We start from the raw sequence: 144,179 nt of genomic DNA on the forward strand, positions 1-144,179 counted from the left end.
ATGCAGGAAACAGCAGAAAGTGCCTGAACCTAAGCTGCATTCCAGTCCAAAATTGTCATGCCCTTCACTCGCTAACTTCCCTCAGTCTCGTTCACTCGGATGTACGTCATTGCATACGTTGGACGAGTGCCCACTACTGGCGGAAACTGCGGCGGGCTGAATTGGAACGTCCTAAGCCCTTGGTCACTTGGAATCAGCTAGTTGATTTATTATTTACATTTTTTTCCCCTCTAATAATTTGTTTAATTCAGCATCCAAATGTATATAGGTGTATTTTTAATTTTAAAAGGTTGTTTTAAATTTAAAAAATATATAATTAATATATTATAGAGTTGTTTCAGACATTCTTTGGTTGTTTGTTGTGGTGGTGACTAGACGAGATTTGTGGTGATGTCACAATCGTACTGCATTGTGGGATGTTCAGGTGCCTGAAGTATACAGAAGTAGACTCGCTCCCTCGGTCAAAATCGAGGAAACGAGGGTCTGTCCAGATAAACTTCCCTCGTCCACTTCACGAAGTGGAACGCACTTCAAAATGGCGGCGGGGATTCCCCCGAGGGGAAGTGCTTAGGGAAGTTTGCAAGTGCGTGTCTAAAAGTGGACTGGAACGCAGCACTGATGTTTCTGTTCCTCTCTGCTCACTTCAGTGTGATAAACCTCCTCTCTGCTGCGCCCTGCTGGACTGGAGCAAATATATCCATAGTGCAAATATATCCATAGTGCAATAGTGCAAAAAAGCAGATACTCAATGAAATAAAACAAAATGCTGAGATAATAATGTCAACTGACCATTTTATTAAAACAGAAGCAGTTCAGAAGCAGTTTCGCAGTCACTCAATATCAGAATAATAGGGTGAATCAGAGCAATCCAGGAAAACTTTATACTTATGTACTTTACTGTGATTTTTTACATCAACACTTCAGGCCAGCAAATCAGACACATTATAACACCTAGAAGAAGGTTATGTTAATATCTTCTTGTGGTTGAGAAAGTTATGAACACATCAGATGTAAAGCGCAGAATTTCACATGAAAGTTTTAAAAGACAGGAATCTTAATAATGAATTATGTGAAAATGTCAAAATAAGACTGATTCCACAAGATAATTCAAGTAAAAGCATGACAGGAATGGATGAAACCTATTTCTCACAAATACATTTTATCTTTTCTGAGCATGGGTAATCATGCCAGTTGTGCACACTGTCTCCTACAGGATCAAGTATGATGCAGTCCTCATCTCCAGCATAGCTATCTGGCTGACCTTTTAACCAAAACCTGAATAAAATGTGTCAGATTTTCAATTATTCAGAACTCCAAATGTTCAATCAATCTGATGGTTTTAATTTTTAAAATAAGAATAAACAAAACAAATACAAACAAATAAATCCACAGTGGTTTTATGTGAATGTTTGATCACTCACCCGTACTTCAGTGGTGAATTATCCACCCATTTCATGATCCCCTCAGTCTCAAAGTCAGACAAACCAATCCACACTTTCTCCCTGACTAAAGAAGTTATGTGCCTCTGTGTGAATAAAAACAGGAATAAGTGTGATTCCTCTCATTGATTAACAGACACTCACACAAACTCACCTGCTTCTCTTCAGTGTTGATAATGGCCAGATCAGCTCCTCGATCCCTGCAGTACTGCCTACTCTCAGACCAGGTTTTCCAATCATTGGATATGAACAAGCCATCTGGACCCCACTGATATGCTTAAATAAACACAAACTATTTAAAACTGTACACAGCGAAAACACCAGTGTTAAATAAACTCTCCTGGGAGCATTATTTGGCTCCACACTCAAATGTGTTCAAATGTTAAAATATGAGTGTTAAATGAACACTGAAGCAGCGTTAAAGTTAATGAGATAATTAAGTGATTAATTGAGTGATGACAGACCATTATTGAAGACACCTGATGATAACAAGCAGAATCACCAAAGGAGAAAGTCACTATTTAAGTCACCATTATTGTGATCACTGTTTGATTTAGTTGGGCTTATTAACATTAGATTTTGGGACGAGTTAGGATGAGCTTGGCTGCTGTAACTGAGTTGTAACAGACAGATGAAAAAAGAGAAAAGTTGATCTGATGTTGTTGGTTGTGTTTTGACATATTCATTATTTGACCTGAATCACCAAACTCATATAGAGCCAAATCACTGAGTTAAAACAACAACATTTATTTTTAAAGCACATTTAAACACAATATAGATTAATCAAAAGTGCTGTACAAAGTACAAGCCAGTCTACACAACAATTACAAGTTTCCAAAAGCTAAAAAAATAAAAATATGATTTAAGAATAGATTTAAAAATGTCCAATGAAGGGACAGACCTCACATGGGAGAGCATTCCAAAGCTTGTGCCCAGCCACGGAAAAGGCCCGATCACCCTTTGATTTGTAGCGACACTGTGTCACAGTTAAGAGCAGGTGATTAGAAGATCTAAGTGCCCTATAGCAGGACACTATGGCACAAGAAGAGCGCTCATGTACCTTGGTGCACGGCCAGACAATGCCTTATATATAAACATAAGGGATGCTAAAATAGGGGGGATATTGTCTCTCTTTTTAGACCCAGACAAAAGTCTTGCGGCCGCATTTTGAACAACTTGCAATTGTGATAATGAAGATTGAGGGAGACCAGAATAAAGAGAGTTGCAATAATCAAATTGTAATGTTACAAGTGCATGAATTACAACTTCTAAATCTTTTCTTGAAAGAAGATTCTTCAACTTTGCAATAGATCTTAAATGAAAAAGGTACCTCTAATAACAGAACTAATTTTCTTATCAAAAAATGAGTCAAATATTACTTCAAGGTTTTTGATTTGTTTGCGTACATTTGGTGAGAGAGGACCTAACTGGGCTTCCAGAGCAGGGGAGGAATTTGCAGGACAACCTAGAATTAAAAACTATGTTTTATCCTCATTTAGCTGAAGAAAATTATTTGTGATTCACCTCTTGATATTATTTACACATTTCAATAGCACATTGAATAAAACAGTGCTGTCAAGCCTTACTGGAAGGTAAAAATGAGAATCGTCTGCATAAAAGTGATATGAAATGTTATGCCAAGGGAAGCATATAAAGGGAAAAGAATAAAGGTCCCAAAATGGATCCCTGGGGCGCACCAAACAAAACAAGCTCAACTAAAGCAAACACTGATCACCATAATGGAGACTTAATTTTCTCCTTTGGTGATTCTGCTTGTTAAAGCTACAATATGTATTGTTTTTCGTCGCTAGGGGTCGCTAACCTCTTACAATAACAAAGGCGTAGGTTGATGACGCATAAGCGGAATTATGAAACTTGCTGTCATGCTGATGGATCTAATAATGTTTATGTATGAGTGAATACATTGATGTTTTTTAACATGACTGTGGTACGAAGCAGGTCACGATTGCTAATAAGAGACAGAGATATCAGCGCCACATGCGAGTCCCGCGGATATAAAGGAAAAAGGAGATTTCATTCTACCGAACTACCCGCAAGTGCTGAATTAGGCCTGCTACTCACACAGGTCAGTTTATTAGATGAATGAAACTTGTGAGGTAACGCAGCACTGTTTCACTTGGTCTAACGCTACACTATCACACTAAACTGCATTTGAGTTTGTTCAAAATTATAATGTTATTCTATGTGTTAGTTTGTTGGCTGTATGAGACTAGCAGTAAGCTAGATTAACATTAGAGTAACATACTGATCATATTCTAACAATTCATCATGTTGAGCTATATTACTATTGATTGATTATATAACTATTGATTAGTTTTCTGTACATTTACTCACCTGTCTAATAAAGTACATGCAAGAGCGACATCTCATCAAGTCGAAGTTAGATCAAGATCAGCTAGATCAAGTTGATCAAGATTGATCAAGATCAAGTCAAACATTATGGATCATGGCAAGCAGACTTTGGGACAAAAGGAGAACTAAAACGTAGATCAATATTAGCCTGGCGTTTTCGAGATGCCGAGAGCTCCACCTCCGCGAGGATCTTCAATTATGCTCAATCATCACTAAATTAATCACTTAATTATCTGCTTCAGTGTTCGTTTAACACTCATATTTTAACACTCTTGAAACTGATAAGCCCATCTGCGTGGTTTAACAGTTAGGGTTAGGGTTAACACATTTTTTGCTGTGTATACATAAAAAATGGGGGGAAAAAAACCTTGTTTAGAAGTGGCCCAAAAGAACTGCAGTATCATGCCAGCAATCAGAAGAAGACAAAGGATCCCGAGACACACTATGATCAACACCAGACACCGAATTCCTCATGACAAACAGGAACAAAACACAAATATTAATGAATACACTCCATATTGTCCGAAATATTCTTTTAAAGTCAAACTTTGTAAGTAATTTATGGAGCTATTAAAAAGTATGTTGTTTTATAGCGAACATCTGGAATTACTACTGTAAAATATGCAAACAAGAACATATAATGACAAAATAAAACAAAAAATGAATTCTGTTTATTAGGGGTGACCCCGAATAGTCATGTCACTTGAGGGTGCTCAATGTCTGATTTCACATTGAACTGCCGGTTTTCTGTCAATACGTCAATATACAGCCTATTATGATAATTCTGTTAATAAAAATGGGCAAAGAAAAAAGCTTTTAATAAATATTTTTAACGTGCGTGAATAAATCCAAACACCCTGACAGATTTAAGTTTCACTTTCGATCTGTGACCGGCAGAGGAACGTCTTGGTTGCAGGGATTTAAATATTTAAAAATGTCTGGGATAAGAACATCTAAAGTTTGGAGGGGGGGGGGTGTAAAAAATTAAATAAAACTTGCATCACAAGGTGTAATTGTGATTGTCAAAACATTTGGTAATTAAACTGAATTTTATTAAGTTTAGTGACAACATGTTACAATGATTACATGGTACAATGACTGGTATAGGCTACTGTTTATATTGCTTAACACAAATTTAACGATTTCAATTCAATACTTGGGATTTGATTTAAATCCTGATTCAATATTGACTAATTTTGGATAAATATAAGGAAGGCTACAGTAGATAGCCCACATGTTATTTTTTTCTCATGAAAAAAAATATCTCACATAATGCTATGTAACCATAGAGAGCCCTATCAGCTGGTATTATTAAAGGTTACAAATAACTAATTAAATCAAATATAATGTGGTTTTCATTATAATAACAATTATGTAATGACACAAGTAAAAATATAATAAATATGTAAAAAAGTGCAGTGCACATATTCAGCAAAATACTCCTCTTTATCTATTTGTTTTAGTCATCTAACATGCTGCTGGTCATTAAATGGTTTAAATGTAACGTTCTGTGACACAATTGTTCTCCTGTTTCATATCAAGAGTAGTAACCTGCTCTGTCTTGTTTGACGGTCTTCGTGTCCTCTTTGCTCTGCGATTTTTCTCTGCGTGAGAAAACGGATGTGTGGCGTGAGCGTGTGAAGAGTCTCGCGCTGAATGCGTCGAGTTGGCAGCTCTGCTTTTAGAAGCGGGATAGATCGGCGGCGGCCATAGACCGTAGGCGGCGGCGTTCCTCCTTCCACCATGCTGCTTCTCCATGTGAGGACTGTTGTTTACATTAGACTAGAAGTGCGCACCGGCCGCATGCTTATACATGTGGAGATTGTTTACATCAGAGTGCGGCGCGCACGTGTGTCAAATTTCAATTTAAAATTAAAATTGGGTTGACGTCTTAAACATTTGACTTTCCACACATTTGTTCTTCATCTTGTGACTTGATTCTGACTTATTTCTTTTTGCTTTTTATTTATTAGAAAGGTATATTCTGTTTTAATTTAATTCTGTAAATTAGGCTAATTGTTGATTATTTTTAATAAGAAATCCTTTAGATTACATTGAAAATGTTGATAATCTTATGCTTTACAAACACAGTGCTGCTGTAATCAATAAAGTAAATATAACTCAGATATTAGGCTCTAAAATAATTATTTAATTTCAGGCCAAATAAGTATGTCAAAACATAACCAACACCACCTGATAATCTTTTCTTTTTGATCATCTGGCATGCACTCAGTTACAACAGCCAAATAAATAAATAAATAAATAAATAAAGTTATAAATGAAAGTGGCATGAGCCCAACTAAAGCAAACACTGATCACCATATGGAGTTTTTGCTGTGCACACACAACATTCGACTATTAGTCGACTATAGGCAAGACTTGACGATTCTGTTTCAACAAAATCCTCAGTTGGGGACACCCCTACTGTTTATACATTTCATATAAAAGCAGAAATATTGACATATGTGACCCTGGACCACAAAACCAGTCACATGGGTCAAATTTTTTAAATTGAGATTTATACTTATCTGAAAGGAGAATAAATAAGCTTTCCATTGATGTATGTTTTTTTAGTATAGGACAATATTTGGCCGAAATACAACTATTTGAAAATCTGGAATCTGAGGGTGAAAACAATCCAAACATTGAGAAAATCGCCTTTAAACTTGTCCATTTATGTTCGCGATTGTGCTGCATTCACACACAAAAATAAATGTTTTATATATTTACGGTAGGAAATTTACAAAATATCTTCATGGAACATGATCTTTACTTAATATCGTAATGATTTTTGACATAAAAGAAAAATGGATAATTTTGACCCATACAATGTATTGTTGGCTTTTGCCACAAATATACCCGTGCGACTTGTGGTTTTGTGATCCAGGGTAACATATTGGTCTTAGAAAACAGAGACAGAAATCTAACAGTTATCATTTTCTGACACCTTGATGCCAAATCTGCTTCAAATAAAACACTATGCTTACTGTGATTTCGGGATCTTCCTTCATTCTGGCTGTGTCTTTGAGGTCCAGTTGTGTCTTTAACATTTCTGCGTTTAGCATTTTCATAGTAGTCCTCTAATTCCATTATTTGTTCCTGTGTCTTGCAGTACGTCTTGACAGATGAGCTGTGGTTCTTAGAATGATGACTGCTTTTAGTAGTTGAATTTTTATAGTGCTAAATAGGAAGTGATTTCCTTTGGCATTGGCCTTTATATAGACTTCCTGCCTCAAACTCTCCTCAGACCCAAACCATGACTGTGTCTTGCACATTCAACACATGTAGTGAGCTAAAAAAAAAAATGTTATGGAATATGCAATTATTCTATTATAATTATGCCTTTTGGTATATGAAGTACTGATGTGTCGTAGTAAACCACAATTGTAAGTGTATTAAGAAAGTGGTTTTATAAAGAAAGACACCAGAAGTTGTTGTTAAACATTTTATTAAGAAAGTGTTATATAATGTAAGACACTTGTAATAATCATTGTAACCATATATTAAGAAAATGGTTTATGATGAAAAACACTGCAATTGTTGTTGTAAAATCATTTATTGAGAAAATGGTTTATAAAGAAAAACATACCACACTGAATGTTGTAAGCATTTATTAAGCATATGGCAGAGTAGAGAGAAATTGAAAATGTATTAGAAAGAGCTTTGCCAAAGAAAGAAGAAAAATGCAAGCATTACATGTTTTGCAGACGAGATCCAGAAGATCCAGAAGAAGGAGGACGAAGAGGCAAAGGCTTTAATGACCAAGTCCTAGGGGGTTTCCAGGAGGGGATTACCAATGAACAAGTTTTAGGGAGTTTCCAGGAGGGGATTTCTGAAGATGTCAAAAAGTTGAGGGACTTTAAAAGGATTGGAATGACATGTCCAGTCAGACGCTGATTCACCAAGGACGGCTTCTCCGGTGTTAGATGCCTTGCCATTGTGCCTCATGAAGTTAAAAGCTTGTAAATTATTTGGTTTTGATTTACTTTTATTTTTAGTACCTTTTATGTAAACTAGTTAATCTGTATTTAATAAAAAATATATATAATTGAAATTAAGAAGCTCACCTGCCATAAGTCTCTGTTTTACAAAAGATTGAGCTGAACTGACCATGGAGAAGTCTTCTATGATCTAAATATTGTAAGTATGGAAATTCAAATGCTTATTATTTAGGACAGATTTGACTTACTTTACCTAACCTGAGAATAATTAAAATTAGGTAAAAGGTGTTTAAAATCACGCACCATAAAACAACCCAAATTAACAACCCAAACAGCTCTAACTTGACTGTATTCATAATATAATTAACTGTAAGATAATTGTGGCAAGCAGGGTGGGGCCAAGAGCCAAGGGAATGGAGCAAGGCCAGTCGCTCAAGTGCTAATGAGCTCCGGTCTCGAGCCTCACGGAGGAGCTCCAGAAGGATAAAAGGAGGAGTGACGACAGTGACGGACGAGAGAGGACCAGGCCTGAGACATTTCCCTGTCAACAATTTGATCTCGAAGTGATCCCACCATGAGCCCCCAGGATACTCATGAAGTGGTCACAATTTGAGCCCAGACAGCAACATTGGCCCAGATCCAGCCCACATCTGGGTCATGTGGAATCTACGTGTACCAGATGTGGGCCGGATCTGGGCTGATGGCTGCGTTTACACTGGCACAAAAAATCAGATCTTTTACTAACATCTGACCAGAGATGGGAAGTAATGAAGTACAAATACTTAGTTACTGTACTCAAGTAGATTTTTCAGATATTTTTACTTTACTTTACTATTTATTTTTGTTCCGACAATTTACTTTTACTCCTTACAATTTCGGAATATCAGTATTTTCTACTCCTTACATTTTACAAAATTGGCTCCTTACTTTAGTTTCAAATAATTTCAGTGGAGTTACTGTTATTATTTTTCGTGTCATCAACCCTTTGCAGGGATTTTGATTGACAGGCCATCTGACCAATCATAATCCGCCATCCGCCATTTTGTCCGACAAAGCAGTCAGGAGAGAAAGTAGATTAACATTGGAGGATTTAAACTTGAAAAACGAAGTGTACCGATGTCTTTCCGCGGCTAAAACTCCTTCTTATGTTCATTCATGTTTATTTGATGCTATAAATTAACTAGAAGGAAGAGATGATCGGTTCACGAGCAGCTTTAACTGATCGATCTGTCAGACACTTCAAAGAGACACAAAACGGTATTTATTGTTTCAATTTCTTTAAAAAATGACTAAATTTGAAAGGTGAGACTTTGTTTCATATAAAAAATAACCTGGTCTGTCCTGTCTGTCAGTGCGTTGTCAGTGTCCTCTCTGCTCCGCGATGTATTTTTCACTGCGTGAGAACATGGTGTGGCGAGAGAACGGCATCGCTTGTCGAACATAGCAACGGTAACTAAAGGGTGCGGGTCTTTGCGAATATGGGATTAATATCCTGCCATGATTCAAAACTGAAAATAAAGTTCTGAAAGGGTGAAACTAAGTGTTCGAAAACTCAAAATCTAACAAAAAAAAGTTTTGCAAGATCGAAAAATAAGATGTGCAAGTTTGCAAAATGTAAAAAAAATAAAAATATCTCTGCAAACATTGTTATTTTTGAGATTTCCTTCTTCAGAACTGCAACTTTTTTTTTACGATGTTGCGGAAACAATTTTCCAGAGTTTCAAATTTGTCAGTGTTCTCCCACTGTATTAGTTTGTTTTCCAGGTTTGAAACCTTGTAAATGGTGATCTGAAAACTGGTGTGCGAATGTGTGAAAAAAAGTTTTGAAACTCTGAAAACAGAGTTTTGCAGGCTTGCAAAGTGGTAAAAAAAAAAAAAATCTCTGCAAACATAATTTTGTTTTTGAGTTTTCCTCCTTCAGAAGTGCAACCCTCTTTTTTACGGTGTTGTGCAATCATTTTTTCAGAGTTTCGAATTTGTCAGTGTTCTCCCAGTGTATTAGTTTACTTTCCAGATTTGAAACCTTGTAAATGGTGATCTGAAAACTGGTGTGCGAATAGGTGAAAAAAAGTTTTGAAACTCTGAAAACTGAGGTTCGAAAGGGCGAAACTTACTACATTACATTGCATTTGCACTCCCATTGCAGACTATTTTTTCAGAGCTGAGTTTACAACACCCACTTTGCGGAGATACGCACACACAGTTGCGAGCTTGCGACTCACGTGATTTGTGGCACCGTTGTCACGCAGCTCTGCTCTGAAACTCTGAAACTCAGACTGAGCGAAAATGAAGCTTCGCAACTTCGCAACTTAAAAAAAAGCCTGGAGGGAGGGCCTTCTGCTCTTGGCCAATGCTTTGCTGTCTGCTGACGTAGGCTACAGTCCAATCACAAGTCGTATTTACTGGAAAGGTGGGATTGACCGACAGCTCCGCCATTGACTAAATTCTCACTCTCGAAATTATCATACTCGCTCTCCTCACACAGCGAGCGACTCACTTTCCTAAGCTGGCGACTCACTCTCACACAGCGAGCAACTCACTTTCATCAGCTGGCGACTCACTCTCCTCTGATGGCGACTCACTCTTCTCACATAGCGAGCGACTCACTTTCATCAGCTGGCGACTCACTCTCCTCAGATGGCGACTCACTCTCCTCACACAGCGAGCGACTCACTTTCATCAGCTGGCGACTCACTCTCCTCAGATGGCGACTCACTCTTCTCACATAGCGAGCGACTCACTTTCATCAGCTGGCGACTCACTCTCCTCAGATGGCGACTCACTCTCCTCACACAGCGAGCGACTCATTCTCCTCACGCAGCGAGCGACTCAGTCATGTACATTGGCCTAATATTATAATAAAATCTCAAGTACTGTATTGGTGCAATAACTAACTTAAGTAAACTGTTCAATTTTGTGTTGTAAAAATAATTTATTCTGAACCAATAATCTTAAATTGATTCGCATTGCATTTTTTTTTTTTTTTATAAAGGCAATTTCCCCCTAACTGTCATCTTTCAAGTCAAATTCTATACATTTTAAGTCACTATATTGCTTTTACCAATCAAATTGACTAGAATAAACAAAAACGTTTTTCCCACTGCAGAGAAAACTGCATCAGAGGTGGCATTTATAAAAAGTTTAATATGCAAAACAAGCATAAAAAAAAAAAAAAAAAAAACATTGCTTTGGTATCAAATATTCAACATGAATGCATGAGGCAAAAATTAACAAAAATATTTTGTGTATATTATGTGTATCTTATGTTTGTTTAATGACTGCTGCTGGCCAATAAAAAAAGCCAATAAAATTGGAGTTGTATGAATACAATTGGAGTTAAAAAACAAAAAATAATCATAAAACATAATGGGGCATTCATGTTGAATATTCTTTTGAATGGTGTTATCAAATAATAATCTGTTATAATCTGATAGAGAAAAACAACATGAAAATAGGCCTACAGTTAACTAATGTGATCTTTACAAAAACATAATGGTGTATGTAACTTTGAAATGTGTTTTACCTATTTTGATACCAATGTGAATCAGCAAAAATGTCACATTTTCAGAATATTCCATTTTAAAGATAATTTATAAAATAAACTTTTTAAAAAGCTGTGCATCCTGTTTGTGTATCCTGTGCTCTTTCGTCATTGGCGGAGCAGTCGGTCAATCCCACCTTTCCAGTAAATACGACTTGTGATTGGACTGTACGTCAGCAGACAGCAAAGCATTGGCCAAGAGCAGAAGGCCCTCCCTCCAGGCTTTTTTTAAGTTGCAAGGTTGCGAAGCTTCATTTTCGCTCAGCCTAAGTTTCAGAGCAGAGCTGCGTGATAACGCTGCCACAAATCACGTGAGTCGCAAGCTCGCAACTGTGTGGGCGTATCTCCGCAAAGTGGGTGTTCTCTGCTCTGCTCAGCTCTGAAAAAAGAGTCTGCAATAGGAGTGCTAATGTAATGTAATAAGTTTCACCCTTTCGAACCTCAGTTTTCAGAGTTTCAAAACTTTTTTTCAGCTATTCGCACACCAGTTTTCAGATCACCATTTACAAGGTTTCAAATCTGGAAAACAAACTAATACACTGGGAGAACACTGACAAATTCGAAACTCTGAAAAAATGATTGCACAACACCATAAAAAAGAGTGTTGCACTTCTGAAGAAGGAAAACTCAAAAACAAAATTATGTTTGCAGAATAATTTTTTTTTTTTTACCACTTTGCAAGCCTGCAAAACTCTGTTTTCAGAGTTTCAAAACTTTTTTTCACACATTCGCACACCAGTTTTCAGATCACAATTTACAAGGTTTCAAACCTGGAAAACAAACTAATACAGTGGGAGAACACTGACAAATATGAAACTCTGAAAAATTGTTTGCACAAAGACGTAATTTTTTTTTTTTGCAGTTCTGAAGAAGGAAATCTCAAAAATAACAATGTTTGCAGAGATATTTTTATTTTTTTACATTTTGCAAACTTGCAAATCTTATTTTTCGATCTTGCAAAACTTTTTTTGTAAGATTTTGAGTTTTCGAACACTTAGTTTCAACCTTTCAGAACTTTATTTTCAGTTTTGAATCATGGCAGGATATTAATCCCATATGCGAAAGGTCAATTGGATGGGAATACGTTGCATTTGATGCACCACTACAAGACGACTCGACAGATTCGGTAGCATTAATTCGCGGCAAATCATTACATACATGTAGATTCCTTTAAATGTTAAGGGGAAGATTAAAAAAAAAGAGAAACGTGATCTGTGAATATTCACAGAATTGAATTCATATCTTGCTACTCAGTCACAATCTTATGGAGTCAGAGTCTGACACAATAATCATATCGGCTATGTGATGTTTTAGGCCTATTGGCAGACATCCATTTAAAATGTAGACAATGACATATAAAGAACCTTTTTTCCAAATCCACTTAAGTTTCTCAGCTTGCACTCTAGTAACATTTGTGTGGTCCAGATAGCTTTGCATAAAAATGGTTGTCATTCGCAAGGCTACTTTTACTTGTATTAAGTAAATTTCCAAGCCTGTAGGCTACTTTGTTACTTTTACTTGAGTAAAGAAGTTAAATCAGTACTTCTACTTTTACCAGAATATTTTGCCAAACACAAGTATCTGTACTACTTCTACTTGAGTACGGGAAGTGGAATACATCAAATTGACATAGGCTACGTCTGCATGCTTAAAGTGATTCTCAATTGTAGCGGCGGGTATGGGTGGAATATAGGCTACGATTTAATATGAATGACGTGCATCAAAATCTTTTGTTTATTTGTGATAATCTTAGCACTTTATTATTATTTTCTAACCTGTATTATGACTGATATTTGACGAATTGCTTTGTTCATTTTTTTGTAAGTTTTGGACAAAAGCGTCTTCTAAATATGTAGCCTAAAATGTAATAATTATAATAATTATAATTATTATAATTATTATTATTATTTGAGTTCACTTATAATACAGTAATATGTTTGTCATAAAATAATTTATCAATGCTTTATTTGTATAGGCCATAACCTAACCTTTTACAGTTTTGGATAAAATAGGCCTACATTCTTTGCATAATTTTTGCTTAAAAATAAAGCATTCATAAATTATTTTTTGATAAACATATTACTGTCTTAAGTGAACTCATTTATAGTTATAAACTCGAATAATAATAATGATGATAATAATAAAAATAATAATAATAATGATTATTATTATTACATTTTAGGCTACATATTTAGAAGACGCTTTTGTCCAAAACTTACAAAAAAGGAACAAAGCAATTCGTCAAATATCAGTCATAATACAGGTTAGTTAGAGTAGACAATAATAATAAAGTGCTAAGATTATCACAAATAAACAAGATTAGAAACTCGTGGGTACGGTTTATTAATCCGTGGGCACGATTTGTTAAACCGAGGGAATAATTTGAGAATTCGTGAGTATAGTTTATAAACTGAGTGGACGGATTGCAAAACCGTCGCCACGGATTTTTTTTTTTCTCACACAGGTGACTTCCCGGGCTCCGTAGTACGTTAACTTCTTTGCTACTGCAGCAAAACTAATCGCCCCTCTGGGACAAATAAAGGTCTTGAACTTGAACTTGAACAATGCCATATTGTAAGGTTTTATAATAAAGGCATTGTGCTATATAGAATCAAATGCATAGATGTGTATATGTGTCAAATGAAATGCAAAACCTCAATATATAGTTTGTTAAATGTCACAATATCTCAAGCTTTAGCCCCCAAAAATTCGGAAAATAGTGATTTTAATTTTACATAGTGATGGATTTTGAAAAGTTGCATTTTGTCTACACCTGGTGACCATTTTAATGAACTGCAGTCTTGTACACTCTCAGAAAAAAGGTACAAAAGCTGTCACTGTGGCAGTACCTTTTCAAAAGGTACACTTTTGTACCTAAAGAGTGCATTTTAGTCCCTAAAAGGTACATATTGGTACCAAAAGAGTACATATTAGTCCCTAAATGGTACATTTTAGAACCTTTTCTTTTTTTTCTGAGAGTATATATTCTCTGGAATAGGGTATATTGGACATATTATATCTGCCTGGTTATATGTTGGTGTATTGTTCTGCAGAACGAGGCAAGACTTACAGTTACATGAGAACCAAATTACTCTTGAATGAATCAATCAATCAATCAATCAATCAATCAATCAATCAATCAATCAATCAATCCATCCTTTATTGCCCCGAGGGGAATTTGTTTTGCACTCAAGGGAGCCACATTGACCATTAACACAGATAACATAGAGGATACAGTAAAACAAAACAAACAACAACAACACAGCAATGGTGGTGACGTGCAATCATCAGTCCAATAACTAAAATGAATCAATAAATAATTAAATAAATAATCAATAGTACACATTTAAAAAATGTCTATGCCTGCCTGTGTCTGATCTGTTCTGTAACTGAATGCTCCTTGGCACAAATTATGTAATGGCACGTTTGGTTTTTGTTAGGGGCATTCGAAATCTACGTCCAGTGGGGAGGGGGGAAAACTCTGAGCAAAGTGGTGGGATGGATCATCCAGTATTCTCAGAGCCAAATTGAGGGTATACTGATCTGTGAGATTGGAGATGCTTTTAACATCAGATCCAGTAATTTTCCTGCCCAGTTTAGTCACCTTGTCCAGCATGTTCCTGTTCTGGACAGAAAGACCTAGGTTCTAAGGTTTTAGGTTTAGAAACTAAAAAAAAATTAGTTATAAAAATATATCTGATTTTGTTATATTTAAAGGCATCCTTATTTGTTAAATACCTCATGACAAATTAATTGTGTATTCGCACTGTATGTATCATGCTGATAAAAGCTGGTTGAATCTTTTTAGAAGTAGGACTATTAAATAATATACAAGTATAAGAAATAAGCACACTTTTTGCTTTAATCTATTTAACAATCTAAAGTTTAACACAAATGATACACCAGGTTTTAACGCCTCAGTTAGATATTTTCTTCCCCAGTACTTCTGATGTTTGGCCTCCGATGGGTATAAGATTATGCTTTTGAAATAAGTTTAGCACTAAGTAAAACTCATTTACATTTACATTAATGCATTTGGCAGACGCTTTTATCCAGAGCAACTTACAATGCATTTCAAAGTAAACATTTACATTCTTATCAGTTCTTGCTTTCCCTGGGAATCAAACCCTAAATGGACTTTTATAAACCTCTCATTCTCTGTGTGGACAATATTGTGTAAGGACCTCTCTTTCAAAAAAGTGTTTAGATTGTGCTTTTATAAAGTACATTTTTGTGGTGATAGTTAGAATATCAGTGGGTCAGTGCCAGCATACATCTAAAGGATGAACAGAACGAACAGTGGAGAATATATATATACACAATTAAATATAAATATAAATTTAGTAAAATAGAACTAACAAATAGGCATAGAACAATAAACAGTAAACAGCAAAAAGATCATTTGAAATCTAAAGAGATTTACTTCATTAATCAGCATAGTACTGCTTAAATCAGATTGGCAGGGGTGGCATGCTTTGGCCACACCATCTGTCCAATTAATCAACCTTACCTCTATTTAATCCTGTTTTTATTAATAGACAATCCTGAGAAGATTACTTGAAATTGTATTGGAGAAATGTTTTCAACACAAAGTATGTTTACCTGTTTCCAGCACATGTAAAACTCAAAGTGTTATTTCTCACTTTTCCATATCAGGCTAAAACTTTTTAACTGCATTAGTATGGTCTAAGATTAAAATTAAAATTTTAAAATCAAAATCTCAAATTAGACACATTTTACTCAAACCACTAATACTTTAAAATTATACAAAATAATTAATAATATTATTATATCTTTAATATTACAGAATGTTTATGAGTATATCATCATATAAGATACTAGATTTAATTAATGAGTGTATACGTTGCAGGGGATATTATATAAGAAGTCCCAAGAATCTCAACAGAATGAATGTTCAGTAATCTGTTTTGGAAATTGTTAATCGTCTAAAGCCAGATTTACTATAACGGGAACACTGATCTTTGATAGTCTGATTGATTTATCCACTGCATTTGATCTAAATGTGGTGGCACTTTGTGATCCTGAGTGGATCATGCACAAGCTCATGCAGATCAGAGATCAGGGTCACACATGGGTCAGCCGTGTTGGATAAACATGCTGTGTGTTTGTGTCTGTGGCTAAAGACTTAAAAAATGATTAAAAAGCATTAACTAGTTTTAATAGCTTTGAAAAGCTATTGATGAGTGACATGCAGTATTAAAAAAACCTATAGTAGTTTTTATTTATTTATTTTTACATTATGACCGTTGTTGCATCATTTCCACCACATTTCCATTTTTTTTCAAGAGTTTGTATACTTGTTTATCATACATACAATAGTGTCATCCACCTATTTTTATGCGCATTTTGGGATATTGCATTAAAAAAACACTGGATGTAAATGCAGCGATGCGCATAGATTCTAAAAATGATAATTTATTATTTATGAGAGTTATATACAGTGGCTTATCCTACTTTTCTTAGTGATATTTAGCGCAAGTTTATCAGGAAGTGACAAATTTTTTCTCTTCGACTAATTGGATGGAAACAGTTGAAATTTCCCACAAATTGTTTTGTGCGATATTCCCATTTTTCAAAGTTAAATTCGTAACTTTTGATGGAAACATAGCTATTGAAGAGCATGCGATGAAATATGAGACGAGTTATGTGTGAAGAAAAACAATGAAAAGGTAACACAATATTTTTATTGTCTGTCATTTCCAGTCAAGCTGTAAATTTTCACATTTTGCACACAGAAAATAGCCATAGCAAGAACAATAGGTCAGCTATTGTAGTCCAAAAAAGTTTAAAATGTGGTTTTAACCACAGAATAATTTTTTATCACAATAGAACGTTGTGGTAGATGTGGTAGAAATGTTCCTGACTATAAAACAGATTATTACTGGAACTATTTTCAACACTGTCATATCAAGTGCACTGTAAAAATGATACTTTTTGCGTTGTTTGATTATTGAAGTATGTCTTACACGAAAATACTGTTTCAGTCTTTCTACTTGAAAATGTCATGTTTAATTCAATGTTATATGCAGTTTCTTTGTAATTAATTGTGAAATTTACTTGCGATTTCTGAATGAAAACACCAACAATATTTTATTTTGTAATGTGTTTGCTTGTGCTAAACTTGCAGCCACAATGCTATTTGTATTTTGGGTGGTTGCAAGGGTGTTTATATGCAGTTGCAGGTGTTCTGAGTTATTTGTAGAATGTTGCTATGCAGTTACTCCGGTGTTCTAAATGTTTTCTAAGAAGAGTGGTCACTAGTTAGTGAAACAATCAGAAATTGTAAGTCTTCATTTAGAAAAGTAATACTCTACCCAACAAAGTATAATTCATGTCCATAGCACAAATGGTGCAGGATTAGTTCAAAGAAAGTCCAAACTCAAAATTTGAACAATAATAATAGTACTACTGGCCTTAATAAAACAAAGTTTCATATAGAGTAAAAAAAAAATTAATTACTTAAGTGCCTTTAAATTTAACAGAGACCTACTATATCTTGCCCCTTGGTACAGTTCGATTCTTCACTTCTTAAAATATCCTCTGCACAAGATATGTTCCACTCTTTTCCAGACTCAAATATAGCTTTCTCTAAAGGGTTTCCCCATATGAGAACTCACCATCCTTAGAAATCCTTTGGTCAACTACATAAGCTTGAGAAACAAGTCACGCTGGGCGGGGTTTACTCAGAACGGCCAGGAACATTAAAGCCTATTGGCTGACCTCTCTATGGAAAGTGATTGATCATTATGTTAAGCCCTCTCAGACAAGGCAAGGAAGTTCAGGATCACCGACAAATCATGACCTATCCTACCCAGTGGGAGGGGTAAGTCCGTCACTATACCTTCAGAGTTCCCTCTTTGTCAGCCATAGATGTCCTTTAGTTCTTGGAAGTGTTCAACAGTTATCCAATTAAAGGGTTATCTCTCCTTTTAGTTGCCTAGTCTGCAGGGCTTTAGGATTTGTGTCATCATCAACAGTCAATTCCGGCTTGGAGCTGCAACACTCCACATCTCACACTGAATAGACTGCTGCTACTGCTGAACTTCTGGATTTGACACACCATTTCCACATTTCACTCAGAAAGAGGTCCTCTGTGGAGTTATGGGTGCCCACGGATCCAGCATGGATGAAGTCTTGGCTGAGGACATGCACCACTGGTACAACAAATTCATGAGGGAATCGCCTTCAGGTCTCATCACGCTCTTTGAACTCAAGACCATGCTACAGATGCAGGGGATGTCTGAGGAAGCCAGCAGCTTTGTGGACCAGGTCTTCTTCACCTTCGACATGGATGGGGTGAGAGAAAGCTGTTTTTTTACTAACATCAATGTGTGAATGGAACATTTAGGTATATAATGCATATCAGCCATTCAGTTGATAGACGACACCAAAATCTCTTCAGTATTGTGCATGTTTAAAAAAAAAAAAATCTATTATAATGTTAATCAAATTAATTATAGTATTTATTAATCAAATCACAATTAATTGCACAAATCAATATTTGCTGAGAAAACATAAACAAAAAGACATTACAATATTGTGACAGTAAATCATTAAATCATCGAAAGTCATATGTCTACATGAATGAACACTCCTATTACTGGCCTACTGTCCACAGGAATCCTTTTCCAAATCCAGTTAATCTGTCCTAGGTAGGCTACATCCACTTTAATCCAGATAAATCTGAAAACGCTTTTTTTTCATTACGTTTTTGACCTTCTGTCCACAATGAGATGCCATTTTTATCCAGTAAAAACTGTATTTTTCACAGGTTTTCAGTTATCAACATCGCAAATCTTGTAAAGTTTTTCATATTTTCATTTATATATATATATATATATATATATATATATATATATATATACATTTATAACACTATAATTTGTGTTATATTAAATTGGCAGTAAAAAATGTATTAACGCTGCTGTGAGGGTGTTCCTAATAAAACGGCTGAGGGAGTGACGGAAAATTTCACATCATTCTCTCTTCTGACTGCTGTAATCAATCTGTAATCAATCAATATTTTTCTCATCTTTTGGAAAGTTGTGGAAATACTATCATCTGTTTTCGGAGGGATCCGACAGAAATGGGATCTTCGCAGAGAGACCAATCTACTTCGAGAGAAACTAAACGAGCCAATGCACATTGGCAATAGGCCAGCTGCTTCTATCACGCAGTGCGGGTATATAATGAGCAGCAGGTGCAACGCATCTTTAGTTTTCGCTGAGGAGCCGAGCTTCGGGTTACGAGCGCACTCAACTAGAAGTGTTGCTTCCTCCTGGGCGTTGGCTCAAGGCGCCTCTCTGACAGATATATGTAGCTGCGGGCTGGGCGACACTCAACACATTCGCTAGATCCTTTAGCCTTCGTGTAGAGCCGGTATCCTCCCGTATACTTGCCCCAAGTGGCCAGTAGTGCGGGGAACCCGCTCAAGTGTCGGCTTGCAACACCATTCTCACCTGGTCAGCCAGATACGTGCGTCTATTTTCTCCAGTGTGTTCCCCGGAGACGGCTAACCCTGTTGAATTCTTCCGTCACCACTACGGCAGTCAGACGTTGCGGAGCGTCTGACGCCAGGCCTAACACTCGTATGCATTGAGGAACCTGTGCTTGGCTGGGTGTCCACATGTAGCGGTCCCTGCGGCGAACCCATATGTGTAAATTCCACGGTACGGCCACCCTGTCGGCTAGCAAGTGTCTTTCCCTTGGCAGAGCCCGCTCTGCCGTCTCTGCTGGTGTTCTTTTCCCCCCTAGGATTAGGCTGGAACCACCCCAGAGACTTCCATGTGTTGCACTACCCTGCTTGGCTAGTCCATATGTGTATTCTCCACATGTTACCTCCCTCCTGGCAGGTCATGGCTTCCCAGTGTTATCCAATGTTCTTATTGAGTGGGTCTTGCGGAACATCAGTGGCCGGGACTCCCCGCATAAGCCTCTGCCCCTAATAAAGGGAGAGAAGTGAGGCTTATGCAGGGCTCTGGAAGGGCCAACAACATGACGTGTTGGTAGGGATCCCATTACTGTCAGATCCCTCTGACGAACGTTGGAGTGACCGACATGAAAGGGAACATCTCGGTTACGTATGGGAACCCACGTTCCCTGAAAGAGGGAATGGAGACATTCGTCCTGTCGCCATGTTGTTGTACCATCGCTGCAGACGGCCGGGTCCCTGGCTCGGCTCCTCAGAGAAAACCAAAGATGCGTTGCACCCGCTGCTCATTATATACCCGCATTGCATGATAAAAGCAGCTGCCGCAATTATCGCATGCCAATGTGCATTGGCTCGTTTAGTTTCTCTCAAAGTAGATTGGTCTCTCTGCGAAGATCCCATTTCTGTCGGATACCTCCGACGAAAGTTTCCATTCCCTCTTTCAGGGAACGTGGGTTACCATACTTACCTAGACGTTTTTCAACATAACAACACGTTCTGTCTGAAATGCTTTTTTGTTTTAACATAGCATATAATAACATATATTCTATTTCTTTCTTTACTTCTGATATTCATCTTTTTTTTCTCCTCAGGATGGCTATATAGATTTTGTAGAATACATCGCAGCTGTAAGTCTGCTACTGAAAGGAGAGATAAACCAGAAACTGAAGTGGTACTTCAAACTCTTTGATCAGGATGGAAACGGCAAGATTGACAGAGATGAAATGGAGACCATATTCAAAGTAAAGTATTAATTTTTTCCTGTACTCAGTGAACTCTTTGATGTAGAATCAATTGTTCACACTAGAGTTCTGTTTTAAAGGTGCAATCACTCGTAAAATAAATGGTTTTCAGTTACTGATGCCATTGTAGAAATACACTATACACAGATAGCCATGATTCATTTATTCCACAAGCAAAAGTGTCCAGTAACAGGGAGATAATGGAGACAAAGCGTAGAAGTTAACTGGTCATGTGACCTCAACATGGAAGCCTCCATGAGTTGACCTGCTTCGTGTGTACTTTTAAACCGACTACTGCAGTAGAGATTAGACTTGGGAAAGTCAATTGTTTTTAATCCTAACCAGAGTCCATGATGTCAATGGGCTAAGCTCCCTTATTTTTAAAATAGATTTTATATACTATTACACCTGTCCATGGCACATAATTATTTAGACAGTTTCTGTACATTACAGTACATTACTTCAAGTAATGAAAACGTTAATGGTTTTAGTTTTAGTTAATACCCTACTTCCAAGTCAATGATTTTTGGACACATAATGTTTATGAATCTGATCTCATTAAAACTTCTGAAGCCACACGACAGATGTTGGTTCAAAGACGAGGGAAATTAGACATGGGTCAGTAAGACAGCGAAGGTAGTAAAACACAAAATATGAATACAGTATTTATTCATCTTTTCCAGGCCATCCAAGACATTACCCGGAGTTATGAGATCCCTCCAGATGATATTGTGACTCTGATCTATGAGAGGATTGATGTTAATAATGAAGGTAAGAGCTGCCAGATCATGCTAAGTTCACACTCTCAGTTTTTGGGATTGACAACTGCATACTTACAGGTGTGAGTCTCAAAATGTCCTGTTCACACAGTAACTTACAGTAGCATCTTGAATACTGTCTTGTTGAACATGCAACTGGCGTCAAGCCAGTATTCTCTTATCAGTAGTCATAGGGACAGTGACCAAGGTAATATAAAAGATGGCGTCGTCCATAAAACGGAAAAGTCTTAACTTTTGACATGACAAGAGTCCAATCAAGCCAAAAGTTAATCCATCAAATCTTCATTAACCGACATATCTAAATCTAAAACCTTCAGATGTCACACAGATCATATCCCCGTCGCTGTAAGTTAAGTTAAAGAGAGCTAAACCACACGCGAAAACCCGCAACACACGGTGGACATGCGATTTTGCAGCGCAGGGGTGCGTTTCCCAAAAGCACCGTTAGCCAGCTTTGGTCGCAAGTTCCGGCGTTATCAGCATAGTTCAACGAGTCGGTGTTTCCCGAAAACATAGTTCTAACGAACATTCGCAAACAGCATCGCAAAGTTGTGTGGTTTGAACGACAGCTCTTGAATTCTGGTAATGTGGTTGATAGTTTCTTGTTTGCCTGACATGTGGACTTAATAAATCCTTGTCTTGAGCAAAACATTTATAGCAAAACATCTAGCATTAAGTCGATCTCAACAGATTCGTTAAAATTAGTTATTACTCCACCACCAGCGTGACATCATTAACCAACGTGGTTGAACGACCAATTTGCCACAATATGGTTTCGGGAAACTGTCGTGACTAGCTAGTTGATTTCTTCAACGATGCAACGTACGCAGCGAGTTACAACGTTGTATGGGAAACGCACCCCAGAGCGGCTCTCTCACACATATGACGAAAATGCGGTTGTTGTGAGTCTGAAAATTAACGGGTGTGAGTTTGATTAGAGAATGCATTTGTGCACTGTGGCGTTTGTGTTTTGCTCAAGGTAAACATTTACACAGAGTTGCACTCTACAAGTCATTTCTGTTCAGGATTGAACCTGCAACCTTTGATCCGTATTAGCAGCCCACATTTAAAGCCATTAGGCTAATGCCACTACTGCCTTTAATAAGGGTCAAGGTCAATGTCGAATTTCTTTCTAGAGCCAGGATAAGAACAAAGGTATGAACTAAAGCAAATATTAGTTACAGAATCTATATACAGAGAGAACAAATTCCTCAGTTTTCATTACCATAATGAATCTCATTCTCATTTCCATAATGGCATGTAACTAGCCTACAATACAACAAATACTACTACTATTATAAAAAAAAATAGACTGTAAGATTTTTTTTCACTTTACTTAGAATGAGATTTTCTGCAATATTATGTTAATGACAATTAAGGGAATTTCCATAAAAGTAATGCCACCAGGATTAATATAGTTAACAAAAAAAAAAAAAAAAAAAAAAAAAAAAATTGTTACTTGAAATAAAATAAACTTTAGCTGATATTTAATAAAATATAAAAAAAGACTTGAACTTATTTTGTTTCAGCTAGTTGCCAAGAAAACAGTTTTTAATTTAGTTTAACTTGATAATCTAAAATAATTATAGACATATTAAAAAACCAAACAATTACAAAACACATGACAAAATTACAAAAACTTGAAACCTTGACTAAAATGAAAATGGAAAAGATAAAAATAAAAACTAATTCAAAATATTCATAATAAAAACTATAATAGTATTTCAGTGATACTAAAATAACAATGAATGCCACAATGCTAAAAACAATTTTATTAAAAACATATAATGCTATATGTAAGGCCCGTTCACACCAATAACAATAACTGTAAAGATAACTATATTAGCGTCCACACTGAGCCTTCTGTTATAAGTGCACGCTGAGTTTTGTCATCTGCTGCTTTAAGTCAAGTCAAGTCACCTTTATTTATATAGCGCTTTTTACAATACAGATTGTATCAAAGCAGCTTCACATTGATAACATGAAAATAATACAACAAAGTTTGTTTCTAGAAGAAAATTGCATCATCGTCCACCCATAATAAGGCAGATCAATAATATTGTTGAATATTAAATGTCCCCAACTAAGCAAGCCAAAAGCCAAGGCAACAGTGGCAAGGAACCAAAACTCCATCAGGTGACAGAATGGAGAAAAAAAAACCGTGGGAGAAACCAGGCTCAGTCGGGGGCCAGTTCTCCTCTGGCCAACGAGCGAACAGTGTATGATTATGATCCAGGCAGCATTACAATAAAATGCTCAAGCTCTTTAAAGCAGGATGAATTCTGATTGGCTTTCAATGTTTTTATTGTTCATCAGCTGGAAAAAAAAGTCTGAAAGTGATTCCAACGATATTGTTTCTCTGTGCCATCATTGTTATAGTTGTGGTGTCAACTCTGCTATTCTACTTTTAGAACTATTTATTTATCATTATCGTTACAGTTATCGTCTCTGATGTGAACGGGCCTTTATAAAATGATATGTGTATATTTTTATTTATTATGTTTTATATATAATAATAATATAAGGAGTCACCCTTAAAATAGCATGTCTGTACTTTTGGCAGGTGAGTTGACATTGGAGGAGTTCATCACAGGCGCTAAAGAACATCCTGACATCATGGAGATGCTCACCAAGATGATGGACCTCACACATGTCCTGGAGATCATAGTCAATGGGCAGAAAAAGAAGGAGTGACCGCCAATGTATGATGCATTGGACAATACAAGGATCCCCTCCTTATTGAAGATGATCAACTCTGTGGCTGGAAAGCGTAAAACAGACTCAGTAGAGGGTGAAACCTGCTAGCAGCATCTCAGAGGTGGACATGAGCGATCATCAACATCTGTGATTGTGTCTTTCAAACACTTTCTCTCTGTCTCTGTGCCTCAGATATCTAGTTAGCAGAGCTCTCTTCCCTTCTACTCTTAACTGCATCACCTCTACAAGTCTGAAAATGTCATTCTTGCGGGAAGAAATGACACAAGAGGAGAATAATCCATGGTTTAAAACTAGGGTAGGCACATTTTTTGCTATACTAGTTAAAACTCTCTTCACATTCTGATAGCAATCAATAATAGAAGTGGTCTAAATATTCAAAAAATTACATATATTTTCTGTGGAAGTTTCAGGACCAAAAAATGTTCGTCCAATCATTGCATTCGGTCCGATATCCTACCTGCCTGTCAACTTATGTGTTTGCATACCTCCATGTACCTGCTCGCGTAGACATCACACCAGCGCGAACATGAGGCTATGCACAGTCACAGAACGCTGCACACAAACAGCAGCAGTCGCCTTTTACAGTTCCTCCTGAACCAAACCTACAAGCTTATTCTGCGTTCACGCCCTCGGAATTATGCGTTACGGCAAACTATCAACGGCGAAATTAATCTGAAGCAGTCAAGTGGTACAAATCAGAGCTCAAAGTTTTTTACGTTCATTATTATTGCAGTGTTAAAGATAGCACAGGCACAAGCACACTTTTCAAGCAAAACATTTCACATATACAAATTTTAATAAAGCAATAGAAATACTGTTCAAAATGAAGACTAAAAATACCAAGACTTTCAGGTTGTGTAATGGGAGCGATTGTCATGAACTTGGGCATCAAGACCACTTTGCTTGATATTTTCTATCTAATGGAATACACATTCAAACGTGTTAAGATTTAAGACTTACTATAAGTGTCCAAATACTGTTTTGGGGACACTGTGTTTGGAGGAGCGAGTATTATAAATAATTGTACAGTTTTTCTATTGATGTATGTAATCTTCATTCTGACTTTTTGAGATTTTGTGCTGAATATAGACAACGTAGCAATTTTAACTTGTGACCATTGCCTTATATAAATAAATGCAGTCTAATGCACATTTGGACTACTGATTCCTGTCTTCACTGTCATTCACTGTCATTGTTGCTTTAAATTAGAGGAAAGGCATTTAAAAGTTAAGAACAATTACCTAAATAAATTAATAGTGGGCCTACTTATGAAAAAATATGGTTTTAAATCATGAAGTACCCATTTATACTACCTTATAAATAAATTACTGGGGGTTATTTTAAAGTAAACAAACGCTAAAACTAAATATATTCCCATTCTGGTCCCTGGAAAGCACAAGAGTCAAGCAACAAAGTGGGAAAGGAATATCGTAACAAAGTTTTTCAGTTTACTGTACATGTATATAAATATGTATAAATTGAAGACGAGCTTTCATTCGATATGCACTACTTTTTCATGGAGGTGGCAATCCTGTGAGTTCCGTTCCGAGCCAGTTGAGCTAAAAATAAATATGGCGTCTGAACGTTGCTTTTGGTTGTCAGTTTGTGTATAAATCCCACTTTTGATGTAATTTCTAGCAATAAATTAGTATTGTAGTTATTAAATATTTGCTTAGTTCTCACCAAAGCTCTCTCTATTTTGTTGTAGATTATTAATCCGTTATGCTGCATGTCTCAGAAGTCAGTTTTGTGAGGTGTCTTCTAATATGCCTGCAAACTCATTGCCTTATAGGGTAAGTTTTCTGATGCAGCTTCAGTTCAGTTTAGCTTCAGTCCGAATTAAATGCACCTGATCCAAGTAATCAAGTCCTTCAGACTTTTTTGAAAACTACAGGTATGAGTTTTGAAGCAGGGATGGAACTAAACTATTATTTACAGTATTTATTTATTTACAGTACCGACTGTTTATATATACATTGCAATATCGTACCTTAACTGTAATATGCAATTACTTTCCACTGCACTTTCACTCGGATAGCTTCTGTCCAAACTTTATTTGCACTACTTTAAATCCATTGTTATACTGCTCATTAGCCTAACTTATACATATATCTATTTGTTAAATTCTGTTTATAGTAATAGCCATCTGTATATTATGCTCACATTCTGTTTATAGTAACAGCCATCTGTATATATATTCATAGTACATATCTATCTGTAAAATTCTGTTTATAGTAACAGCCATCTGTATATTATATTCAGTACATATCTATCTGTAAACATTCTGTTTATAGTAATAGCCATCTGTATATTATTATATTCAGTACATATCTAGCTGTAAACTCTGTTCACAGTAATAGTTATCTGTAAATTATATTCATAGGACAATCTATCTGTAAATTTTTGTTTATAATAGTATTCAACTCTATATTTATTCAGTACATATCCATGTTCTGCACTTATGGAACCACTGTATATCCTGCACTTGCTGCTATTGCACTTCTGGTTAGACCTAAACTGCATTTCGTTGCCTTGTACCTGTACTTGTGTAATGACAATAAAGTTGAATCTAATCTAATCTAAAACTCTGCAGGGCTGTGGTCCTCCAGGCCCCATGATTTAGGAGAAAACAGTAAGTTATTTTTATTTTTGTGTTAAAGCTATATACTTTATCAGATCATGCCTTCCCTGGGAATTGAACGTATGATCTTGGCCTCGCTAGTGCCATACTTTACTGTTTGAGCTACAGGAACTCCACACTAAATAAGTCTTGTGTTCACTTTATGCATTATCCTTCTGCAGGGATGGGTAACTCTGGTCCTCGAGATCCACTTTCCTGCAAAGTTTAACTCCAACCTTAATCAAACACACCTGCACAACCTAATCAAAGCCTTCAGGATCACTAGAAAGCTACAGATGAATTTGAGAGCTAACCTCTGCAGGAAAGTGGACCTCGAGGGCCAGAGTTGCCCAGGCCTACCCTACAGCATGATCAATATTAAAGACTTTATTACATGTTATTTTAATCAGCCATAAATGTCACAGAAAATATATTCTGCTCTTAATACATCTTCACATGTCTCATATTTCACCTCAAGCTCTTTGCACTGTACACTAACTTTCAAAATCATTTTCACTTTAAAGCCCCTATGCGTCTGATGTATCCAGCAGCGCAATCTTGAAAATATTATATAGACTATTATATATTATATTGGATTTTTGGAATGACACGTGCTAAACATGTGAAGTTAACTCTTAGCAATGAACTTTAACTCGCATTGCCCAAAGTCTGTTTGAATAGATTTCATTACCCCATTTTATGTTCCAAAAAATGATTTTATTTCATCACAGACATTGTGTAAACAGTCTGACTGTGCTTTCCAAACATGAATGATGTTGTACAGTCTGGTTGCATGACAGCAGCACTAAGATATCGGTCCGTACATGCACTGATCAGAGCCAATCCAAACAGATCTGACCTTGAATGTCTTTGCACTTTATTTGATCAGAAATAGATCATATTCATCTCTCCCTTTATAGTCTTTCAATCCTGTAAAATCTGCAGACTTTACATTTACAAATGTTTTAAAGTGGCATTGGTGCCCTTAACCCTTTTTAGTTATCAGATGATACAGTGTTGTCACTTGAGTTGATCCTGACTGATTTGAGGAAATAAATCCCTTGAGCATACTTAATAAAACAAAAAAACACTTTTAAAGGTACACTATGTAACGTAAGACTGAAACTGCATGCATTTTGAGGAAGAACATTGTTTAGGTTGTGCTCCGGTTCTGAGTGACTGTGCGGATGAAAATGGTTATCACTACTAGGCTTAAGAGATCTGACCAGTGTGACAAGCAGCGGTGGCGTGATTACTAATGATTACTGATTACTAACGTATCTCACGGAGGAGCTACGGAAGCATAAAAGGAGGAGCGACCGCAGTGAAGGACGAGAGAGGACCTGGCCTACATTATTTTATGTTTTGTTAATGTCTGTGCGGCAGTCGTCCGTGAGGGGCTTCCGCTTTTACTTTCCTTTTGTGTTTATTTATTAAAGTCTTTAAACTTTCGCCGGTTTCCGCATCCTCCTTCCCTTATCAACAAACTTAGATTGAAAGGATCTCAAGCTGACTAGCTAAAGACGTTACTGTAGCTATAGACGCAGTACTCCCTTGAAAATAAATTCCAGCACAGCGCTACAACAACCGTAATGAAATGATCTTCACAATAGATAATGCTTTACAATCAACTCTGTTAGAGAGCTACATATGACAATTTATCTGTTCAATAAAAGACCTTATAATCACCTGTTGATTAACTAAAACGCTTTTACAACATTTCAAATACATTTCGCACCATCTCTGAAAAGCCACGCTAATGTTGATCCTTGTTTTATTATGAGCTCTGTCACGTTCTCTTTTTGCCAGCAGACTCTCCTCGGTTCAGCGTTTGTTTTAAACGTGTGATTTCCCAGAGGTTGGAGATTTAGATGCTCAATGTCAACCTTTCTCACTCGTTGTGTCAACTAACCTCTGCCACTCCCATCCCACACCATGCACACGTCAAAGCAGCCTTTTCTCTATTTTCAGATATGACGAGACACGAGTGACGTATGTATGAAATTTCCCACTCAACAGGTCTAAAATGTAAATGCTTATAGTAGGTTTACCATAGTAAATCAGGTTAAGGCAAAAACATGTTTGGGAAGTAGGACTGATGATGTATTGACATTTAAATTGAGTTAATTTTGAATTAAAAAAAGTGATGTTTGTGCGTTTAAAGATATACTTCAAAAGAATATATTTAAGTATGAACATAATGCAGTGTTTTCAGACACTTAATTGCATGTTAAACCACAATTCATTTGAGATGGCTTTTTTTTTACCCACCTAAGTACATCAGAATTACTTCTATTGCCTTTGAAATATAGTTATAGTAAACGAATTAAACTGAACTAACTAAAATATACTTTAATGTTATTTCTGGAAATTTCTTATAAGAACCATTTAAATGTAACGGAGGCCAGGACCCGAGTAGGACCTGGGTGAGGGGTTACATATATACCAGATATATTTGTAATTACACATTTGTATTGATGAAGTTGCAATAATATATTGGTAACACTTTACAATAAAGGTCCCAGTATAACGTTTGTTGATGCATTAACTAACATTAACAAACACTGACGACTGACCAATGAATTTGTATTTAATAATAATTGTTAACATTAGTTAATACAATTACATTGTTAGTTCTGTTAGTTCAGGTCCTTTAAATAATATTAACAGATCTTTTGATTTGAATAATGTCTTAGTAAATGTTGAAATTAATATTAACTCTGATTAATAAATGTTTTCAAAGTATTTTTCATTGTTGGTTCATGTTAATTAACATACTGTATGTTAACTAATGTTTCCAAATGGAGACTTATTTGTACAGTTACCAATATATTAGTATCAATTTGGGGGAAAGTAAAGCACTACAAAAGATTATTAAAACAATGATTTAAAGTGCAAATTAATGCTTTTAATTTGACAATTTTAAAAAGTACACTTTTTAAAATCGTACCAAAGTATGTTAAGAAACATGAAAGTGTACTCTCTTTAAGTACACAGAAATGGCTTTTCATTTTAAAAATAATAGTGCTACAAGTACAGTTTATTTAAAATATACTTCTAAGATTGCACTACAAGTCCCTAGTTCCCTAGAGAGGGTCTGATGTAAACCATGCCATTTTGGGGTCAGTGTCCTTCTGTAAACTGCATGGAAGCCAGAATATCATGCTGTGAAGAAATAAACTTTAGGGAGGGGTGTGTTAGCTCAAATGAACGCTTCAGCTGTTGCCAGATCAGGCCACTATGTTGCATAACTGCCCCATAGACACGCTATAAAAAGAGCCTCTTTCTCCAGATCTTGCACTGCATCCAGGCCTCAGCCACTTCACCATCAGAGACGCCCTCAGCCTGAAACCCACGAGACATCATGCAGTCCCCCGACAATAGGCTTAACCGAAACTCCCTCCTGCTGGCCCTGAGGCGCTACAGCACAGTGGTGCGCAACATGGAGCAGACCGTCCTTCTTCCCAGCCTCCTGAGAGATGTGCCGTACGACGAGGCTCAGGACTGCGAGGCCGCCGACAACAGCATGGACCTGTACGAGTCCTACCTTATGCTGAAAGCCATCAAGAACACAGTGGAGAGCGGGCTCTTCCCTCACGACGACGGCGGCAATACCAAGAGTCACGCCGCCCTGCACCAAGGCCTGGAGCCGCTGCTGGAGGCCGAACCTGAGGCGCTTTTCCACTTCCATCTGCGGGGCCTGTTCACAGTCATGGCTACGCTCGCAAACAAGTCCCAGAACTTGACTGAGAAATACTTGGACATCATTGGGGTCGGCCATTAGGATTCAGCACATCTTGAGGAAGAATCCATCTTGAGGTGGAAGCAATTAAGTTACCCGGAAAGCTGTTTACATCCTTGTCACTATCTGTGTGGCATGCAATAAAAAAATCTGAAAAATGATTTTGTTTTAGAATCTTATTTAAAAGAACTTTAATATTTAAATGTCTCCTAATAATTATTAGTTTTTCATCCTTTACATTTGGCTTGCAATATTATTTAGCATTCTTTGTAATTATTGTCAGTGAACTATTGTGAGGATTCTTTTTTTAATTTGATATCTAAAAAAATAACTGCTTTCTCATATGAGGTTGCAGAATACTCATTTTGTAAAGTACATACACAAGATCATTGAAACACTTATAAAAGAACTTCATTATTCAAGACATAATTGTACATCATTTGTATGTCATATATTACATATATATGTCATCATGTGTACTTTCAGTCAAAATAACCAGTACATTGTGAAATCTTCAGAGATGCATCAAATAAAAGACAATAAAAGACAATTCATGTCAATATTGCAAAATTACTGTATGTACACCAGTGCTTTTTTATATGGTAACACTTTACAATCAGGTTCATTAGTTAACATTAGTTAACTACCTTAGTTAATATGAACTGAGAATGAACAATACTTCTTCAGCATTTATTAATCTTAGTTAATATTAATTTCAGCATTTACTAATACGTTATTCAAATCAAAAGTTGTATTTATTAACATTAGTTAATGCACCGTGAACTTACATGAACAAGCAATGTACAGCTGTATTTTTATTAACTATCATTAACAAAGATTAACAAATACTGTAACAAATGTATTGCTCATGGTTAGTTCATGTTAGTAAACACATTGATGTTAACTAATGAACCTTATTGTAAAGTGTTACCATTTATATCATATTATAGTTTTATTTATAGCTTTTATTTTTAGTAAATTTGGTATGCGATTTTGCCAATTTTATTATAATGATTACTCTAAAAAAGGCTGGGTTGTTTCAACCTATGTTTGGGTCAAATATGGACAACCCATATTGTGTCATTTTAAATACTAGAATTTAGGTTTGATTTATTATTGATTTTTTTCCCCAGGTAAAAACTTTAGTGCTTCAACTAATTTTAGTTGCCATGGCTACATTTCAAGATTTCATTTAGTTTAAGTTTCCCCTTTCTAATATTTAGCTTTATTTAATTTAACAATATAGTTTTAGGTTTGGTTAATAACCTAAAGTACACACTTTCTAGAAAGTACTGTAATAATTTCAGTTTACTGGAATAATCTGTTTTTTAACTGTGAATTTATGACAAAAAAAAAAGAAAAGAAATCGATGAGCTTCCAAAGTAAACCAAGGGTAACTGAATCCGTTGCAAAACTGCTGATTGCATGAGGCGCGCTATCGGTACAATATCCTTGCCAAAGTCTAGCTGAAATCAGTTGGGTCATTCCTTTTGGACATCATAAGGTTTAGAAAATCAAACTCAGTTTTAAAAGAGATTTTTGTTGAATCATGAAACAGTGATGTAAAACATTCGAAAAAATAAACAATCTTTTATTTAACCAAATCAATGAAATGGTGGATCAAAAATGTCCAACTTATTAGGGACAAATGAACAACAGATTAAAATACTATGATTCTAATTTATGGGCAGTGTGTACATTTTCTTAGACAACTCATGTCCCTTTAAAAGTAGATCAGTTAATAAATGTTCAGAAAATAAATATATTGCATATGACAAGAAAGAACACTCAAATGTCAGACTATCTGGCTGTTTGCAAACAGTGATGATGTGTTTTGTGGGCAGAAAATGAGTTTTCCTCCACTTGTTTTCTGCCAACTACAATGTGTGCGCAGCTACAGTGACACAACTGCTCCCAAATGGTCTATTGACAGTCCTGTCACAATCATTTGTAAGGTCATTTCAGGGATTCTGAGGGCCTCATGTATGCATGCCCTTGAATTATGCAACATGCTTTTTGACATTATGCCATGCATAATGACATAATCAGTATCCTACACATGCATAGCAATTCAGACTGTGAAAGGAACAGTTCACCCAAAAAAAAAAAAATTCTGCCATCATTTAATCACCCTTGTGCAATTTCACAGATTATTATACATTTTGAAGTGTTTTCTAGCAGTTAATATCGTTTTTTGAGGGTGGGTAAATAATGGTTTCGTTTTGTGTTGAATGTCCCTAAAAAAAAAACGAATCTGGATGTGCATTGGAAAACAAATGAAAGCGCAAATAAAGAAATCAGATTGTTTTTTTAAATAGTTTAATGACATTGAGTACACAACTTAATAAATCAATATAAGAGTATTTATAACAGAAAAGCCTGTTAAACCAGATTTTCAACTATAGACTTCACGTTCCTCGTGACAACTACATCCTCTCAACGGATTGGATGAAACGGCTCCACGATTTCGGCAAATGTCCTCCGTTCTGGTTTGAGAACGAGAAATGAAAAGGTTAAAGGAATGAAAAGTATTGTGGCAACATGCACAGTAATTTAAAACACACTATTGTGGCTGGATTTCCATGTGCTGTTGTTACCTTTCTGTTGAAACTCATCAGGATGCAGCCGGATGTACTCATTCATGTCCCTGTCCAATGTGGCATATTTGTAATTCTCATATTTTGTGAGATGATAGCCAATGAACCATCCAATGGTTACGAACAGCGTTTGGCGATGAACACCTGTGTATAAAAATAAAATAAAAATAAAACAGGTGGAAAGTCAAACACAAGATATGTTTGCATTATCCAGTGACTGTTTAGCATGCTTGCGGTTTTGAGTCCAGCTGATTTTTTAATCTTCATTCAAAGTCTGTTAACTTTACTGGTAATAGGCACAATTATTTTTAATGAATATTGCACTATTTAATATACATGATTTATTTCTTACATCGACAAATCTCTTCTCTAATGACATGTTTACTGGTGTGAGGGTGGGGCAACCTGTCACTCACATGAGATCCACCAATAGCAAACCACAACCATCCAATCAATTCCCCATGGACAAAATCAAGTCCCACCCTACTTTTTTTTTTTTTTGAGAAACAGTTTCACTCAAATACACGACAATAGAATAGAAAAGGCTTATGTTTTTAATGCTGACTTTAAAGCTGGTATGCCTGTATACATTTTACATCACATTTTGATATTTAAGCTACTAGGCTAAATTAAATCAATATAATGCTGATATGCAAATTATATACAGTCACAAGAACGAGTGCGATAGTAATTCTATTGGTCTTGGTAATAAAAATGTCCCATTGGTAGTAACCATAGTATTTTTTTTTTTTTTTTACATGGTACCACGTAAATAAGGCATATGAATGTGTTAATTCAGTACCATGTAAATGTCAAACTAAGTTACCACCATGTCTGAACAACCGCAATTCATTTGTGTAAAGACTGCAAAGTCAAATTAGCCAGGAACGCATTCATTTGACATTATTATGCCATCAAATGACAATGAGTTTGTTACAGGTATGATTTATTAGAACTGCATTCGTGCAGATTTGTTCTCACCGGCTTTGAGTGCAGGCCTGCGGTTCAAGCTGTTGTGCAGCATCGCGCACGCCCAGCCGCACAGCCCGAACCACACCGAATTTCTGTTGACGATCCCCGGAGGGGGCAGACGTTTCGCCTCATCAGGCAGAAGCCCCATGTTCCCAGATAACAGGCTTTTCTGAAGTCAGAACACTTAACTTTCCATATCACCTCCTAGAGGAAACCAAGGACAATGTTTAGGCGGAAATGGTAACCGGTCCGGGGAGAAACACACGACGAATTACAAGGGTTCCGGAGTGGGCTTCAATTGATGAAATCCGAAATCGCATACTTCTCTATTATATAGTAGGCGAAAACCAGCATGGCTGAATTCGGAACCGCATACTAGCATACTACTTTTACTACTTCTGCTACAGAAAGATATTGTAAAATTAGTGAGAGTAATTTGACAGTATGTGGTTCAACAGAATCTGTGACAAAAGAAGTAGGCCTGCTATGTCAGAATTCACAGTACGCATAGAAGAGTATTGGAAAAAATACTTCCGGTGAAATTCTGAAGTTTGCATACGCGATGGACACTTTGTTGACATTGGTAGGTCACATGATAATGACAACATGGCGAATGTAGTATACGTCCAGATTACATTCATACTATATAGAATTTTTTTTTTTTATTATTATTATTTTATAGCGGTTGTGAAATAATTACTTATTTAAAATAAGTACCTACTCAAGAGTATGCGATTTCGGACGCAGCCTATGGACGCTTGTTTCCGCCATTGATAAAATAATAAAAAGGCAATAGCGGATTTTTATCTCACAATTTTGACTTTTTTATCGCAATTCTGATGAGAAAAAAGTCAGAATTGCTAGTCATAAATTCGCAATTGTGAGAAAAAAAGTGTATTCTATTATTTGGTGTTAAAAGCAATTGCGAGACATAAACTCAGAATTCAGAGGAAACAAATCTGAATTGCGAGTCATAGGCCTAAACTCAAAATTCCAATAAAAAGTCAAAATTGCGAGATGTAAATCTGAAAAAAGAAATCCAACAGTAAATCCAGAAATCTAAGGGGAAAAGTCATGCAGGGTTGCGAGATGTAAACTTGCAATTACGAGTTTATACCTTGCAATTGTGAGGAAAAGTCAGAATTTTCAGACTGCTGTTTCGCCTGGCGAAACAAGCTTCAATAGATCTAAAAAAATAAAAACACACAAAAAAACACTTATTAGCTTTTCTGCAATTCTATTTTGCCATTTTCACAGTTCAATCAAGTAAAGTCGCTGCGGGTAGAACCAGAACTTCAAATCCCAGAATGCAGCGGCGTTTTTTCCGGACTCGGTCTTCCACTGGGGAAGCAGCATGACGTCATTATCAAAAAACCGAGGAAACTACTGCGATTATTGTGCAGCAACACTGGAGCCGAAAATCTGCCGAGGTTTCTGTTGGGCGCTGCGCGACTGCTATTATCGTTTAGATTAAGAGCCTGAAGAAAAGACTGAATGCATTCGGAATAATAGAAGCAGTGGGGTGAATCCCCTGTTACTTGGTAAGTGAAAAGATGATTTAATGTGACCTTTAATGTGCAGAGCATCCTGCTATAGCTAATGGAGAACACTGTGCCTGCTGGTTTTATTTCATCATAAAATAAAATATGCAGTTTTCACAATTTATAAAGGGTCCAAATAGAAAGAAACGGATTTAGGCCATGGCTGTGTCTTTTCTCCTTCTCCTCTGCTCAGAGGTATATTGCATATCAGATTTCAGTTTTCTGCTTGGAGATTTTGCAGATCTTTTTTCATACCGAGTGGGGATCAATAAAGTATTTATTTTCTGTTCTATGATTTAGTATGCTTTATTGTATGTATGTATGTATGTATGTATGTATGTATGTATGTATGCATGCATATGTATGCATTTTATGTATGTATGTATGTATGTATGTATGTATGTATGTATGTATGCAAATGTATGTGTATAATGTTTATGCATGCATGGATGTATTCATGCATGCATGTATGTGTGTGTGTTTTCTACATAATCCACATATAAGAGTCATAATGTTTAATATGTAAAGGGATAGTGAAGTTATATTTACTCTATTTTCAGCATTTATTTCTGGATCAAAATGAAATATATATTTTGTTATTCTATGGGTGTAAAAAGTTGTGCTCATGCTGTTGCATTATGTGGCAAATCAAACTACGTACTGTGAGTGATAAATAGCAAAAAAAAAAAATTTATTTTTATTAAACAATGCAAATGAATAGCTATAAAACATCAACAATGTATATACAAATGAATATGCCATAAATTGTGTGCAAAAAGATCTAAAATATAAATGTGACTGATCACAAGCTCAACTAATATTTTTTATTTGCTAAATTAATCACATTCAAAAAGAATGTGAGATTAAGTTTGTTTGCAGTGGTGATGACATGGTGGAGTTTAAGTTGAAGAAGGTGAAGTTAAGTTTATTGAATCAAAACTTATTTTAATATTCATGGTTTATGCACAATTTCAGCTATATTTCTTGTAAGCTGCATATGCTAACGTCCAGCACCATTCTTAATTAGCCTAGCTGTTGAACAAGTGTTTGCCTGTATGCATGTGTGTTGTTGACAGCCCTCTGGGAGTTGCTCTTTATTCCTGGTGTCTTTATTGCGCTCCTCTCAGCATCCTGCCATAGGCCTTGGCAACAGCAGTGTTTGAGCGCATGCATAGCAGCTTCTCCTATAGCAACACTTCAGAAACAAACACAGCTAATGTGTGTGGTGAAATACAGAGGCACTGTTGATCGAATCAATTAAAGAATGAAAAGCCAAAAAAAGGGTCCCCAGAGACATCAGGCGTAGTTTATTCCCTCGTTTGTTCTCAGTAATGCATCACTGGTGACATTGAAATGTTTGTTCTGTAAGGGCTGCTGAGGCTCTGTTACTTCAAACAGTGTTTTATCAGAGGGATGTTGCTCAGCCATGTGTGTTTTGCATTGCAGTTTTTAACACCCACGTATTATCTGCCTCTCTCTCTCTCTCTGTCTTCATTCATGTTCCCTCAGCTGAGCGTGAGCATGGAGGATTATGACTACTTATTCAAAATTGTGCTGATTGGAAATGCTGGAGTGGGCAAAACCTGCCTCGTCCGACGCTTCACTCAGGTGTGTGTGTGGAATCATTTCCAGCACTAGAGATGTGCAATGTGTCAGTGTTTCTACAGGACTGATGGTCCCTGGTAATAATAATTGCATAATAACCATTGCATTCAAACGTCTTCATCTTGCGTTGTCTAGGGGCTGTTCCCTCCTGGACAAGGCGCCACCATTGGAGTCGATTTTATGATCAAAACTGTGGAAATAAAAGGAGTGAAGGTGAAGGTGGGTGTGACTCATTGTGCATAAAGAAATGTGAAAAGTGATATATTTTAGTTGAGGTTTCAGTCTTTATTTCTGTTATCTTTTTTTAATCTTTTTCTTTTTTTATATTCTATTGCTTTTGAGTCTTTTGGTTATGCTCTTGATTTCTTTATTGTAAATTGTCCTTTGTTAAAGGGGCTATGTAAATAATAATAATTATTATTATTATTTCTTTTTTTTATGGACATAGCATAGGCCCAAACCCAAGGACACTTAACAATTTAATAATAAAAATAATAATAGTAATTATTATTATAATTTCTTTTTTATTTACATAGCCCCAAACAAGGACACTTCACAATATAATAATAATAATAATAATAATAATTAATAAATCACTTTTTTTAAAAAATTATTATCCATTGGTAGATTTTGGAAATGACACATGGAGGATTCTTAACATTGCCAAATATAAAATAAAGAAATCAGTGTTAAAAAAAAGACTGTAGGAATTTGCTTTAAATATACTGTATATTTACTATACAAGTTGCACCGGGCAATCACATTTTAATATTAAATTAACAAATAATGTCAAAATAAATAATAAGTAAAACAAAACGTTTACATGCATTCTAAACACTATAAACATGTCTTCTAGTTTCCTTTTTCTCCACTACAAATCCTTAAATTTAACGGTATTCAGAATTAAAATATGAGTTATATAAAACTATAAATTATAGTGGCATTTATAACACACATTTTTATTAAATAATTGTAGAAAGCATCAGTTTAGACCACTGGAACACTGACAGATTTAGCATGTGTTTTTGCATGTAAAGGCACCTCTGAGCCTTTTTCAGCATTTCACTGCACTTCCTGCTAATGTAATGGACTGAAAGCTCTAGTTTGTGTTGGGTTCTGCTAAACGTGTTAAGTGACTTGACTGATTGTTTGATCCGCTCATGCCCACAGCTCCAGATCTGGGACACGGCCGGGCAGGAGAGGTTCCGCTCAATTACCCAGAGTTACTACCGCAGTGCCAACGCCCTCATTCTCACCTACGACATCACCTGTGAAGATTCCTTCCGGTGCCTTCCTGAGTGGCTGAGGGAGATCGAGCAGTATGCCAACAACCAAGTGGTGACAATCTTAGTAGGTGAGTATTCAAGCTTCAATTTTTTTTCTAATTTAAAAATCTATCTATCTATCTATCTAGAATGGGTATTGTTCAAAATTCATGTCTAACTTTGATGAAAGGTTTTGACCCACTCCAAATGTTTACTAGTGTACTTTTGTTCATCTTTGAAACACAAATAAAGACATTTTTAATGAAATCTGAGAGATCATACATTGGAAGCTCAACCAAACATGCGAGAACAAACTCGGTTGTTTCTTGAGGAATTTCAAATGTATGTGAGAGTGAACCCTGTTGGTTCTCATGTGTCAAGCAATCATGTCCCGTTTACCATATTTGAGTGCTCTATTTATGTTCGCAAATCAGTGTTTATATGTGAATAAAAGCCTAAATTAAATCATCATATAAAGCAATCATTCTCTTCAAAAGACTTGAATTAAACCACTCGAATCATATAGATTTAATATACAATCTTTGTGAACATTTTGAATCGTCAAGTGTTTTGAGTGAATAGACTGAGTGAAGAGACAGAAATATCTCAGATTTCATTAAAAACATTTAAGTTGTGTTTCGAAGATGAACAAAACGTATTGGTTTGGAATGACATGAGGATGAGTAATTGACGACAGAAGCTTATTTTTTTGGTGAACTAACCATTTAATATACACATATTAATTGACCTCCTAATATTTAATTAAAATGTCCTAACTCAATCTTCCGGTCACATACGCAGGACATCTCCAATCATTTAGTCCACTTAAACCCCAGCAAACTCATCCATGCATTTATTCATTCATTGTTTATTTATAAAACACATTTAAAAACAACCCAAGGTTGACCAAATGGTACATATCAATAAATAAGGTAAAACAAACTTAACGCATTTTAACAATCCATATAAAAAATAACAGCCACAGTAAAGGCTCCGATATACTCGCGGCAAATTTCTTTCCGTTCTTCGTTTAGGAGTAAATGCGCAATACGTGAGCAGCACGTAATCGAACATCTGACGCCGTCCACACTGCGAGAGCGACGTTGAGATGAATATGTAAATATGTACTGTGCGCTTTCCTCTTGGTAGCAAAATAAACACACAACAAAATTGAGAAAACCAGTTTGCATTTTAATAAAGCATAAGAAAAGCATCTGGTCATAACATCGTGGATATGTTTGGACGAGCTCTACGGCTCTCCGGTAAAGTCACGTCACTTTTATTTATAAATCACTTCATACAATAGATTGCTTAAAATCAAGCAGCTTAGCCGTATTAAACATGAGATACAGTGTCAGTGTCTCGTTTCATCAGAAGTACAACTTTCACGTTTTCACTCAAGGGACTGAACAGGAGAAATGAACCAGAAAAGATTTTCACGTAAAAGAAAGTCACACCTACGTATTACGTAATCGCCACGGACCAATGGAAGTACGAAGGTGTTTAGCAGCCGGAGCAAACTTTTCCGGAAAGTTCGCTTTGGCAAGCTGTTTCGAACTCCCAAAATGAACTTTTGTTTTGAAATTACATCATATCAGTTCGTTCTTTGATTTAGCTTGATGTATATTGGGGCCTTAAGTGAGTTTGAGCTTTGATTTCAAATCAGGAAGATAGATAGATACTGTGTAACTGCGCAGATAAATATGACCCTTCTCAATAAACAATGCTTTGAATGAACTCTGTTAGAGAGCTACATATGGCAATTTATCTGTTCAATAAAATACCTTACTTACCTGTTGAGTAATAAAAACACCATCTCTGCGTCGCTTTTACAACATTTCAAAGCCCTCATTTCTCGCCATCTCTGAAAAGCCAAGCCAATGTTGATTCTTGTTTATTACGAGCTCTGTCGCGTTCTCTTTTTGCCAGCAGACTCTCTTCTGTTCGGCGTTTGTTTAAAACGGGTGATTTCCCGGAGGTTGGACATTTAGCTGCTCTATGTCAACCTTTCTCACTCGTTGTGTCAACTTACCTCGGCCACTCACACACTATACACACGTCAAAGTAGCCGGAGCAACTTCTCTCTATTTACGGATATGACGAGACACACAGACGAGTGACATTTCCCGCAATAACCATCCCGACAGGTCTTAAATATAAACACTTATAATAGGCTTACCATTGTGAAATCAGGGTAAGACAAAAACAATTTTTGGAAGAAGGATTAATGATGTATTGACCAATTATTTAAATGTTCTTACTTTTGAACAAAAAATAGTTACATAGTGTACCTTTTAACTTTTGCCAGGCGTCACAAATGGTAAAAAAAAAAACATAATTTAACCTCTGCATTAATTTGTTTGTCATGAACTCACGCTCATTTCCCTCCATTTCATCTCATCTCAAAATCCAATCAACAACCGATGCATAGAACCAAGATTCCGTTTTCATCTCTTGCTACTTCCGTTTCACCGCGATTTTAATGCTGAGAGTCTCATGACATCTGTGTTTTACAAAAAAGTGTATCAGTAAATTTTCATATACTTGCTGATTAAGGTGCTCATGCAGATGTTGGAAACCGTCTATCAACATTACTTTAAAGGGGTCATCGGATGCCCATTTTCCACAAGTTGGTGTGATTCTTTTAGGGTCTTCGTGTAAAGTTTGTAACATACTTTGGTTAAAATTCCTCAATGGTTGTGTAAAACAACACCCTTTTACCTCCTCAAAAACAGCTCTGTCTCTTTAAATGATAATGAGCAACTGCTCACCCCACCCCTCTCTTCCATGGGGGGTGTCGACACAAGACACATAAAGTGCTGCCATGGCACCAATATACAAATGGCTGAGCTGAAATATGCTAATACGGGACAGTCTGTCAGCGGTTGTGGATATGCATCATATTGCTCAGAAAATTTAAACGGCTTGATTATTGAGAGTGTTTAGGATAGGAGTGAATGGATTTGTTTCATTGTATGGTGGTTGTGTCCACACACTGCAAAGACACATTTATATGCAAACACCATATAAAAATAAATTTTGCATTCGATGACCCCTTTAATAAGTTTTTGGAGCTGTTGAAAATGCAAACAGCTTACTTGTTAACACAGAACAAACTGACTCGCTTCCATTAGACCATCTAACTGTCAACATATGTTGGATGTCCTTGTCACCAGAGCATTTGAGCCCTGTTCAATACTGTTGTTGTTCACAGGGAATAAGATAGACTTGGCCGATAAGCGAGAGGTCCACCGGCAGCGAGCGGAGGAGTTTGCGGAGGCGCAGAGCATGCTGTATCTGGAGACCTCTGCCAAAGAATCGGACAACGTGGAGAAGCTCTTTCTGGATCTGGCCTGCGAACTGATCCGCGAGGCCAAGCAAAACACGTTGGACAACAACGACTCCACCCCCATGCCTGGAGAAGGGAAAAACATCAATTACTTGAGTTGCTGCAGCATGAACTAAGTAGACTTGGCCTCCCAGTCCGGCTGAGGACGCAACATGGATTGCATACAAAGTGGTTGTATTGTTGGTGACCACTACGTAGTTGCAGTGGTTGGTTACTCTTTGCCACTTCTTGTCTACTTCTTTTACCCTTCTCAAATCCCTGAGTATTTTAAAACATACATTCGGGAAAAACATAACAAGATGCTGCTGCTTTTAAAGGGGGGTGGTGGGGGGGGTTGGTCCAAAGCTCTTACAGTAGATGCTTTTGGACCGCAAAAAGGGCCTTGTTACACAATAATGCTTGCTAGTAGGTCAGACAATGAGATTTTCTACACTTCTGTACAATGCAACAGTTGGGATTTCCCTGCTGACTTGAGAGCCAATGTATTTGTCATATTAGAGATTTGTTTTCTTCGCAATCTCACCCACTTGAAGGACTAATTCATCCAGAAATTGACATTCTGTCATCATTTATTCACCCTCGTGTCATTCCAAACCCATATTACTCACTTTCTTCCGTGGAACACAAAAGAAGATGTTTTGAAGAATGTTCACGCTGGTCTTTTCCCGAATTAAAGCCTACAGTGACCAGAGCAGTCCACATGACTTGTGCGCTATATTTCAAGTCTTGTGAAGCCATATGATGCTTGCGGTTTGGAACGACATGAGAATTTTCATTTTAGGGTGAACTGCTCCTTTAAGAACCATTGCCACAAAATTGGTGTGTTGATGTGCACATTTATTACTCGCACAAAATGCACTTCTTGATGATTCCTTGGGAAATCGTTTGAGGTTGCTAATGCATGCTTTCTTTTTTTAAATGAAAGTCAACAATGCAAATAGACAGCCAGCTACCGTCAATAATCTGTGACAGGAAGATGCGAAGTAAAACCCCCTCGTTGATTAGGCGGAGAATATAAACTACCCACTAAACATCCACTGCTTGAATGGAAGCCTGGCTGTTAATCCCCAATGAAGGCCATGTCATTTTGATAAGTCACAGCAAAAACCCAATGTGCCTCTGCCATTTCCATCCTGTCGTAATGCGTTACATAGCACCCCGGGGAGTCTCTCGGGGTACATGTTTGGGTCATTTTTCACACAAAAATGTGACTCAAGTCGTGTCAATATATTGGTCTGGATGCAAGTTAGTTTTTTCCCTTGCATTTGATTTTGTTTGTTCTCATTATTTTAAGAATAATTCTCATTATCTTATCAGTACAGTAATTGGAATAATCCTGTCCAGACACAGTTACTGTATATAATTTTTTTCACAGTACAACATATTAATTCTACCATAACATGTTCATACTTTAAAGTGTGTTTTTTGTTTTGTTTTTGCATTACAGTCATGAATAGAAAATGTGCATAATCTTTATGGAAATTAAGCACACTGTAGAAATGTTATTGTTCACAAAATAAGCTCAATTTTCTTTGCAAAATTATGATTTTGAAGTGAACTACACAACCGTTCAAAAGTTTTATTCAGCAAAGATGCATTAAATTGCTAAAAAGTGACCGTAAAGACATTTAGATTTCTATTTCAAATAAATGCACTTTTGATGTATCAGTTTCCACAAAAATATTAAGCAGCACAATTGTTTTCAACATTGATAATAATAACAAGAAATGGTTCTTCAGCATCAAATCGTCAGATTATACTGATTTCTGAAGGATCATGTGACTCTGAAGACTGATGCTGAAAATTCAGCTTTACGTCATAGGAATAAATTACTTTTTAAAATATATTCAAACATTCATTTGAAACTGTAATAGCATTTCACAATATTTGGTGAACATAAGACACTCAAAACTATTACAAAATGTGACGTCCTTAAACCTTTGAACGGCGTGTTCTTTGACTGGTTTTATGAGATCTACCAGTCCAGTTTTTAGTGGCTTTGCACATTATATGCTAAAAAGTAAACCCAATGAACTCAATGTAATAATGCACTCTCTAAAATGCATATTTCATTCCATATTAATAGTTTGTTTTCCCTATAGGAATACTCCTGATTCACTTTTGGAGATATTCTGTCCTTCTACACATTATTACATATTACAAGAACTGAAATATACCAGGATGCTTTGTAGGTCATTTAGTCCAGCTTTAGTATTGTAATAACCGTAGCGATGTTTAAAGCTTTTGGCTTTCGAGAGGCCAAGAGAACAGTGTGTGTGTGTGTGTAGTTTTTGTGTGAATGAGAGATATCATGTATTTCATAGATGTTTCAGTGAGTTCTTGCACAAATGGTCTTTGTGTTTCAACGCATTATATTGAGGAAGAGATGATGGAGTTGTTTAGCGGTGTGATGCAGTGATTCTGATTTCTGTTCTGGAACTGTGTTGTGCATTTTAATGACTTTTTAAACCGTTGGAACTTGTACCTCCAACCTTGGCTGTGCTGTAAGGTTGTTTGCACCGGTGTCATTACAATGGAACTGTGAATCTCCTCTTTTATAGACTGTCAGTATTTTACTTGCTGCTACAGAGCTTTTTCCTTTTTCCTTTCTTCTTTTTAATTAACAAAATTGACGGAATTACATCTGAGGTTTTAGATGCCTTGTGCTTGGTTATATTTGTGATGATGATGATAATAATAATTCAATGATTTTGTTTAGAGTGAATTTTTTTTTTTTTACACTCAACAAAATCCAACACCTACTTGAGGACCAATTATTTTTTTTATTTTTTTTTGTCCATGCCAATTACTTTTCAGTATAATGCATTTTCCTCATATTTACGCATTGCTGCTTATATGATATTAAGCTTTTCTATTAACATTTTATTTTAAAGTGATAACCTTTTCTAGTTTTGTATAAACCGTTTTCTTTCTATGTTACTTGACGTGCCATGCACAGTATTTTCTCTGTCAGGTATTTTTGTCTAGCTTTGTTTTACAGATAATCGCCATATTGTAATGTGTTGCATTGTGTACCAATGGGACTCTATAATACTTTCTTTTCTATGTTAAAGGCTCTAATTTCCAGTATAAGTTGTTACTAAGCGCTTACATTTTCTGTGGACAATGTTATTATGTCTCATTATGTAAAGACAATATTCATCAAGGAGTAACAGTCTTTTGTCTAGTGAAGATGAAACTCAATTCTTTCGCTGTACATTTATGTGCTTTTGGTATATAAGTTGTGACGCGTCATCTGTGATTCATTTATCATAAAGAGACAAACCCCACGACTGCAGCAATTCAGTATTGCGAATATGTTTTCTTGAGCAATTCTGTGTGTGTAACTTTGTGTTTTAATTCTCAGCATATAGACTGCAAGTTAATACATTTCTCCAAATAAACATGGTTATGACACTATCTGTATTATTGTCATTGTGGGAAATGAGGTAAACATTTTTGTAGATTAAATTTCCTTTACAAATTTTTTTGGAAAATATAAGTATTATAATAAAAACACAAAAATACAATTTACTAATTGATATTCAATGAATATTATAATACAGGTAGATTAAAAAGTTTGTAGACAAACTTTATTGTTGGCTTGAGAAAGCCTAGCCAGAAAGTTTGATGTAGTTTTAAGTTTTAGTTTAGTAGATTTAAAAGCTAGAAATTTGGTCATATATATATATATATATATATATATATATATATATATATATATATATATAGATAGATAGATAGATATATAGAGATATTATATGATTTTAACTTTAAGCTACGGTTATTACTTTCGAGTAAGGGGTGAGGAACAACAAGAAACTACAATAACCACGAGGCATCGCGCGGATCACGTGTTTCCAATACGGAAGCACGTTGTTGTATCGTAAATGAAATTAACAAAACATGCCGTTTATCGACAGAAACAATAGACATAATCCGCTTTGAGTGAGCGCTGAGACATAAAGACACCCTTAATCATACACACAGGGCGAACAGATAGCAAGCTTACTGCATGATCATTTTCTAAAATGCTCTGAAATTTGATCAATTAAAACTTAAAAGCTACGGTATTATATAGCTATATTTTAAGGCATTACATTGTATCCCTGTGTTTTTTATTTGTATTACTGTAGTTGAAAAGTTTGCGTCATGGAATATCAACAACGAGTCATTTGACATCCTTCCTCGTTCCGCGTATGCAAATGATCCATCGCTTTATATTTTCATATGACCTGTGACTGGACTCACTCATTCATTCAGCCATGAGACTGACCAGCACTGCTCTGCTCTTCCTCCTCTTCCTCCTCGTCCTCATCAGCTGTAATGCACTGGCTTTCAAACCGCAGCTCCTAGGCAGACACACCGTCCGAACCTTCTCTCATCACAGACCTCTCTCATACACAACTTTCTATTTTGATCAACAGGTAAGCAAGTGTCTTAGTGAATTTCTTGCGTGTCTTATCTGACTGTTTATTCTTGGGCATAAGAAACTAAATTTAATAGGACTTAAATGCATGTCAAGAAATAACTTTGTTTGAGATAACTGATTTTTTATTTTTTGGCAGATTCGTGTTATATTTATATTTTAATTGTACGCTAAATATGATTTTCCCCGGTAAAAACTAATAATAATAATAAAAAGAGTCAAATAAAAAAAAACAAATAGGCCTAATAATTTTAAGACTAGGCCTACTATAAAAAACGTAATATGCATTTTCATATATTATTTTGCAAACAGCCTTCTGTTTTCATTTTAGTAAATAAAATGGTAAAAACAACAATACTAAATAAATATAACAATAACAATCAGTTATTATCAATTATTTGTATTATTATTATTATTATTATTATTTATACCACTTTATTTAGGCCTATGCAAAGTGTTTTGCAATCTCACATTTATTTTCATCTATTTTGTGTTATGTCTACCTGTTGCGCTTAAAATGTTTAATATTCATTTCTTGAAAATAAATGACTGTATGCAGGTAGAGTAATAAATATAGTGAGACCCAACCAAATATAGTGCATTTGATCAAAAAAGTACAAAAGAGTAAATATCTATAAAAAAAATATATAGCCTATATTCTGAATGCATGACTGTATTTACACTGAAAATACATTTATAATGGTATGAGATTGGTTTCTTTTAATGTAAATATTAAAATATGAAATTATTTTAAATGATACCTATGAAAGTCAGTCTAAATGAGTGAGTCATTGAGTCATTAATTCAGCATTTGTTCAAACGGCTGATTCATTCAGGAACGAAGCAAGTGAGCGTCTTTATGAATCGAATCAGCGACAAAAACGCGGATTTATACAGTAACGAGCCCAGAGATGCACAATGCTTTCAATAATAATAATTATAAATATGTCTTGTTATTAATATTATTATTATTGTGTATAGTAGGCTATTTTATAGGTAATAGTATCATATATTTATGGTAAAACATTAAATAAGTAGGCCTATATAAATAAGTACAAAAGAGTAAAAATCTATAGTGGCTACACTGATTACCGTCTTTCTCTATCTTTGGTCCTGTATCTGAGTCTCATGTGACGGTTTTGTTTGTTGCTCATTGATCAGAGTTGTAAACCGCTGTCATTGCAGTCAGCTTGTGTCAGTCAGAAACTCTTGACAGATCACCTCTCCAGGCCTGATTTTGCAGCCCACAGCAGTTTTCTCTGGTGGTGGTGGTGGCTGCTCATTAACTTACAACTGGGCTTCCTTTAAGGATTTCCTTTATTTAATGTGTGCATAATCTGTGCCGTTCTGCTCTGTATTGTGTCTGCAGGAAATTCCCTTTCCCTTGTGGCCCCCACAGAATAATAGCAGATCCTTTGCCCTTCTGGGATCGCTCATATGTTGGCAATCTGCCCGTTTTCTCTCGATTCAACTGAAAGAGAAATCTTGAAAGTCCCTTTATTCTGTATGTGTCAGTTCCTGATGGTGTTCTGACATGCTTTGACTAAAAAACACTGAGTGGTTATTTTTAGCTATATAATATATAGTAGTATATTGCTTAAGGGTTATAAGGGTTGTATGACGCTGCCTGTTATTTAATAATTTACGTCTCAGAGACATTTAATCTCATTTTCAACCTGAAGAGTGGCTTAGCAGTTAATCTTTTACATGCTGTCCGTGTGAAAAGCTGACACAGGAAAAGCCTTGCGTCTAGTTTTAGACAAAAACAATCCTGTTATGGTGTACTCTGAGCCTAATTACTTCTTGACCTGGACACAGCCAAGGCAATTGTTTCTCGGTGTCTGTTCAACTCATCCTCTGAGCCGTCAGGAAGATTAGGCCCATTTCCTGGCTTTCTTGCTCCTCATTGTCTTTGGTTTTGTCCTTGTCAGCACTTAGCATGCCTTAAACGGTAGCCTTCAGATGTAGCAGCGCATACGAGACTGTTAAAATGAGGATCTACAAAGAAGACTGTAGAGGAAATGAAACACGGGTCTCAAGATCTTACGTTCCCTCTGTGGATCGTTTCACGTTCCCGCTCGAGTCGAGCTGTTTTAATTCTCTTTGTTGAGCGGTTGGACAGTTGTCGTGGGATATCATTTCAGCATCTGTTGCTGGCTGTGGATGATGAAACGGAGAACGCTGTTTGACAAGCAACCGAGAGCAAAGCTGTGTTCAAATTCATTAGACAGTACAAAAAGCATTAATGTGCACAATATTGACAAAAAAGGGTCCAATTCTCACCATTAACTACACATATGTGACCCTGGACCACAAAACCAGTCACAAGAGATTTATACATCATATAACACTGATTAAATAAGCTTTCCATTGATGTATGGTTTGTTAGGATAGGACAATATTTGGCCGAGATACAACTATTGAAAATGTGGAATCTGAGGGAGCAAAAAAATCGAAACATTGAGAAAATCGGTACGGTAGGAAATTTACAACATATCTTCATGAAACATGATCTTTACTTAATATCCTAATGATTTTTTGGCATAAAAGAAAAAGCGATAATTTTGACCCATACAATGTATTGTTGGCTTTTGCCACAAATATACCCATGCGACTTATGTGTTGTGGTCCAGGGTCACATATATATTATTCTAACATATTACTAGGTAGGATATTGTCTGTTTATTAGTACTTATAAAGCACATATTAATGCCTTATTCTGCATGACCATATTCTACATCCCTTAATTCCCTCAAGTACTTGTTTCTCTGAAAACAATGCCACATCCATTCACATCTGTGTGATCCCGCCCACTGCTAATTGGCCAGGGTGAAATTGCAAGCAGTAAACCGCACAAGAATTGAAAATGGGCTAATTTCCCATAGCCTGTAGTGAGACCGTTGACGGCTTAGAGAAGAACGTTTTGCTAAATGTATGCACTATATTGCATATTAATTGTATTTTACTTAACATGTTATTCAGTGTATATTTGAATAAATCCGTTTTATGACAGCCACCATTTAAATGTGTATATTATAATTGTCATTAAAATGTATTATTATAACGTTATTATAAAAACTTCATTATGTGTAATTTAAAACTAAGTAGCCTACAAATTAGTTAATTTTAACCTTTAAAGTTGGCATGAAATTAAAATGAACCCATTTACGTTGTAAGTGCACATTTCCCAGTGGGAAAAAACAAGACACGCCCTCTAATCGGCTCATTTAGCATACAGAAAATACATCACAATACTGAAGTAAAGTCGGTCACAACTTCCGGTTCACTGGAACTTTTAATATTATAATGATGTACCAAATGAGGTTCCCTGTATCGTTTACGCACATCCTGATTTTGCAGTTAGTCGCGCGTCCTATAGTGTCAATAAGCGTTTTTGTTTTTTTACTTGAAGCAAATATTGTCTTTTCCCTTTATTTCCTTGTCAGAGTGCACCAGAATGCTTCATTTACATGTTAAGATCACAAACATTTTCAGTAACACTTTATTTTAGGCTCCAATTCTCACTAATGACAAGTTGCTTATTAGCTTATTAGCATGCTAGGAGATTCACTGTTTATAAGTACTTATACAGCACATATTAATGCCTTATTCTGCATGGCCTTATTCTACATCCCTTAATCCTAATACCTAAATCTAACCACTACCTCACTAACTATTAATAAGCAGTAATTAGGAGTTTATTGACGCAAGTCAAGTCAAGTCAAGTCATCTTCATTTATATAGCGCTTTTAACAATGTAGATTGTCTCAAAGCAGCTTTACAGAGATAAATGTATAATTTAACGTAAGATTGTTTTGGCTTTATAGCGGTTCTTTAATAAAGTTATTTTCCAGCTAAAGTTAGTTTTGATTGATTCGCTTCCGTCGCAACGATCATTTGTTTTTAAATTAGGGCCGCCAAGACGACACCATTCTCTCTACACAGACTTTAGCGAACCTGTGAGAAACGCTGATGGCGTTCAGATGCGCATTAAGAACGGGTTCTATAATTATGTGCGTTTGAATATATGTGTGCAGGTTTGGAATTCCCTACAAACCAAGCCTAAACAAATTACTGGTGTTTCCTTATAGTTTTGATTCAGAATTTTATTTTATTTTATCAATTCGGGGTAGATACGCAAATTGAGTTTTCCCGACGACGCGTTATCTGTAGAGTGGGAAAGGGATCCTCCATAGGGAGAGACTAGTTGGCCCTTCAGCACTGCATTGACATCGGGTCCAGGCGAAGGTCCTTCATCAGATCTGGAAACGGCCTGGATCCGGCAGGCTGCGGGAAAACCTTGGGATAAACAAAGACACTAAAATTAGCGTAGATGCCATTCTTCTCATGATGTAACAAGTACATCAGGATTTATGGGAAGTGTTCCCGGTTCCAGCTGACCTAATCTATGCAGCCTAATATTGAATTATAGAAGTCTATAATGTATTATGTGAACGCTATGTCAAAGAGATGTGTCTTTAATCTAGATTTGAACTGACAGAGTGTGTCTGCTTCCCGGACAATGGTAGGAAGGCTGTTCCAAAGTTTTGGTGCTAAATAGGAAAAGGATCTACCGCCAGCAGTCGATTTAGATATTCTAGGTATTATCAACTGGCCGGAATTTTGAGATCGCAATAGACGTGAAGGAGTATAATGCGTTAAGAGCTCGCTCAAGTACCGCGGAGCTAAACCATTTAGTGCTTTGTAATATTTGTAATTTGCAATATTTTAAAATTGATGCGATGTTTAATAGGGAGCCAGTGCAGTTTTGACAGAACCGGGCTAATATGGTCATACTTCCTGGTTCTGGTAAGAACTCGAGCTGCTGCGTTTTGGACCAGCTGCAGTTTGTTTATTAAGCGTGCAGGGCAACCACCCAGTAGAGCATTACAATAATCTAGCCTTGAGGTCATGAACGCATGGACTAATTGTTCCGCATTTGTCAATGAGAGCATATGACGTAATTTAGATATATTTTTAAGATGGAAAAATGCGGTTTTACAGATACTAGACACGTGACTTTCAAATGAAAGATTGGTATCAAAGAGCACACCCAGGTTCCTAACCGACGACGAAGACTTAACAGAGCAGCCATCAAGTGTTAGACAGTATTCTAGGTTATTACGTGAGGAAGTTTTTTGTCCAATAATTAGAATCTCTGTTTTTTCAGAATTTAGAAGTAGGAAATTACGAGTCATCCAGTTTTTTATATCAGCTATGCATTCTGTTAATTTAGTGAATTGGTAAGTTTCGTTAGGTTTTGAAGAAATATAGAGCTGAGTATCGTCGGCATAACAGTGGAAGCTAATTCCATGTTTCCTAATGATATCTCCTAATGGCAGCATGTACAGAGTGAACAGCAGCGGTCCTAGTACTGAGCCCTGTGGTACGCCATACTGAACTTGTGATTGATAAGACATCTCTTCATTTACTGCTACAAACTGATAACGGTCAGATAAGTATGATTTAAACCATGCTAGTGCAATTCCACTAATGCCAACATAGTTTTCTAGTCTATTTAAAAGAATGTCGTGGTCAATGGTGTCAAACGCAGCACTAAGATCGAGTAACACTAATAGAGAGACACAACCATGATCGGATGATAAGAGCAAATCATTTGTTACTCTAATGAGAGCTGTCTCAGTACTATGGTATGGTCTAAATCCGGACTGAAAATCCTCGCAGATATCATTTCTTTCTAGAAAGGAACATAGTTGTGAAGATACTGCCTTTTCTAGTATCTTTGACAGAAAGGGTAGATTCGAGATCGGCCTGTAATTGACTAATTCTGAAGGATCAAGTTGCATTTTTTTAACAAGCGGTTTAATCATAGCCAGCTTAAAGTTTTTTGGTACGTATCCTAGAGACAAAGAGGAATTAATGATATTAAGAAGAGGATCTATGACCTCTGGAAGCATCTCTTTCAGTAGCTTAGTCGGTATAGGGTCTAACATACATGTTGTAGATTTAGATGATTTAACGAGTTTAGTAAATTCTTCCTCTCCTATAGCAATGAATGAATCAAATTTTTCCTCAGGGAGACTACAATGCACTGCCTGATGCGATACTGTAGTAGACGGTTGCATAGTTATAATTTTATCCCTGATATTATCAATCTTATAAGTGAAGAAGTTCATAAAGTCATTACTGCTGTGCTGCTTGGAACCTTCTGTGTTTGAAGCTTTCTTTTTCGTTAGTTTAGCCACTGTTTCAAATAAATACCTAGGATTATGTTTATTTTCTTCTAATAGGTTTGAAAAATAAGCAGATCTAGCAGCTTTTAAAGCCTCTCTGTAAGCAATCGAGCTCTCTTTCCATGAAATGCGAAATACCTCTAATTTTGTTTTCTTCCAGTTGCGCTCCATTTTTCTGGCTGCTCTCTTAAGGGCCTGAGTGTGCTCGTTGTACCACGGCGTTGGATTATTTTCTTTAATCTTCTTTAAGCGCAAGTAAAACAAAAAACAACACACTGCAATCATGCATCACTGCAATAACATGACTGCGTAATGATTTAGTCATGTGATTACATGTACTGTTTGTTCTGCTCTGTTGAGACTTTACATCGGTACAGGTATGAGAATGTGAAGTGGACGAGTAAAGTAAAGTACGAAAAAAATGAGTATTCCTTTGATAATAGCTAAAATGTCTGTGCTTAAGATCTACTGAGGTCAACAATAACATTTTCTCATCACCGTTCTGTTAACACAAGGTTAGTGACATGTTTGGTGGTATTGTTAGGTTTAACGGTGGGTTAAGGTTAACCTTTTTAGGTTTTAAAGACGCAAAAGTCATTGTTAATAGTCAGACCCTAATCTAAAGTGGGACCAAATTTTCTTACGTGGGAGGTTGAACCCCAGAACCTCAGATTTGATTATTAGCTTTATTAATATATTATCAAAACGTCTGTTGAGATTGAATAAATAGTGCAAGAATGTTCATTTTGGGTGAACTTTCTCTTTAAAACATGTTTTAAGCTGTATCCACAGCTTTTCTCCAGATCAGGTTCTTATTAAAAGATGTAGACATGATAAAGTAAGTTACAAAACAAGCTATGTGACACTTCCACATTTTTTAAATAGCAGATTGAATGACTCATTCCTCATTCCAGTGTTGTGCAGTTGCTTTGTACGTTTCTAATAACCAGAAGGGGGCGCTGCATTTCTGAACCACTGTGAACACACTGTCCATCATGTGACCCATCTAATCACTGCAGACAAAATCACAGGCTGTTTTCAAGCTATGAGTTTGTGTTCAGTTCTCAAATCTGCCATAGTCATATGATAAAGGTGATATCACTGTACAAGTAATTTCACAACAGAATAAGGATATTTTATAATAAATTAAGCTACACTACCTTTCAAAAGTTTGGGGTCATTAACGTTTTTGTATTTTTATTTTTAAGAAATAAACACATTTATTCAGCTAGGATGTATTACATTGACAGTAAACACATGTATAATGTTACAAAATATTTCCATGTAAAATAAATGCTGTTCTTTTTAGTCCTGGAAAAATATAGCACGTTTCTACAAAAATATTAAGCATGCACATACATTTTCATCAATAATCAGAAATGTTAATTGAGCATCAAATCAACATATTAGAATGATTTCTGAAGGATCATGTGACACTGAAGACTGGAGTAATGATGCTGAAAATTCAGCCTTGATCAAATTATATTAAAATAGAAAACAGTTATTTTAAATTGTAATAATATTATACAACATTACTGCTTTTACTGTATTTTTAATCAAATAAATGGTGAGCAAAAGGGCCTTTCAAAAACATGAAAAAAAAAATCGCAGACACCAAACTTTTTAACAGTTGTGTATATTAATGTTAGTAATTTTAACACAAAATGTAAAAATGCTGATATTTTATAATGAATTATAATTACATTTTAAAAGGAAATACTTAATGTAAAATATAAAATGTACAAATAACCTTATGATTTATGTATTATTAATAGTATTGTATTTATTTGATCTAATAAGCATGTACTGTCATGATAAAATACTGTTGAAATGAGTGAAAATGAAATGAATAGACTTATAAATGATGTAAAAAGTCCATTTTCTGGAGCTGGAGGCTTCAGATGTAACATCTTACACAGAAAATAAGTCACTGCAGTGTGTGAATATAGCTGACACTCGCTTGACCTGCAGCCAGGCTCTGACTGCTGTTGAATGAATGTAACTGTGAGTCCTTTTGCTGTCACTGGCTCATAAAATTTCTGCCTCTTTTGTTGCCAACGGGAGGAGAAAGAGGGTATTTACAAAAAAACAAAACACTAGAGAGAACATTCTTTATTAAGTGTTGGGTGGGATTCAAGAAGAGCGAGAACTGTAAAGAACTGCAGAATTGCAGCTCTGGGAACAAAATTTAACATTCTTTTTTTTCTCCTTCCCTCAAATTTAGAGAATTTATGGAAATGTAGTGGACGAGCTCTGAACCGGATGAATGGATATCACAATTCAGCTGAAACCGGAACTAATGTGGCATCCCTGACGCTGGCGCTAGATTTTAATACAAATTGAGGCTAATTATCCCTCCATCCTGCTCTGAGGTTTCACGCTCATAAATATGAGATGGCCGAAAGCCAGAAGATTGAGAGGAACACCCAGGAATAAAGACAGTGTTGTATCGCTACTGTACGTTAAGCACAGACAATCCGTTAAAACTGGTTGTGGTTAAAAAAAGCAGCAAACGTTATTAAGCATTTGGTCCCACTTTATCAGGTTTTATATCAAAAAAAAGAAAATTGTTAAGTACAGAGTACTTAATGTGATCATGTTGTTTTGCGAAACACTCATGCTGCTTGAGGTGGGATATGGGTAAGGTTAGTGACATGTTTGGTGGTATTGTTAGGTTTAACGGTGGGTTAAGGTTAACCTTTTTAGGTTTTAAGTCACTTAAGAAATGCCGTTCTTAAGGATTAAGGGAAATGGGTTAAGGAGTGAGGGAAAGGTCAACAGTGTAATTATAGATACAGAGACAGTGTAGTTTTATAAAACATGTATGTACACAGTTGGCGTATTGTATTATTGGATTAATTGTTAGTTCATAAAGACACTCAATACAGAGTGGGACCAAACATTTAATACCCTGATTTAGCACCAAATATGAAATTATTTTATTGTTCATTTATTGTTACAGTGTCAGTAGTATATGTAAATGAACAGTGTTTACTCGTTCTCCATGTTACCTGGACTGAGAATTTCACATTTTATTTGCCAGCGAAAGTCCTCCAGATGACACAAAAGATTATACTTTCGCATATATACTTATACTTCATTATACTTCCTGCATCCTTCGGAATGACAGAGGGTTATTAAAGAGATAGTTCACCCAAAAATGTAAATTCTGTCATCATTTACTCAAGCTCTTCCAAACCTGTATGAGTTTCTTTCTGCTGCTGATATTTTGAAGAATGTTGGTGGGCAAACAGTTGATGGACCCCATTGACTTCCATAATACTATGCAATTGGGTCCATCAACTGTTTAATTACCGACATTCCTTAAAAAAAAAAATGCAACAGCTTTTTGCTTCGGGAGGTTGGGCGGAAATGACAACGGCAGTTTCTTTCGGTTTCCCCCCTCCATTTGGTCTAAACACTGTGTTCGTGGTCATCTAGTTTGAAATGTTGACTACAAACACAGAGGTTTTTCAGATTTTCTTTACAGCCTTTAGCCTCTGCCTACAACACGCTGCTTGATCCTTCACTGGAAACCAAGAGTAACTCACTCCCGCTAAGCGTTTACTCTTTGAATTCTTACACCTGGAAAGTCAACATCATTATGACTAAAAGTTTACTAAGAAGTATTTCCTACTAAAGCAAGGCAGTATTTGAGTATCCATAGCAGACTGGTGGGAGTGGATTATGCCCAGTGCATTATGGGCATTGACAACAGCCTTTTCCCCTCTGTTTCTGTTCAGGTTGCATCAATTTCATAAACGTTTTCACCTTTTTTACTGTATAGGCAGCCAAGTTTTATTGAGCCCATTTTTCCAGTGGCAAAGTTGCATGGTGACATAATTTGCATGACAAATTACATTAAATGAATATTTCATACAGATTATCTTTTGATTTAAAAAAACTAAAAAACTAAAAGCAGTTATTTTTGTTACTGGCAGTTATTAATCAGAGTTATTTTATTACAGATTGACCATTTTGGCTTTTTGGAGAATGGCACGTTCAAGCAGAGGTATCTTCTCAATGACCAGCACTGGCACAAGGAAGGAGGCCCGATCCTGTTTTACACGGGCAATGAAGGAGACATCACATGGTTCTGCAACAACACTGTAAATATGCGCTTTTTGAATAGCTCTTAGATATGAAGAGATGGCAGAAAAGCATTCTGATGTATGGGTTGTGCGGCTGACAAAACAGGGAGCTATTTTCTAAGGAAACAGTCATTATTCATGCATAGAGTGCAACAGCCAGGTTCTCGAAGTAAAAATCTCATTTATTTTCTCTATAGGGGATTTATTTTTTCATAAACCTTTAAAGACCGACCTACTGTGAGCTATGAGGTTGATAAGCGATGGCATATGTTTTTGTTGAAGCCATCAACCCACATTATTTACACACATTTTTTTAAATAATTGTGTTCAACAACACAATTCCTGGTGGAAAAACTACATTACCCATGATTCTGCAAAAAACTTGACAAATTATGCCATTGGAACATTTTACACCTGCCCATTCCATGATGAAGCACCCTCCCTACCCTCTTAAACTACTTAAATATTTGTATGCGATATATATGGCAAAATGTGCTTATTTTGCATACAAATATTCATATGTAAAGTATATTGTTTCTCCCTCTTTCTCTTGATCCTGTCATTCACAGTGATTCATGGGACTGTATTTCTTTCTTTTATTAAAATCTTTAATAAAAAGATTTTCTTGTATCTTTTCCTTTTTGAAAAAAAATAAGTGAGAAAAGTACTTCAGAACAAGGATGCTGATAAAATGGCGCTGTTGCACTGTATTCTGTTTAGTGTGGCAGATATTATGAACTTCAACATTAACAGTTGATGATAATAATAAATGCAGTGTCATTAGATTATCAGTATCAGCATAATGTACTTCATAGTTACAGCATTACGAAAAATACTATTATAGGCAAGTCTGTGAAGCAGAACATTGAAATATTACCATTCAGAGGAAAACGTATAAAAGTATAAAATGCTAACACTTAGTCAAAATTGAAGCTCAGTATCTATACACCTGCTTCTTCCCAAGGGTTTCATGTGGGATGTTGCAGAAGAGTTGGGAGCCATGCTGGTTTTTGCTGAACATCGCTACTACGGAGAGTCCATGCCGTTCGGAGAGGAGTCTTACAGCGTGAGTCATGTGGAGCAATAAGGGTCATTTTTTGCAAACACCGTCCTTGACCTTCTGGACATGTCTTTCCTTTCCTCCAGAATGCAAAGTATCTGAACTACCTGACCTCAGAACAGGCTTTAGCTGACTTTGCAGTGCTCATCAAAGCACTGAAGCAAACCGTGCCTGGAGCTCAGGAGAGTGCCGTCATCGCCATCGGCGGATCCTACGGCGGGATGCTGGCGGCCTGGCTCAGGATGAAGTATCCCAGCGCAGTTGTAGGGTGAGAGTTTGCTGCCTTCATATTTAAATATGGTATTGTAATATATTGATATTAAATACATTTTCATGTAGAATAGTATTCTATACATATTATTATATAGATATATTCTACACATACAGTATATACCAGAATATTGATAACACATAATAATAAAAAAATGTATATGTAAATATGTACTATTTTAGGGTCGGTAAGAATTTTTTAATGTTTTTGAAAGAAGTTTCTTAAAAACACAATATTATTACAGTTTAAAATAACTGTTTTCTATTGTAATGTATTTTAAAATGTAATTTATTCCTGTGATGGCAAAGCTGAATTTTCACCCGCCATTAATTTCCAACCCTGTATATAATAATATATGAAGATATGCAGATGACATTGCAAATGTTTAATAAGCGCTCAACGGTCACAGCTAGTGTAGTTTACATCTAAATGTGAAATGTCAGTCTGTTGAAACCGCATAAGTACAGTATGTGCATACTTAATGGAGTATCATGCCTAGAAACTTAATAATATCTTACATTTAGAAAGGCTTAAGTGTGGTGTGTAACCATGTGTTTAATTAAGAAAGTGATTTTTCTACTGTGAAATGGGATGGGATCAGTGATTGTGACCTTCTGATGTTTTCAGCGCTCTTGCCGCGTCCGCTCCCATCTGGCAGTTCATTGTGCCGTGTGAAGAGTTTTACAGAGTGGTCACCCATGACTTCACCATCAGTGGCACCAACTGCAGCAGCAACATCAGGAGGTCATGGGCCGCTATTGACAGGGTCTCAGCCACAGGTTGGTGAATGGGATTGCCATGCTGCGTAATTATCATGATCATGTTATGAGGGATGATGATGATGATGATGATGTTTGGCAGATCCTGGTACTCTGGTTACAAAGCACACATTTACAATGATAATCAATAACATGATCTTTTAGATTACTCTTTTTAGGACACCTAATATGATTACTTTTGACCTAAGTCTTAAGTATACCTAAGTATACAGAAAGGAGCAACAATGAAGATATTTCTTAAAATACTAATTTATTAGCAACACAAAGTGCTTTCTGGAAGCTTGTTTCCACCATGGAATAAAAATAAATACAAAAGGTAATTGTGACTTTTTTACCTTTACAACTCGGACTTTTTGCGTGTTTATTTCTCATATTTTTGAGGAAAAAAAGTCTGAATTGCAGGGTATAAACTCACAATTGTGAGAAAAGTTAGAATTGAGAGTTTAGAGAGATTATATCAAACTCACAATTCAGATTTATTGTCTTGCAATTGTGAGTTTATATCCCATAATTTGGATTTTTTTCTTGCAATTGTGAGACATTTGCGAGTTCTAAAGTATGAATTGTGACAATGCTATTTCAGGGAGCATTTACACGACACCGTTTTCAACTAAAAATAGAAAACGTTTTATGCGTTTTGGCTGTTCATTTACACAACTGTGGCGTTTTCGGGGCCTGAAATCAATACCTTTGTAAACGTGTTTTGAAAACGATATCGTTATCATCTCTGTGGAAACTACAAAAGCACGAATTTGTGAAAACGTTGACGTCATGTGTTACGTGTTCAGTCCATTGACATTGCCAACTACTGGCCTGGCATGCATAATGCAACATTTTTTGTTGTTTTTGCGGATCCATGTGAACAGGGATCTTTTTGAAAATGTTGTCATCTGTACACAAAAAAAACAAAGGAAAACTTTTCCGTTTTAGTACATCATTATTGTGTAAATGTATCCTAAGTATTTCTACTTAAAAACTTCACGTTTTATTCAATGTGTTACTTGCCATTTTTTTCAGTGTACATTTATTGTCATTTCCTGATAGGGAATCAATAAGGAATGATGAAAAAGTACCTGTAATGTTATTAGGTGTAATTAAAGTCGGCATGAAATGGAAGTTATGATAGTCTTTTCTTCCCAGTTGTGACATAGTGAAATGGCATCTTGAACAAGAAAAAAAAGTAGGGCAGGGCTTGATTTTGTCCATGGGGAATTGATTGGATGGTTGTGGTTTGCTATTGGTCGCCCGGCCTCACACCAGTAAACACATCATCAGAGAAGAGATGTCACTGCAAGAGAGAGAAGTTATTTTGATTAAAGATTACGAGGCACATGAATGGAAAAAAAATCATGATGTGTTCTGATTAAATAATTTATAATAAACACTGCAATATTCCATGAAATTATTATTTTATTTTTTTCAATTTTGATTTTTATGCTGACTAAATTCGAAGTGCTTGATTTTTGTTTACCTGATTTTGATTTCCTTGTTATGTAGTCCGAATAAAAAAATAAAAGAATCCCATGTTCATTTGTGACTCTGTGGTTTTGTACAGACTCTCTTTTTGAAGCTTCTGTGTTTCCCTGCACTCATTTGATTAGTTTTTCTTTTGTAGGCGAGGGTCTGCAGTGGCTGTCTCAAGAGTTTGGACTGTGTGGTCCTTTAAAGTCTCAAGATGATGTGTTCGGCTTCAAGGCTTGGCTGCAGGAAACCTGGGTGAACTTAGCCATGGTGGATTATCCATACGAAGCCAACTTCCTTCAGCCACTCCCAGCCTGGCCTGTTAAGGTGCGATAAATTCCCTTTAAAGGTTTCGCTTACAGAACATGCTGTGGCACACACCTTTTGATAAAATGGATATTTTGAATGCACTGTAAGTTGATGTGGATGGAAGCATGTGGCAAGTGCATAAATATAAAATATACCATTACAGAATCATTACCAAATATACTGTACCATAGTATTTATGTGATACATGTCCAAAGAAAATAGTTTTTACTATGGTAAAACTTTTTTTTAATATAATTTAAGTATTTTTAGAACACTAGAACTGACCCTTTGCTAGGCCCCTCCCACTCTGGAATTAATATCTTTTTTACATAAATGGCATGATTCAGTAAAATGTGACTTACATGGTCTAAAATAAAGTATTACACGCACACAAAAGTCATGAACAATAAAGTTATACTTCAGCTGCTGGATTTCCCAGCTATTCGGTATGAATCACTCTCACTCTATGAATTCCTCATTAATGCTGACTCACCTCTCATAACAAGTCAGTTGTTGTACCCATCTACATCATTATGCAAATAGCTTCATTCATATTCATAATGCTTCTGTTTTCTTTCACCCTCAGAATTGAGCTTTTGTTCAGGTTTTTGTTTGGTTTTGGTTAGAGGCAGGGCTGGACTGGGACAAAAAATCGGCCCGGGCATTTTGGCCCAGACCGGCCCACTATATGATCATAAACACCACCCATCTTTGCACGCCCTTAATTATATGCATACCAACTCCTATTCATTAAAACCACTAATGCCATGTAATGAGTGAGTATAGGAACGAGTGAGAGTTTACAGATGAAATAAGTACAAATTTGACATTTATTAATACAGTCGAACTATACTCCACAGTGGTGAATCCTAAAACAAGCTATAAGCGGCTCTGGCATAGCAATACAAGTGTTTCTTACAGGATTTTTTGTTAAAACTGTGGTGGGTGGACCTTGGTTCTTCTAGGGGGGTTCGGGGGCATGCCCCCCCGTGAGAAAATTTTGTGCATTTTAATGTTAAATTCATCAATCTGGTGCACTTTGAGAGTTCAAAATTAAAAGCTCCAACCCATATTCAGTGTGCAAATTAAACAAAGAAAAATTCAAACCTCTTTTAGTTACAGTGTCTATTTACATTACACCTACTATATAATAGTTATAATATTAATCCAATGACAGTAATAGCCATATTTTGTAAAACAAATGCACTAAAAAATAAAGGACACTTTCATAATTAGTTTTGTAACAATTTCTATACTTGAAAGAGATAAGCACATGATCTTTTATTTTGACGCAAACTGCATCAAGCTTTTATTTTGGCGGAAAACATGGTTTACAAACGCCTGTCATTAAATTTCTAGTGAATTGCGGTAATCGTCAACTATGCAGATGTAGAAATAATCTGTAACTGGGTTATGGGTTCCTACACTCCATCATGACATAGCCTAAGTGTTTTGAAAGTAGTTCTGCTTACCGCAGGCTCTACACTCTCTCATCTCTCTCCTGATCCTCACTATCATCATCTGCTACAGGAGCTGAAGGTCAGAAAACATATATTTTGACACATAAAGCGTCTGCTTTAAGGGCCTGGTTCTATTTTTTCACGCTATTTATCTGCACATTCCTTGCGTTTCTTCTCCATCTCGCAGACTATTCTGGCAGATATTACACACTGACATTGCTGCACGCTCGCTCACTCGTTTAAAGTTGTGATTGGGCCAGCCCAGTGTCAATCAAGGAAAGAACCAATGGGCCGCTGATCTACGTGTTTCATGGGCTGGTCTGTCAGAAAAAAAACTAACACTGACTTTTTTTGACCAATGCATTACACCGGCACAAACCCAAAACGCAAGCAAAACAAAACAAAACGAATGGCCCGCCGATGTACACATTTTATGGGCCGTTAAAAAAAATAATAATAAAAAACAAAAAAAGTATTTATGAGATGTATCGGTCCAAAAAGCACGTCGGCCCACCGGGCATTTGCCCGGTATGCCCAATGGCCAGTCCAGCCGTGGTTAGAGGGTGGCGTGAACAGAAAACATGTTTATTTTCAAGACTCCCGAGGCATCTGTGTTTCCATTCATTAAATCTATCTTACAAAGCAAACAGACAATAATTTACACTCTGCTGCTAAAGCTAGTGAACGGCCTACGAGCATTTAAAAAACAACCTGAATTGCCATCCGCTACGCATTTTGCTTCCATATTTGACGCATTTCAGAATGAAAGAGGATAGTCAACGAGAAAAAAAAGTTGGATTACATACAAGATTAAGCCGGACCTAATGCTACAGTAGCTCGCTAAAGCAATGCCTAAATATATATTTCACAATATTCAATGACAACAGTGGAAAGGCAAGTAGAGGTGAATTGTGTTGGCCAGAATGAATTAAACAATCATGGCAGACCGAGATGAGATAAATGTCTCAAAATATACTTGGATTTCATTTAGTACTGAACAGTATTGTATCAAATAGTTCCCCGTTTCAACCATTTAAAACTGACCTATTTATTATCTAATAATTGTGTGTGGTGTGTATTTTTTATGCTTATTGGAATAATGCATATCGCAACAAGCTCATGTCAAACTTCTTTAATCGTCTCTCGTGTGCTTTTGTGTGTAGTATGCATATCATGCTGAAATAATCGTTTTTTACCTATGAATTGTATTCATTTCATATTTAAATAAATACGCTGAACTCGAGTCACAAAGACTAAAGCAGACCACAACAAAGCTGTCTGTCTATACTCGTCATGTCTGGTATAGACATTGTTTTGCATAGTGTCTGGCTGCCAGACGCGGTAGACAGTCGAGCTCAGTAGGTTTGGAAACAGAGATACACATAGCAGTGGGAATTTGAATCACAAAAGCTTTTAATTTTGATTCAATAGTTTAGTCGTTTAATTATTTTATAGAAGTTTTTTGGTACATTATCTTCTGTGCTTTTTTGTTGGTAACTGTAGCTTATTTCTAGCACATATGAATATGCAGAGTGCGTAGACTTGGTTTACTTGAGTATTTTTCTTAAATCTGATCATGTATGCAACCCCTATGGGTGGTTAAAGCAGTTTAGGCAGCGGGTGCAAAGAGGAGGCTTTTTAATGACAAAGCTAATGTGATTATGTGAGTGACTGAGAGAAGGGGGTATTGAAGGCTTAGGAGTGGGAAATCTGTTGCTGGAGATGAATGTGTAAGCCTAATCCCATCTGAAAAGCAGAGAGAAGGTGCTTTGGACAGCCTCTGCTGTTTTTGTCATAGTATAAATCTTTGCTCGGACATGCGTGTAGCTTATCTCGCGCACAGACCACCACCTCTGAAGAAAAGGTTAGCAACAACCTTCTCAAACCCACTCTAAGTCAGACATGACAGATATCAGCACGTTAAATGTGATGTGTGTTAATGTGTGTTACATGTGCCGCTACTATCTCACAGTTTAATATGTAGAGAGAACTATGAGTAAAGTTGTGGTCACATTTACTATTTCTCTGCAAAGTTTCACATTTGAAATCCAGTCATATCAATTGGAATCTGTGGGATTGGGAGTTTCAAACGAGGGCAATGACGCTGCCATTAAACCAGAAAGAGCAGATATCATGTATATAGGTATGAAACAAACACAAACAGTCCTTTCAAGTATACAGTATCAATATTTCTGTTTTACAAATATTTAATTTATCACCAAAGCACTAGGATAAAAGTTTATAGCTTTGATATAAACACTGATGTCTACGGAAGCAATCAAAATAGAGCAAATCCATCTGAAAGTAACTTGGTGCTTCAAATAACGATTGTATCAATTACATTATTATGCCAGTAGGTGGCGACAAGTGACTTAAAAATGTATGCCATTGAATCATTCATTCAAGAGATTTGTTCAAAAACGCTGATTCACCCAGTTATTAAATAAGTATTTCTAAGTGAGTCATTGAATCATTCATTCAAACCGATTAAAAAAAAAAATTCATTAAACATTTTAAATAGACTGCAGCAATTAACATTTTGTCACTACCTCTAGTAAATTTGGCCGATTCTGTTCAGAATCATGATCTCTATTTGAAACAACAACAAAAAAAACGTGCTTCTCTATTTTTCCAGAATTGTGCCACGATAATAATGCCAATAAACCAAATTTGTTTTTATTCAGGAAACTAGCTTTGCTATAACATTTAGCAAACATACAAATTGTTGCCTCAACGTGAAAAAGGCCATAGGAGACTGTTTACATCAAGGTCGTGATGAAATGGAAGTAGCGACAGATCTTTTCTCTTCTGTATTGTGAGGAACATTCGAGTGTAACGGATTATCGAAAGATTTTTAGATGCTGGCATTACACTTAAAAATGTTTGTGAACTTGCAGTCAATTTTGTAAGGACAGGGTTTAAGTGGACTCAATGATTGTCTGAGATGTGTCAGTTGAGAGAAGTTTGATGATGGTGTAATGGCATTTTACATTAAACATATACATGGATGTATTGTTCACAATAAGATCTATAACATGCCTTTACAAAATGCTCTCTGTAGCGCCCCTTGTGGCAACACTAACAATTCAACAAATATTTGCATCAATATTCATAGCTTGATCTGTTTGTCAAGGTTTTTTCGTCTTTGAAAACGTTCTTACTACTTTGTTCCAGCTTGATGTTGATAAATTCCACACCAGTGGAATTCAATTTCACATGCAAATCAGATGATCCCACAGAAAATGCTGCAGGATTTTCACAGCAAGATTGTTTTAAAAGAACTAGAACAAATGGAACATCTTTGTACAGATAAAGCTTTTCTTGTTTGCAGATCGAAATTGTAATTTGCCCCTTTGTAAAGCAGAACCGTTGTCATCTCTTTGAACATCTCTTTGTTCTGTGATAATTTACATGTGTTTTTCTGATCCTCAGGTGGTCTGCAGGAATCTTCAGTTTGATACTGGCGTATCAGACAAGCAGCTGTTGGGTGGTATCTCTCAAGCTGTAAGAGTTTACTACAATTACACAGGAGATGCAGTCTGTCTCAACACCTCACAAACTGCTACTGGGGATCTGGGCATCCTGGGTTGGTTCTACCAGGTAAAATATTAAGATGTTTAAGATGGTCAAATTTACTAATATAAGTAATTCCATTCTGTTTCATTTTGATTTGTTTCACAATGTTTGACGAATTTTGATGCAGTTATTTTATCATGCATAGAAATTAATTATGGGAAGAAGCTGTAACACACAACATAAAATTAGTTTTTGAACTGTATTCAAAGTCGTGTTAAGTCATATGACGTTTTGTGTGAGGAACAGACCAAATTTGTTATTCACAGAAAATATTTGTCTCTGCAATTGCTTAGAAGATGTTGGTGTGTTTGGACACACTTGGTCTGTTCTTCTCACAAAACTATCGTAGGACTTACGATAGGATATAGGATATAACACATGAGCCGCACAAATTCTATGATAGGTGCATCCCAATTCATGTACTTATGCACTATTCACAATTTTCACACTGAAAATTCCAATAAGAGAAAGTACACTTTAAATATGTGGATGATGCAATTAATTAATCGGAATAAAAATGGCAGACACTTCATGCACTCGACTGTGGCAGCTTTCCTTGCGTATTAGAGGGGGCGGAGCTATTAGACTCTGATGTCAAATGACAAAATAACCTTATAAATTTCATACACTTGGAAATTGGGTGAGTGCATAGTGCAAACGTTCCCTGGTGCTATTTTGCTGTTTCAGAAAACAATTCCGCCACAGACCAAGAAAAACCTAGTCTAAAGTCTGTGGCGCATTATTCATAATGTACATTATTCAGCGTGTGCACAACGCGCATACACTTTGCTTCTCTCATCTACACAGACGCAGCAGTTCCCATTTTTGCAAACCATACATAATTACAAGGAAAAATATTACCACACAAGGGAAATCATTGTGGTGTCCATGAAGATGTGAAAAAAATAAGCATAAATCTAGCTTACGTATTTACCTAAATTATTATACGCCTGATTGACTGAAGCTAATTTGGGTGGGTTTCTCCCATCCCCATACAATGTTACTTCTCTGTCTTTTACGGCTCTGACGAGAACGTCTGTCTCCTCGGCTGTGAACCGCTCCTGGCGTGCGCCTGGCAAATCCGCCGTTATAATAGCAATCCGCCATGGAACAAGCGCGCCTGCTCTTAAAGGGAATGTGAGATGATTCTCTGATTGGTTTATTTCACATTACGCCCAAACCACACCTATGAATAATGTAGCTACTTCAGACCAACCCATTTTAGATTTGCGTCGGGCGCAAGAGTAATTTATCCCGCCTGTATAATAGCAACAGCGCCCGAGATCCGCCCACAAAGTTACTTGCGTTTCGCGTTTGATACTTGCATTTCAGATCGTTAAAATAGGGCCCATGGTGTGAATGGGCCTTTACATTTGCCAAAAAAAAAAAATATATATTTTTTGTTATTGAAAAACAAACAAACAGCCCTGCCCAGATGGAAAAAAAAGTAAAGCAAAAGTAAAGTAACACATTACTTTACATAAAAAGTAACTAACATAATTAGTTAGTTATTGTAATACATTACTTTTAAAAGTAACTTTCCCCAACACTGGTTGTCATTTTGTGCAGAGCTGTACAGAGATGGTGATGCCAATGTGTACAGATGGCATCGTTGACATGTTTGAGCCGGAGCCATGGAACTTCCAGGCCTTCTCTGACATGTGCTACAATCAGTTTGGAGTGCGACCACGGGAAGACTGGGCAGAAACTGTATATGGTGGGAGAAACATCAGTGCTCACAGCAACATCATCTTCAGGTAGGACATCTTTTGTTTGTATAATATTGAGCATTGTCTTCACTTTCAGCTGAATGTTTACTTCATACCATCATTAAATAGAGTTAGCGTGTTGCTAAGCTAATGGTGCAAAAATACACAACTTAGACTAATAAAAATAGCACATTTTATTGAACTGAACTTTTTTTTTGATACTTTTCAGTTTTGGATCAGTCTTTTGGACATCCACCTGTCGAATTATTATTATTATTATTATTTTTACGCTGATCTTGTTGCAATGTATAGAAGCTTGTTTCCACAACAACAACAAAAAAAAACAACTATTTAGCTTTATCTCACAAATCTGACTTTTTTTTTTCTCTCAGATTTGTATGTTTATGTCTCACAATTCGGACGTTATAACCCGCAATTGCGATTTTATATAACAATTCGGAGAAGAAAAGAGTTAGAATTGCAGGATATAAACTCGCAATTGCGTGAAATAAACCCAAAATTGCGAGTTTATATAATAAAAAAATTTCTTAGAAGTGTGAGGGATGAACTTTATTTCTCAGAATTGTAAGATAGCAAGAACAATGTAAGAATTGAGAGCTGACATTTTTTCTCAGACGGGCGACGATATCTTCTCTTAACTTTTTGGACCATTCTTTTGACTTAGCCACATTTCTAACATGCAGTCAAACGTGACACTCAACAAACCTAGCCAGTTCAGATATTTCATGTGTTCTAGCTCAAGCACACCTTGTGCAACTAATGAAGCCCTTGATTAGTTGCATCAGGTGTGCTTGAGACAACACCTGTTTTGTAGATTTGTGCGTTTGTGAGGGATTCTATTCAGGGGGTTGAATAACTTTGAGACTGCAGAAGTCATTAAAAGTTGCATTTTCAGTTGAATTTGGGGAAACCACTTGAAACATTTGTTGTGTTGAGCTATTTCAATTACTTTTGTTTGATTTGTTCATTGCAAATAGCTGAAAGTTTGTAAATTTTGCCAATAAAGCTGATTTGCAATGGGAGTTAAATAATTTTGATTACAACGGTATATGCCACCCTAAGTAGGCAGCTCACTAGGTTTTGAAATAGAGCTTGTGTTTTATATTCTATAATTGAAACATTTCATTTTTGTTCTTGTTTGGGTACATACACTATATTTGGTGATCCTATAAGACCTAAAGGTGTAACGTACAAAGTGTATTCTTTTTCAGTAATGGAAATCTTGATCCATGGATGAGCGGTGGAGTGACTAAGAGTCTTTCCAAATCTCTAGTCGCCATTATGATTGATGGAGGTGCTCACCACCTCGATCTGCGCTACAACAACGAGTTTGACCCAGAGTCTGTTATCACAACACGGGAGCTGGAAGTAAACTACTTCAAGCAGTGGATCAAATCGGCAGCTTTTGATTGAAAATGAAAAGAGGACTTTAAGAACGACGAAATGAACCATTATTGTTTGCTGTGTGCCAAAGTTAGTGGTCTCTTCCTTGGTACTTAAAGTTGTTTTATTGGGGAGTGGATGGGATGTTCTTCTTTTTTTGAGTGTGTGCAAGCCAAGCATTTTGCCATTACAATTTTACATTTGTTGCTGTTTAGATTCTCTTGGACAAAATTGAGGAACATAAAGTTTCAGAAAATACCAAATACAAAACCACTCAGGGTGTCTTTTGCCAAAGCCTTAAAGTTAAATTGTAGCAATAATAATCATTCATATTTGCTGTCAGCTTGGGTTTTTAACTGAAGTATTCTACATTTCAAAAGAATAGTTCACCAGAAATGAAAATTCTCTAATTTATTCACCCTTGTGTTGTTTTGAACTTGTTTCTTTCTTCAATGGGACTCAAAATGAAATTTTCTCTAGGAACTAACAAAAGGACAGCATAAAAAAGGACAAAAAAAAACAAAAAACATAAAAATATTCCACATGACTCCTGTATTACGTGTCTACATTTCCCAAATGTGACGTGCTGTGATTGCTTATGAGATATGCAAAAACCAAACTTGAAATTTGAGTGAAAACCGATATACTGTTTGATATGTTTTTCTCACAAAGATTTTAAATATAGTCATGTAGGCAACTTTTATTCTTTTTGGAGCTTTCTGTTGGATGAAAGACAGCGTGAACATTCTTCAAACTCATTTGGTGAGCCACAGAAAACAAAACCCATCATATTGGTTTGCAACGAGATTGTGAGTAAATGATAACATAATTTTCGATTTTATGGGTAAACTATTCCTTTTATTAATTTGCAACATTATATTATAGGGCTAATTTCTACTATTCAGAAATCAAATATAGTCACTGAAATTAGCAGGACCTAATACCAGTGATTAGTGTTATTTTCATTGTCCATACAAAATCACCACAAGTCTTCTGTTTTCTGAACAAACTGTTTACACTCTTGGTTGTACTAATGTTACTGTCTTAATTTGGCACTCTTTTTTTTATAGGAAATGATGCATGAACATGATCCACAGAATAAATGCATATGAACGGAAGTAACCGTACCCATCCCATTTCCTGTTCCACCACAAACGCTGCTCCAGTGTGATTTAATGAAAGCCTAAAGACAGAAAACGAGCAATAAAGTAGCTAGCGGGAGGCATGCGGTGTAAAACACAGAGATTGTGCCCCATGCCGGGACCTGCAGGACTCCACCAGACCTGTATTCACTCGCTGGCAGCTCCTGCTTCTCCAAATTGTGGTGTGTAGACATCATCTGCTCTTTGCTGAGCTGCCTCCTGCTAATATTATTATTAATATCACAGCCAGAGTGCAGAGCAGGTTGTTTTGTGGGGTTGGGGAAGGTCATGAGGAGGAATAGATGAGTGTGAGGTGATGGATGATGATTTTCACTTTGTTGCTCCCTGAAATATGAACAGCTCAGTGTTTTGCGTTCGTTTCTTGTTGGTTTTTTTGTTATTTGCTACGTAGTCTGAAAGCAACTTCAAAGGTAAGTTCAGAAATGGGTGCTTTCGAAACAGGTTTCGTAAACATTGGCGAATCATTTGTTTCGAACCAGTGATTCGGAGCACATATTGGACTGCCAAAGTCACGTGATTTTAGTTAACGAGGCTCCGTTACAACATAATCGTTTCAAATTGTTTCAAAGTTTCAATAATTTGCCGCTAGGGGGCGATGATCTCTGTGAACCCATAAACCAGTGTCCAAAACCAATATGTTTTTTTTTGTTGTATAAAATTTTAGACCTTTTTAATGACACATTTGTATAATAAAAAGGAAGAGTTTTTGTTAATAGTCTCAGGAATAAAAAGAAACCTACTTTTCTTCCCCATCCCCTTATATCCGAGTGAAACGGCTTCTCAATAAAATGTTGGTAGGGACTTGATTTTGTACATCATTGTCATTTGCTAATAAAGTGCTGAAGGGATGACATTTTTTTGTAGGCCAAAACCCATAAATGAGATCGCATTTTAGAACTTCTGGTTCCTTTGTCCTGAAGTCTATGGGTTTTTTTTTTTTACGTGTTTTTTAGTTCAATGCCTGAAATAGGGTATGTGGTGAACACAAGCTCAAGATGTTTTCACATTTTAGTCTTCAACATAAAACGCATCAGCAATACCACCTTGTGATTTTCTTAAAGCTTTTACTTCACTTGGAAAAGGCGGTTGCTAGCAAGTGTCTACATGTGACTATACAGACAGACAGGTAATCTATTCACTTTAACAGCCTTATTGTGTTAATAATCGAAACACTAACTATTCTAATCAAACTTTCTTACAAACTATTCTAACTCACACTTTCAGGGATTTTTTTTTTTTTAAATAAAGACTGAAAGAGTTGTCGGCAGCTTAATGGTGGGGATGTTAGGCTATAAAATAACTGCGCCATGTCTATGTTTATATAGCTTTTTACTTCTGCCAATTGTATTTAGGCTTCAAAATTCCCAAAAGTTGTGTTAATTTGTGAAGATTATCATAATGAACAAACTTCCAGGTTGACTTGATTAAATATATTTATTGCTAGCTTCCTGAATAATAACCAGGGGGGCAGGGTTTCAAATTATTTTGAAACTTCCCCGGGCGCCGCCATTAATTAGCCGACCCCCACCTGCTGTTAGCATTCCATTGACTCCCATTCATTTTGGCGTCACTTTGACAGCGAATAACTTTACATCTGAGGCATTTAAAGACTCCATTTGTCCATTATTTATTTCTAAAGAAACACGAAAATGTATAAAAGGCTCCATTACCTTGTATCTTACGTTATGGCCCCGTGGAAGCAGTTTTTGTAAAAACAGGCTAACGATTGCGTCATAACCACGCGACTCTCTGTCGCACAGTAGAGAGATTACCGTATAGACAGGAGGAGAAGCTCGAGGGCAATCGGGGGGACGTGGAGGCAAAATGACAAAATAATTAATCAGAATACTTAGCAAAAGTTTCTCCTGCTCCTAGCTCATGGACACCTCCTACTCACACTCTCCGTCTCTGCAAGTTTCGGAAGGGAATGATTCAGATTTCTCTTGGCACAGCTACTAGAAGACGGACGGGTTTGCTCACGTCACATCTACGTCGTCAGGCTCAGTTTGAGTCTGCGCAGTACGCTCGACCCCCAGGAAGTGAGAGCTTCTAATTGACTTCACTTGTCTCCGTTGAATCCAATGGGGTCGCTGTGTCCAGTTTATATACTGTCTATGATAATAACACATCCATTTTTAATGTGCACATGGAAACTCTATCGCCCTCTTGAGTACTGGGGTTTGTTACTGCTACAGTAAGGCAAGAATGCACCATGTGTGTTTTTTTTTTGTTTTTTTTTTGTGCTTGTAATTAAAAAATAATTACATATGCATACGCACAAATTCACGCGAACATTCATATTTATAAAAATGCCATGTCAGGTTTTACGCAGGAATACGCAATTTTTTGGGAAATCTAAGCAATTCTTTCCACTCGCCATTCTCAAGTAAAGGATTTGGACATTGACTGGTGCTCTTTTATTTGTTAATGACATTAATTAGGAGGCGTTTACAAGGTAGAGATCTGAAAGCATTCAGCTGCACAATTTTAAGATCATTTGTGTTTTATAGATTTCACATCTGGGAGAAGAGGCGTAAGCAAGTATTTTTTGTGCGTACGTTTATTTCTCTGAATCACAGAGACACACATTTGAACAATGATCTTAGATCAAATGTAGGACGGTTTCTACATAACATTTAATAAATAAGGCCCAAGGTCTATTTAGGGTTGGAAATCCTATTTTTAAAGTGAGAAGTATCCCAAGACAACTGGACATTTTGTCGGAAGTGGGATTTTTTAACTACGTTTTCCCACTTATGACTTTGTCTAGATCTGTTTGTTTAGAGTGTATGTTTCTGGAATAACAACTCAGTCTCAGTAAATGTTTATATAGACGACAGTTACTATATTTTTATGGTCACCAAATGTATTGGATGTTCACTTGGACGTTCAAACGTAAACAACGTGTTACAAAAAATGTAGAGTGAACAAAATCTTTAGTTTCCGTTCTGAATAACTTATGGTTACTTACAACATACAAATGTAGACAAACATCAAGGGTAAGTGGGGGGGGGGGGGGGGGGGTTAAACACTATTGCACGTTTCTAAGGTCCCTGTTGTTGCCATTAAACATCCTTTCTTCTCACCTGACAGTTTCATCAATCAAATATGTTGCTGGTATTTTGCTGACCGAGAGTCTTTAGTTCCGGATGTGTTGTGGTTACACTGAGACCACACACACCAATGGGAAGATATGTGAGTGTGTAACCCACTGTCGTACTGGAGAGCATGGAAAGGGTGTCTGGGGGGGCAGGGAGTCCAGGGAAAACGGGGTTTAGAAAATAGAGTGGGTGCTGAGTTTGTAAATTCCCTGGGTGGAGGGCGGGGTGCGCGGTGTGTAACGATAACCAAACAATACTCACTTTCAATGGTCCGTTTGCTTAAGCAGCTTTCCATGGACGTGAATCGAAAGCGGAAAGATGAATGTTGTTCCCTCGGCCGTCTCATTTGTTCTTCCCCCTGCTGAGTTTGTTCAACTTAGTTTGACCTTGTTGATTTCTTTTGCTTCTTTATAATTTGTTTTCCACTAGTGTTTTCCCCTGAAAGAAAAAACAATTAAAAAATAAATGCATTTATTGTCATGCAAGGACCACATCATCTGATGCTCTAGACTAATATGCATTTGGGTCAATGGCAAGAATGTCCATGGTAATGAAAAGAAAAAACTCTCATTTAAATCTCTTTAAGTATGTGTCAGTGCAATCTTTATCACCATTTCAAAAAAAAAAAAAAAAAAAACTTTCATTTAATGACGTTAAATATGTCAAGTGTTGTAACAATCAAGAAAAAATAACATTTTGTTTACATCTTAAAGGGGTAGTTCACCCAGGAATGTAAAATTCTGTCATTATTTCTCAGTCTAGTGTAGTGACCAGGCTGCTGAACTAAGGTCCACATAAGGTCAAAATTATTTGATTTGCAAAACATTTATTTTTTAAATAAATAAATAAATTAGTTAATTAACAGTTCAGCCAAAACAGATCACGTCATTGAACTATTTTCAACTTCATGTGTTGGACTGACAGTATAAAATAAAATAGACTTTCTAGTTTTTGCAACTTTTACAAAGTGTTTAGGAATCTCCTTGGTCTCTTTTCTTTAATGTCACACAATTCTTTCTCCTTTTTTTTGGTGTCAGTATTCTACTCCTCACCCTCTTTGATCCCTTTGGCCTTTATGTGGCCATAGAAACTTGTTTCCGGAATTAGTGCGTCAAGCCCTTAAACGTGAATGACTAGCATGTACAAAAGCTCTGTGCGGGAAGAGAAGAAAATATCAGCCATTAGGCTGGTGATGTCACAGTGCCAAAATTAGGCTCCACAAGAAAGAGTGGGGCTTGTTGAAAAGGGAAAATTAAAGGGACAAGTACGTATATATTCAAGGGACTTGATGCACTCAAAAAAAAAGAAAATAAAAAAGCATTCTAGATTTACGCATTTCGATTAATAGTAAAATTCTAACAAATTGAATTGAATAATCCTTACATATTGTTCACAAAATTAAGAATTTTAATTGAGTAAAAAAAAAACTACAACTTAAAACATTTTGTATAAATCTTAAACTTAAGCATTAAATATATATATATATATATATATATATATATATATATATATATATATATATATATATATATATATATATGAATACAAAACGCATAAACTTAAATTGTCCATTCCCTTGTTCCATTAAGATTTATACAAAAATAGAAATTGTTTCAAGAATTTTCATTTTTGGGTGAACTATCCTTTTAATTAAAAATATCATAGTGGTCACTTCTATTCTGTGAGAGGGAAACGGACTTTGGTGTGGTTTAAAATAGCCGTAACTTTGGAAACGTGGAGGCGAATCCTGTAAAAAATAAATTAAAAAAAGCTTGTTTTTACACTGTTGCTATTTTTCTATTGTGGTACACAGTTTTATTGTGAGGCCATGGCAGCTTCTTTGGGACCCCCATTCAGGACCGGGTCTAGAGCCGGGCTACAGATAATTAGATCACTGCTATCAGTTTCACTGTCTCTTTTCTACATCACAATTTACATGATAATAACACTCTCGATGGTCCCCCTCTCTCAAAAGCGCTTAGACTTTCTCCTTTTTTTCCCCCTTTCCAACATCCAAATGATTCACTGCCTCACCTTAAAATGCACTTATGGGGTGGGAATTAAAAAAAAAAATCCCTGGGAAAACCTCTCAAAGTGAGAAAGAAAAGGGGCATGGCAGAAACAGTCCATTGGCACGTGATTTCACAACATGCTAAGTGAAATGGATGCGATAAAAAAAGAAACTTTGTCAGGGCTGCTATAAACATGTTTAATGCCTGGGAAAGTAAAGTTTAGTGCACTAAACTGGAATTGGATCAGATTAAGTGCATCTGAACTGACTTTACACAAGTCTACGGGCTCTCAAAAGAAAGATGGGACAAAACTATATATGGGATTTTGACAAAATATTTTTGAAAAGTCATCATGTCCTGAAATTTCAACGCTTTGGGCCAAAAACATTCTGCATCAATGAGCTTAAATCCTTGTTTCTGAGCTATTTGATTGAGAGAAACACTAAATTGAACATTATCTTTGATATCAATACTCTCCTCATTCAAACACTCCCAACATCCTCAAGTGTTTTCTTTCTAAGCCCACCATATTCCAAACCAGAGCGACGTCCTTTAAGTGCTTTCACTGAGATCAGGATCCGTTCGAACCCCTACGAAAGTCCCAGTGTTGGATCCCTCTTCATTATTCACTGCTGGCCAAGAAACTTCCTGCAAATGCTGAATTGTTTACAGCGGCTATTTCACTCATACCCAGGATTTCTTAAGGTCAACATTTCTTCTGGCACACTGGGCTTGAACTGCACTTTATTCCCCTTTAATTTAACAGCTCCGGCAGCTTTTCTAGTTAAATCGACTGTTCATTATTGAGCCTCATTTTACGAAGGGGCTGTGAGGTGCAGTTTAATGAATCTCTGGCACAAAGATCCCTTTCACTGCCCGAGGAAGAATAGAAGCTATTTAGACCATGTAGGGCTGTATGTCAAAGGCAGCCTATAATAGTTGTCAGGCAGAGGCTAAAATTCCCACTGGTGCGGGAATGCACGAGAAATCAACTTCCACCACGAACAGATTAAGATAGTTGTAGGAAGTTAGAAGAACATGTAGAAAAACAAACAGTACCTGTCCCAAAGCATGCATCTCTAATTAAGCGTTCACCTTAATGCACATGTCCGGAAGGTTTGGTCAAGTTTATACAACATATGCATTCAAATTCAAGAGGTGTATTTTGTGAGACATGAGAAAAAGAATAAAAAATTTAAAACTTTTGAATTCTTTAGAGGAATAAAATACCACAATGCCACAACTAATAAAAAAATGTGTGAGTGCATCAGATACATTATTTTAATAATCACTTAAAGAAGGTGTTTCAGAGTTTATTTCACACTTAGAATCTATTTAAGCTAACGTGAACAAAATATAAAGTACATTGTTGAACCTGGAAACATTTGCTATTTGATCATTCATGTGCTAAAATTTTGAGTCAGGCGTTTAATTTACAACCTATTAAGCTTTGTCTATTTCAAAAGATTAAATCAAATTTAACAAATAAAACTCTGTCTTTAATAAGATAAAAGTAATTCAGATTCCTTGTGGGCAGTCCAATGTAGTTGCTCTCAGAGAATTCATATCATACAATGTGTATATTCACGCAGACATATACAAGAAGACTTGACCAGGACAGATGAACCCGAGGCTATTGTCTTTTTACTCTGTGGGATGCCTCAAACAAATCCCTCTTAGTTGCAGGTGGTCAGGCGTGAGCAAAGAGTTAAGTCCCAGGGTCCCTCGGCCCCTCCCCTTTGATGTCCTGACATCATTGGCCCTGCCCCCTAAAATAATCCTCCCTTCCCCCAAATTCCAGCTTTCGACAGAGTGCAGACGAACTGTAAGGGTGTCCTGCACAGGACCAAGGGTTAGCAAACCACCCTGGAAATGCAGATTATAAATATGCTTTAGGGTCTCTAAAAGACAATTGCATACATCCTGCGTGAAGGTGTTGTGCTTGTGGCAGAGAGAGAGAGGAGATGGCTGTTCAGGCTGCCATCATGAACTCTCAGTTCTTAAACTTCTGTTTTCCTGGCTCGGTCATGGATTATGAGGTGGAAAAGGGTCTGGAAGGGGGTCTCCTGGGCGAGGTGGACTGCGAGGGTGACTTTAGGGAGACCACTAGGGACCTGCTTAGCTTCATCGACTCGGCTTCCAGCAACATCAAACTTGCGCTGGACAAACCTGTGAAGTCCAAGAGGAAGGTCAACCACCGAAAGTACCTGCAGAAGCAGATTAAGAGGTGCACGGGTATCATCTCGCCAGGGACCACACCGGTTCAGGAGCCATGCAAAAAGCAAGGCTCGCCCCAAAACCCGACAAGCAACTTCTCCAGCAAAACACCACCCAAGAAGGAAGGGATACAGGCCAACCTGCAAAGCAAGAGTCTGGCTGCCCTTTTTAACCCAGCGAAGGATGTACGAGGAGAGAAGGCCAAGAAGCCCCCGCTGCGGCATCGAAACCTTCCTCCATCCTTTTTCACGGAGCCAGCCAACAGCTCCAGAGTTACATCCACGTCTGGCATGTCGCTCAAAGACCTGGAGCGAGGGACTCCGGAAGCGGCAGAGTTCTTGGAGCTTCTTGGACCCGACTACAGCAACATGGTCTCGGAGCAGGATCTATTCCACACCGCACCTATCAGGATTCAACAGGAGGTGACCATGGGCCCCGAGCCATATGACTCCCACCATTTTGTAACTGGTGGGTTTTTGTACACCGAGCCTTGGGGAACTTGTAGCGACACCCCCAAAAAGTCGGGAGACATGCGGACAGTACCAGTACAGCCAAATCTTTATACTCACACGGACCTTTCTGGCAGCGTGCCTGTGGAACAGAGCTCGCCATGCGCACTTACCTTTTCAAACTTCTTCACAGACTGCTCCACACCGCCGGTCTCCTACGATCTGGCAAACGGATACAACAGAGGGAGCTTTTCTTCTCTTTAAGCCAGAGATTTTCTTTTTCTCAGACATTACATTGGGACAAAATCACTTTTGCATTTTCAGTATGGCATTGACAAAGGACGCTATCAACATGAAATGTCCATTTTAATCTCAAAACCAGCTAACGGACCCTTTTAAAACATTGCTTGATGGGATAACGTGTATACAGTTGCAAACTGTTAAGGCTTACAATCTAAAGATGGCCTTAGTTTACATATATCCTTACAGTTTACAAAATTTATTGAAAACAGAATGCATTTCTAATCATATATTAACAAAACTATGCCTCAGAGTTTTATGTTACTTTGTTCCCTGTAAATAAAACAACGAAAAAAAAAGAAAGAAAGTATTCTTAATATATGGATACACTTTGGACCTCTTACTCTTGTAACATGGGCATTGTTTGATTGACAATATAAACAATAAGTAACAGAGCTGATCTCAGGGGGTTCTGTTAATTTGTTTAAATATGTCACAAACTAAATAGTTACATGCATACAGTGATCCCATTAAGTATTTGAATGCTTTATCCACACTTAAAATGTATGTTTTTTTTTGTTTTGTTTTCATGAGACACCAAAATATCAAATCTAGTGGCATCTGCAAACAAATGACATTAGAACTAACTTCACTCAATCATTTTGCAGTTATTTTTAATCAAATGCTGTCACAGTGGCTGTATGAAGTCCATTCCCCTCAAGTACACATAGACAACAGGTGCAGTTCATCACATTAACTACGGACATGATCCACTAACATTTAACAACCAAATCCTCATTTTAAAACAGAATTTTTGGTTATTTTCAAATTAAAAACAAAACAAAAACAAATCGTCATATGTTTTCTGTGCTTGTGCTATTTTTCTTAAAAATAAATGCCACTTGGATTGATATTTTGTATTTAATGGCATAATATATATATATATATATATGTGTGTGTGTGTGTGTTTTAAGTGGAAAAATACTTTTTAGGGTCAAGACAAATTTGAAACATGAAACATTCTGCAACAGTGGCAACCAAGACAATCTGTCTACATATTTTTTTTTTAATCACTGTTGCTTCATCTATTGTTTGTTGACTGCTTAACATGCAATGTTAGAACATTTGTATCTAAAACAACTTTTTGGTGTATTCTGGAAGAAATGGAAAACTATGAGTATGTAAAACAGTGATAAAAAGGAGAAGGAGGTGGTACAAATTTGCAAAATAAGCTATATGATGTATTGGTATTAATGGGTTATAGTTGCAGTACACAAATAATCATGTTCATCAAAAAAGGAGCACAACATGAAAACAGGAACTATATACTACATTATTTTGTAACACTATTGCCTTACATTTGTTTAGGATAGAGAATTAAATTAGAAATCAGACATTTCCAATTGCATTGGAAAACAACAAATAGTTAAAATAAATTAAGCTAATGAAATATTTTATATTTAGCTGTAGTCTTAAATTAATTTTATGTGGGAAACATCAGCCAAGAGTAAAAAAAAAAACAAAAAAAAAAAACGGTGTTTTGTAATTTATATGCTTACTCTTCACATTGTTTGCAGTACGAAAAAAAAGAACAGAAAAAAAGAAGTGAGAGTAAAAATTCAGTTTGTCTGACATTTGCTATTTCATGAACTGATACTTATTGTCTGTTTAATGAATCACACACCTAAATCTATGGACTACAGGGGCACTGGATGGACGTTTTGTTTGGTCATAAAGTCATGGGACAAAATAAAGCTGGTCTTTATGTCTATTAAAGAAAAATACTTCTTTGCATGTTTATTGTTTTAATCAGTAGGCCTAGCAGAGATTTCAATGAGTTAAGAAAACTCAAAACATAAAAAAAGACAGAGACCCATCTGTTATCACAAGGGATATAAGTGCATGTACGACCACTTCATTCGAACTACATAACTGGCAGACAAAAAGGTGTAACACTTCTCAAGTTATGGCACCATCTGTTGGCCAAAAACGTCTCCATCCGCATTTGACGAGTTCAGAGTCTTTTGTTTCATTAGAAATGAACTGCAATCCTGACTTTTTATTTAGTACACTAGTTTAGTTAACAGTAGTCTTTATTAACCAAATATGCTGTGCTTGCTAGCATTACTATTGCATCAAAAATTCTTAGTAGTTTGTTTATGAGCCCCTGATTGAGAAACTTTGCTCTAGATCTTCCAGATTCACATTATTGTGAATGATACATACACACACACACGGCTATAATATAGTTAAGGAATAAATACAACCTGTTGCATTTTTCCAAATATCAGGTTAAAAACCTAGCTTTGCAATTCATGAAAAAGATTAAATGAAACCTTCAGTTAGATATTCTATAGCAAATGTTTCATTTTTTTATTGTGCAACATCTTATTTGATCAAATGGATCGTGCAAGAATGGTCTCAGCATATTAAAGTCCAAATGATATTACTTATTCAAATGCTATAGCCGCTTTTAGGTTCATTAAACAGGAATGTTTTATGTGTTACCAGCTTATATCTCTCACCTCCTGTTCAAGGTAATTAACACGCTTTAACACCTCCATAACTTTGTGTGAAATGCTTTACATTATACACACCTTGCATAATCTTTACATGACAATGTTGCAGAACGTTGTTATTTCTTTTACACAAGATGGCAGTGGTGCTTCAAGCAAATCCTTCCTCTACATCAGGGCGTGCTTTTGATCCACAGTAGCCTATAATTAAAATGAGATATTTCTTTGTAGTTTGCTTCACCCCACTGATGTTTCATATCTTTATTTCATGTCAGAGGAAATGAAGAGTAGACTTAAGAATAGGACTAAATTCAAAGAATATTAAGATAATAACTCAATTAGTTTTTATAATTCGGATTGTTATGAAAAATTAACTGCTACCTAACCTACTGGCCTGGGTAACTTGTAGTTCTACACATAACACGTGTGATCGTTTTATTGGTCATACAAAATGGCAGCTTAACAGTTTTATTTTAATAAACAGTGTAATAAACTGTTTTATAGGCCCACCTGTCGTGTCTTCCCATGTTTAATAAGATGTCGAGGCATCATTAGGGAGTCAAATGCGTTCAAGCATTTCTTGACATTGTTTTTAATGTTTTGCCTAGGAGATACAAACGGAATCAGATATTTCACGTTTTAATAGAAAACACCAATTTTGCCCGAGGTAACTTCCGGTGATTTTCTCGCGTTTTTTTTTATTTTTATTTACGATATGATTTTTTTTGTAGACTGACGCAGTGCGCATGCGCTGTAATAAATGAAATGCACGTGACGTGTAAAAGAATTTGAATTGAATCGCATTCCAACGTTTAGGGTAGGCTATACGTATAAACAGTACTTTTATAATCTGAAATTGGATTCAATTCATTTGGATTGACAACGTCTGAGTATGTAAAATTTGGGCTACAGTGGAGGAAGTTTCAGCAAAAAAATTAAAATAAATACCTGACAAAAAAATCACAAAAGAAGAAACGTTTTCATGGATATCCACTCAAGTATTCATTTCTGTCTGCCTCACATGGAGATGTTTATCATAAAAATGACAGAAACTTGATTCTGCTCTTCACTTATTTCCCCGGAGAGGAAAGAAAATCATATAAACATCCACAGGTGAGCTGTTTAACACCAAGATCTACTCTGATGTCAGTGCCTCTCTATTCATATGTGACATAATTATAGTGACAGTTTTCACACTTCACCTCCTGTTGACATGAATTGCTTGTATTTTGTATTTTGTAGTTTGCAATGTCTTACAGCATGACATGTTTTTTCTTCCACAAACCTCATTCACTTCTTGTCAACAGCTCACGTCACGTGTGATTACCCATAGTTCTCTATTCCGATAAATGTGATGTTTAGCATATTGGAACACACTGCAAAAATGTTAATTAAGTTTGTTTGGATGTTTAAATGATTAATCTGCTGTTGAATATTTTTGATTCATATATTATTTACATCACAACAGTTTTGAGAACTCTTGCAAAGTTTCTCGGGGTAATACAAAAGCATTGAAATAAATGTTTTCCTTCCATCTCAATTTTCCCCATCATGTCCCTTTAGGGGTTCTGTACTGTTTGTAAGAGTTGTAGCTAGTTGCTAGAACATTGCTAAGTGGTTACTAATGCATATTGTTTTGTTGTTGCTAGAGTTTTTCTAGGCATTTCTTGCTAGTCTGGATGATATCTATATTGCAGTTCAGTTGCTATAGGGTATTTTGGATGATTAATAAGATTTTCTAGCTGCCAGTGCCAGTGCCATTGTTTTGTCTCAAGATGCACACCAGTAATGCTTTTTAAGGCATGTTTATAAAAGCTACTTAAATGTCCTAATTGAACTAAGGCCTAATCCTGGCTTAATCCTGTGAAATCTGTGAAACCAGGCCTTGGTGTTCTGGGTTTCAATGGGTGATAGTGATACTAAGTGGTTGTTTGGGTTTTATGGTTGGTTTAAAGTAAAGGCCAGTTGCTAGCAGTTGTTAAAGTGTTCTGTGTGGTTGCTGGAATATTGCTCATTGATGGAAGAAATGAAGCTTTTAGAAACTTTGAATCATTTGCTTCACAAAATGATTCCCTGTTTTAAAGTGCTTGAAAGGCCACACACTGGTCACAACGGTGTAAACTCAGCCCAAACATACACAAAAACCCATTACAAATGTTTTATTGAAGGAAGGTTATTAAATGCAATTAACAAATCATCTAATACCATTATGAAAGTGTTTTTATAATATGTGTATGGCTTGTTTTGTTTGTTTTATGGAGCGCTTGGTTAATCAGACCAATAAGAGACTATACAAATGTGCCATTAAATGTCTACAAATTGATCAAATTGATCTTAGAGCAGGCAAAAATTAAATATAGACACTAGTTCATGGGTTCACAGAGATCACCCCTTGCGGTGAACCACAAAAATTTAGAATAGTGTCAAAACGATGATGTAACAAATCCTCGTTTACTGAAATCACATGATTTTGCCAGTTTGATATGCACTGAGATTTCAAAGCTTCACGAAGCTTGTTTTGAGAGTCTAATCCCATATGTCTATGATATTGTTTTGGCCCGTTTTAAGTCATGTAGGTTTGTAGCATCTCTTCATGAAGCCACATGGCTTGAGGTCATTCATGTCTGGACAAATAGCACTGTTCACACCAAAGTTTAATACTAATACTTCATAATCAAAATGATTTAAGAATAAGCAACAGTAGTAGTGATGCTTGTCTTGACGACCACCACAAATCAGACTTATCGGTGTGATTTGCATGTATAAATGGTGTTGATCGACATTTTTACATGTTGCAACAATCTTAGTCTTTATTGCTGTCACAATTTTGTCTCAATCAAAAGAAAATGTTGCTAAACACGCAAAATGGCAAATCCCCTTTAAACTGCCTGGCACAACCCTCCAGGCTAAATCACACTAATAAATCTTGCTCTAAATACTTCTTCCTGTCTAGCTGCCAGATTTCTTTTCTTACCCTAAAGCATAAAAATTTAAGAGAAGATAGATAGAGGAAACTCTGTTTTATTCTTACCCATGCGTAATGCTGTGAGCGATTTGCTCTTACAGTAGTCAAATAGTTTTCTGCATGCACACCATTTGGAGCCCTCTAATTCATCACTGGACAGGTAAGATTTCACATAAAAATATGGTGTTTGGATCAGGTTAAGACTGTAAAAAACTCATGCCTAAATGCATGGCCTCCCAATAGTATTTTGAGTTGTCCGCAGTGTTGCACAGTGATAAATAAACAATCCACTGCATCTGTCTTTCTGTCTAATTTGCGGAGGAGTGAAAGTAATTGTAACAAGCTGCCTGTTTGCTGTTAACGACTGGCAGTGGGTTCAGATGACACCTTTAATGAATGCCGAATTTCTGCCCCGATGCTGGAAGGTCATGGTGTAAGATAAATGTCAAGGATATTATTATTTGAGAGCAGCAGAAACGAGAAAGATGTTTCTCCAGTGTGTTTATTAATTAGAGAGTTTGTGCTTCAAATCATCATATACTGCATGTCACATTGCCATAGAAATATTGTAGGAAAATTTTAGGAAGTATTTTCCCGGAAGTGAAGAGGCTAATTTATGGATTATTTAAAAGCAGAAATGTGATGCTTACTTTATGAATTTTTTTATTTTATATAACACGCATTCATTCTTCTATAAAATTTGTGTATTAGTTAAGCAGTTAAGTCCTTGTCAGTCTTACAATCATTTAAGCCATTGTGTTGTAATGTCAATGAAGTTGTAAAATTGGATAAAACCACCAAGAAATGGTTAATAAACTACTTTTTCAACACTGAAATCATGTTAACACATATATTGTTTACACTGTGTGGATATACTATTCATACAGTGAGTATTTTAACGTTTACAGATTGTTCTATTCTCACTTCTAGAGTCCCTTAAAAATAATTTTTTGTGGTAATCAATATTATGCCACAAGGTAACGTTTTAACGTTCATTCACTTTATGGTAATGAATCCATTTTTACCATCCAATCAATTCCCAATAGATAAAATAAAGCTACAAATGTCCTGTATCACTTGAAAATGTCACATTACAGAATAATTTTTTTTTTTTTTTTTTTTTTAATGATAAACAACTTTGATTCTGTGACGCAAATTGTCCACCTCCTCCTAGCAGTACACGCTGAAAGCGAGATCCAATCTAAAATTGCAAACGATGTCCTGATCTCCTCTGGAAAAGGGGCTTTAATAACCCTGAAGAGTCCTTAGAGAGGAATAAGATCTTATAAAAGTGCAGAAAATCCCATTCCCCATCATAGACCTCTCCTTCGTAATTACCAGATCTGCCCCTTCTCTAAGGTGAAGGACGCTCTCTTCTGAACACTCCTCGATGTGGGCCAGTTAACGTTCAGCTTGAAGTCCAAGGACAAAAACGTTTTATGGTCATTCTGTGTGTATTAACAATCTTTAATGACTAATTGGATTAATTCAGACCATCTTAGCAAACTGTATCCACTGCATAAGACTGAACTGAAAAAGATGTAGACTAATTTGCAAAGTAGCAGTGGTCAAGCACTTGTAAGTTGCTTCACCTCTTCTCACGGTCATAGTTAATAATTAATTATAAGAAAAGATATGCTTCTAGCTCTAAAACATAACTGCATAAATCATTGTAAAATAATCAATATTTGCTGAACTTGACTGCTGTGTCATCATGTAAAAATCACCAAAATGGCAGCAGCAAACGCCATGGTTAAAGGCAATTGGATAACAAACTCAACACATTTTATTCTGGTCATGCACTTATTCTTTATTCTTCAGTATTTTGTGAGCAAATAATGAATTTATTTTGTTGGTATGAGCCGTGTAATAGAAACTAATAAATTTCAGTCAGAGTCAGAAGACATGAACAGCTTCCATTTTGAATTCTGATATTGTGTGACTGTAGCCTATGAAATATATTTCTTATATTCCTTCTTTGTGGAAGTATAGTATAGTCTATTGTGTTTATTATCATAAATAGTTTGTCTTTTATCATTATCGCTGTTGCTTCATAAAACTTTATATGTAATTCTGATTGATCAAAACTGTTGTAAAATGCTGATACACACTTGTGTGAAAGAAATATTGTCTATGAAAAAGTTGGATTTTTACCATTAATAAAAGTAACTATTTATTGAAATGTTTTTAATCAGTGTTTTTCAGTGTTTTTATGAATGCAAATCTGTCCACAACCATGCTGGTTTCAAAACACGTCTCCGTTATATAGTCGTTTTCTGCTGTCCGGCACTTTGCAACAACACAACCTTGTTTCTGCAGCGACTTTCAGCATGTTTCGTTTTACGCGGCGTGAGAAAGTAACATAAATCACGCGAAATCCAATCAGAGCGGTCAGACTGAAAGGGATTTCCAGAAATGCGATTTGAATAGGATTTCAAACCCCATATGAATGTAGGTCAAAATGGATTTCATTTCATGTGATTTTTGTCATTCACACTTGCTTAATCGGTTCGGATTTCAATCGGATATGCTCAAATCGCATTTGGACTGACAGTCCAAATTTAAATAGCCGCTTTTCCAGCGTCGGATCGAACAGTTCTGAGAACGTTAAGGACCAGTTCCAGTTTTATTTCCACTTGAGCCTGGTCCGGCACGGCACGATAACAAACCGTTCTCAGCCCGGGATTCTCCGCGCGGTTGGCTAATCGTGCTGGTAGAATCCGTTTAGTGATGTAGCAACTCAGGATTGGTCACTTGTCTGTGTCACTTGGGAGTAGCAGAGGCTAGTTCTCACAACGAGTGAGAAAAGTTGACATGGAGCATCTAAATCTCCATCTGGAATCACCCGTTTAAAAAAAAGCTGAACCGAGGAGAGTCTGCTGGCAAAAAGAGAACGTGACAGAGCTCGTAATAAAACAAGAATCAACATTGGCTTGGCTTTTCAGAGATGGCGAACTTAGGGATTTGAAATGACTTTTCAATGCGTTTTTATTACTTAACAGGTAAGTATAAGGTAATTTATTGAACAAGAAATTATCTTATGTAGCTCTCAGAGTTGATTGTAAAGCATAATCTGTTGTGAAGATCATTTCATTATGGTTGTTGTTAGCGCTGTGCTGGAATTTATTTTTTAGGAAGTACCGTGTCTATTAATGGGTAAAGCTACAGTAACGTCTTCAGCTAGTCAGCTTGAAATCCTTTCCATCTAAACTGGTTGTTTCATGAGCAGTAGGATAACCATATTCATCCGCACAGTCACGCAGAGGCGAAGCACAGCCTAAACCATGTTCTTCCTCAAAATGAATGCAGTTGAACCACTAGATGGCTACATAGTGTGCATTTCTCTCTATTCTCTATTGTTGCACCATACATCTGTAATAGCTGTACTTTAATTATTTATGAGCAAACTCTGGGAATATCAAGCTTTAAAACATAAATTTGCTGCATTTTTCACGTCACTCAGCTTGATCTGACTGATGTTCAAAAGAATAGTACCTATTAGATGCCTGTTTGTGGCACTACTTCTGCATTTCCTGTCGGGGGCATTGAACCAGCCCATGTTTGTGGATTGGGGGCAGCCTCCACTTTTAATGAATTGTTTACCTAGCGCGCCTTGTTGCACACTGCTTTTGATGTTTGCCGAAAGCTGACAGAGAAATCTGAAAGCTGCCTGTTTTGTTTCGTTCCAGGTTTCTTGTAATCGTGAACATAAAACGAAAACAGTGAGACTCTTGAAACCAAGTTGAAATGTGTGGGATGAATCAGATATCTTTGATGGCTTTTTAAACTAAATATTTAAAACCCTTGGAGATGTTGCCAGCTTTCCCTCACTAAATGTTTGGATCAGTTAATGACACCTGTGTTATGATTTATTGTGGAGACATTTCCTGATTGTTTTGTGAAGTAGAAAATCTACAGTGGCTTTATGGTCCCCTAACTTTAACCCTGTAAAACCTGACATATGAACTAATTGTCAGGATAATAAAATAATTCTGGAATCAAACTGAATACCTTTATAATGCATGACACATAAAGACTTTAAGTAGACTTAGCATCTCAATAATGTTATTCATTTAGCTTAATAATTAAATAATTTGATGATATTTTGTTGTATAATACACGTACACTGTAAAAAATTATATGATCAATAAGTTATGAAGACATATGTTTTTACATTGTGTTGATTCATCAAAACAAGTAAAGCAATTTCAACTTTTTTATAAGTTATACAAGATTCAACTCAAATAAATTTTTTAAGTCAGTTTAATGTAATTTAAGTTGAATGACTTAAACATCCAAGTTGATTGTACTTGAAAATTGAAGGCAGCATTTTTTTTTACAGTGGTAAATACTTTTTTCTTTTTTTTTTCTTTATAGGGTTAAATAAAGAAGTCACTCAGAAATGAGAATTCTGTCATAATTATTCACTATTATGTCATTTCAAAAATCATTGAATCACTTTTACGATGTTTTTTGTCTAATTTGGAGCTGACTTGGTCAGTATAAACTTGTTATTGTGTGAAATAGGGCTGTGTGAAGATTGTGTTCTATGGGAGAGAAAGAAAGAAAAAAAACAGCGTACAATACATGTTTGGAATGATATGAGGTTGAAAAAAGATGACAGACTTTCTATTTTTGGGTGAACTATCCCTTTCAACCAAACCTGTATGAGCCTTCCTTAATTCAAAGACACAGATTCTCGGCTCTCATCCCGACGGCTGACACGTATCACATGGCTGTCATCATCTGCCTCAGATATTTAGCCAGTATTCATTTTGAAGGAAAGAATGTTACAGACTGCAATGGATTTGCCTTGTAGCCTAACTAATATGACATTCAAAAAAAGTGGGAGGCATTTAATTCGCTCCCAGTTCATTTTTTTGATAATGCGCTGGCACTTTATGTGTGCAATCGTCTGAAACAGATTAATTTCCCCGGGTGCAACCTCTGGATGTCGTTTTGTCTGCTCAAGGTAATTCTTCCAAGACGTTGATACTGAATAGTGTAATCCGTCCTCATTAGCACATGCATTTCTTTGCCTTTTTTCTAATGAAATATGGAAAGATGCCTATGAATAACAAGGTTTTATACCATGACATTGCAAATGATTAGTCACTAGGTGGGTGAGTTGGCCAGAAACGGATTACTGGCATTGACAATAATAGAAAGTAGTGATGTCTAATTTGTCTATTTTCAATTAATTGGAATCTGCACTGAAAAAAAACAATTTTTACTCGAAATTTATAGTACATTTTTACAAATAATTATAAAGAAACAGCAAGTAAACATATTGAATTATAACATGAAATGAAAGTAGAAAGTCTGAAATAGTATTTTCTTGTCAAATTTACTGCAATAATCTTTGTTCTATTCACAGCTTTGAAAAATCCATTTATTTTACACTGTGGGTCTCAAGTCAGCAACTTACTGACTTATTGCATTCAGAATCGATAACTGAGCAGAATGTAAAATGTTTTGGAATGAACCAAGGATTTGACTGATTGGGTGAAAAGTAAGCTAATTTAGTAGCCGAATATCAGAAATGTTACAAAATATAACATCCTGGAAATATGTTTGTGATTGTATGGACAGATACAGAATATAACTACTTTTAATATATTAAAACCTAATATTGGTTTCACTTTATTTTGATGGTCCATTTAACACATTCTGTTGACTATAAGTAACGTTGCATCTTCATGTCTACTAACTCTCAGTGGAGTATTAAGAGTATTAGTAGACTGCTAGGGTTAGAATAAGTTGACATGTAGTTGCAAAGTTACTTATAGTCAGTAGAGTGTCTGTTGGAGGATCATCACAATAAAGAGTCAGCAGATATTAAGCAGACACTACTAATACTCTAATGAGAGTTAGTTGACATGTAGTTGCAAAGTTATTTATAGTCAACAAAATATTCAAAAGAGTCCATCAAAAAAATTCATCAAATTTAATAGAAAATGTGAGCATGTAAGATACTGTAAGCTGCATATACAGTGGGTACGGAAAGTATTCAGACCCCCTTACATTTTCACTCTTTGTTATATTGCAGCCATTTGCTAAAATCATTTGTTCATTTTTTTTCCTCATTATTGTACACACAGCACCCCACATTGGCAGAAAAACACAGAATTGTTGACATTTTTGCACATTTATTAAAAAAGAAAAACTGAAATATCACATGGTCCTAAGTATTCAGACCCTTTGCTGTGACACTCATATATTTAACTCAGGTGCTGTCCATTTCTTCTGATCATCCTTGAGATGGTTCTACACCTTCGTTTGAGTCCAGCTGTGTTTGATTATACTGATTGGACTTGATTAGGAAAGCCACACACCTGTCTATATAAGACCTTACAGCTCACAGTGCATGTCAGAGCAAATGAGAATCATGAGGTCAAAGGAACTGCCTGAAGAGCTCAGAGACAGAATTGTGGCAAGGCACAGATCTGGCCAAGGTTACAAAAAAAATTCTGCTGCACTTAAGGTTCCTAAGAGTGGCCTCCATAATCCTTAAATGGAAGACATTTGGGACAACCAGAACCCTTCCTAGAGCTGGCGTTCTGGCCAAACTGAGCTATCGGGGGAGAAGAGCCTTGGTGAGAGAGGTAAAGAAGAACCCAAAGATCACTGTGGCTGAGCTCCAGAGATGCAGTCGGAAGATGGGAGAAAGTTGTAGTAAGTCAACCATCACTTGGGCTTTATGGCAGAGTGGCCCGACGGAAGCCTCTCCTCAGTGCAAGACACATGAAAGCACACCTGAAGGACTCCAAGATGGTGATAAATAAGATTCTTTGGTCTGATGAGACCAAGATAGAACTTTTTGGCCTTAATTCTAAGCGGTATGTGTGGAGAAAACCAGGCACTGCTCATCACCTGTCCAATACAGTCTCAACAGTGAAGCATGGTGGTGGCAGCATCATGCTGTGGGGGTGTTTTTCAGCTGCAGGGACAGGACGACTGGTTGCAATCGAGGGAAAGATGAATGCGGCCAAGTACAGGGATATCCTGGACGAAAACCTTCTCCAGAGTGCTCTGGACCTCAGACTGGGCCGAAGGTTCACCTTCCAACAAGACAATGACCCTAAGCACACAGCTAAAATAACGAAGGAGTGGCTTCACAACAACTCCGTGACTGTTCTTGACTGGCCCAGCCAGAGCCCTGACTTAAACCCAATTGAGCATCTCTGGAGAGACCTGAAAATGGCTGTCCACCAACGTTTACCATCCAACCTGACAGAACTGGAGAGGATCTGCAAGGAGGAATGGCAGAGGATACCCAAATCCAGGTGTGAAAAACTTGTTGCATCTTTCCCAAAAAGACTCATGGCTGTATTAGATCAAAAGGGTGCTTCTACTAAATACTGAGCAAAGGGTCTGAATACTTAGGACCATGTGATATTTCAGTTTTTCTTTTTTAATAAATGTGCAAAAATGAAAGAAATTCTGTGTTTTTCTGTCAATATGGGTGCTGTGTGTACAATAATGAGGAAAAAAAAAGAACTTAAATGATTTTAGCAAATGGCTGCAATATAACAAAGAGTGAAAAATTTAAGGGGGTTGAATACTTTCCGTACCCACTGTAGACATAGGTGGAGGGTTTCCGAGGAACTAGCTTACAGCAAACAATGAACCAGACTTTTTAAATGTTGAGCAAGTATTCTCATTGGCCTCAGGATTTGCAGAGGCCAATCAGCTTGTGTTATATGGTAATGATGTGGTTGCTTGCAGATTGCATGTAAATGACCTATTAGCCTGCGCCCTCTAGAGCTTCATGACTGAGACCAAAACCTCCAATTTTTAAATGAAAAAGCCCACTTTTTTTTTACTCTAAAGGTGAGTTAGACGGCAATAAGAATCTTATGAGTAAACGCTCGTCTCTTCATGTGCATAATCAGTCTAGAGTCTTGTGAACTTGCTGATTGTTTCTTAGGGAACAGAGGCATTAATACATTTCATTATGCAAAATAACACACAGTAATTACAAATCTGAACATATAAAGACTTGTAATAAAATGTTAAGCTTTCTGTGAATATGTACTCTGCAACAAACTTGAGAAATATAAGATGCGTCTATATCCACTTGACTGTAGGTGCGCAATTTCTTAATAAATTGGAAATTATAAATAGTCCATTTTAATAAGCAGTGACATTAAAGGGAGATTGATTCTCATGGGAAGAGCTACACTGAAGTGGAAAATGATCTCAGATTGGCATTTAGATTTCATTCTAATCAGGTTAGACACCACAGAGGCTTGTAAACGAAAGCCGCGAGTAAATGACGGTGGTGAAACTTTATAACAAAGTGACCTCATCTTGTAAACTCTGTTATTGAGGACAGTTACAAGACACAGCTGCAAAGATTCATGCATGGGAACTAGTTTAACATTGACAACTTGATCAGTATCTGTCTTTAAATTGCATATCATTACATTTGTTACAAACACAGAGGACACCGGTGCTATAGTTGTTACATGGGGAAGCTCTTATACATACAGTAGATAGATAGATCTTTTTTAGCATATATTTTTATTTAAATATTTGTAACATTTTCTCTATCTTTAATAAAGTGCCGGACATATTTTGGACCGTCTCTGCTTGTGTGCAATGGGGTAAATAAAAAACTGCTTGATTGAATAGTGTTTTCTTTTCTCAAGGAACACTAAAGGCTAGTGTTTTATGTACCTGTATTAGTCTAGCATTTGTCGTAGAGTCAAAGCTTATACTGTCATAAATAGCCTGTGCGTAGCACTTCATCTTTTAATAAAATGAGATTTGGCTAAATGAGAGAAAAAAAAAAATCTACATAGCTACAGTAAACTTTATAACCTGTAAGTTGATGAAAACATAATGCGCTGCACTTACTGTCTCAGATGCGGCCGTTCTAATGACGGGCAAAACACGCATGTCTGAAATTCGCTGGTCGAAAACTATATCTGAGCTTGATTTTGGTAAAATGTTAGTAATAAAATGACACTTGCAAGTATCTGACCATGAAGCCCCAATATCAACACTTTGACAACACAGTGTTTAATTATGTTAAAATAACATATTTATGTTTTTTCTTTTTCCTGAAAAGTAGGGGGTTAGGACATACAAGGTTTCCGCCTGACAGTGACGATATTATATTAATTACTTTGTAATTACATTGTCTTTTTCTAAACACAATTTATTTGAAAGGAAACATCTTTAAAAAGTTTTCATTTTTAGATATTTTTATATTTATCATATATTTTTATTCAAATACTTTTAAATTGCAAAGACAGAGACTTTCAAAGACTTTCAAAGACATTTGGCCTCACACTGAGGGTAATTTTTGCTCTTAAAGTTATTGAACTGTAATACATTTGCGTTGGTGAACACACACAATACCTTTTCATGTCCTTGCAAAGATGCAAATTTTATGGAAATTCCTCCCACATTTGCATCTTCGTCTCCGAGGATATGCCCGCGCACATAATGCTAAATTTTATGTCAATGATAAATTATATATCTAAAGCAGAAAAACAAACATTTTCTGCATTTGCGGCATCAGGTCTGTACTAAAGTTCATCCTTTATTGCAACAAAACAATACACCCTCGCAATGCTCATAAAAACAGAAACTTTTTACTTTCCATAAAGCAAAGGCAAGCATACCATCTGAATGGTTTTGCTTGTAAAATCAATCAAGGCTGAATCTATTTGCCCTCAAAAGAATCTCAAACCAATATGCACCAGTACACAGCAAATCCTCTGAATGTATTTCATCATATTCACCATGCCTTGCGATATGCACATTCTGGACCAGAGATAACATGCAGAGAGAAACAATATTGACAATGCAGAGGGTAGCGTATTAATCAAATAGAGATAAATCCATCCGTTCAGAGCCGGCACAATGGGAGACGGACAGCAAGTGGAGCGCTCGAGCTCCGTGGACCCCATAGTGTGGCCGAGAGTGGAACAAGGACAAAGGGAAGGTGAGCGCCATTCACTTCATTATGTATATGTCACAATGTATCTGGAGAGAAAAGAGTTCTGAGCACCAGTCCTCAATTTTGAAAACTCTGTTGAGTGCCTTTGCAGTTCATTGTAATACAATTGCCTTTGTACCACTATTACTGTTCCTGTACTGATTGTGCTATGGACATGTATGATACCTCAAATCATGTGGCTTATTGACGAGAGATGTGTTTGTGTTATTTACTTTTCTAAATGATCATAATCACATTTCTTTTCTTACTATTTTTGCAAAAAAGCAGGCAAAAAATACATTAACATTGAAAAGTGTCAGTAATACAGTAATTTAGGGACCAGAGTATATGTAAAGTGGTATAATTACATATCGTCGCAGTCTGGCGGAAACCCATACGTCTATATTTCGTCATTTTGACTTTTTTTCACAAATCATTATTGGTCACATTTTACATCTGTCTGTTGTTTTCGCAAATATTTAACCAATGAAAAGTATTAAAAAGAGCTTGTGACTAAACATTGTAGCTCCATTGGATCCTCAAGCTGTCAGTCAAACCTCATAACTCCGCCCGCCTCTATCTTGAATGAAGTGCCGCACATATTTTGGACCGTCTCTTGTTTGCAATGCAAGGGTAAAAAATGTATGCTTGTTTGAATAAATACAGCGTTTTCTTTTCTCAAGGAACACTATATATAAAGGCTAGTGTTTTATGTATTAGTCTAGCATTTGTTGTAGAGTCAAAGCTTATACTGTTATAAAATAGCCTGTGCGTAGCACTTCATCTTTTAATAAAATGAGATTTTGGCCAAATGAGAGAGAAACTGAACATCTACATAGCTACAGTAAACTTTATAACCTGTAAGTTGATGAAAACATAATGCAATGTACTTACAGTCTCAGATGCGGCCGTTCTAATGATGGGCAAAACACGCCGGTCTGAAATTCGCTGGTCGAAAACTATATCTGAGCTTGATTCTGGTAAAATGTTAATAATAAAATGACACATGCAAGTATCTGACCATAAAACCCCAATATCAACTTTGACAACACAGTGTTAAATTATGTAAAAAAAAAATAGCGGGTTTGGACTACAAGGTTTCCGCCTGACAGTGACGATATTATAACTGTGTAATTACATTAGTTTTTTTCTATACACAAGTTATTAGAAAGAAACCATCTTTAAAACGTTTTAATTTTTAATTTTTAGATGAAAATTCTGCCCGCCATGTTCTGCAGCACAACAGATGTGCTTAATAAGTGTGATCCTCAGGAGCAGCTGTGTGTTGAATACTGGTTCATTGACCATATGAAGACAAATGGCTAACAGCTGGTTTCCTCCACCGCAGTCCCACCCCTTGGAAAAAAGAAGCCTGGTTTCTTAAGTTCATCGCTCAATGAATCCCAGGACAAGGTAATGCTACTCATCCGGGAAGCTTCAGGTGGATTCTGCAGCACTTATACTGATAATAATGTCGATATTAAAATAACAATAACATATACATCACACACAGTAATGTACTATAAATATATCATGGGTAATCGTCATGTCATTTTCTATTTTTGCTGTTTCATGAATTTTCTCATAATGTTTTTACTGTTTGCATTTTTGAAAAGTCATTAAATCCAGATATGTTGTGGAATTTTTTTGTAAAGTTTAGATCTTTTTTTTTTCCTTCTTCTCAAATCTATAGGTTCTCATTGTGACAACAGTTAGGCGTTCAATGAACCTTATTTTTTTCCTGGGAAATAATGTTGGAAAAGTTCATTCGCTTTTTGCAACCAAGACTTTAAGGTATGGATCTATAGAGATTTTCACTTTAATAAATAATCACACCCTGGGAAATATTTATTGAAGTGAAAAGTGTCCCTTGATATTGTCAGTCTCATTCTTTTTTTGTGACTGGGATTAGTGGAACATGATGAAATGTATAGTTCATAATAACTGATCTGTGTGTGGTGTGATGAATTATTGATTGGCACTATTATAGCTTTTTCTTTTGCTAAAAGGCGGCTTTGTTTGGTATGCCCATATATTTACATTTATAATGAAGTGAATACTGTAGAATCAATAATCTTGTACTAAATGTGCCATTAGCTGAAACAAACAAGTACTTTGTCTCTACAATCTGGCACATAGTTGTGGATGTGCATATTTTTAATTTATCGACAGCTCATACACAATCAATGTGATGCATTGTTTCCATAACAATAGCCTTTTATAAATAGACTTAAATTACAGTGGATAACAAGGTTTTCTTGTTTTGACACAGTAGCAAAATTAACCAACATTCTTATAGTGTCTCTCTTTGAGAATTATCCAAAAAAAGCCTGTGAATTCACTGTGTACTGAATTTTAGCACAAAATCCTGGTTCTTATGCACTAACTGCTTGCAATCCAGTTTAATCAGGCACTAAATGTGCTTAAATAGCACTTCACCTTGAGTTAAAGTTAAAGTGCCCCATTGTTGTTTTGGATATTACCTTTCATGTAGTGTGTAATATAGTTGTTTGTGAATCTAAAATGTCTGCAAAGTTTAAAAGATCAAGCTGCACGATAAATGGAGTTATTGTCTCCCAAAGAATTAACGGATTCTGAAATGCCTGAAATTAGTCACCAGTAATTCCACAATTACTTCCTGCTCGAATCTAGCCTGACTACGTCAGACTTCTTACTTCCGCTCAATTTCATTTCGCTTCTGTAGTCAGTCTGATACAGCGTAATAGCTTTCCGTTTGCCTCCGGCCTGAAAACAGCTGGGCCAATCAACGAACAGAGGGCGGGCTGAGAGCCGTGACGTAGACGCTGATTGTACCGTAGATGCGTTGATTTTTACTTCACATAATCTGCAAAAGTCGCGCACAGCCATGTTCACTCCGGTATTTCGCTCGATGGTTTTGTTTTCGCATCATACATGTGTTTACAGTGGAAGTTAGATGCGGCTGAGCATGCGCATAACACACGCCATACCCAAACGTTATGTGATTGGCTTACGGGTAACCAATGATTTTAAACTTCAGACAAGCGCCCCCCGCGAGAGAGAAAACACTTCTCTATTATGCCATTCCAGACTCTGTCTACGAAGCAAAGCGAAGTAGCAGAGTTTGGTATTACCAGGCTAGCTCGAATCTACATATTGAAACAAATTTTCTTAATTCCTGCCTATGGTTTCATTGGCTCCTCGCGAACAACATCTACTTTGCCCTGCCCTCAAACACTGTATTTGTAGCTGAGGCCTGGAAGAGTTTGGTTTGTGTTTCCGACAAGTCAAGAAGATGCTGTTTCCTGTGATGTGAAAGTAAATCCACTTCCAAAGAATGAGGACTCTGGCACGAACTGATATAGTAGAACATCGTTACTGTTCATATCACTGTGTATCAAGTGCTGAGGAAACCTCCAGAGCTGAAATTCAGATATGGTAATGAGCGCTTCATTTCCGACACGTGCTGTAAGAGGTCGACCAATCGCAACAGAACAGACTGGGTCATCTGACAAATTGGAGCAGAGTAGGTTCTTTGGAAGGAGGGGTATAGAGAGAATGAATCTTTTATCGAACCATTTCAAACACTGTGAGAAAAGAGGTGATGCTGCGATGTATATTATGACAAAATGTAGGTGTTTTTTTACCTTGGATGCATGTAAACCGATTGTAGGAGACCTCCAAAACAAAGTTAGGAACATTTAAAATAGCATAATATGGGCACTTTAAGTCACTGTCATTCTTTTCACCACAAACACCTAATTTCTGAACAAATTAGGCGTATTAATTGTTTGCTGTACCTAAAATGCAAAACTAAAAAATCAGGTGGTAAACTGAATTTTGTTTGTTTACATATACTATTGCAGCAGTTATTCATAAATTGTATAATATGATATTATATAATATAATTCATATAATATAATATCCAGTAAAATGTTAGATTGTAATAGTCTGCTGTATATTCCACAACTCAGCACTCATCTGCTAAATCAGGAATTGAACCATGCATGTGAATTGCATTTTGTTTGTCTGTTTGCAGTTACCTCATTTGTATAAATTGTGAATACAGTCTATTTTTGCCCAAGTATGTTAATATGTAGTAGTCTGCTGCATCCTCCACAACATAGCACTCGGAACCGACCCACAAAATCTGAAACTATGGCATGCAAATTGTGTTCAGCAAAGACTTTCATGTTTGATTTGCATAATTCCTGTATAGTGAAACAGGTACTAAAACAATGTAGACAGTGCATGCAGATAAACGGTGCTATCAGCAAGTGCAATCCATTCTCAGTGAATCCCCCAACTGAGCTGTATTGAACGTAAGGTGGAATTGAGATGTTGCAGTGCCACAGATTGGAGAGTTGACAGGTCATTTAGTCTTGGAGTCACTGGGCTGTGAGATGTCAAGCTTCGAAGCGTCTTTTGTGTCAAGAGTCACAAGACTCGCTGCCAGTGAGCAGGAAGCCTTCTTGAATGTCATGCCATAGTTATTTACTGACAATTTATGTGCCATAATATGCATGGGGCAGGCATACCAATTGGTGAGAATGCCCTGGCCAGCTTGTGCACTACGGATTATTATCACTGAAGATAATATAGCTCTACATATTAAATTGGGATATGGAAGTAAGTAGTATGTAAGCAATTGTAGGCTATGTACCCCATGATTTTGCCAAGTGTAAGCACACACATGATGCAAAAAAACGTTTTAATAACTTAAGTAAAGTAAAAAAGTAAAGTAAAAAAGTAAAAAACTTAAAGTAAAAAAAAAAAAACTTTAAAAAGTTTTACATCATCAATCAATAGCTGTGTTTCCATTACCCTTCAAATTGCGCAAATTGAAATTGCGAATTGCAAAAAAAAACTCCCATTTATCGCAAAAAAGTTTTTACGCTCGCATGAGGTGGTTTTTCAGGCAATTCGAAAAAGAAATATTTTTTACAGGTCACCTGACATAGATGACGCGGTATGTTTGGACAGAATACGAGACGGAGCTCTTTATTAAATTCATAAGACAAAAGAATTACAGGAAAAATGGATTCTAAACCTCAGATAAATGCCACAATCAAGACCTCATAGCAGATATGAGTGACAAACACCCTGAAACACCTCATATGTGCCGCTCACAAGTATAATAAGGGTCGTTCCTTACCATTACTGCTTGGAAAACACACATACAGCTCCTTCGATTAATAATAATGGCTAGTGCAGTGGCTGGGATATAGTACATAAACCTACCAACGTCCGTTGCTATGGTTTTTGGAATGATTTTACTTATCGCGAGAGGAAAAAATGAAGTTTAATCACATAACATCGGTTAATGGAAACGCCGTCATTTCGCAATAGTTTTTTGTCGACATTTAGAAAAAAATCGCAAACGTTTTGCGCAAATCTGTAATGGAAACGCGCCTATTAAAATGACACGTTCGGTGATGTGAGCTGCATTACACACGGGATTGAAATGGTGGCTACAAAGAAATCTCTAACATTAATTTTGGTCACGGCTTGTCTTGAAAAACGAAGACAATTTGACGGTCGTCGTAGGAGAAGTCACACTGCAGGACTGTGAGTCAAATCTTCTGACACTGCCAGGATTTAGTCTGAGGTAAATTTTGATTGCAACGGTCATTAATCGGCTGTCGGTCAACATGTCAAACTAATGGCCAAATACTTCAGATTTTAGCCTAGGATCAGAGAATTATTTTAGGATTTGCACAATTTGTCTCAGACGGCCAAATCGCGGCCAAAATTACACAGTGTGCACCCAGCTTTAGTCTTTTTTTGTTTGTTTGTTTGTTTGCCAGCAATATTTAAGTCAATTTACTAGAAGGAACTTAATAATTAAGAGGGTTTTTTTTCTTTTGCATTCATCCAATGGTGTGATTTTGGGGTGGGGCTGTCTATTACTCTGACCAATAGCAGATGCGGGAAGAGTTTTGGGAAACCTGTTTGAAAACAGTCATTATGTATTTCCACTTGATGGCTCTTATTTTTTCATCATTCACATGCCTTTTTTGGAGATCGATGTCCATGGTTGCAAGAGCAGCTTGAATATATCACAAAATATCTCCATTTGTGTTCCACAGAAGAAATAAATATTTTTTCAAAAAAAAAAAAAAAAAAGTACATTTCAGCATATACTTATAAAATGAGTTGCCTACTTGTTACGAAAATAACATAATTTAAAAAAGTATACTTTAGTGTAAGCTGAATGTGTGTTAAATGCAATTATAGCTGAACTATTTTGACCCACTTAAGTAGGACTTAAATACATGCATCTTTGAAATATGGTTAAAGTGTACTGACAAGCATTTGTCATTTCTGTTGAAACTTGTCATGTATTTAAATATATATGTAATGAATACGAATGAATAACACACTTCAGTTTCATGAATAACACACTTCAAATGATTATGATTTTAAATGAAAAATTACATACATGCCTTAGTATGTTAATCAACTCATCCAAATAAGTGGACTTCCTCAAAGCATGAACTCTTTAAAAGTAAAACTTTTAATGTAACATTATTTCACAGTGCACTTTTTAAAAGTGTAATAATTCCTTTAAGAAAGATGTCCATAATGTATTGCAAGACAATGATGAAGCAGTGACTCAGTTTTCAAAGTAAAAATATCTGGCTGCTTGTTTTGAATTACATTTTATGCAGAAAAACGGTCATGGAACTCACAGGTCATTTGGCGCAAGGGCAAGCATGTGGAGTGTTTTTTATTACCTCGAAACCTTTTGATACCAAATTGCTGACACTTATTGTACAAACACGGGGCAAAGTTTGTACAAAACCCCTGGCTGAACTCACTGTTACCCTCACTTGTTTTCACAGTCTGCATCCTAATAAGTCAGCAGCAAGGGCATTACTGGTGCGGGAACAGAGGAGCTGAAGTAGACGCTGGCCTAAAATACATTAATTTATGCTAATAGCTCCACTGCAGAGCAGCTGAAGGTTTGACCTCTTACTTACCTTTGCAGACACTTTATTCCAGTCAGGCCACAGCAAACTCCACAAGAACCTCCTTCTGACCCTTTTAATTGATTTCAGCGGGAGTTCTCAAGATTCCTCAAACACCTAAACTGATGGAGGAAGGATACTAGTATGATGGTACAAATTTCAAGGCCAGCGAGATGCATTTGAATTTTGCTCAATAAAACTGGGGAATGCCCTAAACCTTTATTACCTGACCTTATCACATCTACAAGGATCAAAGGAAATCTTACCCAAGTTGAACTGTGCAGCCTCCGCCACCTCGGGGAGAACTGAGAATAGATTTTATCACAGCTGCAGATTCACAAAATACCCATATTCAGCTAACCGCTCTTTTGAACAAGAAAGAGAAAAGGTCACAACAAAGTCAGGGTTTTATTTAGTCATACACTAGCAAAAAGTAACACTGATTCTAGTTGTACTATAGTACTAGTGTCATACCATGTCCAAAAATGTTATTACTTGATTAACTGCTAGAGAAACAACGCTGCACAAAATATGTGTATAATAACACGAGTATTTGGTCTTACTGCAATGACATTGATTTCCGCTTTAAATATAAAGTTTAAAGGTGCACTTACAGGTACATTCCCTTAAAACAGATATGCAATGTTTCCTTACAAGTGAACTCATTAAGAATACGTTTTTTCAGTGTTTAAAAGTAGTCCGCTCACATGTTTGTCCATGTCAATCAATACTTGTCATGCTATACAGGTCTTGTCCACACAAACCTGAACCTGAATTAGTGCATATAATCTAATTTCTACTTTTTAGAGTGTTTGCTCAAAGTACATTTATTCAGTCAATTTGCCATATATTCATCCATTAACATATATGCTCAAAAAACCATTGCTAAAAATCAAGCAAATAAGAAGAGTAAATTACAGGTTTTTATCCTCAGCAACCATGTGTGCATGGCTGAACAATTTCACGGATGTTTTATGCATCTAATATGAAGAGATAATCACTAGATAGGAAAGCAACAATCTAGCAAGCCTGCAACATAATGCATGTCATTTTTAACATTTTGTTCAATGCTTAAAAACTGTGAAGGAACGCTTTCAGAAATATTAAATTGTGGATATTTGTGTTTTCTTAGAAGTGCGTATGATTTCATTTGGAAGATGCCCCATGTACAGTGCATTAATGTTTCAGCATGCATGGAGTCTGTGCTATTACCCAAAGGAGAGGCTTCCGATCCGATTAATGCAGTCTAACTGCACGGCTGTGCACACTGCGATGACATGCATCCTAATACAGAATTTAAGGGGGCAAGTGGATGCTCATAGCATGCCGATTGATCTGAACTCTTCTGAAATGAGTCTCGTGTTATTAATGCGCAACTCTCTGGCTTCTATTACACAGATTCAGTGCATTCCTGAACGCTTTTGCTCTACAGTTGAGATGGTCCTCACTGCAGAACACGAAATCAGGGGGAGGAGTTGGATCCAGATCCAACTCCTCCCACCTTACATATACAGTGGTGGTCAGAATGAATGGCATCCCTGGTAAATATGATCAAAAATGGCTGTAAAAAATAAATCTGCATTGTTTATCCTTTTGATCGTTCATTCAAAAAATTCGCAAAAATCTAACCTTTCATTGAAGTAACAGAATTGTTATCAAATCACATTATAAAATAAATGCTTTTCTCTAAAACACGTTGGCCATAATTATTGGCACCCCTAGAATTTTTTATGAGTAAATTATCTCTGAAGTATATTCCCATTAATATTTACCTTTATTTAGCACACCAGGGTGACTAGGAACATGAAATTGTCCAGCTATGACTTCTTGTTTCACAGGAGTTTAAATATGACGAATACACAAAGGCCAGATTTCTTTAATCATCCATCACAATGAGTAAAACCAAAGAATATAGTTCTGATGTGCATCAAAAGATTGTTGAGCTTCACAAAATAGAAAGTGGCTGTAAAAAAAATAGCTAAAGAATAGAAAATCCCCATTTTGACCATCAGGGCAATAATTAAGAAGTTATAATCAACTAAAGATGTTATGAATCTGCCTGGAAGAGGATGTGTGTCTATATTGTCTTAATGCACGGTGAGGAGGAAAGTTTGAGTGTCCAAAGACTCTTCAAGGATCACAGATGGAGAATTGCAGAGATTAGTTGAGTCTTGGGGGTCAGAAAGCCTAAAAATGTTTATCAAACAACCCCTACACAACCACATGTTGTTTGGGAGGGTTTCAAGAAAAATCCTCCTCGCTCCTCCAAAAATAAACTCCAGCATATTCAGTTGTCAGACATGACTGGATCTTCAAAAGGGACCGGATTCTGTGGTCAGATGAAACAAAAAAAGGGCTTTTTGGCAGCAAACCCACCAGATGTGTTTGGTGCAAACAGGGATGAAGAGTACCCCATGCCTACGGTTAAAAATACTGCTGGATCTTGCGCCTATTTTTTTGCTGGAGGTCCTGGACATCTTGTTCAGATACATGGTATTATGGATTCTAGCAAATACCAACAGATAAAAAATCAAAACCTGACAGCCTCTGCTAGAAATCTTATAATGGGCCGTGGTTGGATCTTCCATCAGGACAACGGTCCAAAACAAACATCAAAATCAACACATAAATGGGTCACTGAGCACAAAATGAAGCTTCTGCCATGACCGTCCCAGTCCCCTAAACTGAACCCTATAGAAAATGAGTGGGCTGAACTGAACAGAAGAAGCACCAACATGACCTTGTGAATCTGAAGGATCTGGAGAGATTCTGCATGGAGGAATGGTCTCTGATCTCTTGTCAGGTGTTCTCCAAACTCATCAGGCATTATAGAAGAAAACTCAGAGCTGTTATCTTGGCAAAAGGAGGTTGCAAAAGGTATTTAATAACAGGGTGCCAATAATTGTGGCCAGCGTGTTTTGGAGAAAAACATTTATTTTATAATGTGATTTCCTCCCCACTTTCAATTCTTTTACTTCAATGAAAGGTTAGATTTTTGCGAATTTTTTGAGTGAAAGATCAAAAGGATAAACAATGCAGATTAATTTTTTTACAGCCATTTTTGATCATATTTACCAGGGGTGCCATTAATTCTGACCACCACTGTACCTAAACCTACCCATCTCCACCATAGACTGTAAAAAAAGATGGACGACGCCCCTTCGCTCTCTTCCATTGGTGAGAACTGAAGCCGCCAGTGTCCCGATATGGCGCTGACATCTTGGGACTTGAGTCTGCGCAGTAGCGATCTCGGGACCAGACCTGCAGTAGTGAGCAGGAAGTAAAGCCGCGAAATCAACGCTCCGCCCTCACTCTCGCAGAATGCACTCTCCCTGAGTGCACTTTTAAAAAAATGTAGTGCAGTATGACAAGAGGCTTGTTAAAATAAAGTAAATACAATCTCCTCAGTCCTCTGAAGATCCCAAAAAAATGTCTGTTGGTGCTTCAGTGACTACTTAGCTCAGAGAACCTGTAAATCACAGCTGTCAATCATGACGTTACACCACCGTTTTTATAGCATTGCGTAACTAAGTAAAAACCAACTTATTTTTGAAACAGACACTTGAACTTACATCAGCGTGATAAAAATGACAGCAAATGAAAGAAACCACCTTTGGAAAAAAGATATTTGAAGTGTAATTTAATTGTTTAGTTGGTCTCACGTCCCGTTGAATAACACGGGGAGGCGGGGCTTATGACCTATACTAGGACCAGTCACCGGGGGGCGATCGAGACATTTTGGCTTCACTTTTCAGGGCTTGTGCGGCACGCTTGATCTCCACCCCCTGATCCCTAAACCCACCCCTAAACCTACCAATCTCCACCCCTTAGATATGGATCCAACTCCGCCCCCTGGATCTCGTATACTGCAGTGAGGTGCTACTGCTACAGTTTGCAACAGTGTAAGGAAATGGAATTTAAATAAATTAAATTCAAAGAAATAAATGTAGCTTAATGATTTAATGATAATGTTAAGTGGTAAGAGAAGGGTCAACAGTGTAATACAGATGTAATTACAGAAATGTATGCAGGTATTTTTTTTAAATATAAGAAATATAGGATAACCATATTCATCCGCACAGTCACGCAGAGCCGAAGCACAGCCTAAACCATGTTCTTCCTCAAAGTTTTGTTTTTAACTGCTAGAGGACCAAAAGTTACACTGTGTACTTTAAAGTTAACTTGGCTAAAAAAAAAAAAAAAAAAAAAAAAAAAAAAAGACAAGTCTTTAAAAAAAGACAATAGCACTTAAAGGAGCCATATGTAAGATTGTGGCCAAAACTGGTACTGCAATCACTTTCAAATTACTATAGAGCGGTTAATCCCCCCCCCCCCCCCCCCTCCCCCGTTTTTTTAAACAGACATTTTGTGGGCGTGTTCGGCAAAATTAAATCCATTTTGATAGTTGCATTATTTTGATAGCACTTAACTGTCTATATTTTTCTATTTATATCTGTTTATAAATATGTGTCTATATTTTGTATTATATTTATTATTTTGCAGAACTTGTGTTAGAATAATAAAATAATCATTACTTCAAATTACTACTTGGCGTATTTATACCTTTCAGTAAAATAGTTTGATATTTGAAACAAAATTTGAATTGAACACTTGAGTGGGGTAGGTTGTAACAACAGCACTCTTTGTACATGACTCTAATCTACATTATTTTAGAGATAGGCAGTATATTTCGAATATATGTAAGAAAATGATATTTAAGTTTGAGAGACAGTGCTAAAAATATATATACTGAGTTATGAATATAAAAATACAAAGTCTTACACTCCCTGGCCTCTTCTACATAAAACAAGCTGCATGTTATTCAATAAGAAACATGCAATCAGACAGGACTGGAATATTCTGGAAAATTATCAGGGAGGCTAATACGAAATGTTTAATTGACATTAACTTAACATTTGCGGTGCACTCCTTGGCTATCAATATTCATTGTACAAATGAAGTATGACTGGTTACCTCTAACTAAGGAACGCAAATGCTGATCTGTTGTCAACAAAGCAGTGGGAAGGCTTCTACCGAAGCATTTCATGACGTGACTGTCTTCGATAAATGTCAAAACACTCAACAGAATCTCTGTTATTAGGCGAGGATATTTTGATGTAGCAGGGATGTTGTGTCGGCTGTTAATTAGGGATGTTCATTCGGGCTTTTTGACTACTGAGGGTTTGGGTGGAGGTGGTGATGAAATGAGTTTGTGCTATTTTGTTAATTGTGGTGTTAATTATAACTCAGCGGTTAAACAGGTTTTCCAACAATGTTAAAGACATCTGATAACACCTGGTAAAATATGTTCATCTAATTGGTCCAAGGACATTTTGGGGAAAACAAGGAAAGCTGAATTATGCCCCAAAAAACAACCCATGCTCATTGGAAAAACATGTGTGATATTTTAGCAAAATTATATTACACTGCTTCTTGCATGTTTGGTGACTCTTTAGTATCTGATATCACAGATAGTTTGCTTCTGAATATAACAAAATGTCAATATAATGTAAAGTATTTGCTCTTGCTCTTGTTTTAAATGATTGTTCCATTGTTGTGCTGCTTGTTGTTATATAAGCATGACGTGGCGGTTGGTCAGTGTGGTATTTGTCCCGCCCTTCCTCCACTGTGATTGGACGGCTGGGTAAAAAGTAAGGTTACATTTTTAAAGGTGACATTGTTACAGTGTAATAAGTTCAGAGTAATATTAATTAACGACATGTACTATAGGGTTAAGTTGGGACTAGAGTTTGGTTGAGGGTTAGTTGCATGTAATTATGCATATTTTACTGTGATTTCTACAGCAAGGACACTAAAATAAAGTGTTACCAAAAGTGATTGTGATGAGAGCTGCGTTTCAGTTTGTTTCTAAAAGTCTTTGAGCTCTTTCATTGTGACTCGTGTTTCACGGGACTCGTACCCGAGCGCTCCTCATTGAAGTGCAGTGCTGTACCAGGTAACGAGCAACTCTACTACAATCGAAAAGCCATATGGAGCTGATTATGTGATGCAAATGTCAAAATGTATTCGTTTTCAGATCATGCACTATGGTCAAAGTGTTTTGAGGTCACAAAAGGTAAGTCTTTAAAAAACTATTTTTCCCACCCTTGTAATCATAATTTACATGAAAATGAATAAAAGTTGTTGCTGTTTTGCCGCTTAAAGGGATGGTTTGGAGTAAAATCAACCTAGGGTCCTTTGCACCATGACCTCGAGTCAAACACCCCCCATTAGCATTAGCCATTAGTGTTATTTAAATAAACTCCTGATGTACTTACAAACTTCCCAATGCCTGGTTTTATGAGTACAGAACCTATTTGTACTACTGTAGAAGTTTGGTACCATTCTGGGCAATATTAGTGGGGTAATTTACGAGATACAGCCTTGGATCCATTAGCGCCTGCACTAAACCATCCGGCTGATATATCTAAATAAGCTCTAACTTTAATAATGTTCGACCACGGGGAAAAAAGGCTTCTGGGGGGGGGATGTTTGGCTCGAGGTCATGGTGCAAAGGACCCTAGGTTGATTTTACTCCGAACCATCCCTTTCATTTCAGCTGGAAACTGCAGTGAATTGTATGTATTGGTACATTTTTGGAGTTTTGCCCCCCCCCCCCCCCCCCCCCCAAAAAAAAAAAAAATCTATTTTGCAGAAAAAGCTTAAACAAGCACTTCAGTGCTGGGCTGGAGTGGACCACTGAGCGATAATTGTAGACCGCTGGCTCTGAGTGCTTTTGAACTCATCGTTCAGTTTTGTGCTCTGATGTATCAGGCAGTGATTTTATCTAAATTAATCAGAGGAATGCATAAAAAAAGACTGACAGGCTGGATCTGACCTATGGGTCACTAGGTGATTTAGGCTATTGTTGCCTTTTTTATATAAAAGCCAAGGTCAGCTGTTGACAAAATGTAGGGAAAATGTTTTAATCAAGGATAAGATGTGAACAAATCTGTAGAGCGAATGTTACAATGACTCTGTGCAAAATACGCATACTGATGTAATGAAGTAACTTAGAGAACAAATCAGTAAATGAATCTTTTTGTTGTGTTGAGTTACAGTTACACATGGCTTATATATAATATTTTTCAATTCAATTTTCAATCACATTTTAATCTTCTTTTGATGTGACTTTGGCCAGCTTTTTCTGATTACAAAAACAGAAACATAATTTTACTTTTTGTTCCCCCACTTATATTTATAATACATCTATAACATATGTATAATTGTATGTATAATCATATAATAATAATTATTTAATATAATATAATTATTTAATTTAATACTTTATACATGTCTTCAAGAGAACACATATCTGCCTAATTAGAATACTGGACACCATAACCATCAAATAATTAGCATCTGATTACTCAATTAACTAGCCTACTGTAAAATGTGGAATAGATTAAAATTCAAGCTGAAGTAATTTATTTCCCATAAATTTAACATTTTGCAAATGTAATGGAACATTTTTGTAATAGAAAAAGACTAATATTACATATAAAAAAGACAATCATACACATCACACACATTTGGTGTGCAGGTGATAAGCAACACTCGTTCAGCCTTGGCAATCAAATTCACTCCAGGTTTGAGCGATAACGTTTAAATTAGACCACTTTTCATCTTTAACGTTAATTTAATTTACATTGCTTCTCCAAATGGATATGCATCTTTTAAGATTCCAGTAAGCTAAGGAATCTGTTTATTACACAGAGATTATCTTTAGTCGTATTCATTGTGTAAGTCAGGTGTTTACTGATTGTACTGCATTAGGCTTTAATGGAAACAGGGCAGAGATAATTCGAAACAGATTCCTGCCACTTTGCTTGATAAAAGTTTGTTGTTGTTATTAAGATGTTAAGATGTTTTTATTTGATAAAATACAGGGCTTTTCCTCACTACTTGCAAAAGGTCAAAATTATTTTGAAAACACATGTCTAGGCATTGTTTGTACAAAATCACCTTTAGCAATCAGGTGTACAACATCATTAAAAAATAATATATATATATATATATATATATATATATATATATATATATATGGATTGTGTTGGCATTTAATTATGTACGTACAATCTAAAGAGCAAACAACAATAATAATGTAGAGAACATTATATGGCATGCAGTGAGATGAGTCTTATCTGGGTGTTAGACTGTAATTAACTTAATACCTGATCTCCTCTTAATTAACTCTGTTGTTCTAATTAAAAACTCTGGCTTGATTCTGCTCTTCAGTTTTACAGGCATTCGTTTTTTTATAGTCAATGGAAAAAACATCCTTATTTGCTGTTGACTGTGGAAAGAAAAATTTATTAAAATAGTGTAAAATTAATCATTTTTGAAAACCTTTACTATTTATCATTCAATTGTTTAATGATGATTTAATCAACATTTAAAGGTTTTTTTTTTAAACCAAAATTGTTTATTTTAAAATCGCAGAGTAATTTAATGATGAATAAGCTTTCATAAGTCACTAAAAACAAATTATAAATAATCTTGACTTAGAAGCATGCAAAATTATGCATTGTACCTGAGATCCAATCAATTTCATTAAATAAACTATATATAAGATGTTAAATATGGAGTGGAGACTTTTTGATTGTTTCTTAATTATGATCAAGACGTTTTATTTTATTTTATAGCCAGACGGAAAAAAGACAACTTCAAAAGGAGATTTTTTTCTTTTTTTTTTCTGTTTGCTGTATGATTGAAACCCTCATAAAGTGCAGAATTGCAGGAGAGATTACATGGAGAGATAATAATGGCAGACAGAGCGACTCTTCCTCTTCTGCTGAATGTTATAATGACGACGCAATTGAACACGAGGAGCTCTCAACATTCAGTGGAGTGTTTTCTCTTTCAGATAACTGAGGATGACTGCTGACCTCTGCTTTACTGCTCTTTACACACACACACAGCTAATGCTGCACATCAATACCTTCTGAATACCCTCTCACAATACAGCGTGCCATTAAGCATTCACTACATAATGCAGTTTACTCTGTCTTTTGCTGTACTCTTGCTAAACTTACTGTGTCAGCAGCATGTTACAGAAATAATACTTTCATATACCTCATGATATTACAGAATCAGTCTAAAGTTTTTTTAATGCATTGTAGCATATTATTACAATTTAAAATAACTGTTTTCTATTTGAATATATTTTAAAATGTAATTTATTCCTGTGATGCAAAGCCAAATTTTCAGCATCATTACTCCAGTCTTCAGTGTCACATGATCCTTCTGAAATCATTCTAATATGATGATTTGCTTATTATTATCAACTGCTGCTTAATATTTTTGTGGAAACAGTAATACATTTTTTTTTTTCAGGATTCTTTGATGAATAGAAAATAGATAAGAACAACACTTATTCTAAGTATTTTCTAATGTCTTTACTGGCACTTTTTATCCATTTTAATTGATCCTTGCTAAATAAAATAAATTTTTAACTATTATTTTTAACCCCCCAACTTTAGATAGTGTAAATAATAATTTATATACCATATAGAATTTAAATGGAACTTTAAGGATACTTAAAAATATATATTATTAGTGCATTAAAAATGCAGTCCTGAATGATATGGTACTATGGTATTTACTTGGTACTCCAAGAGACTTCAAGGAATACCATGGTAGTAAAATTTTATATAAGCAAAAACATGGTATTATGACACTAAATGTCAATTAATCTACTATAGCAGTGCCATGATACTGATCATAGAGTAATTCTATGATACTATTCTATATAGCAAAGTACCAAGGGGCATTCAATAATACATGGTAATACATACTGTAGTACTTCTGGGTATTTTTTTTTTGTAAGGGTGATTACTATACTGTATTATAGAATACCATGGTAGTGTAAAAAAAAAACCCACTGTAACAGTACCATGGTTTTATGGTATGTTGAAATTGTATGGTTTTTGGTAAATATCATGCTACCAATATACATGTTTAAAAAATGTGCAGTATCATTTTGTAAGTGTAAACATGGTCAATGTCAATTCCATGGTTCTTTATTAGTGTAATTCAGTACCATATTAGTACCATCTGATTATTGATACATTCTTATAGTTTTTATTTATAATTTGAATTAGTTTTAATCTTTATATTTTGTGTTTATATATATATATATATATAAATGGTTAAAGTTGGTCATTATATGTTTTTTTTTGCCATAAAAAAAAGTATATTTAGTTAGTATTTTCAGTACATTAAATAAAACTAAATGAAAATGCATTTTTTGCAATTTCCTGAAATAAGTTTAGTTAAATATCAGTTAAAGGGGTTCTTCACCACATTTGGCTTTCAATAAAACTTACAGTAGAAAAGGCTAAACACTTTTTGAAATCGATGTTACCTGACTAGAGAAAAAAGGTTCCATTTTGCCAAATAGGTACGAAAACTTAAACACCCATAATGCACTGGGCATGTTACCATCCAAGGCCACTCCCACCAGTCTGCTATGGATACACATACCAGAGTCAAATACTGCCTTGCTTTTGTAGGACATACTTCTTAGCAAACGTTTAGTCCTTATGGTGTCGACTTGTATCGTTCCCAGGTGCAATAATTCAAAGAGTAAACGTTTAGCTGGAGGGAGTCACTTTCAGAGGATTCAGCAGCGATTTAGGCAGAGGCTAAAGGCTGCAAAAACTCGTAAATACGGAAAGAACGCTGCGACGGAGGAGGAAATCTGAACTGCTCTTTTCAGTCCGAAGCAAAATGTCATTGCCTAGCTACAGATAAGAAAGTTGTTGCCACAGTTCTATTTTTACCACAATGCTGTTTAAAGAGTAGACAAAGTAAGATACAATTTTCAGTGATAAAACCTACTCATACAATAACTGTTCTGTTAAAGGTGAACTAAGTAACTTTTTTTACCTTAACTGAACAGCTTCGGAGTCATTGGAATGGTTATATTACTTATTTCGGGTTGAATGGTGGTCGTTTCGCAGCCCCCTGGTGCCCGTGAGCGGAAAATACGCACTTGCAACTTTGAGGCGGCGGGCCACCGGCCGCCGCGTCAGGAAGTATCGCGTGATATCAGGTCTCGCGATGTAAACAATTGCTTTACGGCCAAAAGAAATCTGCTAAAATGCTGTCATTATTGCGCTCCCTCACGCTGTTCGAACCCGAATGAAGACGACGTTTTAAAGAATGTCCCATCTGCTTTGATGTCGTTGATCTACTAGCCTCTGGTGTCTGAGAATAGCCAACGAGTTTTTACAACAGTGTTGTCAAATATCTATTCCGAAGCTGTGGGGGAGCTCTAGAGAGAAACCTGCGAGCAAAAAGCGAGAATACAGCGAAGAAATCCCGAAGTTACTGAATGCAGCTTTAATAACTCTCTGTTGATCCGAACAAATCCATAAATGTGGATGTATAATTTGTAGTTTTCCAGTCAAAAGTCCTACGGATGACATGTTTTGCGTCATCCTGAGGACTTTTGCTGACAAATAAACAAGCATTTCTCATTCCAGGTAACGCGGAGAATGAGTAAACATCGTTCATTTACATATACTATCGACAATGTAACAATGCAACGCGGGTTGAAAAACGTAATGTTCATTTTATTAACAAAAATGTATTTTTTTACGGTAATAGCAAGGCAATGCAAATGCAAGTGGTTTCAGTAGTAGTATATTAATATACAAGGCTGCCTCTGGACGTATGGGGCCTAATGTAATTCTGCCATGGAGTGTATTCACCAGCACAGAGTTATGACAGCAATGGAAGCCTGCAGACGAGGAACCTTCCAAATAGCCTTTCACACATGATATCTCCTGTAGCATTATGATGCAGGTAGGAAACGCGCTCGGCTGCTTGGCTTTAACGCTCCACTGCGCCTCGGCTGGCTCTCAGGGCGCTCTGCTATGGCGACGGATTCCCCTTCACCATGGTTACATATTGAAACCTGTTAAGAAAGCGACTGCATTGATTCAGAGCACAGCTCAGGCGTACAGCCCATTCTTTAAAGCCAGAATGGCTTCTGTCAAAGGCTATGTGCCCACGCCAACAAAATAGGCGGCACCACGCGAAGAGACGCTCTGATATGCATATCCCATAAACGGGGGGCGTAAATGCTGAAACTTGCTCTTCTTTTTCTTTTGAGGTTATAGCCGAGTCCTTGCTGCATTATGGTTGCTGATGGCTAACTTAGCGTCTGGATGCGCTCCAGACGCAGGACATGGATCATTGGGGCTCAAAGCTGCCTTCTGATTTAAGTTTATCCCTTGGGCTGTGGAGTTTGACATGATTACTCGGTCATTGTTTTCACTTTTTTTTTAAATCAAAGATGGAGTCATTTATCAAGTTCGTATGTGGATTTTTTGTTTGTTTTCAGCTTCTGTTTAAAATTTTTTTGGATTTTAGATTAAAGCACTCGGGATAATCAAAGAACTATGATCATGTATGGGTCATACTGCACATTAAAATCAAAAGAAAAACTAATTATTTTGCATTAACTAAAGGAATCCTGTTTTGAGACCATATACAGTACATACACACACACCCATTATAAATAGATATTGCATCTATCTGTCTGTCTAATCATATTTTACATGTTTGCTTTACAATAACTACTAATGTATACATTTTTTCCCACATTATTATAAAACAATTAGATAATCTTCTCTTTTTTTCCTTTTTGGGAAAATAATAAATTAAAATCATCATATACACTCCAGGGCTGTCAATCTTCCTCTATAATACTATTCGAATTCCATTCCTTATTTTATTTAATATTCGAATAATATTCGAATATTAAATGCTCAAATTCATCCTATTATTAATATTTACGACATTACACAGTCTTATGGATCGCCAATGCGTGATGTTGATCGGTCTCATATCTTCACAGATAAACCGTCAGTTTGTCTGTTATTGCCTTTTGGCGGACAGCTGGTAGCAGTTGAGCCCCGTGATGAGAGAGAGAGAGAGGCAGAACATAAGTAATTCTTGCCTGTTTTAGCGGCGGTTCCTCGGACAGATCGCCTAGCTTGTCAGGTTGTAAGTTGTCATAAAAAAAATAACGTATATTTTCCTCTCCGTTTTGGCCTTCCGTCCACAATGTCACGGCGTTTTTATTAATGAAAACGCACTCCAAAGTGGATATATTTGAAGACGCCGTTTTCACGTTGTAATGTAGACTGAGAATCAAATTGTTGATCTCCGTTACCGTGGAGACATTCCTCTCCGCGACTTTTGACAGTTGTTATGATGATACAGCGTGGATAACGTGCACAATTGTGTTACGATTCAAAAACTTTATTGTTTATCAGACGAAACAAAAGCATTTAATTTTCACATGTGTGTGCCAAGGCGGCGAGAAAGGCAAGATTGCATTAAAAAAAAAATCTATACATAAAAAAGCAATATTCGAATAGGAACTTCAGCATTCGAATAGTATTGATTTTTTTAATATTCGAATTATATTCGAATTTCGGAATTCGTTCCAACAGCCCTAATACACTCACATACAAAAAAAAAAAAAAAGAGAAAAAAATACTGTTTTAACTACTTTGCAGTCCATTTTACATCTCTCTTCCACAACCTTAACCCTCTATTGTCTTATTACTCCCTGAACAATGCACTCTGTGTAATTACACGCTTAATTATTGGAATTTTCTGTTAAAAATGTACATTTGAGGTTTAAATACCCTCACCGGCCACTGCTGGTTGGACGCTCGCATGCATGCTAATTAAATGGGCAGAGTCTCTGCACAGATCATTGGTTACTGCTGATTAAGGCATAATATGTAAATCAAGACAACCATCCAGCAAATTAGACGTTTCAACCATTAAATCAAGATCTATCCGCAAGACAGCCTCATTAAAATTAGCACTGACACTTGTGCATGTCAGGTCACATTTCACCACAAAATCTAAATAAAGTGTTGCATAAAGAAAATAAAATCTGGTTTTAGGACCATTAAGGTTTTTTTTTTTTTTTTTTTTTTTTACAATTAAGCACAGTTTCTTCCCACATTCTCATTGCAACAATATGTCCAGACATTTGTTCTTTGTAAATGTATTTACTTAAAGGTGAAACGGCAAATACTACCATGAGGTATAAATACTTTACAAATAGAAATATGTTATTGCTCATTTTAATAAAAAATTATTACACGTACATATAACAGTAAATATAATGTATATTGAATTATTTTGAGGCGAAATATGACACGCATACATGTTTTTGACGTGTTTCATGAGATTCATTTAAGGATGTACATGAATTTGATTCAAGCTGTGCATGCCATTTAATGTTTTAGATCATTAAGCTGCGTCCAAAACAAGGTGAACAAAAGGACAATGAACCAATAATCTGAGCAGGCAGAGACAGAATGAATAGTATATGACATAATTTGAATAACAATGCTGCATGCACTATTCTTATCCATTTGAGGCATCCCCAAAGCTTCTGGGAATGTCATATGTGTCACTCACAGGAACTCTGGGTAGGAAACACATTCTTTAGCTCACAATGTGAAGCTCCTTTTGCTATGGACGTCTCCTTCTGCCTGCTGTGGAATAACCATATCAAGTAGCAATGTCCTTCAAGCTTTTGTCATAAAACCGATACACCACAATGATAAGCACAGCATGCTATCAATCACACGTCCCGGGACTGTCAGTTCACGGAGCGGCTCCCGTCTGCCCATGAATCATGCAATAGACCGCAATGCAAACGCTTTGATACCCCCCCCAAGTCAATTGGACATGTTGACTGTAATACGTCTTAACTATTTCCAATGGTTATGACCCAAATGGGTTTTTATGAGTGCTTTGTGGGAAAGCGAATCATTTTCCCGCTCAATTCCGTATCCCCTCCCAGTTACTTTTTAAACGGTTTTGGTCTTCATTAGATTTTATTTCCAACGTGCCCTCATATCGATTAATTATCCTTGACAACTACATTAATTCAGGTACAAGCAAAGACTATGAAGGACATGTCATTACCTTGAGTGTTAATTACTCTGAAAAAGCATGAACATATCAGTTCTTAAGCACCTTTCTCCGCTTCATGGAGACCGCAGCAGGACATAAAGAGAGGGAGATAATGGTGGTGTCGGACGTATCGTGGGTCCACGTTTAAAAAGCGATTTAAAACAAAGATGATGTCCTCAAAGGTTCACCTTCAAAGCCAGGCTATTACATCTCCCTGCAGGAATGCATCTGATTTTAATCAGGCCTTAAGGCATAGAAATGTGCTGATGAAAGCCGACCAATAAATGAACATTATCACCTCGTGGCATCTCAACCCTTGCTGTGGCTTCCTGCTCAAGCCCTCTGCCGTAGTCAAGGGCTTTAAGAATGCATGCACAGGATAATTAGAAAAGCCCAAAAGCTGTCTGATCTACAGATGGTGGGGTCGATAGACACTTTCATTATTACGCACTGAGCACGATGGGCTTTGGGTAAAGCATCAATAACCTGACATCAGGAGACTCATAACTTTGACTTCTGTACATGCTTTACTTTGTCCTTCAACTGTTCATATTGAAAGTGTTTAATAAAAGTGTCACTCATTTTATAAGTGACAGTGCTAAAGTGCCCCTGTTATGCTTTTTCGTATATTACCTTTTATGTGTGTCATATAGCTGTTTGTCGATGTGAAAGGCCTGCAAAGCTTCACAGATCAAAGGAAAAATACAATAAATGGAGTTCAGATTCTGAACTGCCTGAAACGGTTTTGTAACTTGCCAGCCTATGGTCTTGATTGGCTTCTCGTGAACAATGTCTAAAACACTAGAGACTGCAAGAGTTTGGTTCGTGTTGTCGATAATGCAAATCCACTTTTCATGCACTTCGTAAGGATGAGGATTTGAAGAGTCTCTGGTTAAAATTTAGTTTAACTCCATCCAACATCTCATCTACAATGAACGACAATCTAAATAAAAACGTGCCACTCAGAAACGTCGTGCTTGCGATGGTGATCGGATTGATCGACTTCTTCTTCCAATGTTTTCATTCTTAAAAATTAATATGGCCAAATCGATGCCATCGCTACTGTTCGTATCACTGTGTATCAAGTGCTGAGGAAGCCTCTGGAGCTGAAGTTCAGATATGGTAATGAGTGCTTGATTTAATGATTAGTCCAAACAGCATGAGTGAAGATGACAATAGTGAGGGAGAAATGGGATAATCTGTGTATTATTCCTATTGAAATGACTAGATTTCGTCTGTCAAAAATGTACAGAACAGCAGTAAATGTGATTGCACCTTAATGCATTTCTTTTTGAATTTACTCTATAATACTGTACCTACATTTGTCAGATGTTGCTTTCTCTGCTGATCATGTAGTGTTCTTTTGTATTCTAGCTTTTGGTTTGCAGGTCTATTGATTATAAACAAAGAATATGACATGTTTTACATGCTTGCCTATGCAAATGTTTGTGAAACAGGCTTCATCATCAAGAAATGCAAGATTTTGTGTGTTTTGTGTGACATGATAAACCTGCATCTTAGTGTAATCAAGGTTGAAAATGTGAGAGTTTCCAGCTTTGTCATATTATTGCACTTCTACAAGTATGTTGGGAATTCCATCTTTCTTTTCTAACTTATATATTCTATTCACTGGAATAATCTCTCCCCATAACTTATATGTAGGCCAACACAGTGAACCGGACACAGAGTTTAGGTAGTGAATGGCAAAATGCAATGCAACTAGGTCACTCTCATAAAGCGTCTATAGAGGGGTCCAGTCATTGCATACAAACTATGACCCTGTCATACTACAACTTATGGAAAAGAAGTGCGCTTAATTGTATTGAATGTGCACTTGTGTATTTCAAATCTTAAAAGTATACATTTAAAAAAATGTACTCGCAGATTAAATAAAAGACCACGTAAAAACACTTAAAGATTAAGTGCACTTAAAAAAAAAAAAGTTAATGTTTTACTTTAAGGTATATTTTAAATCATTATCATATTTTGTTATAATTTCAGATACACTTCTTTTGATGTGTGTTATTTGATTTTACATTTTCAATAAATTGCAACTTCATCATTACAAATATGTACGACAAACGTTTCAAAAGAAATGACAAGTATGTCAAAAATATTTTAGATTACCATAAATGCTTGTCAGAACATTCAACAGTATAAACATATTTCAATGACAATATAAGTAATTATGAGTTTTATGAGTATTAAGTACTTATGAGTTATTATCACTTATGACTATTAAGTAATTATGAAATGACATGTAAAGATGTTCTTAAGTCCTACTTAAGTGGGTCAGAAAACACACTTAAGCTCAGCTAATTGCATTTAATATAAATTTAAACTACGATACATTTAAATTAAATTACACTTAACAAGAAGTTCACACAACTTCTTCAGAAGGGAAATGGTGTCCTTGATGAAACACGTCTTACTCCTTAACACTTTATATGAGTTTGGTCTTAGGCTAAAACGTAGGCTAAAACGTATTTCCATGAGGATATGTTTGGGTGTGTAATTGAACGGTGGGTTTGTTGGCATTGAGTTTACCAGCAGCCAGAGAAATGACAAGAAGCAATCTACTTGACCCTGCAGGGGATCTTGACAGAGAGCTCTTGCCATCAGTGCATAGCTGCAAGCGAGCTGTATGCTCCCGTCTGTCCGCGTGTGTGTGTGTGTGTGTGTGTGTGCACGCTTCAAATCAATGCCGTGATAAAATTTAAAGAGCCAAAACAGCACAGGGGAGAATCCATCAGGAATTGGACCATGGAACCTTCGATTAAAGTCATAAAACAAATGACAGACATAAGAGCAAAACAGCAGCTGAAGGCTTTGAATTCTGAAATTTGTTGAAAACACTGGGTAATAACTAAAGCAATGGAACAAAAACTTTCACAGACACAGTTTAAAGGGTTAGTTCACCCAAATTTTTTAATTCTGTCTTCATTTACTTACCCTCATGTCTTTCCAAACTCTAAAGACTTTCGTTCATCTTCGGAACACAAAAGTATTTTAATGAAATCTGAGAGTTTTCTCTCCCTCCATTGACAGCTACACAAATTCAACTTTGATGCATCAAAAGTTGATAAAGAGATCGTAAAACTAATCCGGATGAATCGAGGGGTTTCAGTCCAAATTTTCTGAAGAGACATGATCGCTTTATATGATGAACAGATTGAATTTAGGCTTTTATTCACTCATAAACATCAACTCAAAGAACTTAAGGAACTCTTAATACTACTGTAATCAATGTCCAATAAAGGCTGAATTAAAGCACTTAATTAATGACATTTTTCGATTTTCCATGTTCTAATCTAAAGTGAGAATTATTTACAGTTAATAAGTTGCTAATTATAGTGTAAAACTGTCAATGAATGAAGAACTCACTATTTGTATATAGTCTATTAATGTATTAACTACAGTTTGTAAACAATACATTAACAATGAACTAATAGTTTGCAAATTATATATGTGTTTTGTTACTGTATACTTATAAAGTGTTATCAATTTTCTGTCAATTCAGAAATGTCAGTTTTTGATCAATTAAATGCATTATTGCTGAATAAAAATCTATATATGTAAGAAAATTGACTGACCCCAAACTTTTGAACAATAGTATAAGCAACTAATATTTGATCAATTAATTTTTTTCCAAAATTATTGCACCCCTCTGTTCTGTTGTGCTGCACGGATGAAAAATATTATAGTAAAACATATTAGCCAAATGTCAAATATGTGCTGGGAAAAAAACACCTCTCATGCTAATGAAACATCACACACACCTGACAATCCACATGATACTCTAGGCTCTTGCCCTTTAAAGCATTTATAAAGTGCTTTAGACAACATGGGTCATGCACTTTTTCTGCTGTAGCTCACTCTGCAACCTTTTCAGCAGAAATCAGTGTATCGCCGCTGTGATGTAACGTCACTGAAAAAGTGTTCGTATATCTAGTGAACTGTCTTCATTATCGATTACTAGACAAGCATCAAACTAGCATTAACCGATATCTTAAACCAGCCGGTATGAGCTAGTATTTTCAGGTCTTGTCAGCGCGGTAGTTTGGACGTTGGGTCACACTTTATATTAGGTGTCTTTTAACTACTATGTACTTACATAAAAAATGTTTGGTACTTGTGATTGTTGAATTGCAAAACACGTCTGCTGCTATTGAGATGGGATATGGGTGAGGTTTTGTGGTATGGGTAAGTTTAGGGGTGGCTTAAGGGACAAAGGAAGGGTCAAGAGGGTTATTATAGATTTAATTGCAGAAATGAATTGCAGCTGTAATTACATGCAGGTGTTTTTAAATATAAGTACTCAATAAGTGCATTATATACTCTTAAAAGATTCTTTATTGCCATCAATAGGGGCTTTCGCATCGGGTAGTTCTAGGAACTTAGTTCTAGGAACTAGCCACCAGGGTGTTTCCCCGAGAACTAATGGTTCCCTTTACATTCAGTAGGAACTCTGAAGTGACGTAAGCCGCGCTTGTTGTTGTGACTTTTATTTTGACGGCGCGACGGACCTTTATTTTGATGGCGCTGAGAACGCCAGCCAGAGCCTGAGCACACAGTGCTCGCATTCTCCGTGTTCATTAGTTTACGATCTGTCTAACAGTCCTAATGCGTTATTATATAGAACTGTTATACATAGAAAGTAGACTGTATATGAACAGGTATGTGGTTGATGTCCATTGTTGCTAGCTGAGCAGAAATCCATAATCATGTTTGGCTTGGACCCCTTAAAGTTGCGTTGGATTTTCTCCGTATAAAGGTTAAGAGGCCCATCTATCACTGTTTTCATGTTCGTAGAGTTAGTTTGTGGAGTAAATATATAGGCTATAATCTGTGTGCTTACACAGCTTTTTAAAAAATGGTGGGTGCTGGTGTTTCACGTGCGTTCGCCCAATCAGCGTACACTAACAGACCTATAGGGTAGTTCCTATAGTGCTGGTTTAGACCCTACTCTGAAGTAAGAGCTAAATAAGTTCCTCCAAAAGGAGTTCCTAGAACAAAAATCGTTCCTAGTTCCTGCGAAGCGAACACGCCAAAATTCGGGTACTTCCGCCAATAGTTCTAGGAACTATGAAAAGGTTCCTCTGGTCCGAAAGCCCCTAATGGTTCCATGAAGAACCTTTATCATCCATGGAAACTTTCCAAGGTTCTTTATTGTGGAAAAAGGTTCTGTTCACTGAAAGGTTCTTTGGGGAACCAAAAAGTGTTCTTATATGGCATCATTCTGAAAACCTGAACCTTTCTTTTAAAGGGGTCATATAATGGTACATGCACTTTTACAAGTTGATTGTACTGAAATGTGTGTTGACAGTGCCTGTACACAACCATCATATAATGATAAAAATCCATCCAGTGGTCTTTTTTTAATCTCCTTATATGTTTTCCCCCGTCTCAAATCGAGCCGTCTGACCGTGTGACGTCACACGGTCAGACGCCCCTCCCACGATTGTTAATTGACAGCAGCGTTTCAACACAGACCCGCCCTGAGCGAGCTGTCATCATAGTCCGCCATTGTTGATACGCTGGAGCAGAATGGCGTCTAAGCGATTGTGGTGTTCTGTTCTTGGGTGCAATAAGGAACACAGCAGTTATTTTGATGTTCCTAAATCCGAACCGCTGAAGACACAGTGGCTGAGTTTTGTTTTCGAAGGGAATATTCCCCACGATCAACGTCAATGCTTTCATGTTTGCGTGAATCATTTCTCACCAGACTGCTTTACAAACGAGGGTTGGTATAAAGCTGGTTTTGCTAAGAAGCTGCTCCTGAAAAAAGGATCGGTACCAACTATTCGTGTTCCTGCTGCACCTCCAGAAGAAGTGAGTGTAACGTTTTATTAACCTTTATATTAATCTTTGCAAATCGCTTGCACGCTTCACGATGAATGCGGCTAAGGTTTACACTCAGGGTACATTACGGCATGTTTTCTATGTACGACGTTCTCAATATAATTCATAATCCCACGTTTATAATGAACAACGCGTTATTGTTACTGTGTTATTACAAACGGTGTACGCACAGAACAGAGGGGCGGGGTGAGCAAAGCTCATTATCGTTTAAAGCAGCCTTTCTCAAACTTCTTTCCGTCAGGGCACCTTTCAAAAGTGCATAAAATCTCAAGGCACCCCAGTGTAAAATATAATTTAAAAACACTGCATAACCCAAATGTAAATGCAAATTTTATATATATATATATATATATATATATATATATATATATATATATTTATCTAAAATGAATTTACAATTTTATTAATCCGTTCATATGTTTAACCCTTTCACACGTAAATTTAAAATATTCTGGCTGACCCCCAGCGTGAGTTTTTCAAGGTGACTGTTATTTAGAATGTGTCACTTTATGGTTTCCATGGTGACGCGTCATTGCTTGTCACGTGACACACCGCAGCAACAACAGAGCTGAATGAATGATGATCTGCTTTTATGTCATTTTTCCTTTTTTAATCAAAATATTCACAAATTTGTTAGATATGGCATGAAATATCTGATATTCCGATTGTCAAATATATGCAAGTGGAAGTGTTTTGTTTTTTGAACACCATTATAACGATCGCGTTAGTTGAGCTGTATGCGCGATGGGCGCCGCCATGTTAGTTTGTGCCGCAGACGCAGTTCAGAGAATCGGATCTGTTGGATTTACAACAAGTGAATTCATCCACTTCTCCCGAAATACATAAAAGTAAGTGGCAGGTGAACTGGGAGAAGAATAGAGTAAACTTTAAAGTTACTTACACAATGTGTATCTGATATGAATAAAACTAATTATAATGGAAAGGATTATTATTGCCTCTTCCTTTGACATCAGTGTGTATTTTACAAACTCTAAATGTATTATTTTTTTAGTACTTATGTCTGAAACCTAAAACAAACATTATGTGGATGAAAAAACACTGAAGAGTTGTGATATATGACAGCTGAGCGCGCCTGTCTCTGGCTCAGCGCCAGCCAACGCGTGAAAGCACATTTGAATTTAGCAGTTGATCACGTCATGCACTGACCGTTCTAATCGTACGTGCGAAAGATTAAAAAAGAAGAAGAATGTATTTATGTAAATTTATGAAATGTCCGATTTTTTTTTTTTTTTTTTTTTTTTTTTTTTTTAGCCTACGTAATTTTTTGGCAGCACCCCTGACACAGTCAGGGGGCACCCCAGTGTGCCGCGGCACCCACTTTGAGAAAGGCTGGTTTAAAGACACATGCACTTAAATGGCGTGCTGAAAACAGAGCTGTTTTTGACCAGGTAAAATGAGTGTTTTCTTACAATACTAATGAGAATTTTTAATTAAAGTGTATTACAAACTTTTCATTTAGACCCTAAAGAATCATAATAACTTGTACAAAAATGGTTTGTCAAATGATTCATTTAGATGTAAGTATACCATTAAAGACACTTAAAGAGGGGCCGTGAGTTGTGTAATCAGACAGTGTATCAAATGCAGACTGACTTCTTATTGTTCCCGGGGTAATCACCCCATCATTCCACGCCTCAGTACGTACGGCCATCTTTCGGCGGAATCGCACCCTGAGGGGAGTGCTTAAGCAGATCATCACTCATTTTGAGTAATTGTGCAGGTGAATTGTAAGTAAACTCTGTGAGCTCGCTCGGTTGCTCGAGTACCAGATGCCAGCCAAGCCTGCCAGCGTGTGGACATGTGACCGCCTCATTAAGCCAGGAGGAGTGAGCCCGCTGGCCCTTCCCTGCCAACAGAGTCAAGCCAACCGTCCCTTTGCCCAGACAGCTCCTGATCAGGGAAGTCAGCCAGCTGAGACAGATCCTAATTCATTACAGGGAGGCGAGAATAAGAATAAAAATGCAAGGCCAGCATCAAGGAGGAGGCCGCAGGGAGCCGGCAATGATATTAGAGGAATGGAAACTGTTTCCTCTAAGCAGCAGATTATGAAAACATTAAGCAACAATTACTGTAATGAGAATTACTGGGGCGGCAAAGGAAGCAGACAAGCTGTGTGCATCTGGCTAATGCAGCTGGTTTCAGGGGTGAAGCACAGGGAGTCAGCGAGGGACGGGCGCTTTCCATTTGTTTTCGACATGTCAGTCTAGCGTAGATGGGGAGCTGGCGCTAGCCTTGGGTTGACGATCTCACTGAGCATCAAATTGGCATTACTGTAAGCTGTTCGATATGCAATAAGCTTGATTTATTATTTGTTAGAAGGCAGATACTCCGCGAGGCATGGGGTGCTGGGAATGCATGGCTTTCACATGAACGAAAGCGTGATGGGTTAACAGGTGTAAATTGGAATCCTTCCTCTCTTAACTCACTAGATAGACCGGCTAGTAGCATTAGCATGCTGAAGCAATCTTATTTATTGTTGCCTCTGCAGGTCAGCTTCTTCATCTTGATCAAGCCGTACACTCAGGAATTAATTTTTTTTTTTTTTCGCGAGCCGAAGTAATATTTATGAGCCCAAACAGCTGCTGCTTCAAAACAATCTTGTCGGATTTGATTAAACTCTCTCTGACACACAACAAAGTTGAGCGCACACAGCTTGTGCTCATCGCCACAACCTGTGATTACATGAGAGGATTTGGTTATTGCGGCTAATATCATTAGCATTCACGCGTATTACCTCATTCGCATCTCTTGATGTCGTGCTCAAGGTTTATGCAAACAGGTGGTGCAGCAAACAAGAAGCAAATGTCCTCACTTAGTTGAGGCCACTGGGTTTAATCCACAACAGATTTCGTCTACATATAGAACAGGATGACCCATGAAGTTCTCTGAAGTTTGAGCAGAGTGTCGGCTTTACGAACACAAATGTTCACAGATGTTGCCAACGAACATAATATTCCCACTCCAGTTATTTTGATCAATTTAAGTTTTGTTACAGATGTGCAGCTAAGCCTGCTAATTTACGTTAACGTTATTTCCTACTGTTTGGAAATCTTACTGGTTCTACAGCAGAAAAACAACACAAATTACATTACAATTATGTGAATATTTTCTTTTCGCAACAGTTTGGTATAAATTGTGTATTACTGAACCAAACTATAGCTATTACTTCAAAACGCGAAATTAAAGCAATACTTTAGATTCAAATATGCATTTTCATGCATGTATGTATGAAACAATTTTAATATAACAGTTACTGTACAGGGATAAACGTCCACTACACTCAGGCACAACAGGAAAATAAAATGACACTAACATGTTACTATATTCTTACAGAACAATATAAAGCCTACAAAAAAATAAATGTAATTTATTAAATCTGATTTATTCAGCCCATGTCATCAAAATTTTATTTCTTCTCTTTGGGGCAAAAATAAGCATTGATATAGTGTTGGCGAACATCCCGACACCGCCCTGCTGAGGGCAACGTTTAGATGAATATGTAAATATGTGCACTCCAGTCACGTCGTTTCACATTTATTTATATCGCACTTTATACAATTATATCCTTTAAAGCAAGCTGATTTAGGCTACAGTAATAAACATGAAAAACAGAGTCAGTGTTGCGTTCAGTTACAATTAAAACTTCAGTTTCTACTATAAAGCAGCTCTCTGTGTTCATGTTTTTTTTCCTCGAGTCTGATCTCAACGTACTGAACAGAAAAAATGAACCGGTGAAGATTTTCACCTTAAAGGCCAAACCTATCTATTACTATTGCAATGGACCAATGGTATTGTGACGGTATTTAGTTAACTTTTCCAGAAAGGTTTTGAACTGCCGAAACAAACTTCAAACAAACTTTGCTTTGGTCTGGTTTTGTTAGAAATGACGTCACACCAGTTCGTTTTATGATTTTACTTGAAGTATATTGGAGCCTTTATGGGTCTACAAATGGTCCTTTGGGTCCCTTTGGAGTCCTGAGACTCCTGAGAACTCAACATGCCGGCCAAATTGTTAATGACACTGCATACAGTATCTTTTTTCAGCCATACTTTTAATGGGACAGTCACTCAAATGTGAAAATTCTTTCATCCTTCACCTTTCCTCATATCGTATGATAATTTTTCATTTTTGGAGCTTTACAGCCCCTGGTCACAATCCACATTCATTGTATGGAAAAGAGCAGCGTAAGTGCTCTTCAAAGCATAACATTATGAAAACATTTCATACAGGTTTGAAACGACTTGAGGGTGAATAAATGATGGCAGATTCATTTTTGTGTAAACTATTACTTTAACCTAATGTCTCCTGCACTACCACCATGAATTACTCAGAGTTGTGTGATGATCAGGTGGGACCTTCAGATTTGCTGCTGTATTAATTTTATCTGCCTGGCAGGCCTGCAGTAATTTACCATACTGTATTGAGTCCTGCCCTTAATGTGCCCATTAAATCACGGAGCGAGATTAAGACTGAGGCCAACACAGCTCAACAAGATGTACAATACTGAAAGGCAGCCCGACTTCATGACCCAAGATGGATGTGCCTCAGTTTGGGCAGGATAGGATGCCTCCAATGGGTGGGTTGGGCTACAGGAGACCATAAATCAGACTGGCACCACAGGTCTGGGCTCAGGTGGTGTAATGATCCAAACAGCATGTGGCTGACCTCTTCCTAGCCACTAGGTTTTAAGGGCCCACCCTCTCCGTCAAACCCCGCGGTTCACCGTTCATCACTGCTCGCCTGATGCTCAGAGGCATTGGAGTCTGCAAACACATCATTGTGGACATTGTGTAAAGATAACTTCAAGTTCAAACAATAGGGCTCACAGACCATTAACTCTTTCCCTGCCATGGACGAGTTATCTCGGCTTTTATGAGAAAGCTCTTCCCCGCCAAAGACAAGTTTTTATGGCTTTTTCGTGTTTTCACTGTTATAAGGTAGGGGGCGCTATTGCGCATCTTCTGAAAGAGTGCTGATTCTCCAGATCAAAACAAGTGAAGAAGATGCAGGAACTATCGATAGCATAAAAATGTAAAACAACATATAAATCAAAACTGCCTAAAGTTACTGAATGAAATGTCGACCCAGGACGAGGTTTAGGACTGTGCAAGCATTAGGGGTGTTGATGGACTCGATTTACTCCATCTATGATTTGATCATCGTTCTGAATCCCATCTGGATGTAGTCTCTGACAAAAACTCGATTTTATCAGCTTTTTGCTCAAAATGTTGCTTTGTTAATGAAACTTATATCCACATTCAAGTGTTGATAAAAAGAATGCATGAAGCTAGAATAAAACAGCAAATTTAACCAGAGGCTTTGTTCTTTCTTTTGATATTTTGCATGTTCAGATATTCACGAGTTCACACTTACATATAATTTGAAGGGGTAAGTTTAATGCGTATTTGGCGTGCTGTCCGGAGGGAGGGCTCCGAGCTCGGAGTTCGGCCCGAACCCAGAGTGCTCCCCCCGTATGTAAGTGTTTTAGGACTAGAAGCGTGGAGAAGGGGTGGTGGAGGGATGCTGCAAAAACTGTCAATGGAATGAGGTGAGACTGCGGAGTATATATGCACCTCTTACCATTGATTGCTGAGTGCTCTCCACTTGTGTTAATTATCTGAACGTGCTCCTCCCGAACCTTGTTAATAAAACATCATTTCATGCAACAAATTATTCTGGGGGTCATGACATTTTTGTGAAAATGATCAAAAACACTGGCGGGGAACAGCCAACATGTTTAAAAAATGCTGGTGAGGAAAGAGTTCATACAAAACATAGAGATGGTAGAAACATTTATTGTCCTTCGAAGGGAAAAATTGCAAGGTTTCATTCAATTCCATAGAACACCTGATACGAGATGCAGAATACAGGTAGGATTTCTAAACTCTTTGTTGAGGGAGCTGTTGGCAGTTATCAACAGAAAGACACAATGGTATATTAGGAATTGAATGTGTTTTAGATAGTGCAATTTTGTTTACCCAAGCTTTAGCAATGACCAGGGTCAGGACTTGCATGGCTTATTTCTCAGTAAAAATGGAATCATAGGTTTTACATTTTTGAAAGAATTTAGTTCTTTCAACTGCTTCTTTCAGGCACCATTTGTGTTATTTTCACAAAAAAATATGCAATGAATATGCAAATTAGCCCCGCCTCCACTCACTCACACCAGCTCAGAGATCCACTCGTTGATGATCACAAGTTGACCTGATTGGTTACAAGGTAGTTTGTGACGTCAGAAACACCAGCGATTTCAAACCGCATTTTTGAAAATAATGAGCAATAGTGTTGACTTATGAATTTGCACATAGTTTGTCTTAAAGCATATTAAAAACACCACATAGACATATAAACAACATTAAAAGCTTGATTTTTCACCACAGGGGGACTTTAAAGGGATAGTTTTTGTTTGTATTTTTGTATAAAAAATTGTATCACCCTCATATCATCCCAAGCCCAGAAGACTTTCGTTCTTTTTCAAAACACAAATTAAGATACGTTTAATGAAACCTGGGAGATTTCTGTTTCTTCATTTAAAGTCCATTCCCCCAAAACACTTAAAAAGTTCATACATTGACTGAAAAGTATGGTTTAGTTTAGTTTAGTTTACCACTTTATTATTAATCCCACAAGGGGCAATTACACTGTAGCTTAAAACACACAAAACAGACTTAACTCAGACACATTCAAACACATAACCAAAACACATAAACCATATTAAAATATGAATAAATCATAATATGCAAAACAACATGCTTTAAAATAAATTCAGTTATTAATAAATGCCAAAATAACGGATTAAGAACCCTTTAAAATGTTCAAATTACAAAGACTGATAGCCGCTGACAAAAAAGTAAACTTGTAAACTTGAAGGCATTATATTCCTGCTTATAAAACTCCACAGAGGCACGCCGGTCATTTTTTAACAGGTCCTATTTGCAAACGAAGGATTTCTGTATATATTTGCACACAAAATGAGTTCAGTTTCCTTAGAACATAGTCTTTTGAACTGACACAATAGGACAAAGGATAAAAAACTTTAATTTACATTATAAATACTGATCAACACACGAGCACATCATATGAGAAGTAGTGAGGTTTGTCCTTGTGCATCAAGCAAGTAAAGCACATGTTGGGATTAAATGTAGCCGTCTTCAGGGTTGAAGGTTTTAGACATCACTTGTTCTCAAGGTCATGACACTACTGGAAAGAGTATTTAATGCTGGTATTTCTAGATATCATTTGTACATATAGTAATACAAAATAACTGTCTATTTGACCTTGCAAAGACAAGGTTAAACCTTTTTTTCAATTAAACACATCTGAAAATGAATGAGACTGTGCTTGTCACAAAAGGTGATTTGCCTGAGGTGCCCTTTAAGTTGGTTGGAGAATAAAATGCGAGGTGCTCACCTTTCAAAGAGATAAGTACAGATTTTCAAAAAGAGAGAGAAAAAATAAAATGATGGAGAGAATAAGAAGAAATAAATGCTGGCAAATCACCTTGCCTTCTGGAAATGCCTCTCTTTATATGCTCAGGAGTAAAAAGACTGCACTGATCCTTCTTCATTAAAAGACACATTTATATGACATTTATATATCAGATTCTTCACGGCTTCCACACAAACATATTAGATGTTAATAGTGACTTCCAATGTATTCTTACCCTGTTGCTAAGGTGTTCTGAGTTTCTGTTGCCATGTGGTTTCTAAGGTTGTTCTAAATGGTTGCTTTGTTGTTGTTTTTTTCAAGTCAAAATTATATGATATTCTGACTTGCGTTCCTCGTTTAAAGGTGCCCGAGAATTTGAAATTGAATCGATCTTGGCATAGTTAAATAACAAGAGTACAGTACATGGACATGACATACAGTGAGTCTCAAACACCATTGTTTTCTCCTTCTTATTTAAATCTCGTTTTTGAAAAACACCCCTGAAAAATAGGCGAATCTCCACATAACACCGACTGTGATGCAACAGTCGGGATCATTAATATGTACGCCTCCAAAAATTTGCATATGCCAGCCCATGTTCAAGGCCAGGCGGAACTGCGCAGCCGAATCATCGTCCGAATCATTTTTCTTCGAGAGACATCATGGCTTGCAAACGAGCGAAGCATGGCAGTTGCTCAGTGTTTGGATGTACAAATGTTTTAGTTCCTTCATCCGAGCCTCTGAAGAACCAGTGGGTTATGTGAATGTCTGATGTGTAATTGTTCAAGTTCAGACAGATAATCTTTCTCTCAATACTGTTTATGCATCAGTAAATCAAGCCAGTGACTAAAAGATCAACTTCACGTCGTTTCTCTTAGTAGGATGAAAATAATCTTACTTAAACTGTGATTAATATACAGATAGCGATCAAAGAACAATCCCTTTCCAATCGCCCAAGCTGTCAATCACACAGCGCGAGTTTATCTGGACACTTGCCAAAACTCGTTATGAAATCAATGACGCTGTTACACTGCACAACGAAGCTCTTACTGTATGTACATCATGTTTGCATTGGTGAAATCATTAGTGAGAGTGCAGAAACTGCGTTGCAATGATAAGATCTTCATTCACGTGATCAAAGCGCTTACACTGAAGTCTCACAGCAGCCAATCACAGCAGTGGGCGTTTACACTGAAGTCTCACAGCAGCCAATCACAGCAGTGGGCGTTTACACTGAAGTCTCACAGCAGACACGCCCCTTCAAACAGAGCGTTCAAATCAGAGGCTAAAATCAGGCTAGGAAAAATGCCTTTTATTTCTAAATTATAACAAATTTTGATCTAAAAAACATACTAACATTATAAGGGCACCCCAGGAAACAATCTAAAATAATAAAATAATCCATGCAATGGGACCTTTAATAAAAGTCTATGTGTTTTTTTTTTTCACCAGTTTTATTGTCATCCAGGTACTATTTAGCATTATTTAGGCACAAATTTGGTACGTCACATATGATTTTATAGGCAATGTATTACCTTTATTGTCATTGACCGTCTGTTGTGTTCGTTTGAACCGGAAAAGATTTTCTTTGTTGAATATTCTTTGAAAAAAATTTCTGAAAAATATTCTTTTATGAAAATGCTGTTTAACGTAATCGCATTGGACTAATATACAACTTACTGCCTTTACTCACCCAGGGTATAACTACTTGCCAAAAGGTTTAGAAAGTTCTTGTAATTTTTGGTGAAATTTTTTCCCCCACCTTGTTACACTTATATGGTAGCTTGTTTCCGCCATGGAATACAACAATTTAAAAGATAATTGGGACTTTTTATCTCACAATTGCGAGAAATAAGTCAGAATTATGAGATGAAAAAGTTGCAATTGCCTTATTTATTTTTTACTCTGTGGCGGAAACAAGATTCCATACACTTGTGGTGTTCCTGGTAAAAAATGACCAACCTACAAAAAATTGCTTATAAATCTCTCATTAATCTATATTATCACCAAACATTGGATTCAGTCTTTTTGTCAACTTGTTTTCTTTCGATTAGGACAGATTTTGTATTTCTTTTTGGATCTGATTGTAGGCCTCCTTTATATGAGCTTATGCACCTCAGTTTTTTTTACAAAAAAAGCATTATTTGTGGGTTATTTGGCAATATTTCATAAAATGTACGAATATTCTGTACAATTTATCACACTAGTGTGCTTTAACTACCTGCTTAAATATTAAAGCACACTAGAGTGATAAACAATGTCCATATTTGCAAATCTGTCCATATTTTGTTGAATATTGTAAAATGTACCCACAAATAATGTTTTTTCATTCAAAAACTGTGGTGCATAAGCTCATATCAGTGAGGCCTACGATCAATCAGTTCCAAAAATACAAAACCTGTCCTAATCGATAGAAAACAAGTTGACAAAAAGATTGAATCCAATATCTGGTGATAATATAGCATAAAGAGTGATTCCCAAGCAATTTTCAAGGAACACAAAAGGTGTTACAGGGTTTTCAACACCGAACAATGGTTATAAAAGCGAGTCACATGACTGAAACATTGTTATTTCAATAAATAATCGAGTTCTTGCAAGCTACAGCAATGTGCATGACTTTTATGATGCATCATATTCTTTATGACTTCTACACAAAATATTACGCCCCTGAAAGAGTGACCTTGTCTGACAGATGGAGGCCTTTCCGTTTCTTCTCCTCAGGAAATCTTTCAGCGATACTTTTGCAACATATTACACAGGTCACAAGATGTGAAAGAAAACTTTTCAGTCCTGGCAACAGATGTAGGCGCACATACTGTAGCTGTAAACGCGACTGATGAACTGATGCAACAACTGGGTCAGATATTCTACAGATAACCCACACAAAACGTGTCTTTTATTGCCATGCACGTACAATACCTGTCTCCAGCATTGAAATCGGCTTGCAGGCTTTCTGTGCCTATTGGCTTTTTAGCAACAGACAAAGCTGTGTCTGATCTACGCCCAAAGCAAATACATAAAAAAATGTAGTGATTTTCAACTCTTATTTCAGGAAATGTACTCCACTTCGTTCAAAAAAATAGGGTAACAATTAAGATAATGGTCCGTCATTAATAAGTAATGCAGGACATAGTAAGCAGTTACTACTAGTAACTAATATGGGGAAAAAAAGCTTAACTAATCAGTATCAAATTTATGAGATTCCTTATTAGCTGCCTAGGTACTCTGCAGGAACTATAAGTGAAAAACATTTAACTTTACAATAATGGTCCAGATCACTAGTAGTTATTTTCTGATTTATGGAATGATAAAAAAAAAAAAAAAAAAAAAATATCCAAAAACCTCTCTTTGAAAAAAAACCCCAAAATAACACTAATATGTCACCAAAAAAAAAAAAAAAAAAAAAACTTTTATCCAGGGTTCAGATTTCTGTTTTGGACATTTATGCAAATTAGTGCATTAGGGAATATGTATTCACCTGTATCTTCCTTTAAAAAACAAAAACAAAAAACCAATTGTAATAGTGATGCTTCCCTTTTATTCCTGCAATCTACTGCTTTCAGACCAAAAAATGACAGTTCTGTCATAATTTACTCACCCTCGAGTTGTTTCAAATCTGTATGAGTTTCTTTCTTCTGCTGAACACAAAAGAAGATATTTTGAAGAACATGGGTAACCAAACAGGTGATGGACCCCACTGACTTCCAATTTATGGGGAACAAATACCATGGAAGTCAATGGGGTCCATCAACTGTTCATCAAAATATCTTCTTTCATGTTCAGCAGAAGAAAGAAACTCATACAGATTTTGGAACAACTTGAGGGTGAGTAAATGATGACAGAACTGTCATTTTTTGGCGAAATATCAGTTAAACAATGCTTTCAAACACAATGACATGCAAGCTTAGAAATCAAAAGCAGAACTATTTATTGAAAGCCACCATCTAATTTTGTGCTGCTAAATTGTTCTATCGTTATACGCTGCCTGTTGAACACAAATGATTTCCATTTGTTTCTGTGTAAAAAGCAGAACGCATTCCATCTACGGCTATACGCATGAATCAGCAATAATTACTTTTTGTTCTTTATGTATGATTATGGAGGCATGGCAATTTCTAATCAAAAGCCAAGTTATAAAACAAGGGTGATGTAGACTGTTTTGAAATGGAATTAAAAATCAATGCTCTCCTTTGAATGAAAGACATTTTCATTATAATTTCACACAATGGAACGTAGTTTATTTCTGCCGTTTTATGCAATTTACAAAAATAAAAATGTCTACATATTATGAAGTCTCTGTAAATCTCTTATAATAAGGTGAATTGCAAGAAAGTTTACTATTAAGAAAGTTTTTTATTATTTTCTCATTTCTTTATTTTGATATTGGGGTAGAATGCATCTCAGGCTTTGTCTACCCTTGTGAAAAAGAATTGCGCTTAATTGTACGGAAATCTTAAAATATATATATATTTAAGAACTGTACTTGCCGATAATAACACAATTTCTTAGCACACTTAAGCACACTTTTAAAAAGTGCACTTTTAATCATTTTTGCTGAGCTTTAAGAAGTAGGCTACACTTTTTAGTGTACTTAGTAATTTTATAGTTAGACATAACGATTTACTTACATCCTACTTCTATGGATAAAAATAAATAAATAACCTCAGCTAATTGCATTTAATAAATTTAGACTATAATAGCAATTAGCTTGTGCAATTATATGAGCCATAACATACATTCTGTGTATTATTTCCGTAATAGTTTTTTTTTTTTTTTTTTTTTTGCTAAAGTGTACTTGTTTTTCACTGGGGAATATAAAAAATAATATTAATAAATAATTTAGCCAGTTTATATGTTAATCTCACCATTTGAAAACAAAATTCAAGTGAGATAAGAAGGAAATCAGCATTGGATTAAGCCACATTGTAATTATTAGTTCTCCACCATAGACCTCATAACGATATTTAATAAATTGGTCTGCATTGTGTTGGGTTAATTTTACTAATCAGTTTAGCACCAGGAACAAACATCTCAATACAGGTACAATTTCCATAAATTTCCCTCCGCTTTATCCCAGGCAGCGTAAACTAAGCGGAGAGAATTATTTGTACCCTGTTCCCAATGTTTACAACCACTCATAGTGTGATGAAACACATATTAAATTAGAGTTTATGCATAAATATGATTAATGATGTGCCTCCAGGGCTGCTGAAATTAATTATAAACCGAACGACATTCCCTGACCTTGCTACCAAAAAAAAAAAAGAATGGTTAATCCCATGAGAAGACGAATGCAATAAAACGTTTGTTTGTCACACAGAATCACACATTGATTTCAAGGGCCTTTTAGTGTCACGCATGTTGATTATGATCCTTTGTCTGCATCTGCTGTTTAATAATCATTTGCAGCGATCGCTAACCGTGATTGGGCATGTTGCTTGTTTTACATTCAACATAACATTTGTTTTACCCACTCACCTCAGTCAGATTTAAACAAGATGCGTCCGAGAGAGTTTTCCATCTTAATTATGCCGCTAATCGCAACATTAATTTGTAATGCTTGGTGAAGGTAAACGTCCTTTTTGTCAGTCTGGCTATCATTAGCAGATGCCATCAAGACCTAATAGTTTTCCAGCTCATTAAATATGGTCTCTTGTGTCATTAGATCCTCCAAAGTACAGGCACAAGGCCCTCCTCACCATATTTATGCTCATGAATGGTGATGGTTTTGAGCAAAGAGGTCAATAATACCTGGAAATCCATGCGTTAGCATTCCTGTCCTGTAGCATCTCAATGGTTGTTGCTTGGCTGGCTAACTATCTCTGCACTATCCATCTTTTTCCTAACAAGCATGTACTTCATTTTAGATTACGGGAGCCACCTCCGGTTTGGGGAAGTTCCTCTCAAAAAGACTCAATAATTCACTGGAATGCTCTAAGTATCTCTTGGATTTCTTCCCGAAATCCTCACGTCTCTTTCCAGGTTTTGCACACGACACGGATGCTTTAAGATGTAATTGTCTCCCCTTTTTACTTGTAATCCATATTCGCATCGTGTACTGGAACGTTTGACAGAAATCTCTTTCTTAAAATATTATCAGTGTTCCACATTTTGTGATGTATGTTACATAATACAGACATGTAGGTATTGATACAGTGATATTTAACATGTCCGTAATATTGCTGCAGAAATAATTGACCTTTTGGGGTTATCCATGGTCTGTTGCAGTACAGTGGTTGAAGTGTGAGTAGAATAATGTCCTCTCATTGTATCAAGTTTTTGAAAATGTGTATTATTGCATTCATAGAGCGAACCTTTCGCTGGTTGTTTAATGGAAATGACTCCCATAATTCGCCTAAAACATCATGGGGTGTAGGAAAATGGTGGATACAGATATTGTAGAAATTATGCTGGGTAAAAAAAAAATTGGATTACTCTATTTTGATTGATTCTCATCTTTATGAACCAATATAATTTGTATGAATCACTATCTCCTTAAATTTTAGTCTATGCTGTTTTCAGCTGAATGAACAGGAATTTGTCTCATCCAATAAATCACAATAAACTTTTTGCTTTGTTAATTTTGATATGAAACAAAGTCTCAGATTTCAAATTCTGTCCATTTTATTACGAATTCAATCAACAGAGTGTATGCATTGACGTCACTTTCCTGCCGGAACACACCCGTTAGCCGGAGTGGCGAAACATCCTGCAACATGACTGGATTTAATAGATGAAATTATGAAAATGGGAGTAAAACAGACAATTATCTTCTTAAATTAAAGGCAGCAGGATTCGACAGTGATCTATATTCACCAAAGACCTATACATAAAGGCTTTAAGTAAAGTGTTACCCTTAATTTTTTTATATATATATATATATATAGATATATATTTTTTTTCTAAATTAACAATCACTGAAATTAAATAATAATAATAATAATAATATATTGTAATAATATAATATAATATATATCATTAAATAAATAAATATAATAATAATTGGTAATAATTTATAATATATTTGATTATATAGGCTATATGGCAGTCCAAAGAAATCTTTTTGTTTTGTTTTTTTCGGACTGGCCGAACATGTGAGGTGAACTGGGCCACGCTAACCAGCCAAATCATAATCTTTAAGTTTTTAAGACACATGAACTAGAAGTTTCTGTTTTCCAATGGGGAATCAAAAGCCATTTGCAAACCCTTTGTATCTGATCGCCAGAGATGGCACTGTTGTGCTGCTGAAATCCTGCATGGCAGTGCCAGTTAAAGACACAGCCTGGGAGAAATCTCAGACGATGTACTTCTGGGAAAGACTTTTGTCAAAAATTATATTATTAAAAACCACCCATAGAAATGGCCCATAGACAACAATAGCTCCTTCCATCCATTTTAATATATCAAATGAGCTTTTTTTCCATTGTGGACTCTGCTGTAGATGTGATATAATGTTCTAGTTATTTGGTCCTCATTTGTACAGTGGAAGTTCTTCTGATACAAAGTTTTGCTATCAGGGTCCGATCTTAACCCTTTCCCACCAATGCCTATTGAACCCCCCCCCCCCCCCCCCCCTCCATGAATAAGTTAATGGAGACAACGACAAGTACATAAAATATGCAAGACACATAAAAACTATATACTAATGTAATATACTGATGTCATCAATTACATCACTTATATCTGGCCACTTTTATTTACTCACCAAAACACAATTTTAATTCTCTCTATTTTGGACTGCTTTGGATTGGTAAACGTAATTTCAATAAGTAGAACATGTTCCTGGATCAATATCTTTGTTGATCCTGGAACAAAATTCCAATCAGCCAATCAGATTTGAGAGTTAATTTGATCAAGTTTAGGCTTTCACAGGGTTTGGTGCTTCTACATGTTTTTCTATCATTTAACTCTGATTTTAGAGGTTAGTTACAGGTAGGGTTTGGATAGGACTATGTTTTTGGGCGACGACCTGTTTGGGATGTGTTATTTCATATGAAAATGGAAAACTCTATGCCATCTGAAAATATTTTGTACTTTGTTCTTGGCATTTTTGATTTTGCACTTTGTCTCGAGTGATGTGGACTGGGCATGTGTCTGATGGCAGCTTGCCTTGAATTATACACAGAAATGGGAAGTGTCACTCACCCTGACAAGCCTATTTTCTGCCCTTCTATTCTGAACAGGAGAGTTAAGCACAGAAACAGAAATGGCTTCATTATGCCACATCTGCTAGATTTTGAATGGTGAATCTCTGCTGCTAGCTGGACTAGTTTATTAATTTTTTTTTAAGTCTCAGACATAAAAATGTAGAATGGAAGTCATATTTTATGGCTTTTTTTTCCTACCAATATCATTATAATGGCATGAAGGTGAAAAATATCCATTTGGATTTAATGAATGTCTGTGTCTTTCCACACTTCTGGAAATAAAGTTTTTTTTACTGGCATTTATGGTTACATGAAGAACCTTTAAAATAGAACCTTTCATTACACAATTTTTTTTTTTTTTAGAGTGGATAAAAGTTCTTTAGATTATTCAAATGTTCTTCATACTTCAAGGAAAAAGATGGCTCTTTTAAGAACTGTTCACTGAAAGGTTAACTCCCACACACACACACACACACACACACTTAATTTTTTAGAGTTGATGTCATTTTTAGGGAGCTTTCAGACTAAAGCTTTTGATGTGATCGGAGTTTGGTTCCTATCTCAAGTCTGGAAAGTCACAACAAACAACTGAACCGAACAGTCAGGTTTGAAACAATTAGCTATTATCGGCTGTATTAAGTCCATTTTTTATCCGTCTCGTTCTCTTGGATGCAAGTCATTGTTTACGTTCCTCGAGTGCCCACTTCTTCCGGCATCCTTGCAACGGTTCATTGAGTTGTGTGAGGTGGGGGTTAATTATCTGCTGTGACGTTGCATTGTGGTCTGGATCTACCTGAAGTGTACATATTTATGAGACTCGCTCCCTCTGTAAAAACTGAGGGGTCGAGAGTCTGTTCAAATAAACTTCCCTCACCAAGTTGAATGCACTTCAAAACAGTGGCGGTCATTCCCCGAGGGGAAGTGCTTCAGTACATGCCAAATGCTAAATAATGCCCACAAAACATAGGTCATTGAATTTAAAGGTCACTGCATGTTTGTAAATTCAAACATATTTAAGCCTCAGTTTGAAAGATAACTGGGCTTTTAAGTGTTCCTTAACTGAGTAAACACATTTTTTATGCTAATCGGCTCACCCTTCTGATGGAACAACTTTGTTCATTTCATCTTTTAAGAAGGCGGCATTATCTTACCAAACACAGCACGTTTCTGGTATCAGCCCTTTATGTCAATAGCAAGTTGGAGTGATTAAATAGTCTGTTTGGGTGGCAGTAATCTCAATGCTGTCGGCCTAATATCAGGGCACAGAGGTTTGCCTCCATATTGCTGTTTTGGGATATCAGCTTTACAAAATGGAGGCATCTGTTATTGATAAAATAATGGGACAGCTGCTGTAATTGGACAAGGTTAAAAAAAAAACTATAGTCCAATAATGTGCAGTGCCGTGATAAAGCTTATCTACGCTGCAGTAAAAGTATGACCTCCATAATGTTCCAGTCGTGAATCCTGACATGCTGAGATGAATGGAGACACACAGCAGGCTGGAATATATGAAGGCCCAGCAGGATACACTGTAGATCAAGTAAATAATAATGCATTGGTAATCACAAAATGTACTTATGTAAGTGTTTTCTTATTTAGTATTCTAACTCTAAGGTCTTACTACTTACAAACTTTTTGGATGACAAGTAATGCGTCTTTATTATGATACACCCTTATTTTTTAAGTCAGCAGGTCGATTAATGCATGTTAATAATTAGTGTGCTTGCATTGCTAGCTAGTTTAGTTAGAAAGTTTTATTTACTTCTTGTGAAATGCAGGATGAGTTTGTTTAATTAAAATTATTCAAAAAATCTGTGTGCATGGAGGTTTTTTTTTTTCATAATTAATAGTCAATAGAGTAAAAAACATCAAATCCAAATATGCCTCCTTAATGTAAAATACAGTTATTAGTGATTCAAAGGTGCCAAAGGAAAAATAACAATCAGAATAGTCAAAATGTAGTGATTGTATAAATTACAGGTCAAGGCAACTTAAAATTTTAGGTTCAAGACATTTACTTAAAATAATCATGTAAAGGAATTTAACTTAAAAGTATGAAAACAGAGTTATCATTCCAAACTCTGGATTTAATGTAAATGCTGTTATGACTTTTATTATTGGACTTTTTTGCATAGAAATAAATTAGATGAATAATGACAAACTGAAGAAAAACAAAACAGATTTGGCATGAAACATGTATGATGAGTTATAATGAGAGAACAGTTAAAATAATCTTGGCAACAACGTGACTTTGTGTTGTTTTCTTTTATTTCACTGACAACAGTAAAAATAATCTACTATGACTTTAACTACACATGAAGAGTTTATGAATCTGTTTATTTTAGCCCAGGTAGCACATTCTGCAGCATTAGCCATAAATATCAAGCAGCCATTAACAAATGAAACATTACAATGAAATTAGTTACTTATGGGTTTGCTTTCTGGTCCAATATAGTTTTTCAAAAACAATGTCTACATCAAATCCTGATTTTTTTTTTTTTTTTACGGTTATACTAAAAGGCCTTTTACTTGCTAAAAGAATCAATCAAACACCAGAAAGGATGAAGTAGATTGTGTACAATTGTTGTGTATTAAATTTAATTTGTTCAGATGTGTTTCTTGGAATGAAAAGTTTGACTATTGTAGCATTCAACCTAAAAAATTTGAATTACCGTAAAACACCTTTCCATCCTCTAGTGATAGATTTTTGATGAATGATATGAAATGATGTATTTCTGCAGCTGTAATTAAACTAGTATTCCAAAGTTCCTTGGAATCTGACTGACACTTCTACCAATCCTCTGCTGAACGAATCGCACTGGTGGTGGACGAGTAACTTTCCAGTCGTTCTTTACTGTCATGCATCTGATCCAAAGCCATCAAACCTGCAAGAGCCAACAGAGACGCACTCTAATGTCTATTCACTTGCATTTCTTTTGTTTTCCGTTTAATAAATTCTGGATTCGATTAACAAGTTTTAATAAGCGATAGGATGGGGAATAGATGCGGTTTTGGAATGGAAATGGCCAATCTGTCCTTTTTGTCTGCATTTGATACCACTGTGCATTTTGTCTCTCAAGGAGATTTGCGAGATTTATGCCCCATGTCACGATTCCTGGCTGATCATAAGCACTGTCAAGTTCTCAGTTAGCCAACAGGCTTTCAGAATCTCCTTTTGTATTCAAAACCGGAGTCTAGATGATTAGAAGGGAAGTTTGTTGGAACATCCGTAGGGGAAAGTTGCTCTCTCCCCCAAATGCTGGCCCTGCCTCATTAGGATGGGGGGGAAAAGTTCTGGAGAACGAGAGGCTTAGTCTAAATCTGAGTGACAAAAGGGCTGGAACCATCACAAGAGCTTTGACGTTTTCTGAAAAGCATCAGCCTTATGGAAAAAAGCTACAACATGTTTGGCCAATGGCGACTGAAGCGTTGACGTCAAAGCCAGTGCCTTTCTTGCTTTAAAGAGCTCTCACAGAGAAGGGCACTGCCAAGACCTACACTATAATGTAGTGCACTTTATATGTTATATGCAAAAGTAATTACTTGGAATACATGGCTTCTTTTGAATGGCTGTCAATTTTTGCTACCTCTGTAATGTAATACATTGAGCATTGTGAAAAGTGACACTGTTATATTTTCAATGTGATTTGGGATGCGATTTTAATCTAGCAATCATTCAATTTCGAATGTATAGAATGTAGATTGGTGTGCAGCCCTGATAAATCACGCACCCATCGCTCCATACAAATCCTTTTGGATGCACTATAAGAAGCATCCAGTAAATTATGCATATGGTGCCGAAATGGTAATGTGTTTCATCTCAAAGTTGTCAGGTATGAAATGAAGAATGAAAGCTTTTTCCAGAGAATCTGCTAGAGATGTCTGTCATATCAAACAATGAAGCGCTCGGATGTGACAGTGACCAATTAGCACTTGGCTTTCCTTGTGATAGAAACTGTGAATTCAAAACAATCTGTGTCAGATCTTACAATTTTCTGTACATCTGATTGAGATGCAACGCAATAAATAAGGCAATTACAAAAAAAAAAAAAAACCCAGCAATATTCACCAAGAAGAAATGAAAAACTAACTTTCAAACTCCCCTTGAAACTATTACCAATCACTGACTCATGGCAATAACCAAAGTTTCCAGGCAATGCTAAATATACCACAATTCCTCTCAGAGGTTTAACAATTTTTAGAGGTGTCTCAGGGATGAATAATCTGCTGATTATTTCTCTTTTAGGCTTCCATTACTATGCAGAAAAGATTATAATGAGCTTTTAATGGGATAATATTGTGTCCTTTGTATAAAATGTTATGTTGTGTGTGTCATTCCTGCAACACTATTGTCAGCATACCAGCCTGGTTTCATTGTTAATATGCATTAATACGTAACATTTACAGGTTTAAAGCATACTTTCTTGTTCGTTTGGATAGATGCTGAAACGTATACAATATGGACGTTTTGGCAACATTTAAACGTAAACATTATTACGTTTTTACAGCAAAAAAAAAAAGAATCTTTTACATCATATAGATATTTGTATAATTGCCCTATACCATTTTTTTTATCCCTAAACCCTATACCCCAAACTTAAACATAACAATTTTATTGAGAATATAAAAAGAATACCACGTAATGGACAGAAATGTGTAGGAAAATGACAATTCTAGTAACAATATAGCATAACCATTTCTTATGGTTAAAAAGACCATTAAACCATTAAAAAGAAGAAACCTCATAACATAATGATACATTTCCAAATCTTTAGCTAATGATTAATTAAAGCAGACAACTGGAAGTTGAAATACCCATTGTGGTAATTAACACATTAATTGACACTATTGCTATTAATGAATTAATACATGATGACACATTTAATTAATAATTAATTTATGTATTACTTAATCTATTAATCATATTGAATCTTTTTGCTGACACAGTAATCATCAGTTAATGGTTTAGTTCTTCATGAGTCATACATTAAAACTTAATTATATGTGCATTAGTTAAGCATGAATTACATTTTTTTTTTCTAAATTGCGTAACTTATTTTGTTGAGTTAAAGCAATGTAAAAACATATGTTGTCATAACTTATAAATCATATAATTTTTTACAGTGTTACTTTTGCAATATGCTTTTGGGAAGAGTGTAAACTGTAATACTACTTGAGAATTCAACTGGGAATACTGTATATCTAAGCTGGTAACATAAAGCCAGGTAATGGCCTGACCTTTTACTCTCATGGCTTGCTAATTATGTTCATTTGGATAATGAGGAGTCTTCAAATAGATCAGTGTAAATGCAGTAATGGCTACCAATTCATGCACTCTTCTCTGCTCTGTTTGTTTGCCCTAAACGCTTTAATTAGCCTATTTTTACAAGACCTCACACACTTTTATTGAGCAGAGGGGAAGATAAAGCCCTCATGCTTTCATTTTAGATGCCAGAAATAGCCAGTAGCTTCATCTCTTTGTGACAGGTGCTCTAATAAGAAATAACCTATCAATAGACCAACACTGAAGAGAAATCCTATCTAACATGTCTGTCTAAGGACATTATTGTTTCCTTAAGCATTTTGTCTCCTATAACCCATTAATGCGATACTTTGCATTTAGATTCAGGCTCATCTGTCTGTCTGTAGGCAGAATTTATTATCAATCAGGTGATGAATATATTTGGTCTTCCAAGGTCACCGTCTCAGTACATTTAAGCCATGTTAAACCTTTTCTTTCCTATTTTCTATAGATAAAGCTTAACGTAAACCTTAGCAATTTGTCTAGGCTCATCAGTTTGTCTACAGAGAGGACTATTCATTATAAATCATTTACAAGAAGCCACAGTCCCAGTACATTAAGCAATAGGTTAAGCTTTTTTGGATTTATGTAGGATTCTATGGGGAGATCATTTTATCTTGCATACCTTAATATAGTTTTTCTCTGTGGATTATAATGTTGGAAGTGGAATTATTGGAACAAAATAATAACGGGTCTTAGAGTCAATGACATGACAAAATTTTTTTTTTATTCAAATATACAATCACTTGAATGCCCCTAGTCTTTTGTAATGAGCATGTTTTTAATTTCTTTACTTTTTAAAATTATTTTTCGGATCTCTTCTTCCCTTGCGTATCCAATCAACAACATTCTGTGCATTGCAGATGGTAAAAAAAGACCTTGTTAAATGCAAGTGATACAGATGGATGGACATTGAAATGTACATTTTTGTACACGGTGTACATGTATGTGAATCTCTACTCTTTTTTTAATCAAACATTTATGTTACACTTAGCATATAGATAGCCTGAATGTGCATCCTCTTGTGAAAAAAAAAGTGTGCTTAGTTGTATAGAATGTGCACTTATACATACATATATATTAAACTAAACTATAATTATACTAAAAATGTAAATAAATTAAATAAAACGCCATTCACGGGATAAAGCAGGATCTAAGTGCAGCAGTCTTTACATATAAAATCAGAACAGAACAGAACACTAGTAACAACTTAGAACTGACAAAGAACTGAAAGAAACACAAGGTTTAAATAGAAAGCAAGCAGAGGAACTAATGAGACTAATCAAACTCAAATATAAAATACTTAAACACTTTTCTAATACTAAATACGATCAAAAATAAAACTCAAATCAAATCCGTATCCATGGACACAAACAGGCAGGGGACGGAGAAAGACTGAACTAAACACACTGACAGCAAAACAATAAAACATGAATCAAAACACTCAAAACGTGACAGTTTCTTTCATGACTATATTTCTGAACAAACTTAAAACCATGTACTTTGTAAAAATGGCTAATTAAAAGTGTTAAAGTATATTCTAAATCATTATGTTTTTATTGATGGAATTTTCTGGCAATCCATGTTTTCACTGTTAAACGGTAGGGGGCGCTATTACACATCTTCTGAAAGAGTGCTGAATCTCCAAATCAAAACACAGGCGAAGAAGAAGCAGAAACATAGAAACATTGATTATGCACATTAAAGTTTTTTTTTTTTTTTTGAAGCAGAGGCTCTGTCTTTCTTTTGATCTATTGCATGTTCAGATATTAATACATCAAAATATTATGGGGGTCATGACATTTTTGTGAAAATGCTCAAACATGCTGGCGGTGGCTGGCAACTTTTTTTTTAAAAGTCGACGGGGAAAGAGTTAAAAAGTGTACTTATTTTGATAATAATAATAATGCGTAACATTTACATAGTGCTTTTCTCGGCTCTCAAAGCGCTTTTTCAAATGGAAGGGGGAATCTCCTC

The 144,179-nt window shown here is 36.3% G+C and overlaps 7 protein-coding genes across 8 annotated transcripts; 5 read left to right on the forward strand and 2 right to left on the reverse strand.

The window, feature by feature from the left end:
- Positions 1-765: 765 nt before the first annotated feature.
- LOC311297518 (C-type lectin domain family 4 member E-like) lies at positions 766-7,070 on the reverse strand. Of its 2 annotated transcripts, XM_084419848.1 has the most exons (5): positions 6,800-7,070; positions 4,180-4,281; positions 1,594-1,715; positions 1,422-1,525; positions 766-1,275 (listed from the first exon to the last, which is right to left on the reverse strand). In XM_084419848.1, exons 1-5 carry the CDS (start codon positions 6,900-6,902, stop codon positions 1,140-1,142), a joined length of 567 nt encoding a protein of 188 aa, XP_084275974.1. In that variant the 5' UTR covers positions 6,903-7,070; the 3' UTR covers positions 766-1,139. The 2 variants fall into 2 exon arrangements, with proteins under 2 accessions (XP_084275974.1, XP_084275975.1); XM_084419849.1 differs by lacking the exon at positions 4,180-4,281 and having other exon boundaries at positions 769-1,275; positions 6,800-6,966.
- A 10,674-nt stretch (positions 7,071-17,744) lies between these two features.
- On the forward strand, positions 17,745-26,168 carry guca1c (guanylate cyclase activator 1C). The gene is made up of 4 exons (XM_084418400.1): positions 17,745-18,611; positions 20,838-20,987; positions 21,671-21,758; positions 24,330-26,168. The coding sequence occupies exons 1-4, from the start codon at positions 18,417-18,419 to the stop codon at positions 24,458-24,460; spliced, it is 564 nt and encodes a 187-aa protein (XP_084274526.1). The 5' UTR covers positions 17,745-18,416; the 3' UTR covers positions 24,461-26,168.
- A 4,183-nt stretch (positions 26,169-30,351) lies between these two features.
- thrsp (thyroid hormone responsive) lies at positions 30,352-31,223 on the forward strand. Its single transcript, XM_084418401.1, has one exon. It carries the CDS (start codon positions 30,469-30,471, stop codon positions 30,886-30,888), a length of 420 nt encoding a protein of 139 aa, XP_084274527.1. The 5' UTR covers positions 30,352-30,468; the 3' UTR covers positions 30,889-31,223.
- Positions 31,224-31,828: 605 nt separating this feature from the next.
- On the reverse strand, positions 31,829-35,598 carry ndufc2 (NADH:ubiquinone oxidoreductase subunit C2). Its single transcript, XM_084419373.1, has 3 exons — positions 34,425-35,598; positions 33,444-33,587; positions 31,829-33,332 (listed from the first exon to the last, which is right to left on the reverse strand). Exons 1-3 carry the CDS (start codon positions 34,561-34,563, stop codon positions 33,283-33,285), a joined length of 333 nt encoding a protein of 110 aa, XP_084275499.1. The 5' UTR covers positions 34,564-35,598; the 3' UTR covers positions 31,829-33,282.
- Positions 35,599-35,777: 179 nt separating this feature from the next.
- Positions 35,778-45,593, forward strand: rab30 (RAB30, member RAS oncogene family). Its single transcript, XM_084419372.1, has 5 exons — positions 35,778-35,956; positions 37,466-37,564; positions 37,697-37,780; positions 38,732-38,915; positions 42,041-45,593. Exons 2-5 carry the CDS (start codon positions 37,478-37,480, stop codon positions 42,289-42,291), a joined length of 606 nt encoding a protein of 201 aa, XP_084275498.1. The 5' UTR covers positions 35,778-35,956; positions 37,466-37,477; the 3' UTR covers positions 42,292-45,593.
- Positions 45,594-46,440: 847 nt separating this feature from the next.
- On the forward strand, positions 46,441-70,036 carry prcp (prolylcarboxypeptidase (angiotensinase C); the record flags this gene model as incomplete). Its single annotated transcript, XM_084419371.1, has 9 exons — positions 46,441-46,602; positions 56,767-56,907; positions 57,854-57,955; positions 58,036-58,217; positions 58,848-58,999; positions 60,615-60,787; positions 65,662-65,829; positions 67,375-67,562; positions 68,747-70,036. 9 exons carry the CDS (start codon positions 46,441-46,443, stop codon positions 68,946-68,948), a joined length of 1,470 nt encoding a protein of 489 aa, XP_084275497.1. The 3' UTR covers positions 68,949-70,036.
- A 6,518-nt stretch (positions 70,037-76,554) lies between these two features.
- fam181b (family with sequence similarity 181 member B) lies at positions 76,555-79,871 on the forward strand. The gene has a single exon (XM_084418744.1). The coding sequence runs from the start codon at positions 77,159-77,161 to the stop codon at positions 78,122-78,124; it is 966 nt and encodes a 321-aa protein (XP_084274870.1). The 5' UTR covers positions 76,555-77,158; the 3' UTR covers positions 78,125-79,871.
- Positions 79,872-144,179: the final 64,308 nt, after the last annotated feature.

The sequence above is a fragment of the Rutilus rutilus genome (genome assembly GCF_951802725.1).
Source record: "Rutilus rutilus genome assembly, chromosome: 9".
Taxonomy (NCBI): domain Eukaryota; kingdom Metazoa; phylum Chordata; class Actinopteri; order Cypriniformes; family Leuciscidae; genus Rutilus; species Rutilus rutilus.

Coding starts and splice junctions, on each gene's coding strand:
- thrsp (XM_084418401.1), top strand. CDS start 30,469: ATGCAGTCCCCCGACAATAGGCTTAACCGAAACTCCCTCCTGCTGGCC.
- rab30 (XM_084419372.1), top strand. CDS start 37,478: ATGGAGGATTATGACTACTTATTCAAAATTGTGCTGATTGGAAATGCT. Junction 37,565..37,696: donor TCGTCCGACGCTTCACTCAG/GTGTGTGTGTGG, acceptor TGCGTTGTCTAG/GGGCTGTTCCCTCCTGGACA. Junction 38,916..42,040: donor AGTGGTGACAATCTTAGTAG/GTGAGTATTCAA, acceptor TGTTGTTCACAG/GGAATAAGATAGACTTGGCC.
- LOC311297518 (XM_084419848.1), bottom strand. CDS start 6,902: ATGGAATTAGAGGACTACTATGAAAATGCTAAACGCAGAAATGTTAAA. Junction 4,282..6,799: donor AGGAAGATCCCGAAATCACA/GTAAGCATAGTG, acceptor GTTTGTCATGAG/GAATTCGGTGTCTGGTGTTG. Junction 1,276..1,421: donor AATTCACCACTGAAGTACGG/GTGAGTGATCAA, acceptor CATTTTATTCAG/GTTTTGGTTAAAAGGTCAGC.
- ndufc2 (XM_084419373.1), bottom strand. CDS start 34,563: ATGGGGCTTCTGCCTGATGAGGCGAAACGTCTGCCCCCTCCGGGGATC. Junction 33,588..34,424: donor CAGGCCTGCACTCAAAGCCG/GTGAGAACAAAT, acceptor TTTTATACACAG/GTGTTCATCGCCAAACGCTG. Junction 33,333..33,443: donor TGATGAGTTTCAACAGAAAG/GTAACAACAGCA, acceptor TTCTCAAACCAG/AACGGAGGACATTTGCCGAA.
- guca1c (XM_084418400.1), top strand. CDS start 18,417: ATGGGTGCCCACGGATCCAGCATGGATGAAGTCTTGGCTGAGGACATG. Junction 18,612..20,837: donor TCACCTTCGACATGGATGGG/GTGAGAGAAAGC, acceptor TTTTCTCCTCAG/GATGGCTATATAGATTTTGT. Junction 20,988..21,670: donor AAATGGAGACCATATTCAAA/GTAAAGTATTAA, acceptor CATCTTTTCCAG/GCCATCCAAGACATTACCCG.
- fam181b (XM_084418744.1), top strand. CDS start 77,159: ATGGCTGTTCAGGCTGCCATCATGAACTCTCAGTTCTTAAACTTCTGT.